Source organism: Caretta caretta, chromosome 13 (genome assembly GCF_965140235.1).
Source record: "Caretta caretta isolate rCarCar2 chromosome 13, rCarCar1.hap1, whole genome shotgun sequence".
NCBI classification, from domain to species: domain Eukaryota; kingdom Metazoa; phylum Chordata; order Testudines; family Cheloniidae; genus Caretta; species Caretta caretta.
The window spans coordinates 15,505,115-15,614,888 of record NC_134218.1 but is presented as its reverse complement, the minus strand read 5'-3'; the positions used below and the strand labels follow the sequence as shown (position 1 = coordinate 15,614,888).

The 109,774-nt window shown below is 41.1% G+C and overlaps 1 protein-coding gene across 2 annotated transcripts; it reads right to left on the bottom strand.

The window, feature by feature from the left end:
* Positions 1-2,826: 2,826 nt before the first annotated feature.
* On the bottom strand, positions 2,827-92,374 carry ATP9A (ATPase phospholipid transporting 9A (putative)). 2 transcript variants are annotated; one of them, XM_048820115.2, is made up of 28 exons: positions 92,146-92,374; positions 76,590-76,734; positions 74,284-74,397; positions 68,688-68,796; positions 60,410-60,468; positions 59,280-59,331; positions 58,240-58,334; positions 56,171-56,251; positions 54,492-54,567; positions 49,324-49,400; positions 47,623-47,783; positions 46,907-47,049; positions 44,849-44,961; positions 40,079-40,288; positions 31,474-31,635; positions 25,275-25,367; positions 24,269-24,352; positions 23,292-23,462; positions 20,476-20,574; positions 18,929-19,018; positions 18,664-18,808; positions 17,218-17,282; positions 16,058-16,213; positions 14,481-14,545; positions 13,356-13,464; positions 11,726-11,783; positions 9,571-9,774; positions 2,827-8,325 (listed from the first exon to the last, which is right to left on the bottom strand). In XM_048820115.2, the coding sequence occupies exons 1-28, from the start codon at positions 92,211-92,213 to the stop codon at positions 8,189-8,191; spliced, it is 3,141 nt and encodes a 1,046-aa protein (XP_048676072.1). In that variant the 5' UTR covers positions 92,214-92,374; the 3' UTR covers positions 2,827-8,188. The 2 variants fall into 2 exon arrangements, with proteins under 2 accessions (XP_048676072.1, XP_048676071.1); XM_048820114.2 differs by having other exon boundaries at positions 40,079-40,291; positions 92,146-92,373.
* Positions 92,375-109,774: the final 17,400 nt, after the last annotated feature.

Below are 109,774 nucleotides of genomic sequence, written 5' to 3'. Positions count from 1 at the left end.
GAATGGGTCTAAGTGGCAGGGTGGGAGAAAAAATAAAAGCACAGTCTTATAGAGGCTGGATCCTACGAACTGCTGAATGCCTCCAGCTCCAGTCACGATCAATGCTCAGGACTCTGGAGGATTCACCATGTCATCTAGAGACAGCAACTGAACTCAAGAGATGTAGCGTCAGAGCACACAAAAATCAAAGGGCCAATTATGTGCAAGGTTATATAGCCAATTGGCTCACGGACCATATGAGAAGCATCAAATGGTGTGCCCTTGATTGAATTTTACCATTCAGGTCAATGGGAGCAGGACTGGGATTTAGTGTTACCGAGCAGCATCAGTGCTCTCAGTAGTTTTTACTTTCATTCTGTTGCCATAGGTAAGTGTATTTGTGATAAAGCTAGTGGTGTTATCTGCTTCTCACTTTGTTCTGACACTCATGGCTTCAGCACTGAGTTGCAAAATATTTAGTGAAAAGTTATTTTTGAGCTTCAATGGTTCTCTAAATCTGAAATGGGAAAAGAGCCAAGATTTTTGGTTTCGGGCTTATGGAAACTCTGAGGGGACAACCAAGAAAATTTTGGAGGCCTGAGATCACACCTAGAATCTAAGGGCAGATGTGAGTATTCTATGAACTCAACGCCTTTCCCACTGTATTGACTTTGTTGATTCAGGTGCGGGGAAGGATGCTCCAGTGGTTAAAGCACTGGCCTGGGACTCAGAAGAACCTGGGGCTCCATTCCCTGCTCTGGCACAGACTTCCTGTGCGACCAGGAGCAAATCACAGTTTCTCTGGGACTCAGTTCTCTCTAGCTGTAAAATGGGAATAAAAGAGCTGCCCTACCTCCCAGGGCTGCAGTTAGGATAAATACTTTAAGAGCACACGTTGAGATAGATATTATAGTATGGGGGCCACACAAATACCTAATTTAGAAAAAAAGCAAAAGCCAGAATCCATAATCACAGTTAGCTCCTTCCCCAATTTTTTTTTAAGTAAAGAGAAACCAGTACATATTTTTAGACAACACAAAGTGGCAGGAGCCCAGAATTACCAGCCAACAGCAAGCCCATTTTTTATGTTTCTACAGAAGAGACTGTAGTATAGAATACAATCACAGCTTGGGGGGAAGGGGCTGGCATTCTTTGGTGAAGCTTAGTCTGAAAACTTATCCCAGGATGAGTGATCTTCCAAAAATCTGCCAACCCCTGCAGTGTTCAAACTTCTTGTATGACCACAGCCTCATGAAGAATGAAATTAAACCCCCATGGAAATCTTTGACCTTTCTAATATTATGCAATGTTTGGGTGAAAAAAAAAATTGCAGAAATTCTCATTCCCTTCCCAGAGTGAGTTTAGCAAAACTCTTTCTAGCTTTTTTTAATTACATACTTCTCCATTAATTTATGGCCAGCTTTAAAATGGGAAATTGGTAACAGTTGGGAGTGAAGTCTGTTACTGTAACTTCTAGAGGCTACAGCTTTCATTTTGTGTGTGCAAACATCACAAAATTTGTTTATTCAACATTTGCTTTAACTTTACGTATCACTGAAAATGTTTTAATTATGAAACAGGTTATGACTTTGGACCTGAGTCTTATTGAATCTAATAGAAAACAATGATTTTTTTCTGCATACTTTTTTTAAAGACATCCTGTAGAGAATTTTATCCCCATGACAGAATTATTTTAGAATGGCTCAAAAATTAGATTTCATTCTCTATTTACATTTTTATTGTGTTCTTCAGTGTATTTTTAATAAATCTATATAACATTTCCATAGAACCCTATTGATTTCATTTTTATTTCATTCTATCAGAGTCTTCCACAGGAAGACTCTAAATGTAGCTTCAATTTTGTTTTTGTTTTTTTTCGAAAAAGTTTCCATATAAAAAACAGGCAATTTTTTTTCCATTTGAAAGATACCGTGGTGCTTTTGGAGCTACCGTTTAGCAGCTAAATAATCAAACATTCAAGATAGGAGAACTTCTGAAGAAGAGTCATCCCTAAATAACATTACTCAATCATCTATTTTCCAAAAAAAGGGCCTGATTCTCTTCATTTACAGTGGTGAATATCAGGATGAACACCGACTTCCATGGAGTTACATTAGTTTAAAATGAGAGCAGAATTAGACCCAGCGTTTTTCTAAATGAGCTAGGGCTTATGAAATTGAATTTCCAAATTAGACTGAATGTAGAAAGACTTGGGACAGTTGGGTACTCTGGGACTAACTGGTTCTAGAAAACACAAAACTGAGGTAGGCTATTTCAATACTTAAGTTCCACCTAGTGGACAAAATTGCAAGGGTCTGCGCTTGTGACAATCTATAGCAGTTTGCTTGCAGTTACACCAATACGAAGAATGGGAGAAAAAATGGCCCAGAGAAGATACATTTACAATGAGTAACTATCCTGGTGAATAACTTTCTTAACACCAATCCATGCTCTTCATAAAGCTATTTAGCATTATTCTTCTGGAAGATTTAAATTAGGATATAAGATCACAAGTGGCTAAATTCTTTACATTGCTGTATCCAGCAAATTATTTTTAAAGGAGTGGAGGATGGCAAAACCACATGCTTCCAATGAGAGTATTTTCTAGTTTATGAGCCGAATAAATCAGCTAGAAAACTTATTGTCTATAATAAAGATATGATGAAACAATTGCACACAAATTAGTAAAAATGTATCTTACCTCAGCTTCATATTTCCCCTGCATCCAAATTAAAAAGGCTGTAACAGATCTAAACCTACATACTATACCCCCAGAATAAACATCACGGACTGATCAGGACAAGATTAACTCAAGCCCATCATGCAAAGTGTATATACATAAAAGTATGAAGTTGCATAAAATTTATTTTTTCACCTGTTTTTACATCATTCCCTTTAAATTCTTACATGTCTGCAACATATAATTCCACAGAACAATAAATAATTTGCATTCATTTTTCTCTTGAATCAAAGGTATTTACATCTTATTTAACTAAATGACAGGTACAAAACATTGGCATCTCAATAAATATCATTTTGACACCAGAATCCATTTCCCCATACAATTGAAAAAGTTTTTAAAGGCATAGAAGCACACAGCTTTTATTAGGCAACAATAATGCGCCATCTTGGCAAAGTTGAAGAACCCAGGATTTCATGCAGATTAAAGGCTTGGATTCTTAATAAGAATTAAGGATCTGGTCCATCAACACTGAAGTCAACAGAAACACTAGGTTGGGCCCTAGATGTGCAATTGCATGGGCAAGTAGAACTCCCTTTGAAATTCTGAGTGGGCAAATAGCTCATGATGGTGATTTGTGCAGTTAGCTTGTTTGTACACATGGCTGTGACAAGCGCAGGTGATAATTAGGGGTGTATTTTGCACCCAACTCTGCAGCAGCCATTAAAAAAACAAAAACTAAAAATCGCCCCCAAACCTTAAGGCTTGAATTTTAAAGAAGCCAAAGGGGTTCAGGCAACTTGCTCTTTTAGGTGCCTTTGAAAACCACAGCCTAACCTCCTAAAACAGCAATAATTTCCCACTAGAGTCACACACAGGTTTAAATGAATTTGCAATGAGAGTGTATGGTTATATTAATTCAGCAGACTATAGAAAAGTAGAGGGTTTGGTGCTGCTCATTCTCGCTCTGCAGCAGCTGCAGCACTTAAACATTGTGTTCCCACAGCTGTGATGACACTAATGATGTCACTGCTTACAGCTAACACAATTTTGGTGAGATAAGATGCTGTATAGGTTCAAGCTGTTACTGTTGAACAAACAGCCTATTAAATTACAGCTCCATTCTGAACAAAGGAAAAGAGATGGCTGTTAAGAGAAATAGGACAAGATTTGGGAAGGGGAAAGAGGTATGGGATGTGTGTGTATACACACACACACATATATATATATATAGAGAGAGAGAAGCGATAAGCAATGGAATGCAAGAAAATCTACCTCCTATTTAAAAAAAAAAGCATGACCGCACACCTTTAGTTAGCTACATCAGTGATTCAAAGAATGAACTTCTTATGAAATATAGGCTATTGTGGTAACCAACTGCAAAGTGAAATAGAGCACTGATCAGAGATCTTTCTAAAGTAAGCATGGGAAGCAAGAGCAAGCGATGAAGCACATACTGCTGTCTCCTAGAATACTATTCGTAGAAGAGCTCCATAAAATGGAAGTTACATAAACTGCTACGATTCACAAATATAAAGAAGTTGCTAAACAAGACATACATCCTTATTAAAAAAAAAAAAGTCTCATTCAAAATAAGCACAAAATTCAAGTATAACAGAGGAAAAGATGTACTGTAACTTAAACTTCCAGTATGGCACCTATTTACTTTGTGCAGTAAATACAAACATCTGAATGAAACTTTGCTTTTAAAAACTTTTTTTTTTTAAACATATGGGGAAATAGTTTACATACAAAGTGCTAAACTTAAAAAAAATAACAATCATACCTCTCCCATCCCTGGTGTTTGTAAGTGGCAGTTTTACCCTTTTTTTTTTAATTGCTTTAAAAAAAAATTATACCCAAAGAGAAATACTTCCTAGATTTACAACTCTGCGCAAGAAACTAGCTACACCCCTTTCACAGAATGCTAAAGATGATTAATCACATCATTGCTAATATGAGTTCCTCATTAAGGTTATGAAGCCATTAAATATTACTGAAATTGCAATTCACCCCCGTTCTTGGAATAAGTTATGATTTTGCCAATATGGTCCATTTAGTGTAAACTGCATTGACTCCAGGAGACAGTGAATTCTAAATTATACTTTCCAAATATTTACATACAGTAGCATGGCACTGTTATTCTTACAGGACATTTAACTACTAATACACAGCTATTAGGGGCAGGAGTCATTAAAATATATCTACTGTCATGTATTTTCAAAAAGGACAAGAGACTTAACTTGTCAGTCACAACAAGTTGCCAGAACCATTCTTGATTATTACATTTAAATCTGCTAAATCAAAATTTTGATCTGGGAAGCCAGCAACAAATGCATGACTGATCCTATCCTGTAACTGTAGCAAATCACTATGAGAACAAATGTCATTTACAAAAAACTGACAACCCAATTCTTCTACAACAAAGCTTTTCAGACACGGCTTTTCTTCTCTGAAACAAATCATAGAAAAATATAGAATTCAGCCGCCCCTGATACAAATCTGTATTAAAAGAGAAGAGTGGAAATGTTTTGCTGGAAAAAGTTTGTGAGGGGATGTGCGAAGGTGAATTTTTAAAAAATACTGTAAACATAAATACAGCAGCTAGCTAATTTTTCCTTCTTGCTGGGTTGTTTATAGAGGATGCCACTGAGTATTCTGCTTTTATGGGGACCAGAGAAAAGACAAATCAAAGCCATGTAGCACAAAAGAAAAGCCACTGTTTTATCTTAACAAGTGCTCGCTCTTCTTATTCCTCTAAAAGAGCTAATGGACTTTGAAACATAAGACTCTAAATCAAGTATGCAGAAAGGAGACCATTGTAGCCAGCAGTGCTGGAGGCTACATTTCCCATCTTGCACTGCAGTCTAAAACATTTATTCATCCACTATCAAAATGGTCATACATAGAACTATTGAATGGTGAGGACCTGGTATTTCCCGCGATGGCATGAGAAGGAACAAAGGACCAAGGAGGAGGGTACAAAAGGGCTCTAGAACACACAGTAGGGGTGAAAAGAGCCAATAGTGCAGGCTCCCTTTCCCCCAGGCTCGTGGCCGCCCCTTCAGGTCAATTCAGTGTGGTGACAGCACTGTCAATTCAGAGAATGCGAAGGTGGGGAGCATGGCATGCTCTCTTCTGAGCCTAGCAGGTTTCCCATCAGGAAATCTAGTATGAACTTCATGCTCTTTGAGCCCTATTGGAGGAACAGGGCCACTGGCAACATGGCTCCAAAGAGGAACAAGCTGTCAGGAAGAGGAGGGGATCCAGGAAGATTTCCACTTATGTAGATAACCCAGAATCTACAGGGCGGAAATCAATATACTTCAACTGATCCTTTGGTGCTGCAGAATGGAAAAGCAGCAGGTTTTGACTCACCCACTCTGGGAACATCCTACATACTGCTTCAATTCATGCTCCTGGTTTCTCCAGAGGGTTCTTCTTTGAGAAACAATGACAGGTCATAAGGGCTTTTGCAGCGCAAGTGCAGGCATCTCCTCCTGCCTCTCAGCCATTTATGTGATTAAATGATTGACAGATACCCAGTCCTTTCAAGGTTGCTAAAGTGTTTGGAACTTGCATTACTTGGTCTTTGTTGGACCCACATGTATCAAGGGTAGACAGGTCATGCAGCATGTTCTTCAGAGATTAGATTTCCAAGTGCAAGTGAGACAACTAAGTAGTGCTAGGGTTTTCTGGAGCTGATAATCCAAAACATAGAGGTGCAAGTCACTGCCCACTACAGATCTCATTTTAAACACTGATCCAATTCTGCATTCAAGTTTGTAAGCCAGAAAATTTTATTTATCATTTGAATGCTTGTGAAAGTGCCAGATCTGCAGCAATGGAAACAAAAGTTGGCAACCCATCGAAGAGGTACAGCATGGCAGAGAGGGCCTATCCTGCTGCTCCCCACGTGAGCACAATTTAAAAATACCGCAAGGGAAGTTCAGGGTATTTGGATTAGTCATTGCTGGTCTCCCTGCTGACCCTGCAAATAAGGGTGCTTAGTTCCGGTTATGACGGTGGTTTTTATGATGTGGATTCTGCTTCAGTAGAGCTGGACACCACACAACTCATTTATCACAGACTAAACAGTTATTAGATAAGTGTGACTGTCACTAAAACTATGCCACATGTGACCTAGTGGTGGAAGCCTCTATTAGCTCATTTCCATACTCCTAAGCATTCCAGTCATATATTTCTGTCTCCATCCGCAAGGAATGCTTTATAAATTATGTGAGTTAATGCTTTTTTTAATTAACAACACACACACACACACATACACACACACACACACACAGAGCCCCCCTCTGGGAATTTTGCTGTTTAAAATAAATGGAAATCTTATCTGTACTTCACATTAAATAAACGACCATTTTGTGCATGGGCTCAGTTTCTGCCTGCTCTCAAACTCATGTCCACTGAGGCAAGTTCCAGTTTTAAACAATGCAAATTCCATAGTTATCTCAAACTGCCTCTCTTTGTAGACTGTGTCATGAATGGCGCATGTAGATGACTGCCTAGGCTTATTTGCAGCTCATCTTCATTAATTCAGCCTAACAGGAAACAGATTTTATGTAACTGTGAAGAGTAACAGCCCTGTGACCTTTCCTTTCAGTCTCCAAGGATTCAACACACGTCTGCCACATTGTCTGCAGAATAGGATGAGTCTCTTATTATGCTGTCAACACGTTCAAAGGCTGATCAGCTGCAAGTTTCCTTCCAAAAGGCTTTGCTTGAATTTAGGTAATTTTCTCCTATAACATAACTATATAGTGTAGTTATTTGTATGTCATCAGCTCCTTTTAACAAGAAGCACAAAAGCTAAACAAAATGGAATTTTCCCTTTTTTGGATGATATTTCTCAATGTGTATTAATTGCTGGAAATCATCAAAACACACTAGATTTTCTACATTCAGATCTTTCATTTTGATTGAAGGTAAAACTCAAGCAGTTAGGTTTTCAATTATGTATAGATCTGTTTAACACTGGAACCCTACAATCAAAACAGCATGACACCACCCAGTAGTCACCCATTGGTAATACAGTACATCACCTATTTTAAGGGACTTCCAAAGATACACACAGACTCTCTCTACCTGAATTGAAAAGATAAATAATAATATAAAAATATAACACAATGCAAGGAACATCACAGACACTTAAACTAAAAAACAAAACAAAACATCTGTCATGTATAAACTTCAAGGTCATTTAGCAGCTTTCAGATACTCTGATCTCACATGAGAAACCAATTATCATTGCAGTTACATGCATTTGACCCCAATTAAGTAAATCCAAGTGACAAAGACTGAACAAACTCCTACACCTCCCCAAAAGACTCTAGTTACTGTTAGGTTTCAGTTTACTGCAGTTCTTAGTCTTTTTCATTAAAGCAGCACATAATATTGATTACTGCATAATCCTTATGCAACTATCGGACATAGTTCTTACGATGACGAATACATGATTTCTGTCTCTCCACGGTGTGCAAAATTAGTCTCTGCTCTGTGGGCCGAGCAGCTCTATGACGTGAGCTTTGAGTAGCTGGGGGGAGAGAATCTTCGCCTCAAGTACTTCAGGACGTAGAGGGGAAGGCAGCTCACCAGAGTGATGACTGTGACCTTCCACAAGAACGACAAGGTTGCAATGAAGTAAACATCTGCAAGGAAAGAGCACAGAAGCAATGGAGATGGGCCATAGACTGAAGTCAGAATTGCACTGCATGGGGAGGGTCAAAGGTCAAAGTGAAAGCTTCAGGGGGAAAAAATTCAGCCCAGTAAAGCTTTGGAACAGCCTCCTCCTCCTCACACACACACAAAACAGCATTTTTGCTCCCTATCTTTTTTTTTTTTTTTAAACCAATGCAATTTCTGTTCCCCAACCACCTCTTGCTCTCTTCCTTTCTTGTTCATGAAGGATACAGCTTTCTCCCTAACACACTGCTCATCTCATTTCAATAAGGTATTTTGTCTAAACAAACAATTATAGACAATAAACTCGGTATGAAATATTGCAATCCTTCACCCCCCTGGCAGAATGACCTATATTAGCTTCCTTTACAGGGTCCGTAGATGGATGTTAGCTCTGGGAGTTCTTTTTCTTTGACTCGCTAGTAGTGCTGAATATGAATTATCTCCGTTCATGCTGATACCATGTAGCATCTCCTTTTACCCATTTACATTACATAATCACGGAAGCACTGTGGATATATTTGAAGTGGATTCAAAGATGAGCCACAATACTTTCCTGTACAAGATAGCCTTATTGCACATGGAGGCTTTGAACAAGAAAATGAGAGGGCTGTTTTATTCTGTAGCAGGATATCATCCTGGGAGTTTACAAGGCTTTCTGGGGGAAGTAGTGACATCTTGTGGTCCCTGATAGCACACTGAAACACGCTGCAGGGATCTGATATTTAACAGACTGACTGCCCAGGGAAATGTGGAATTCATTATCTGTTTTCTTCTAGCATGTGAGGTGTGTCTTCCATTTAGACAAATGAAAATATAAAACAAAAGTCCCGATGAAATAAAGAAATTGAGACAAGTTTTAGTGAGTCCACTACTACATGCAGCTAATGGACATGGTCTTTCACTCCAGCAACAAAGGGTGATGCTTTTACATTCAGAGGTCTCAGGTTCAGTCCCCACAGATGACCCAATCAAGTGGTGTTTTGTGTAGCATATTGGCCAAGTGTGTCTTTGTCCCTCTCTAGTGGCTGGACTGTGTAATGAGATCTGAGAGTCTGCTACTGCCTTCAAGCTAACGGATCTGGTCCCTGGGGTAACTTACAGTAGGTTAGTTCATCAGCAGTTGTGAGCCCAATTCATTCCCTTAACCTCTTGTTAAGCATGTAAACATTTGTCTGAAAAGACCTAAAGAAATACAAGATATTTAACCTTACCAATAAATTCATGTAAGAAGACCAGAGAGGCTATGTAGCAGGAGAGGCTGAGCAACTCTGCCACTATCATGAGCCAGTGCCATGTCTGGATTGTTAATGCCACCATCAGCAACTCTGTAAGAATCAGGGATGTGAAGGAAATGGCCACAATGTGGACAAATTCAGACTCGAACAGCAGAAGAGCTCCATACATAATGATACTCCCTGTGAGGAAAAAGAAGGAGAGAGGCTGGATATCTCACCGCTAAACATCAATCTAAGTTCTAAACATCAGTCTCAGTCCTGAAAGAGCAGAAACATATCGTCACCTCTTAAGACAGTTTGCAATGGCTTTTGGTAATGCATGTTGGACAATAAATCAGTTATTTATGACATGGCATTAAGAAGATAAAAGAACTCCTGTACAATGAGTAAAAGACATCACACAGGTGGTCAATGTTTCATGGGGCATGTCAGATTTACTGATGTGGAAATATGAAGTATATTATTTTAGCTACTGTCGTAGATCACTTGAAGATTATGGTGATCTATTTGTCCTTACAGAAAAAAAAGCAGTCACCACTCAAAAGAGAAGACATATATCAAACTCTTGTAACTTCTACTGTGCTGCCCTGAAGTCCAGATGGAAGCACAAGGTGTAGGGATGCTGAGTGCATATAGTTAGGTTTTCTGTGCCCTCCGTGGGCCATGTTCTCCACCCTAAACAAGCACAAATTAAAGCAGCATTAAGGAAGCATTATTTTGGGCCTCTATTCCAGGTTGGAAAGCTCACACAACTCCCTGCCCAGCCACCTGCACAAATAATTCATGTCAGCAGCATGAGTAATTGGCACCAACATCCATCACACAATAGTTTCTGAGGGGAAACCCTACAAGGGACTAGAGACTGAGCCACAAAGTTCAGATCCAGCTCTGAACTTTTCAACGTTTGAGGCTGTTCAGTTTTGGGTCAGGCCCACCACTGCTAGCAACTAGTCTAATTGTTTAGCCTGCTGCTTTCTAGTCATTTAGCACAGAAGATATGAAGTCACTTTAACCAAATACTGTATTTAGGATAGTGGCCTCATCTGAGAAAGAACTTTTCCTCCAATGCATCATCCTCTGGCTTTGACTTTCCACCACTTGTGAACTTCCTATAAATGTCTTGGCTTTGCCTTAGTATTTATATAGCAACAGGAGACCATTATTCCTGCCATAGCATTCTACTGCACTAGACTTATCCCCTGAAATTTAATAGAGGTTTTATATTGCTGGCCCCACTCCCCATTTAAGGATGGTCATTTAAAACTGCTGATTTTGCCACATATCTTCCTGCTTCTGTTGATAAAGGACTTTTGGAAAAATATCCTTTTGTCACAGGATCGTATGGCCATTTTAACTATACAACCTCAACACTATATGTGCATGTGTTGCATGCTTCCTTAGCTAACAGCAACAGAAATCACTTGTGCTTGAGGTTCTCTCTTTCTTTTTTAAGCCAACAGGCTGACTTCCTAGGAGCTAAACCAATGGGTGCATCCACACTTGAAACAAACACAGGGTATTCAAAAAAGTTTTGTTAATAGCTTCTAGAAACTTGAAGATAAAAGCCCAGATAAAGTGGAAGTTATTTGATCTCAAGAACTAGAACTTTCTTCAGATTCTTCACTACCAGAAAGGGTCATTTCCTTGGCTGGGAATAAGACAATCATCTCAGCTAGGCAGTAACCAGAACTGGGACTATTATGACTCATAGATAATACTGTGTTTATATAGTGGTTTCCCTTAAAAACAAAGGCAAGTGTCATTAACTTCATTTTACAGGTGGGATAACTGAAGCAGGGTATGGTGAAGAGACTTGCCCAATGTCAAAAAGCAGATCAATTGCCACTGTGGGAACAGAACCCAAATCTCCTGACTCCCATGAGGTCTCCTATCATGACCCAGTACTTCAAAATGTTGGTAAGCCACTTGCTAAAAATGTTTAGTTTTAGGTGATTTTTTTTTGCATTAGTAAGATAGTTGCTGTCATTGTTCTGATGCAAGGAATGGCTATTTCCACCCTATCCTAAAGAGTCATTATTCCAGCAATACTCTACTTTTGATAATACAGCAGGACAGCTATATAATTCCCGACTGGTATGGGAACGCTGAGAAAACAGATGCAGTTTCTTACCTTGATAGATACTTATCAAAACCCATATTAAAAATGTTTTATATGACAACGGTCGCCCCTATAAAGAAAAAGAAAGACAGCAAGTATGACTTTTGAAAACTAATTTATAGGTTTTCAAGCAACTCTGACTCATAAATCTAAAATAGATGGTTTAGAGGTGACCTGCAAAGGGAAGAAAATTGATGTCTTTTTTGTGCTTCTTCATGGTGCATAATAGGCATTTGACTGTACTGTCACGATTATTTTGGTATAAACAGTGCTTCTATATATCAGTATAGTTATTCCTGTACGGGAATGGGAATAAACTATGTTTTGGTATAGGGTATCTTTTTACCATTATAACTGCATCCACACTAGGGGAAATCTGGGTATAAGTAAAAATGTAAAAAAATAAAAATCATTCTTCTAACTAACATAGCAGTACAAAACACTGTGTGTAGACCAGGCCTAGGGATGGTTGGAGAATTAGTGGTTTATGACCTCAGAGATCACATGAGAGTGAAACCAGATGGAGATGGGCGGCGACTTATTCAGACTGTTGGAAAACACTCACTTTGCTTCTGTTGGACTCCATTTAATGGAAATTCTTGGGGGAAAGGATGTCTTTGTTGAAGAATCAGCTCACCCTTCCCTTCAATTAAGGATGTTCCTAGTCCACATACCCAAATCATTCAAAGAGTTCTCCAGAAAAATAAAAGGGTGGCAAGGCTTGGCATTCCTCACATTTCTAAGGTAAAAATCAAATCAAGTGGACTTCTCCCCACCCCCCCCCCTTTCTTTTTTTTAAACAAAGAAAACTCTTTCAGGCTTCCCGTACACATCATAAAGCAGCAAAAACAGCACAAAACCAACCTTTTGTTCTCTTTTTAGGTCACCTGTAAGGCAAGTCTCCATGCAAGAAACCATCTGAACTACTGTTTTTGAATAGATCATAAGCAGTAGAACTAGTCCAGAATTTTCCGACAGAACAGATTTCAATTGGAAAATACTGATTTCACAAAATCAACCCATTTAATGGGAACACATCAATTTCAACAAAATTTTCAACAGAAAGGAGGGGTTGGTGGATTTTCCTCCCAGAGTTCCTGTCTTTCTGTCCCCATAGCACGATGCTGGATCCCTATCACTGTCTCCCCTTCCCACAGCTTCAGCATGGTGCTGGGTCAGTGCCTGCTCCATCCCATCTTCATGTCAGCAGGGCCCACCACCGGTGGAAGTGAGAAGCCATGATGAGAGAAACACAGAAACTGAGGAAAAGTGGTGGAGGTGTCATGTTCCAAAATCAGAATATTTCTTTTTTGTGGGAAATTCTGAGGTTCGATAGTTCATTCTGATTTGAAAGGAAACAAAATCTCATTCAGAATTTTCCACAGGATGGAAATTCTATTTTATGGTCTGTTCTAATAAGCAGCTAACTGTTAACAAACACAACGAGCTGTGAAAAAATAAAAATAAGTTAAAATTGTAAACAGAATTGTGTGTCTTGACAACTGTACTTTTAGAGTCATACAATAAATTATCATGTCTATGGATATCGTGTTTGGTTTTTCTCTCTGAAAGCCAGTTCCAAATCAAGCCAAAGATTATATATAAAGCAGATGGAAGAGAAACAGAATAAGATCTACTCGACCTTAAGAAGATCTTTGTAGAGCTCTGGATACAACATGGCAACCTCAGATTTGACATCCTTGTCTAAGACCAGAGAGAAGACTGGAAACATTGTATAGATTGTGGAATACCTAGCAGGACAGGACGGGAGACATCAATAGAGCACACATTGTTTAAGCCATAAAAATGAATACAGCAGTCTTCAAAAAGGAAATATATGCTGCTCCCTGCATCTCAACAATAGTCACATCATAAACTCAAAAATGGAACACAGTACTGTATGTACAGCAAAAAAAATTGCAACATTTACTACTTTAAATTTATGAATAGAACTATTCCTAAACGGAAGCTGCAGGTATTGTAACCGATGTTACACATTTTCCAATAGAGTTTCTACTCCTTTTAGAGCTGGAACTCTTTCAGTGCTGGATTTGACTATGTAATTCAGTTCAGAGGGTTGGGCTGGGTTTGTTTGTTTGTTTTTTCTGAACACACTTATCTGAGAGCACGAGCAAATGTATATTATGCAAGCACCATGACATGGGCATAGCAACTTAGGCAGTATGGGTGAGATTTGGGGCTGTGCCTCAGAGCCCAGAGGGAGGAGGAGGATTAAGGTGACTTTAAGCCACCTTTATACCTTCCTTATTCTGGGCTGCTCAGAGGGAGATACAAAGGTCCCCCGGCAGGCTATGCAGGTGACACAGCCTTTGCCTAGCTTCTTATGGGTAGTACTGCGGCCCAGAATCTCCACAGCATTGTGTGCTGCAGCCTCACCCTTGCCACAATCCTGTGTCATGGGCTCACAAAGACATCACTAGAAGATAGCCTGCTTCTGTCTTCCTCAGTTCCTGAACCAGGGGAATTCTTCTTTGGCCAGATCCAGGGCTTTTAGAGCCCCTTTACACTACCCCGCCTTTTACAACAGCATACAGGGGCTGGAACAGGGATGAAACTTTCTCTCCAGTTTCTGAAGTGGCATTTGCAGTAGGCATCAATGAAGAGCACTACTGAGCACTTACCAATACACATACTAAGGAGACTTGCATACCTCTGATAAACTTCCACACGTATCACTTTTCAGACAGGAATCTATTCATTTTGCACAGGGTTTTCACATTTTTTTCCTGAACAATTTTGCTCTTACCCAATAATGAGGAAACCCTGGTAGAGAGGAACTGATGCAAAGTAAAACACCGATGAGAAGACAGCCTAGCAAAGAAAAGAAAAGGACTGTCAGGCTTCAAAAGCTGCAGTGTAAGTTATATTTGATAAATCCTACTTTATCCAAACTGAAAAGTATTTGAAGTAGACTCAAAATTCTTTAGATGAAGACAGGAGACTGTAAAACCGTTCCCTTGACTCCTGCACAAAACTTGGATGAAGGAGAATATTTAACAGCAAACTGTGAAGAACTGAACCCTTTTGGTAAACTTCTCTTTATATAATCCCGCAAAAAGAGAGGTTGGAGTGTTTCATCTAAAGCCCGCTGTTTTCATCCAGATGTCCTAAAGGACAGGGGTTTAGATATGTGTAGCTCACAATGTTTTCACAATGTAAAATGTATTAGCACTTAATGATGGAGACAAAGGAAAGAGAAACTCCAGCATGGACTTTTGACCTCAGAATGGGGGTGGTACCTGCATTCTCAAAAACAGGAATGATCCCGTATTTTACTGAAAAATGTTTGTTTAAAAGAGATGTATTTGTCAGCAGTCTTATGGCTTGAAAGAAAAACTTCCAAACAGTAACCACTGTCACCAAATATGTCCAAGAATCTTGCCCTCATAGCTGAAGACAGAATTCTGCTCATGAACTCATATGTTTCTTTAAACTATCTCAGTCTAACGCAACCTATTGTTTTTAATCAACTGACAAATACACATCAATCTTGCTTGCTCAATACTGAAGTTGTGCAAACATGATGAAAAATACCCGAAATTCTATGAACACAAAACATATTTTGTCATTGAGGACCCCATTCTTTTTCCCACTGAAGTCAATCTCTTTTGGCTCAGTTTAGCAAGATGCGGAGCACTTAATGTGGGTAATACATGCCTCAACTCCTAATGAGGTCAGCACTTCCCTAAAGTGCTCAGCACCCTATAGGACTGAGCTTTTAGTAGGCCCTTATTCAGCAAGGTACCTAACTTTAGGCACACGAGACGTTCCGAGTTCAGTGGGGCTCCTCATGTGCTTAAAGTTATACATTCTTAAGTAACTTGCTGAAGAGAGGCTTTAGGAGCCATTTCATACTGAAGAAAGCTCATGAAAGCTTATGCTCAAATAAATTGGTTAGTCTCTAAGGTGCCACAAGTCCTCCTGTTCTTTTTGCGAATACAGACTAACATGGCTGCTACTCTGAAACCTGAAGAAATACAATATTTTATAAGATTTCCATGGAATGGCTGTTGTCACACTGACATATATGTGAAATCTCTAAGCTCACACGTTTTTGATGCAAACTGTTTTGTTCCCAAAATAAAGTAAAATAATATTTTGAAAAAAAATTGCTGACTGTTCAAAAATGGAAACACCTTTACAGGGAGGCGAGCCTCTTCTCATGCAAAAAAGTTACCCTTTTTTCAAGATCAAGCCCACTATAGTTCCAAGGAGAGCCAGGGACTGTGTCAAATGCGAAATGCAAAGCTTGTTTTTTGAACTTTTCACATTCCCTCCCCCATCACACACACACGCCCCGCCAAGATGGACCAGTCCATTCACCTGCATCGTACTGATACACAAGCTTCTGTGGATCACAAACTGGCTGAGAGCTGCAGATCTTTTGTAGCTGTTCCTTCCATGCACCATCAGTAACCGACCCAGATGTTTAAACTGAGTGATAGAGAAATCTGCTGCAAGGGATGCTTGTTTTCCTTCCTATGTAGGGTAATAAATCAAAGACCATGAGATCACAAGATTACATAAGATTAAGAAACACCATTCATGTTAATACATGCCTAAACAGTATTGACAGTAAAAATACCAACTCTGCCCACTTCCCCTCCCCCCAATATATATATATTTATTTTAACAGGACTGGATGAGGAAAAAACATTATCTTAGCATCTCTATTTCTTCTCTCAGCCCCCAGCTGCTTCCCCGATTTCCTCTATCTCCCACCCCCAACACTCACGCAATGAATGAAAAGACCATACAAGGACAATTCCTATTTGGTTTCATGGTTCAAACCCAGAAGGAACGTCTGTGAATTACGGTTCACAGCATGCATGTTAGTGTGGCACTAACATCACCTATGTTACCAGATGCTATATCGGGAACATACCCACTGTCAGTACCACAAGTACTCAAATGAAAATGTCTGGATGAGAAGTGTACTGCAGTGGCTATGAGAGATAATAGGATACCACCATTTACTGGGCCAACAAATGAGTTATAACACAACCTTTTAGGCTCACAAGGTTGCTTTCAAACAGCCTTGATTTTATTTTTTGGCCCATTTCATGCACAGCCTTTACACTCTTTGCAAATGCATTCCTCTAGTTCCAAGGTATGTAGGCGTTCTGTACAGTAAAGTGGTGGACTCCTGAGCCAATGTCACTGTTTTCCAAATTAATACAAAACAGTTCTAATGAATATGTTATAGAACCAGCTACAACTCAAATGTTTTGAGCATCTATTTATAGTGATGAAGCAAGAATGAAATAACCAGGTTTGACTATGAGTTTTGCTAAATCATTGCCTATTTTTCATCCTAACCTGAAAAGGGCCAGTGTTTTTGGCCCAATGTCTTTTATTCTCAAGGCAGGTGCTCTCTCTATGACATGAATCAACAAGGATTCAATAAAAGGGGCACTTGGAAACCAGCCTCTGCATTTATATGACAAATCGTATCAAATGTGATGTGTGTTTCATAGTCTCACCTTTCCTTCAACCCCAACACCACAGTCAGCTTCTTGAATCATGCTGACATCATTCCCTCCATCACCTGCATGTTAGAGCACAGAGAAAGGACAGGGAATATGGTAAGAGAGCCACTTATTATAGCAATTGAATGTAGCTGAATTAATAAATTCATAAACTTTACAGTCAGAAAGGATGTTAGCCCATGGGGAATTAGAATAAAATCATCAGGCTTGACATGTTCAAAGTGAGCTAGAAGGAGTGGATGCCCTCAATTTTAAATAGGAATTGGGTGTTCAAATGTCTTGCACAATTTTTCATAGATTCGTAGGATCTTAAGGCCAGAATGGAGCACTAGATCATTTAATCTGACCTCCTGTATAACACAGGCCATGAAATTTCATCCAGAATATTGAAGTAAAGTTAGCAGCTTGGCTTAGAATTAGAGCTTCAGAATGAGTGTTGTTGCAGCCGTGTTCATCCCAGGATATGAGAGTGAGAACGGTCAGTGAGGTAATATTTTTTATTGGGCCAAAAAAAGATATTACCTCACACACCTTTGTCTCTCTAGCTTCACAATGAATAATTTTTCCATATGAAATGTGAACTCTTCTTTTTGTGAAACCCAACCTCAATATTTGTGAAGTTTTTCTGCCCTCCCCCCTGCCAAAAAAAAATCATGAATATGCACAGTTTAGTTTATAGGTTATTCCACAAAACACTTTCATTTTATTTGTTATTTCTTGTTACCACTGATGTCACGAGGTGTCACAAAATATTTCCACTTCCGTCATGAAATGAAAGAAGACTGCTTAGTTCGAAAACAGAAGAGTTGCCATACCAGGCCACACTAGTCTTACATAATAATAAAGGAAATTTCTTCCTAACTTCAGCAGTTAGTGGCTGGTTTATGCCCTAGAGCATATGGGTTTATATTCTCTATATGACTGTAATTCAGCACAGCACTTTAAGTATATGCTTAGTTTTAAGCACATGAGTAGACCAACTGACTTTATAATACTTATGTACTTCAAGTACTTGATTTAATAGGGGGAGCTAATGTTTTTAAATTCATATCTAATATAAAACATTTTATAGGTTTGACCTCAATTTCTAGTATATGTAAAAAAAGCAGAATTAAATAATAACAATAAAAATAATCTTTCAGGCTTGTTTATGCAATAAAGAGCAAGAGGACAAAGGCCCTTGTTTTTTCTTTGCTGAGCACTTAAATCAGGAAAAGAAAATAGTGTACTGTATATTCAGAAAAAAAAATTAATACTAAAAATGATCTATTAATTTTTAACTAAAGGAAAGCAGACTTGTATGTTTTTCCCTCCGTTTGAGAAGAGTTGAATCCGTTTCTCTTCAATGTCTTAAAAATTAATTAAAAGAAAAGTGAATATAAAAATGAGACTGCAATGGATAGCGATACCATAAGTTAGAGTTTCTCTTGCGTTCCTCACCTACAGCGCAGGTCAGTTTGCCAGTTCTTTCCTTAAGCAAGCGCACAATCTGGGCCTTCTGTGTGGGGGCACATCGGCAGCATACCACAGCTGGACATTGGCAAGCCAACTCCATGAACTCGTACTCATAGTATTTCAGACACACCTGTTTTACAGGAGACGGAAGTTTCAAAGATGATTATACGGCATATATTTCCCTAAACCAAATCACACACATAATACCCTTGGGACTCCTATACAGCTGTCATAAGAGTTCGAAGCTTACCTCTAGCGAGTCACCAGAAATCACAAGCGCACAGTCATGTTTCCGACGGAACGCATTCAGCTCCAAATGAGCTTCTCCGCGGTTAGTCACCTGGAAATGAGCACAGAAGCTGAGAAAGTATGTGATTGGCGAGAACAAAATAAATTCATGCAATCCTGAACACATACTCCAGGATGCTGGCAAATCAATCAGGTTATCAAACATACTTCTGACTAAAAAGAGAACCAAAAAAAATGGGGGGAAATTAAGGTCCACATTTTCAAGTTTCGTGTGTGTGTGTGTGTGTAAATTGGGGTTTACATCCCCATCCCTATTGCCCTCTTTGTGTGTGCAAACCTCAATTCTCATTCCCTTGTCAGGGAGTGGGGTTTGAATATGCACAAGAATCTTGAAGATTTGGGCCTAAAACTGTATTTGAAAGAACAGAAATTAACCAATCTTCTTATGAAATATGCATCACATCATTTTTTGCTGAGACTTTGGAAAATCAACCCTAGGTTTCTTATTAGTGTTTGCAGAAATGAACAGCACAGTTACACAAGGGCCTTTGCTCATGAGGGCTGAAATAAACGGCCCAAGGTGTGTGCTGGTTTTAGGGTTACATGACTCCTGCAGTGGTCAGGTGGTGAGGCAACAGTCTGGGGACTGATGCCCTTTCTGGGAGTGCAAGACATGCCAGATTTTTTTAGAAGGTAAATCATTGAAAACACAAATTAAGCACAGGCATGTAAGTACAACTACTTTGTTTCATCAAACTTATGTATTTATTAAAATTATACATTTTTAATGATTACTGTAATATACAAACAGAAAAATATATCTAGGTTTAAAGAACTGACCTACTTCAATGATTTTTGATAAGGGGTGCGAGAACATATTTTGAGAACCAAAGGGGTGAATGCTGCAGTAAAGGTTAAGAACCACTGGACTAAGGGATGCCCTCTGAGTATTTCTGGAACCATGAGGAGAAATTACATAGTTATTACACTGTCCTCCTGGAACCTCAAAAAGTGTAAATCTCAAGTATCGTCAGTGACCTGCCCAATTTCACGATTATCTCTGCTCATGGGACTGAAGTGATCTATTGGCATAGTGCCCACTCAAGGCCCTCCATGATGCCAAACCACCATTGCAGTGTGGCAGAACAGCCCTGCGTGGAAGGGAGGAAGACACTTTACTCTTGTATGCTGCAGGGGCTCCATGCTAGCTCCAAACAGAGCAGCACAGAGGGTAAATCCAGCACTACTGAAGTCAATGGGAGCTTTGCCACTGACTTTGATAGGTGGAGGATCAGACTCGAGGGGAGATCTGAGGTAGGTGTGTATCCTGCTTACGCTTAAATCACTGGCCAGGAACCACCCTTGTAGGGAGTGCAGAGCAGTAGCCATTATTCCAGGCCACAGGCTGGAGGAAGCACCATGGAAGTAATGCACAATAGCCTGCCTATAGATTGGGGTATTCTATCCCTTCTGATCCTTCACTTAATTCTTAACCAAGTCCAGAGAGGGGTGAATTTCACCCACAGGGAATAAGTGTACACTACTCACCAATCTGAATATATGAATGTCCTGGGTTCTGGTCACCAAATGAGCATTTTTCGCTGTACAAGTAGCTGTTTCTAGCTTATCCCCTGTCAGCATCCACACCTGAAATTCAAAGTATTTTTATATCCCCAAATAAACACAAAACCTAACACATACTATGTTTACAGGGAACTTCTAGGCGCTCTGGGGTCTTATGCATGCAAATAGACCATATTTACAACAGAACGTGTGTGGTGTTCAACAAATTCCTCTATAACAGAATCCCATTTAAAAAGGGCAGGGAATTCCCCTACTCACAGAGGAATTGAGGGGTTTGAAAAATGCTTCAGTATACAGTGGGTTAAGAAATGTGCACATTTTTCCACCTGGCATTTCAAGACTTCACTGATAAAACACAAAACATAAATTGAAGAGGCAGACCCTTTGAATGTCTCCCCATCCTCAGCAAGTTTTAGACAGAAATCTTTAGCCCCCACTGCAAATAGATCCTGCATGGCCCTGCCTGAAATATAGATGATGCAACTGCAGTTAGCTCACCACCCTTGTGTGTGTGGAACAAACTAAACATAAGAATGGCCACACTGGGTCCTACCTATGGTCCATCTACCCCACTATCTTGTCTTCCAACAGTGGCCAGTGCCAGCTGCTTCAGAGGGACTGAACAGAAGAGTGATTCATCCTCTGCTGTCCAGTCCCAGCTTCTCGCAGGCAGAGGGTTTAGGGACACTCACAGCATGAGGCTGCGTCCCTGACCCTCTTGGCTAATAGCCATAGATAGACCTATCCTCCATGAACTTATCCAGTTCTTTTTTGAACCCCCACAACATCCACTGGCAATGAGTTTCATAGGTTGACCATGAGTTGTGTGAAGAAGTACTTCCTTACTTTTGTTTGAAACCTGCTGCCTATTAATTTCATTGTGTGACCCATGGTTCTTGCATTGTGTGAAGGAGTAAACACCACTTCCCCTCTCTCCACACCATGACTTTATAGGTCTCTATCATTCCCCCTTAGTGGTCTCTTTTCTAGGCTTAACAGTCCCAGTCTTTTTAATCTTTCCTTGTATGGAAGCTGTTCCGTTGCCCTAATTAAAGGACAATGAAGACAGTGTATATGAAAACAATTCAGTCATTAAACGAGGACACTAGAAAGCAGTCAGCAGTGCTGACCAATATTTGCTATAATCTGGAAGGGAATTTTCTCAACAATATTAATGTTTGGGGTTTTGGCTATTCTTTACCTGGTGCTTTTAATTCCCTCAAGGCCTTCCCCTGTTGGAGCAGATCAAATAAGGATCCACTTGTTTGTTTCATTCACTAAAAGGAGTTTAATAAGCTAAAAACCAGGTAGGACACTTATTGTAATTAACAAGATAGTATAATAAAGAAATAAAGAAAACAGATAGCTCCAGAATGAATTACAAAACTGCCTTCAGTCTTCATTCTCTACTGACATGCAGAATCCCAAAGAACATGAGCAGCAGAACATCTAAATTGCAGCAATATGTATGCAGTCACTAACAGGGCTATCCATTCAGCATGAAGGCAGTGACTTTAGCCAAGTTAACAAAACAAACATTTTTGGACCAAACAGTCAAGACTTAACTAATAAAAATCAAAATATTGCTATGGAAACTATGGGAACTGCATTCTGTTTGTTTGACCTACTCAGTGACATGTGCAAAGTTATGTTGATATTAGAGATGGCATCAAAGTTAAAACTGTATATTGAGGACTTCCCCCCCAAGAAAAAACAACAACTTTGTGAATTCAGGTAAACTGGGTACTGGATCTGAAACAGCCTAGTTTTGAGTCTGCAATACAAAGTGAGGCTTTGTCTATTTACTGTTTGAAATAGGGAACCAGAATGGTAACCTTTTATCCAACTCTTCACCCCCAACTGTGAGTGCTAGTTCCAGACCACCCCTGATTTTGTAAACCTAGAACTTGACTGACAAGATTTTGGGCAAAGGCAGAGTCAAACCATAATCATCCCTGGCTTTGCCCATCTATGTATGGCTAATTCTGTAGATGCACAAGTGGTGGAGATATATAAAGCTAGAAGGCATAAAAAAAATCCTTGTGAATTATTCTTTTTGGTTCAGACACCCTCTGGTGGCTATATATCAAGGCATAAAAATTCATAGTTGTGTGGTTTAACCTCAGTGCTCAAAAACTTGCACATTATAATTTGGGTGCCAGAAGAGAAAGGAAATAAAGCCGAGCTAACTTTAACTGCAGCCACTTACAAGACTAGCTTGGCTGACTCTTTATACTTACCTTTCATATATACTATTCTGTCTGCGTATTTGGTTTCTTCGTATATTAAAAAATTTTGGGCGATGGTGACACATTTTAAGGTGCTCAGCTAGTACTCAGCACTTACAATGCTTTATATAGTCAAAGCGCTGTACAAAAATATTAGCTAGCTATTAGATGATAACATGATATAATCATTGAATCAGAGCACATGGGGTCATCATTTTCATGTCCTGTTGCACTTCCATTAACCAACAGAGCAGACCAACGTTAGATAATAAGGTTGTTTCTGGACTGAATAATATATATAGAGTTTCTTTGTTGCTGGTGTCTTATTCTACAGCCAATAGAAAAAGAATTTTTCACTTATCACTGCTGCTCACCTATTGCAACAGTCACACTCAATGGAGATCACAATTTTATGGGGGTTTATCATCAGACAGACCCATTTACTCCAAATGTTACATTCGAGAGAGTCTCCCCGCAACTGTCTGGCCATTATCATCAATTGCACTGTCAGTTACACTGAGGTTCCGCATTCCATTTCTAGGTTAGCCAAACCTTAATGCCAGCGTTTCTCAGGGTCTCCAGAGTGGGTCTGACATCTGCCTGCAGCTGATCCTCCACTCCAGTCAGACACAGCAACTCCATCTCCATTTCCAGGCTTTCAATCACAGTGGCTACCTTCAGCGAGCGATCGTGCACACTTAGCTTTGCCTGAACATAGCGTGCCTGAGAATAGTACAAGACAAAAACCCAGTCACTGTAATTCAAACTAGGAGTGTTTGTATGTCTGTGGAATACAGGATTAAACAACACGACACAACTCAGGCCTCTGAAGGCCATAGGCTAAGTCCACCTCAAGGCTGTCCTCTGTAATGACTGGTTAACGTTAATCCTACAGTGCAAAGACAAATGAGGCTAAACAAATCTTTCCTGGTACGCTTATGCAAATCTGCCAGTTAGATGCAGAGTTATCTGATCTGTGCTCACAAATAATTCTTCAGTATACACAAAATTTGCAAGTGCTATTTCGAAGGTGGATCTTGAAATTTGGCTCATCTAGACCAGATTGTGGTAAATAGACAAATCAATCTGCCGGAGTCACATACACAAGCAACTGGAGCCCCCATTTCCAAAACACCTGAAAGTACACAGGATTCTTTGACTCTGTCTTGTTTTGCAAATGTCAGGATACAAAATTGAAGATTCAAAATGTCAACGCAGGTTTTTTCAGTAAATTTAAACATGGCTACGCAGCACTGAATGTTGGCAGAAGTAAAATGGCAACAACGGAAGTCTACGGGGCAGGATTCCTGGGCTGCAACTCCTGTGGAATCAATCCCTAGAATGGGAACTTGTGGAGATGGCAGAAGCAATGGCCTAGGGAGTAGTACACACCACTCAGTAGACACCTCCAGCTGATTACAAGAGCAACATGATGGTGATTAGGACATAACGAGTGGGGAGATGAAAGCAGATACTATAATCAGAACTCTGTGGGCATCACTTACATGATTATAAAAATACAAACTTACTTCAAAGTCTTGATATTGCTCCTCAGTCAGGGACTTCTTCGCTACAACAAGGACCCTCAGGCCTTCCCTAGCCATGTTACCACACTGGAAAGAAGTGTCATATTGTAAATGATCACCCACATCACAACTTAACTGATTCAGAGATTGTAACAGTAGATACGATGCTAACAAAATAATTGTTCCAGTCAAACAACCCAGTTGAATACATAGCATCAGATAAACAGCATGATAAAGTAACCAGGGAAGAGGAGATCTCAAATTCTATTTGTAGGCTGTACAACTGATCTGGAACGATGCTCCTCTCACAGCAGTGTCAAACTGGCATAAGCAACTCCATTGGCTTCAGTTACTCCACTGATCTCAGTTACTTTGAATATATACCAAAGTAAGAAGGGATCCAAGCCCATTGGTTTCAATAAGTACTGTATCTTTTGTTCACAAACTATTTAAAGAGACACTACAATATTCCTACGTAGTCAAATAGAAAAAGAACCATTTATATCTGCTATTGTGGAGACTATTCACCATTACCAGCAATACGATGGAATGGGTTTCAGCAGGGAGGTTCAGAAAGACTTAAAATCAAAATGCAATTCTTGGTTTTCCAAAAAGTAAACAGACTCAGCAGTTTAAAATAAAGCCAAGTGCAGAATCAGGCCCAGTTACCCAAGATAAATCTTGTGAGAAAGAGGAATTACCAGACAAAGAACGAGAAACCTGGATAACGTCCATTTTGTTTACCAGAGTTATCCTGGACTAAATGGGTTGAATTCACCACATGGCTTCCTTACATTGACTAATACTGTATCTGTATCTCTGGCTACAGGTTAATCCAACCAAAATGCTAAACCAAACAATCTTTTTCCTGCATACATTTTAACAGCTACCTCAGCCTGCTTCACCAACGTAATGTCAGAAGGGCTTAGTGATGTGTTGCCATGGAACAAGCAGCATCTGCCTGAAGAAGTAAATATTCTACGCCTAAGAAAGTGAGACTACTTTGTACCTCTTCCTCTAGCCAGTCATTGTACTGCACGATGCCAGCCATGACTACATCGGCTCCCTTCATGTAGAAAGTGATTTCTCCCGTTGACTCATCCTGAGAGAGGAAAGAAAATGGTGAAAGATTATGGGTTCAATTATCTACAGCAAGCAGCAAGATACTTCATGCAAGGATTATCAACTTCTTGGTCAATAACAGGTGATACTGGCTCAAACCAAGGGGTGGGATGTATTCACACTATTCTATATGGAAAATAGTCATCCCCCTTCCTAACTCTCATCATTAATGGTCTAGTGTAACCATGACACTGGTGCATTTTGTTTTCATTCTGGAAATCAACGTTGATGTTTACACTTAGGAGGGGAAAATTAAGTAACAAATAAATACAATTTAATTGAGTAAAATCAATCTTAACGGCTCCCTGTATTATAATTATGCTGTATATATAAGTACAATTAAAACTCTGGCCTGCCACCAGGGGTTAGGCAACTGCCTGCCTCACCTGATGTGACTAATTTATAGATTGCAAGCAAAGCATATTTACACTGTTACAAATTCATAATCCTTTCTGAGCAGGCAAATGTCTAAGGAGGTCACAGTTATTAGTATGGTGGGCTAATGGAAACACTGGCAAACTCTGCAAAGGAGATCAAACAATGTGCAAGGAGAACTTGCACCGTAAACCAAGATAGTATCTGCGGATGGAGAAAAAAAAATGTACAGAACAAAAAGATGAAGGTTTGGAAACATCAGTGAATGAAGAAAACCAAAATACTTTCCAAAGAAGAGAGGAATAGGGAAAAAAAATGCAATGTTTGCAAAGTACTCTCTCCAGTTTACATTAGATTATGCAAAATTACCTTGTATTCTAACCACTACAAAAGCTAGTTAAATGGCGATATGGCTGACACTATATAAAAATAAAAAACCTTGCCTCAAGGATGCACTAGGAGACCCAGAAGGAATGGGCAACTGGGGCGTGTGTGTGTGTTGTGTTTTGTTTTTTAATCTTTTCCCCCTCCCCATCTCCCATCTGACAATTCACTAGGGCAGAAAGGACATTTTACTGATGTGGGTTAGTGATGTGGGAAGAAGAGGGACTGGTCTGAGAAATGGGCGAAGGCCTGGCACACTGGTGTTGGAGAGGGTGCTTTCCACACACAGCTGGCAGCATGGAAGAAAAATAATTAAAATGTGCGTGGAAGAAGGAAATGGATTCCTTTGCTGAGGAAACTTCATGGGAGCTGTGGATACTCAATATCTCTGATTATCAAGACACCTTTTCATTCAGGTCCCTACACTGGGAATAAAGTGCCTAGCTTTAGCTGCTTGTGTTTGAATGTTGTTGCTTAAGTCTTTTTGAGACCTTTACCAGGAACATGTGGTGGTTCTTACAGGTGCATTACAAACCATTTCTGATTGATGGTGTTGACTCTGTGTCAATATGCACAGTTCATACATCTCAGAGTTCAAGTTTTACAGGTCACCAAGAAAACCCAGAACATGCTTAGTTTTAAAAAAATTAAGCTTTCTGGCACTGACAAAAGATTTATGTATTAAATTATTTGATTAAGAAAAAGTGTTTAACAACATCTCTGTAGGAAACTGAATAAAGACTCTACTTCCTGTGCTATAGAATTGGCTTAAGATAGTTTATAAATTTTGTCCAATATAAATATTGTATCAACTATCTCCTTGCATTAGTCATTTCCTCTTGCAGAGTTCAACAGGAGGTTAGCACGTTCTCATATTATGGTAAGATCACACTATAAATCTACAGAGAGATTTGCCAGTTGTATTGTTTTAGAGCTTCATCTTTTTCCATCGTGGTCTGATTCTGGCCATGGTTCAAAGGCCTCTTTCAGTTCCAGATATGACAACAGTGCTATCTTTGTTGCAAAGCAATCATCATCATTCCACATGTGTGGAAAAAAAAAAACAGAGTGGAAAATGTTGTGATCAACAAACAAATATCTTTTTAATGTAACCCTTTTCTTAGCATGAAAATAAGCAAGTAAACAATGCTGTAAAGAGGGTGGCTGCTTTCTTATAACAAGACTTCTTAGAACTGGAAGAATAAACCACCAGACAATGACAGTTGATCATATGTAACAAGCAAATATTGCCAAATTGTCTTAAATGAGGCAACATCTGCTACTTGCGAACATACACTGCCACCTTAGTCCTCATCTGCTGAAGAAGCTTAAACGTTATCATAGTAATAATACAAAGAGACCCTTTACAAGAGACAGAGCAGGCAGGACCGCAAGGGAAAGCAGGCATCTCTGAGAAGAAGTTCAACCACACATTTTTTTGGCTCTGTGTAGGAATCCTTGGATGAAATTCTATGGCCAGTATTACACAGGAGGTCAGACTAGGTGGCCATACTGGTCCCTTCTGGTGCTAAAATCTGTGTGTCTATAAGGACAAGTAGGACAGGAGGAAATTAGCTGTATATCTTATTCAGATAATTTTCTGAAGTCTTACAGAAGTTTACAGCTTCAAGGAAGAGATTTTAGAATTGTTTTTCCAACTGTGAATTTATTTTATACACTTATCTGCTCAATAAGCTATTTTTTCCCCACACACGACTCTTACCAACAGTTAAGACACTATTTTTAGAATTAATATTGATGAAATAACTGGTTCAGTTGCACCCAGTGTATTTGGTGGCTTGTAGGTAAAAAATAATATTTGGTACCTGCACTGGTATAAATATACAAAATTTTACTTGATAACTAGAAATTGTTAAGCAAAAAAACCTTTTTCATAAAAAGGAATGAAAACTTTGTTAGAAGACAAGAGTTCAGAGCATGCAGAAACACAGTATGTGGTGATACCCATCCAGTTAGCACCTGCTAATTAAAATCTGCTTCAGTTCAAAACAGAAGACAGAGCTCGTTTGGTTGTTCAGACACACAACATTGAAGGAACAGGTTTTCACAAGCCCATTGGAGAGGGGCCAAAACTTCCACCCTGACACCACAATAGTATAATATATGTAGACACTCAAGATTTTAGGCCTGATCATGTTCCCAAATGCAGTGAATGAAAGTTTTGCTATTGTCTTCAGAGGGATCATACCTAATATGCACTGTATATTAGAAATATTTTTAATTAGGTAGGGAGAGTTGTGGCTTATAGAAAAGGAGTACTCGTGGCACCTTAGAGACTAACCAATTTATTTGAGCATAAGCTTTTGTTAGCTACAGTTCACTTCATCAGATGCTTATGCTCAAATAAATTGGTTAGTCTCTAAGGTGCCACGAGTACTCCTTTTCTTTTTGCTAATACAGACTAACACGGCTGCTACTCTGAAACTTGTGGCTTATAGTTACCTTAAAAACTAGGATGGAATTGAGAATCCTGGCCTGTGAGGTCCAGTGCCACCCTAAGTGATAGTCAGATTGTCAGAGAGGAAGGAAAAAAGGAAGCTAACTAAAGCTCTCCCTTTCAGTGAAGATAAAGTTCAGAATGTTTCAGGGACACCCATCTCTCTGCAGGGATGGTAAGTTTAAACCTTGATGAAATTCAAGTTGGTGACTGTTAACCACTTGGTGCTACTGCAATGGAACAAAACTAGTAAAAATTTGGGGAGAGGGAGAGATTCTGTTGAAATTTTTCCACAAGTTTTGTCAAATCTCTAGGTCTCATAGAGACCATTCAGATGGTGCCAACCCACCTGTTTAGTCTACACCATTTTCCACTATAGAAATAATCCAGCTGATGAAAAGGAACACAGCACTCGCTATGTTTCTATGAGCATTTGGTGAACGCATTGTCCCAACTAGGTCTAATATCAGACACTTGTTGGAACAAAGTTATGAACTGTATTCTCGAGGATATCCAGTTGTTTTCTAGATTCCTGTATTTATCATGTACTTCTGATTACCTCACTTGCACTCTGACCACTAGTCCATTCCCCCTAGGACTTATTCTATTGTTCCAAAACATGGAGCAATTCCAAATACAGGGTTTTGTTTTTTTAAAGCTAGCCTGCCAATAAAATTCTCTTGTTTCCCTTCACTCCCACCCCCAAAAAGGTGCCAGGGTCCAGGCCACAGAATGGGAAGCACTGAGTCCTGAACCAATGGCAGATTCAAGGTCTGAAATGCCACAAATGAGATGGGACATGATATTAATATATTGATGGTGCTGTATAAATCTTTTATCAACATTGCCTAGCTCCTCACTCATAGCTTATCTTATTGACACCGTCATGTGTTCACATTATATCTTAATCTGTATGTCAACACAAATTAGGGAACCAGATGCATGCTAAGCTTCTCCAATCAATCACTTAGCTTTTTGTTGTATACCATCCCCTGCATCATTCAACTTTACATTATCTGTTTAGACTGTAATTCCTTCTTGCCCCTTCATGTCTGCAAAAGCACCTCACTCTTGTGGTGCTATAAAAAACTATAAAGCATGAGACAATGAAATAAACTTCATGTGACTGTATAGCAGAATCTCATATTGAAGATGCCTACAAATACAAGTAAGATTTGTCTTACCATTCTAACCTGTAATAATAGTAGAGTGGTACAAGGCCCTTTCTAGGCCATGTCTTTGCTGCTAAAAAGGTACACTTTTAATGACAAGATAACTAAGTTCACATGAACTATCTTAGGGTAAAAACAGAGCGAAGACAATGCATGTTAGTTTTACCATAATGTAAACTAGATGAGGTCAGCACTATACTACCGCCCGAGGTATGGGTTTGGTTTTTTTTTTTTTTTTAACCTCCAGATAGCTCACATGCATTAGTCACCCAGCGGTAAAAAACCAAAAAACAAATACACCTAACATGCATGAGCTATCTGGAAGTAAAACTGAAGTGCCTGGTCTTCACTGTGTTTTTAAACCTCAAGACAGTTCATGTGCTTTAGTAAAAAACACATCTGTTTAGCAGTACAGACACCTCAGCCACTATTCATTTAAAGAATGGGGAGGTCCACTAAGCAGAACATAGTCGTGAGAGCCAAAATTATTAGAATTCTAGCCCCAGGTTGTAAAACTACTCCCGCTGAAACCTTGGGGAAGTCCTTCAACTCTGTATCAGCTTTCTCATCTGTGAAATGGGGAGGGATAGTTTTCCTTTCAAGGCTATTGAGGATTAACAGTAGGGCCTATCTTGGTTGGTCCTCAGGCACTACCAAAACAAAAATAAATAAATAATAATGCTGCACTTTGATAAGAGAGCTAAGAATGTTTTGGAAAGGTTTAAATATGGGTTCACCAGTTTGTGAGTAGGTAACAATCAGCAAGAGAAATATTACAGTTAACAGCCCTAAGAGGGGAGAGAAACAGAAAAAAATTACAATCATATTTTCACTGTTTCTAGCACTAGCTCCTTTTTAGCTGAATCAGGTTTTTGAAAATCTGGTCTCCACTGTATTAGTGCATAGGACCAAAATAAAGAATTAAGTGTGCAAGTGTATAGGTAGGTGCATGTCTAATTAGCACTGTCATTAAAGACGTAAGATAACTGCATACACAAATACACCTGATTACCCTAATTCCTCTGGGAAACCCCATGCACCAAGTAGTTCAAGGAAACCTCTGTTCCAGAAAAAATGCTTATCATAATAGCTATCAGGGCACAGAAAAAAGAAAGGAAATCACATAGTAATTTGTTAATTATTGCCCCACTTCTTGCTTTATTTTACATTTTAATATACATTGTATAAATAATATAATCCCAGCATGCTCATTTGACAGTTTACTTCTTAATGAGAAGCAAACCAGAAAGTACCTTCTTAAAATATATGTTTGACTTTCAGTAGCCCCTCTACTATACTGTAGTTGATATGTTATGAGTCATTAGAACTCCTGATTTAGCTGTAGTTGAGGGGTAAATCTGCATCTATTTATGGTGATTCTTGAATTGGAGTTTGTGCTCTTTTGTTGTTACTTTCAACAGTGACTACAATTCTTTTCCTACTGTCTATGGGCTAAGGACTGCCACAGGCCTTTGGAGTTTGTGTTGAAAGAAAATACACTTTACTTATCAGTTCCAGGGGGATGGAAGGACAGTACTTCAACGTATAAAAATATTTTAGTTTCTGGTATCTGAGATAATGTAACATTCTCCCATAAAGAACAACATTGCTGATATCAAACAGATTGTACTTGCTTATTCAGTCAGTGTTTTGCAAGAGTTACATGAAGATGAAAAGAAACATGAAAAGCAACTTACCCTAACGATGATTCCCATACGTTTACTTTCATAAGTGAATGGAAAGATCTGGAGGATGGTGAAGTTTAGTATCTGACCACCAGGTGTCCTCAGCTGCATGGAGGATTGATCTCTACCAACCAGTGTTAAGCCTACACTTTCAGTCCACTGTACCAGGGCCACCTAAATACAAGAAAGGTCACAGGTCAGATAGACTGCTGAGCTTTGTGGTTCAGAGGTCATGTAAATGAACACCAGAGGGGAAGGGACAGTGGGTTAACTGAAGAAAAAGTTACTCAGTCATTAACGTCACTGTAAAACGGATCAGTTTTTCTACGTTGGCCATGTAATGTGAACAAATGGCCCTTTAGTGTTATTCCCTGCGGCCATTCCTGCCCATTGACAATATTAATTACTCTGTCCCTGGAAGGACCTACTAATGTCCAATAACACATGACATGCACTACACTGTGTTCTGAGCCAGCCAGATGATGTTAAAATAAAAAAAAATAAAGTTGGCGATGGAACACACAGTGCATAACTGCCCCCATTCAAATGGGTTTAAGACAAGCAGAGGATATTAAAGCAATGAAAGTCTAAGTTGCCAATATGCCACTAACCCGAAGTGATGACACAGGATGTGATCCTGCACCACTGAGGTTAGTGGGAGCAGAATTGAGCCCATAATGAAGGCCACTGAAAACTGGAAATGAAAAGGAAGTCAATGAAACAGATCCAGGCAGTGAGTTTATGTGGCATTACTGTGCGTTGGGCATTCGGCTACAATGTCAAGGGATGTAACTACTGTTGTAAACAAAGCTGAGCAGAGGAGAGTTCTAAAGATCCGAGGACAAATGAGAGTTTCAGCCTCTTGCAGTGTGACATTCTCTCGAGACAACCGCACCGACTCAGCACAGCTAGTAATAGGTTATTTAAATCTGATCAGGATGAGTTTCAGATGGAAACATTGCACATACTAGGAACTGCCCTTTCCTCCCTCTCCCCAGTGAAAACACCTCCCCCTCCCCCATACAAAATTTTGGGCTAAATCTATATCCAACTCTTAAAACTCAGTCCCACCTCTGACTATAGTTACCAACCCTGCAGGATAGGCATGGAGTCTTCCGGAATCAGCGTTGATCTCCCAGTGACTATTAAAAGCAATCCGGGAGATTTTAATAGGATATTTTAAGAAAATGACATTACGTCATGTGGGGGGGCGGAGGGGGGGGGGGAAGGTTTGGAATCTCCCGGAATACCTTCAGTCACAGTTGGCAACCCTACTACCTCTGACACAAATATCAGGCCAAGTTCTCTGCTTGTGTAACTCCATTTACTACAAGGCAGTTACACCAGCAGAGAATTGGACTAATTCATTTTAGTGCTTGCAATCTGGCACTTATATTCAGTGCACATCCCAGGTTCTTTCAGCAAGGAAAGATTTAGACTCAACAGTGCATATAAATCTCTTAGAAGAAAGCCTGCTGTATCCAGTCACTCTACGCTAGTTCCTAAGTAAATAAAAACAAAACATAAGTGTCAGTGGATTTCTCACCTATTTTTATAGACATCCATTAAGAGTGGCATGTCTAAAGAGATGCACATAAAAATCCTTTACCTGTCTTGTCTTATAGCCATTATCTTGTTGAGAAGCTCAGTGGAATTAAGACCAGTTTTGTAGAGACTTATTTACTAATAATCTTTTCTCTTCATTAAAGAAATCACTTCTATAACCATAATTATTGCTGACATTTCATCTCTTTCGTCACAAGTCTATTTAGTGAACGCAAGCAATAGGACAAAGTATTCAGTTTACTACGAAAGGAGTTATGTCTTCCAAGAAAGTTCATGAAAAAATACCTACAACACATGCAATACTTAAGCTATGGAGCTATCCTCTCAACTTGAAGTACCTGCTTTAACCCCCAGTGGAAGGTGTGGGCACACATTAAGAGACACTGCCCTCATTTAAACCGAGTGTTTCTAACATGCTACAGCACATAGGATCTCACCCAAAGTTTCAGCTGACTTCAATAGGCCATTCAGACCTCAATCTAATAAAGTATTTCGCGTCTAGAACTACTGGTGTGATTCCGTGGCAGGTTCTCCTTCAAGCTAAAGCTTATTGACTATTTTTAGGATTTGGACAGCCTGGCTCTAGGTCTCTCAGACACTCACCACGTTGCTAAAAGCCCCCTTAGAATCTGTGTAGTAGCTTACCCATCTTCATCACATGATTACAATGTACTGAAGAAAACACTTACTGCAGAGTGGGTGCCTAAATCTTCATTTACCCTAAAACCCGGCGGGAAATAACATGCTTAAAATTCTGCTTCTTGTGTTCGACGTTTCATGTACTACTGTTTGTGGGATTCAACTTAAAGGAACTGCTCCCCCTCAGGACTGCAATAAATGAAACTGTGGAGGGCTAATTCAGAACTTATCTATACAGAATATTTGCATTAAGACACCTTCCAGTTTCTGCTCTACCTCACTTCTTTACTCTGTCTTACCATCATTTTATATTTTTCCGACAAAAAGCATGGTCCAACTAAATGCACAGAGCCCAATACTAGTTCAGATTTAGATCACTGTCACTGCAGCTGAAATAAGCACTTATTAAAAGGGTCACCTGAATTCCTGCTGGGCAGAACCCTGCACAGATATTTCAGCAGGGACTGTTCACAGACTAAGGTTCTACACACAGCATGAGGATGTATGGCAGAATTAGACCGTACATCATTAGTTAGATTATTTTTTTTACAGCACAGAATTCTTTCGTGGATTTGGAACCACAATGTGGTATTTGGAGAGGCAAATTATTTAACTGTTAAAAAAAAAAGAGAGCGAGGGCATGGCAGGTTTAGGGGAGGGAGCGGGAAGGGGCGGAGTGGGGACAGGGCATGTGGCAGAGCAGTGATCTCCCTCTCCCTCTCCCCCCCCCCGGCACATTGGAAAGTTGGTGCCTGTAGCTCCAGCCCCGAAGTCGGTGCCTATTCGAGGAGCCGCATCTTAACTTCTGAAGAGTCGCATGTGGCTCTGGAGCCATGGGCTGGCCACCCCTGCTCTATCCCATCTCCACAGTGCGATGTTACATTAGTATCACTCTCTGAAATCTCACAGACCGAAAAGAACACTTCACGCTTATTTGGCTACATGTTTGAAATCTGCAGTTGTCTGAAGGCCTAAACTTCCTTGTTCCCTTCACAGCCAAGTAAGAGTCTCATGGAAAAATAATTATTAAAATACCTGGATTTTCTCATGCAGGAGACAGGGACTAGATGAGAAATGTTACCGTACTTGGACTATGAAAAAAGGAAAGAGGTGGTCTGTCTCCTCCACTCACTCTAGACTGTCAACGTCATGCAGTGAGGTAAAAAAAGGCTTTATAAAAAATTTTCATAGGGGACAAAAGCTTCATCAGGGCTGCTAAGGAAAGTGTGCAACAAGCAGATATGTTAAGAATAAGAGGACCAGAATTACATGGAATCAGCTAGTCAGAAATATTGAAACCCATTAATTTGCTTGTATCTTGTTGATCAGAAGAAGAGAATAATAGATTTTGTACCTTAGAGGCCTTGGTTTGTTTTTTAAACCCTTCACTTCCACCCATGCCCTAATATAGCATCACTGAAGTTTTCATATGTTACATAAAATGAAAAGTAATTACCATGAGTAATAAATAAAGAGAGTTACAAACCCCACAACATACAAAATCCATATGTGATTTACCAGGACATTTACAATAACTGATTCCATAAAAAGAATTGATATAATAAACAAGGTTATCTTGGACTCCACAATTAAAATGAAATAAATCAATGGCTGGACTGCCATTAAGACAAGATTCAAGGTGTAAGTCTCTTACAGAAGGAATGGAGAAATATCTATTTGGCTCTCAATCTAGGCTAAAATAAATATCCCTGGTGATAAATAAACTTAAGTATACTTCATTGCCAGAAGTTTCCTGATTGCTAGGATTCCCCATACTTTGCAAACTATTCCTCTAGGGATGGGGCAGAACATTTTCTCCAACAGTGATTTGCTTCCACTATTCTACCTGCTCAAAAGCCAAGTTGTACCCATTTACCAAATACATATTTCTAGCAGAAAAAAAGGCATAAAGCAATCCAATGGTTAGAAACTGAAGCTAGACCAATTCAGACTAGAAAAAATGCAATTAAAACAAACCACTTGAAACACAGCAAGTAGTTAACCACTAGGATATACCTAAGGACATGGTGAATTCTCCATCAAATGAAGTTTTTAAATCAAAACTGATATCTTTCTGAAAGATATGTTATAGCTCAAAACAGAAGTTATGGACTTAATGCAGAAATTACTGGGTGGGCTTCTATGGTCTGTGTTATATAGGAGGTCAGATTAGATGATCATGGTGGTCTTCTGACCTTAAAAATCCAATAATACCTGCAACTGCAAGGAAAACTTTCTTAGTCAATTTATGAATCATTTCCCTATGAGCTTTGCAGATGGTTTAATTCTGCGGCACCTCGGGCAGAGACGGAGGACTCCTTTTACTCCTACATTTAACACACTAATTCAGTTACACATATTTAATATCAGCATCTCCTGGAAACTAAAAAACTACAGAGAAGTAGGTGTCGATTTTCCATATGTTGTACCGCTATTGAGGTAGGCTCACTTCCCCCCTCCAAATAGATCCTTTCTTTCTTGATCTGCCATTTAAGTTAGATCTCAGGACAACAAGCATTTAAATTTCCAAAAAAGTTTACACTTAGGGTACTATGTAAAACTGAATATAACATAAATGAAAAATTAGCTGAGTGAAGACCTTACAAGCCTCACAAGGTGGTGCAGAGTGCAACACAATCCTAGGGCACTAGGACCCAGAAGAAGCCTGCACAAGAGAAGAAAGAAGCAGATCCTCCCTCCTGCTGCTGTCTCCGCCCACCTTCTGGTCCCAGACCAACCCCTCTGTCCCTTCTTAACTCTACCCTGGACCTTCAGTACTCAACTCAAGGGGAAGGGAATTGGCACTGGCTTTTTAAACCACCACTTTCCAACCTCCAAAAGCCGCAGAATTCCTGCCTCTGCCCAAAAAACATTTTTCACTGAAACTTTTGAAGTTTGCTGACTAGCTGTAATTGAAAATATTAAAATTAATAGGTTTACACAGCACCTAGTGCAATGGGGCCCTGGCACTACCATAAAGAAAATAAATAATAGTGTCAACATCAACAGGGCCTTCGTCGATGCAGATTTTGGGCACCCTGTTTTACTGGACATAGGAGTGCATTTTCAGAGTAATCAAAGATAGGAAACTGACATACACTGCGCTATTTAAACTTACAGTTATGTGTGTTACAAGTCACAGTTATGCTGTCTGAGAGAAGCATCTGAGTTGGAAAATAAGTGTGGGTGGGAAATTAACTGTGTGTGTGTGTGTGTGATTTATATATAAAGCAAGCAAGAGTAAAACTGATTTCAGAGAACCCCGAGACCACTGAGAGAAACATAGCAAGAGAGTCCTCCACGCTCAGTGTTGAACAGCAACCAAAATAGCTAATAAACCTTTATTACTACATTCTAGGAATCTCTGGATATTGTTCTGTTTGCCTATACTATGTTAGATATATTTCTCTGCAGTGTAAGTCAGAATTGCTAGTGCAACTCTATATTCCATGTCCCTAAACATCACTCTCTGGCCAGTCATTAAATTACTCAAGCCATCACTGAAATGGATATTGATTAACAAATTTCATTTTAAAGAGAGACAAATTGATCCTTGTTATTAGTTGCTCTTCAAATGTCCCCAACTGGATTGCCTAGGAACACAGACAATGGCAGTAATCAAGTGGAGCACACTCTTTCGTGTCCTGGAAGCTGTGGAGTGCTGTCAGAGTTAAAGATTGTTTGCCCAAGAATCCCAGGCACGCTTATCTCTGATCAGATTATATCTATTTCATTTCCCTTGTTAGTTACTGTATGGCTACAACGGACACAATCAAAGAGCCCCAAGGCTGTAACTGATATCTGAATAAAGATACTTCAAGACTTCTAAATGGGAATATGCACAGGAAACAAATTTAGGAAATCCTGTTCTCTGTTACAGGAAATTAATCCTATTCCAACTGGTAGAAATTACCCTTACTGTTCAAAAGTAAGAAGAATACAAGTTTTTGTACTCATTTCATAAACTGACCTCTCCTGACATGCTAATATTTTATTGATATAGAATTTCAAAGTAGGCTTTAGATGCTTGTTAAAGACTTTCCCTCTAGGAATCCATGAATGCTATTTAACAGTATCACACTTTCCTGAAGGGTTTAACTAGCGCTGGTTTCATATTTAGTACCCCCTATTGTGAGACACATAGTAGATGTCTGACTGATATTTGTACTCTTGAGACCTACAGACAAGATGTCTTCAGTAAAGCATATCTAATTTCTGAAACCACTTGTAATTCACAGTTCAAATCATTGCAAGGAAAACAATGTAGACAAAAGTATAATTTCAGAGAGATTAGTTATAAAGTTACAATATAAAAATACCATGTATTACAGCCACATTAGTTGCAAAAAAATTTAAAGCAGGAGTTACAATTACAATTGGAAATATGTCAAACTTCACTGAGACTATACGGGCATGTAGGTAAAGAAACAGAGGCTATGAATGTAAATAGCCAATAAATTCACTAGGAAACAGCCTCAAATACGGACCACAAAAATTAACATCTGGAAATTGTTCGGATCCAATTTCAACGCAAAGGCACTTACTTCTGTAAAACTGCTTTATTGGCGAGAGCAACACTTCAAGGAGAAACCCAGGTAAGCAAAATACAGAAAAAAAGTACAGCTCGGAAGCAGTATTTGCACAATGCCTGTTCACTCCAAGCACCATGAAGACACAAATACCCTTTTTGTCACCACGAGCACAAGAATTTTGTTTACAAAAGAATGTACTTAAAATGATCCTATACTGGGGGCTAGGAAACCTTTTGTCCTCTTGAAAGGAGATCATGGTCTATCTGAGTGCGTAATCATAGGAAATATTTTAAAAGTATGTGCAACGTAGGGCAAGTCGTCAGCACAATCTTTTGAGGTTGTACCTTACTAGAATAATCTTAGAACTCTGGATATTTGAAGGATTTAAAAATTTTCTTATATGAACAGCTCCTCACCTTTAACACCACCTTTAGGAAACCTAGCTAGTCTTATAATGTTAAGAGTGAAAAACTGTTTATGTAAAGCAATAAGAAAAAAAAAAACGTTCAAATACTGCCAACGATCTACACATCATCAATGGAATTTCTAAGAAAAATTTCAAATTTTCAGTCTTCTAGCAGATATGGGCAAGTGTAATTATTCAAACAAAAGCTGATTTGGGCTGGGGGGGGCAGGGGATTGGGCTCTGGGGCTAAAAATAGCAGTGTAAAGTTCAGGCTCAGATTGGAGACCCTCCTCCACTCTACTTTTATAGCCTCATAGCTCGAGCCCCATGAGCCTGAGTCAGCTGACCTAGGCCAGCTATGGGTCTTTTATTGCAGTTTAGACATACCCATAGAGGTGGGGGACTGCAGGTATCTGTGCCAGATCTGGCCCTTTGCACCAGCAGCGAGTTCCTCTATGACAGAAGAATTCTTTGCTGGGCATTTGCGGTCAGTCTATGCTTCCTTTGTCCCATAACTGCCTAGACAGTCTGACCCCTTGACTTGACTAGAATAGGCTTGCCTTTAATTAAAGATGAGCTGTGGTTCACCTTGCTAAATATACATAAAATTGGTTTAATATATAAGCAAAGAGGGAGGGTTTGTTCCACTTCTAAAATATTTATTGTTTGACACGTAGCACTTACATTATTTTCCTATTCATTCCTATAGTAAAGAGTTTTTGATTATGCTTTTTCTTAATAGAAGTGACAGACTTATTTTCAAATACACCTCTACGTTGATATAAAGCGGTCCTTGGGAGCCAAAAAATCTTATCGTGTTATAGGTGAAACCGCGTTATATCGAACTTGCTTTGGCCTCGAGCATTTCCATTCTTAATAGTCACTTCCCACCCCCTGACTGACCCCTCAGAACCCCTGATCCATCCAACCCCCCTGCCTGCTCCCTGTCCCCCGACCCCATCCACACCCCTGCCCCCTGAGAGGCCCCCCGGGACTCCCACACCCTATCCAACGCCCCCATCCCCTGACCGCCCCGCCCCCAGAACCTCCGAACGATCCAATCCGCCCTGCTCCCTGTCCCCTGACCACCCCCCAAGACCCTCTGCTCCTTTTCCAACCCCTCGGTCCCGGCCCGGCACCCTTAACACGCTGCTCAGAGCAGCATTTTGGAGCCAGACACGCTGACGCGCTGATCTGCCAGAGCATGCAGCCCCGCCTCCCAGAGCGCTGCTTTACCGCGTTATATCCGAATTTGTGTTATATCGGGTCGTGTTATATCGGGGTAGAGATGTATGTTAATGTGACAATGACATAATTCATCGTGAGGATGCTCTATTAGCAATTATTAGTTAGCACTGATGGTTTGACACCGAGCTCTTCCATTTCAGAGAGGCTTCCTTCAGATATTGCCTATTTCAAACCCTTAAAAACATGGAGGTGAGGGAGAAGAGGGTGGGAAAAAAGGAAATCTCACCTCGTCAGGACTGGAAGCCTGGTACACCCTGCAGGAGTCTTCATAATGTCTCTCAGCTTCAGCCTGATCTGTCACACCATTAGACTCATACACTGGTGTCACGTTGTGGCAGAGGGCAATCGCTTTCACAGCCTCGTGAACACGGCTACTCATGGTTTTACGTACTTTGGTGGCCAGGGTGGGGCCTTTTAAAGCAGGAGGGTCTTGTGACTGCTAACGAGAAAGGAGAAAAGAAAGCGTAGACAGTTTTGAAAAGCAGGAATAAATAGAGTATCATTAAGGATCTTGCTTCTGTTATAACCATACACATACTATTTGCATGGACTCACACCTCCACTAACTTGGGATATGTTTTTGACTGGGGCATCTTCTTTGTATGTGTTATCATGGGAATAACTGAGACCACTTCCCAGTTATATGCAGCTAAATGAAGTTAGATTTACTTAATTAGAGATGAAATGAAAAAATAACTCCCTAAGATATTTGTCCAAGAGTTTTCAGCACAGCTTGAATGAAAAGGGTCATTTGTTGCTGATCCACCAAATCACTACACAAGCTTAGTGGATAAAAATGTTCCCCCAAAATCACCAGGTTGTGTGTTCCGCTGAAATCACATTTTGGTCAGCAAAAGACCCAGTGGTTTTTATGCTTGAGAATGAATGGCTTTCATACGCATGAACACGATTGCTGAAAACAGAAAACAGATGGGCTCACATGGAACGAGAAACTTAAATTAAGTTCATTTAATTTTTAATACTATTTTTAGTATCAGAATCAGACTCCTCTGGTAATTACACAATTACTAAAGTATGCTGGTCACAAAGAGGAGACCTAGTGATCCAGTTTCCTGTTCTGTTAACCTTTAATGTCAAGAGGACAAAAGTTTCACTTCCAGGTCAAAGGGCATAGCATGGTAAAAATAAGAGCAATGAAGAACTACAATTTAAATGAATCATTACTAGCAAATGCTTCTAATTATAAAGTATCTTAATTCTACAAAATTTCTGTGCTAAACTTGTGTGCTGAACTTCCATAAATCTTATAATACATATATATATTCTTATATTTTAAAAATTAAATGCTATCTTCAAAATTTGAGTCTCTAATAAACCTAAAATCTATCTGTGGGTTTTAAACTGCTACCCATCACCCTGATATTAGGGTGCATTCCACATAAAATCAATAGGAATAGTGAAGTCCTTGGTTCAACCACACTTAGAGTCACATACAGTACTCAACCATTCATCCATTAAGTCTAGTACCCTGTCCTGATTAATACTGGATGCTTTAGGAAGTAATTTACCACTAGTCAAGTTTCTTCACCTCTCAGACTGAGATGGTGCCTGAACAGGTGTAGCCTGATCACAGAGAAATGTTTATAGACAGGAAGTATCTGGCAGTTCAGACTGACTAGCAGCTCTCAATGTCTGACAGAGATCAGATGCCAAAATGGCTGTGAAAGCCAAAGAACAAAAGGCAGGTAGGTGGCTAAGGCAGTCAGCAGTTGAAAGCCGCACCTACTAATATGCACATAAAGATTCTGAGGTGTTTGAGAATGCCAGGTGTGCAACTATACCTGAGAGGCAAAAGAAACAAACAAAACACATTATACCTGAGGCACACACACCAGTGGATATCTCACGAAGAGACAGCTCAAAATGCCAAATATCCATTGGCCTGGGAGGGAGAATAGGGGCTTTGCTTGACAGTTTGTACAAAGGCCAGCTGAATCACAGAAAGGAGATTTTCAGATTCAAGAAAGAGCAGAACAGCTCCTCTACAACCATACAGCACACTTCAATGGTATGTCTACACAGCAGCCGGGAGCATGCTTCCCAGCTCAGACAGACAGATATGCAATAGCTCTGCTCAAGCTACTGCACTAAAAATAGCAGTGTGTCCATAGCAGCACGGACAACGACTTGGGCTAGGCATCAGAGTACTACCCAGGGGTCAGGTGGGTTTGTACTCTGAGAGCTAGCCAGAGCCACCGCCCATGTCACCATGGCCACACTGTTATTTTTGTCATGCTAGCTCAAGAAGAGCTAGCGCATGACTGTCTACCCATGCTGGGAAGCACGCTCTCAGCTGCTATATAGACGTACCCCAAGGAGAAGAGTCCTATTTTACACTGCAGTTTTTGTCTTTTTTTTTGCATGCAGAATGCATGCTTCATATTTTAACTTTGGGAGGTTTGTGCATTCAGTTGGTTCTAAAATACCTTAGGTCAAAATGTAAGGAGATGTGATATGCAAAGAAGCAAATTACTGCACTCGGCATTTTGTTTTGGGGAGAATGTTAGTCCCTTGGCATATACACTGTCTTATGTGAAGTGACTCCATAACCAAAAAGAAATACAAGTGTTTGACAGTAAGACCCCATTGTACAATGACCCACCCATCTGCTGCCAAATTCTATTGACTGAACCTGCAGGGTCGCATTTTACAAATGAGGAACAGAGCAGTCACTAAAGACAGAGACTTCTGATCATGAATAAGCCACTGCAAAACTATTTCTAGCTGCAGGAGGGTCTAATGGTTGGAGAGAAAGCTGCTTGTTAAGAACAAATTTTAAAAAATTTAAAAAACCCATTTTACTGATGACTAAATTACTATTAATCTAAACAGTGTTAAAAGACAACCGAAAACATTAACTATTGATGACTTCCCAAGGGTTAAACATTTTTTCAAGGGTAATTAACCTGCTGGGCTAGTGCAGTAGAAATTCATCCTGTTTTCGGGGAAAAGGTATGACATGTTTGATATGAAAAATCATCAAGCCCCTCATTAGCATAAAGAGTGACGTTTAGTTATTTTAATTCTCAATGAACAGGTGTTTTCATTGAATTTAACCATTGTGCTGCAATGTGTGCAATGCAGTCCTAGGAGCCTACCACTATTACATGCACCAAAATGTTAAATTGATCAACCTTTTGCATTTCACTAAGTTTGGATTAAAAAAAATTTTTTTTTAAAAAAGTACTTTCACTTGTTTTAGGGGAGGAAGTTCTTTTTAAGTCTGATTTTTACTGGACCATTTCCCTTTAAAAGAGACAGAAAAAAATACTAAAATGTAAACAAATTTCAAATAATAATTGAAGGCTCAAAGCATTCTATTGCGAAGAGGATTTGTAAAGGATTGTAATGAATTATGAATCCCAAATCTAGGACAACAGGATATGTGTTCATACTTCATGGATTGGTGCTGATGGTTTTGGATGTGCCCTTCATGATATATGTAGGCACAGCTGTGGTCATTACTTTTTCTTCACAGGAAGTTGCAGGAGTGACTGCTAGGGTCCTTTGGTAGCTTTACCCAATTTACGAGAATGACAAAGGAAATTACAAGTCAGAGCACGAGTCAGGAAATATAGTTTTCTCACCCTTACAGTTCAAAAGATGTCTATTTGTTATACAAAACTGAACCAAAAGAGCGCAAGCATATAAACAAAGAAGATCAAGATTGTTCACTACCATAGAGAAGGAATGCTAAGGGAAAATCTCCCATTATCATAGAAACATAGGACTGGAAGGGACCTTGAGAGATCATCTAGTCCAGTCCCCTGCACTCATGACACGACAAAGTATTATCTAGACCATCCCTGACAGGTGTTCATCTAGGATGGCCTTGCTTTGTAAGTCAAATACTGTACTTACTCATGTGATTTACCTGGAGATTTTAGGTATTTAAAGTTGAGAAAAATTGGCCAAGTTTCAAAAGTACAAATTACTGTTATATCAGCCTGAACTATGATTTTACACAATTTTGAAAAGATACAGAACGCTGTGGAAGAACTTTCCAAGTTGTAGCCAGTTTTGAAAAGTGGATATTTGGTTTGGACCATAAACATTCCCAGGAAACTTCTGATACTGTACTGTATGCAGTATTACCAACGACAAGAGATCAAAAATCATGAGACTGGCCCAAAATTCATGAGCTTTTTTAAACAGATTGCATTGTGTTTTTAGGTCAGTCTCTTGATTTTTGAACGCATACTGGCCATCCCCAGGGTGTGTACATATGACAATTAGTGTTGCCCACTCCCACATATACTGGATAAGGTGATTTTGGCCCCTGCTGCAGGAGCTCTCACCCCCATATCTGCCACTCTCCTGCCCAGCAATTAGTCCTGTCCCACAGTCCCTCATCAGTTGTGTCCCAACCCAACCCCCTCAATTCAACTCCCCCTCAGTTCAGTCCCACAGCCCCCATCAACCCCCACTGCACTCAGTTCACCCTCCCAGCACTCACCCCATCTGCTCAGATCAATATAGCCCTCCCACCCCACCAGCCCCCTCCCGCCTCACTTCAGCCCCACTGCAGGCCCCAGACCATAGTTCAGCCCTCCCAGCCTCACCTATGCTCCTCTTAAGGTTCTTCACCTTCACCAGGCTGCAGCCCGGGGGGGGGGGGGGGGAGAAGGAGGGGGAAAGGGAAGGGACTGCAGTGGGGTCCCCTCTCCCACTTCCCAGATTGGCAGGGGAACCCTGGCTGCGGGGCTGACAGTGGGGAGCCCTGGCCACTGAGGGTTGACAGTGATTTCTAAGTAAAATTAAGCCTCACTCGTGATCTCTGGATAGAACTCGGAAATGTCAGGATTTTTTTTTTTCAGCCACGGCTGGTATGTATGGTAATTATACATATATACATATTAATCATGCAGCTGCCTATATGTTTTACTGAAAATTTGAGCTATGTAGTCAGGATCCCTTTATGAACAGCCCAATGACCTGTCAAACTAAGAGTTAAGTTAATCAGACTTTACTTTACCTGCGTATATATACTAAATATATGGCTCTGCACTTCATCCATGGAGTCCAGTCCATAGGCTACTGTCCCAAGGTGAAGCCGTTTAAAAACCATCTCATTCTGTGTGAGAGTTCCTGTAACAGAAGCAGCATTATAGGCCACGTCCAAGCCATGGCAGATACTTATTTTCCAGTCAAACCCTATTCCCTGCTCTTCCCAACAAAGAGAGAAAGGATGAGATGGGAGCACAGATGTTTACCTAGTCACTATAATAAGCTACTAGTGCAGCTTCAAGCTTAATAATTTGTGGGTAGATTCTTGCAGGGAGTGGCTAGGAGCTCCCTTAAAATGAGACTATTCACCAAGTAACTTACTGCTTAGTGAGATAAGAGTATCAGTGTGAAATCCTGACCCCACTGAAGTCAATTTCAGTTTACCCATTGACTTAAATGGGTCTGGGATGACATCCCAGAATCTGGCCCTTGATTATTAACTAAGGCCTTTTGTTGTCCTCGACCAGAGTCGTGAAGGTTCTGTGACAATAAAAGCTGGAATGATGGCAGGTGACTGGTTTCTGTTCCTAAAGAAGGGTTGTCTGCAGAGCTGGGCAAAATGTATTTGGCAAATTTACTGCTCGCTAAACAATGCATTTTCAAGGCACCAAAACTTCACCAAAATAAATAAAAGCCACAAAAACTGGAAATGTTGATTTAAAGTTTCATTTTGAAAAGGTAAATTTTATTTCACAAATCAAAACACTGTGTTTCAAGCCAAAAAAAAAAGTTTTTTCAGTTTTTCATTCTGGGGAGAAAAACTGGAAAAAGAAAAAGAAAACTAACAGAACTTTATTTTGTATATTTCTGTCCAACTTCCAAACTGAAAATAAGCGTATTTAAAAAAAAAAAAAAAAGGAAGAAGGAAGTTATTCCATTCCCTCTAGCTCACAGAACAGGGACTAAAGACTGACAGAAGTGAGTGATGGTGAGAAAAACACACAATAAACCATAAGGGGTGAAAAATCATTCGGGTCTCTTGCCCGTTTCTGTGCACACCCCCTCATTAAGGAAGGGCTCTATTATATGTGAGAACAACATGGAGATTCAAAACATTGTTTATACTGAACCACATTTTCTAAAAGGAAATCCCGGTTAGAAAAGAAGATACGTTATATCAGTGGTCACCAACTGGTCGATCGCGATCGACTGGTCGATCCTGGAGACTACCAGTCGATAGGGATCTCTAGCTGCGCAGCCGCTAAGGCAGGCTCCCTGCCTGCCCTGGCCCCACACTGCTCCCAGAAGTGGCCAGCACGCCCCCGCAGCCTGAGGCAGGATCTCCACGCGCTGCCCCTCTCTGCAGACACCACCCCTGCAGCTCTCATTGTCTGGGAATAGGAAGCTGTGGTCAATGGGAGTTGCGGGGGCGGTGCCTGCAGAGATGGGTAGTGCCTATGGAGCCACATGCCCCTCCCAGGGGCTTCAGGAGCGCGTTGGCCCCTTCCTTAGCCCTGCTGCACCGCCAACCAGGAGCTGCCCGAGATAAGTGCCCCCTGGCAGGAGCCTGCACCCCAGCCCTGAGTCCCCTCCCAGAGCCAACTGCCTATACCCTAAACCCCTGCCCCAGCACTGAGCCCCCTCCCACAGCCAGCACCCTGTACCCCCTCCTGCACCCCAACACTCTGCCCCAGCCCGGAGTACTCTCCCACACTCCGAACCCATCAGCCCCAGCCCAGAGCCTGCACCCCTTCCCGAACCTCAACCCCCTACCCCAGCCCAGTGAAAGTGAGTGAGGACGTTGGAGAGCGAGCGATTGGGGGGGGTGGTGGAGGAGGGGATGGAGTGGGCACGGCTTTGGTGAAGGGGCAGGGCCACAGGGAAAGGGTGGGGTAGATCCTGGGTTGCACTTAAATTCAAAAAATGATCTTGTAAAAAGGTTGGAGACCACTGTGTTACATTTTCCTACCCCATCAAAGAAGAACGTATATTAACTTATTTGACTATTCAAAGAAAATGTTACCCAAAGACCTCCTTCACGCTTTTGCCTACACCAAAACTCCTGATAACTCATTTACCTGCATACCTGTTTTGTCTGTAAGTAAATAGGATATCCGTCCGAGCTGCTCTGGAATAGTGCTGGATCGAACCACTGTCCCAGGAATTTTGGAATCCCTACGGATCATCCAGCTGTAGACTATTTTCCCCATATCCAGGTTCACACGTAAGCTATGTTGGGGAAAAAAAGAACAAAAGGGCTAAAAAAAAATATCATCTGAGATTGTCCCCAAAGTATGGGGATAATAAATTTGCTATAAACCTTTGGACAAACATCATGAGCTACCACAGGAACGTGCTGTAATAAAAGGATGAGACTTCCATATTAGAATTGATCAGCACAAGAAAGTGTTGAGGGAGAACCATGTATTAGCTCCTGTGACAGCAATGAGAAGTTCGAAGTTGCTAAGCAAAAAAGATACACTGTGAATGGAAGATGGACACACCATCTAAGAGGAACAAAATGATCAACAACCAAAAAACCAGAGGTTAAAAAAAAAAATTAAAAATCGCGGTGGTTTGCTTTCTTCCCCTCACCCCCTTCATTTTTGCTCACCTCTCTTCAGGGAAACAGGACGCCTATAGAGCAAGAGAGGCTGTCCCTGCAATAGGCATTTCTAATCCCTCATTTCTGGAGACCTCACAAGAAAGTCCACTATTGTAAAATTCTAGATGTGTATGTTAAAGTGTGGCAGAGTAGAAGGCTAATACATTTTGCTGGGAAGGGTTAATTGATTGGCTTACCTAATAGGAATGATGTTTGAAAACAGGAGGAGGAATCGTATGATCTGAAGATACCAGCGGCCTGCGAAATGCTGGAGGGCCACCATGACAAGCGAGACCACCACAAGGGCTCCAAACAAGATTTTGGTGAGGCAGTTCACTTCCAAGTCAAATAGGCCAATCTAAGCAAATAAAATAAAATATTTTCCACAGTGTAAAATCGAGAGATTAATCCATGTAGTGTTCTCATATTTGGCATGAGCTGCCATCATGCCTTCGAGTGTGCATGCACCCAAAGAGCTAATGGGACTGATGCGTACATTTCCAATGCAGAAGAAATGAATGCAAGAAACGAAACAGAGCTCTAGAGACTACAGGGGTGGGGACCCGCACAAAATTAAAAACAGCAAGAGCGAGATTAAGCATTAGTTTCAAATCAACTGGCCGTTCCAAGACGTTCATCCCCAGACACATTTTCATCTCTTCATTTAAATCCCTGTACTGTTTTGCATTTCAAAGCAACACTTTCCCCAACTCAACCTTCATGCTTCCAAGCCTTTGGAGTTACAGTGTCATAAGCACTGGAGTTCTACACACCTGCTGCTGCCACTTTCTAATGCAAGCGGCCTTTTAAAAAAAAAACCACGGTATTTAGAAGAGATCAACTCGGTTAGCACTTGGGTGAAGAGATCTGAGACACCTCATACCGTCAGCAACTGGCCACTAACATCCACAGAACTAAACTTAGCTAAGGGACATCATACAAGATTGTGTGTAGACAATTTCAATTATATCTTTATAGTTAAAGCTAGCGTGGATCCAGTTACACTGGTATAAATGTACTTATACTAGTAGAGCTTAATCCTGCACAATAAGCCAAGCCACTACAACTGAGCGAACACTAGGGGTTGTACCAATATAATTACTGATAAATAACGATTCGTACCCCTAACGTACATCACTATTCTGGTACCAAAAACCACTTGTAGACCAGGCCTGAGAAAGTAAGACAGGAAGAGACCACCTATGAGGAGTATCCTTAATTGCACACTGGAAGTAAATCACTATTCAGCTGATGCTGCCCAGTTTACACCTTGGTTAGATGTTTGCTGTGTAAGAGACAGAAACTCAACAGTATCTCCATGATGAACCTTTACATGGTTGCCCCCATTGATAATGTTTCATTTTTCTCTGAAACAGCAGGTGTACGCAAAGTTTGCAGGGGCAGGTCCAGTCAGGCCAATGGGGCTGAGTGTGGTGGGGATGGGCAATTGCCCACCTGCCCAAGGCTTGCAGTTTGAGGGGGAGCAATGACCCCTCTGCCGCCCCCCCCCCAACAAACTACACCCATGGGCGTATGTATCTGCAAGAGATAGAATACTGGGCTAGATCAGAGATTCTCAGCCTCTTTAATGTGGTGATTGTATGCTAACTCTCCCTCAACTAGTTATCGTCAGATGCACCCCATAAACAATCTCGGTTCACATGGTGCTTTAGAAGAAATAAGGAGTCCATGGGTGACGCAAAGGCAGTGCCATAGGAACTGGGGTAATGAATTTACACTATTTCTCGTATCTGAGGAGAACTGATTACTAAGAACCTAGAAAATCAGCTTAGTCAAACATCAGGAGTGGGAATGAGTTTACAACCCACAGGTTGAGATCCATGGTACTATGGTGGCCCAACTGTCTACTATTGTACACCAACGGCTAAACACTGTACCTTACTTCGTGGATTTGAAGTGTTCATGACACTGCGCAGTTCCCTCCCTGTGTAAAGAACAACTCCCACAACTGTGCCTAAATGAAATAAAAAACACGATATATATTATTCTGGGATGAACAGGTTAAATAATGGCGCTTTTTTTAAAAAAAATGGTTGGGATGATGCTTGTTCTTAAAGGTTTATTTTATCCACGGACTCAATGTGCAGGCACGTTTTTAGTAGATTAATTTTAGAAAGCATGGAGAGCACCCCCCCCCCCAAAAACAAAAAAAATCAAATCAACTGATTCAAATACATGGGATATAAATTGGAAGGGTGGAGAAACGGAGACTGATTTTTATATTCAGAATATCTCCCTCCTACAAATGCCAATGCTTGAAGCTGGACACAGCACTCTTAATTATCGTCTGTGCAATTAACCTTTAGATAAGGCAACATAAATTAATCTACTATAGTGCCTAAAAGGATAAGATACCCCCTTCTCCCATTTTCCTCCCTTAAACTCTTGGTGTGAATTCCCACCCTGTTGCAATCAAAGGAGTTGAAAAGCAGGGGTTTCGGTTCACCACCACCAATTGCCACCACAAAGTTGTACTGTTGCTTAGGTTGCCGGCCCTAGAGGCTACAAACTGTTTAAGCCTTACTATTGTCCTCGAAAAGCATAAAACAGCCACTTCATTCTAGTGGCCATCACTGCTAGCTAATGGAAATATAATACAGCATTTAAACAGCAACGTGGTTATCTAGTTGCAGAATGTCAGTATTGCATACATTTTGCAACATGTCAGTATTGCACATTTCTACCCCAGCACTAAGCTCCTGTGGGTGATGGAATACTTAGTAGGACAGACACCCCAAGGACTCATATCCAGTTAGTGCTTCCATAATTTTGGGAGAATGTTGATCAAATGCATGCAGTTACATTTTAATTCTGGCCCTAGAAGCACTCGAACATCTTTAACTGGTGCACTTCACAAGTCTGAAGTCACTGTAGCCCTGATGGCAATTTCAGTGAAACAGGACTGTGCAATCCAATGTGTTCGACACATGACCATGAGCCTTGATGGCTTCCTCTTCCTGTCTCATAAAGGTTGCGGAATTATGCCTCTCTCACAGGGCAAGTAATAAGGTAACAGATTTAATGATAAATTTATGCACCTATGGATATATATTCACCTTGATAATCTTCTCACACGTTCATATACCTGCACAAACAAGTTGTGCAGGGCATATAAACAGCTGTTAGGGCCTATATTTTTAAAGATATTTTGTACATGTTAGATGCACAGAGGACATTCATGCAAATCCATGACTCCAATGTGGTTCTCTCCCTCAGTGTGCTGCTTGTCCAAGACTTACTTTGTAGTGCTAAGGCAGAGGTCCCCAAACTGTGGGGCCCAGAGAAATATTCAGGGGGACGCAGCTGGGGCCCAGGCCAGCCTCGAATGTGGGGAGGTGGGGGGGGGAGCACACCACCCAACTCTGTTCCTGGCCTTGGCTCTGGCTGCCGGCCTGGGACCCCGGCTGTCAGCCCTTGCTGCCAGCCTCATGCCCGGGACCCGGTTGCCAGCCCTTACTGCCAGCCTTGCACCCGAAACCCTGGATGTCGACCTCGACCCCTGGCCCCGCCCCCTAGGTGTGGCTCCAACGTCTGCCCCCTTACCTCTGTCGGAGTCCCCACCTCTCAGAGCCCTGGCCCCGCTCCCAGCACTGGCTCCGGGGTAGGCGGAGGGCACGAGGTAAAAAGTTTGGGGACCACTGTGCTAAGGGCTGTGTGGAATGTAACAGACTACGGATGACAGAATGATTATCACAACACCATGTTCCATACAGGGCATGCAATAAGACATTCATCACACACAACTCTGCACCTTCAATAAGGGGAGCATCATAATAAAGAAGGCTAAGCTGATCTGCAATAGTTAGCGCAATATTCTTTTGATGGCCTTCCTACTACACTGTATGGATAAATTACGCAGGCCATGAATCCGTATATTTGTAGTGACAAATATTCCTGATTAAACTATACAGCTCAGTTTGATCTTTCTTTTGTGCAACTGTGCAAAAGATGCCAGGTACATTTCCTTTCTACTACCCCAGCTCATCTTTTAAGAATTAGCATTCCATTTGCACACAGACAGATCCACAATGCATGGGAATCCGAGGGTTTTTTTCTTCTTTGTAAAATAACTGACATCTGGAAGACAACTCAGGCTAGCAGCAGAGTCAGGAAGACCAATAACTTTCTTAAATTAAGAGCTCATTAAACTGAATTCATTGGGTTTGGTTTAAAAAAAAATCCATTTGAAAAGTCTTCACTAGATTTGGATAGGCAGAAGATCCAAGTTTTATCAAACGTTTGGAAAATTAAATTTTTAGTCAGTGCTGTGGTTTGTAAGTTCTTTCTCAGTTATAAAATTCTGATAAAAGAAAACTGCATGAAGTTGCTATAAGCAGAGCAGTGAAGTTGCATCCAAACAGGAGACACAGGACTTGATCCTGCTCCATTCAAGTCAATGGAAAAATTCCAGTAATATTGTAGCTTTGTAGAGGCCCCATTGTGCTAGGCATTGTGCAGACACATGTTAAGAAACAATCACTGGCCTGAACAGTTTACAATATTAACAGAGAGGCAAAGGGTCGGAGAAAGGCTGTTACAGTCATTGGGACCAGTGAGAGCTAGGCATAATCACATGAACTAAATAAATGTATTATGTAACTTTAAAACTATATCGTGAATGTTAAACTAGACATACGCCTGCCTATTCTCAGGAAGAGACAGAATCATACTAATTCCTACTATGCAGGAACAGATGGAGCTGCTGGGAGGTGGCAAATATATTTTAATGCTAAAATAAGTAATACACTGAGCCATTTCAAAAGGGCTAACAGTGAGCGTATGCCTCTTAGAAACCAGATTCTTTTAGTTGCTCTAAACCCATTGACAGGTTTCAGAGTAGCAGCCGGGTTTGTCTGTATCCGCAAAAAGAAAAGGAGTACTTGTGGCACCTTAGAGACTAACAAACATTGCGGTTTTAATACCTTGCCCAATTCCCACCATGCCCATTACTAACCAAGGTTTCAGAAGGCCGCAAACGTATTATTTTTAAATAAAACTTAAGATGTAAAACTAATTCAAACTAAAAATATCCTGGGAAGCATTCTTTAAAAATAAGTCTCCAGAGCCAGATGACAGAAGGTGGCAAGCACACTAATTCAGATCAGCAGATGGCAGGCTACTCCAAATCTGACAGCAAACAGCAAGCGGAGTCAGACTCGCTCCTACCGCAGCAGCAGATGGACATGCTGCAAAGCTCTGCTTTAACTCAGTGCTGCCCCCAATCGCATGTGTATTATTTATTCCACTAAAGAGATAGAGAAACTGTTCCGTGTAGAATCACAGAAGTTAAAATAGGGGGAAAGCCTATTAGGGGATGGAAAAGGCCTATTAATTTTTCTGAGCAGAACAAAATTTTCACTGGGTACTTGTTCCTAATTGTTTTATGGATATTTGAAATAGACTACATTGTATAAACTATTTAAAAAGCTATTAAAATATTTTAAAATGCCATTCTTCTCGACTGATCCCACAAACACATGTGTACACAAGTAACTTTGCTCACAGGCATAAGTGACAGATTGGGCTCAAATTGTGAGCTCTTTAGGGCAGAGGAAAAGTCTTTGTATCTTTTTGTACAGCAGATAGAACAATGGAGCGCCAATCCTGATAGGGGCTTCTGGGAGCTACTGTAAATAATAAGCTTATCGGGTAGATCTGAATGCATGCAGTTTCTCCCACCATAGTACAAGTGCCTATACATGACAGCCCATGTGCATATAAGCACATCTGATGGCACAGATTGGGAAGAGCATAATACTCTCTAGACGCACTGAGGGTAAAATCCTGGCCCCACTGAAGTCAAAAGGACTTTTGCCATTGATTTCCATGGGGACATAATTTCACTCTGAATCTGGTCATGTCATACAAATATAGAGCCATTAACAGATCAGGAAAGACTTCAGAAGACTATATGAATTGATTAAGAGTCCCAGTTTAAATTATCTAGCACACAAAATAAGTAAGATAGAATAGAAAAACATATCTGAAGAGGCAAGAGTTACTAGAACAATGGCTTTCCTGCCTCTTTGTCTTCTTATTTGGTTTAGGAGATGGACTGAATTGAAAATGTGCTCTGAACAGTCTATTTGATATTTGAAGCTGCCTGCACTAGTACTTGTGTGTTTGCATCAGGGGTGGTGGGGAAGGTTAGTTGCCAATCAGTTGACAATTACTGAACTATAAATAAGATTTACTCTACAGTACTATATTTGGACAGCTATATTTAATTACCTTTCGACATATCACTGTGACAACATATATTAAATTTTAGCATATTTTAAAGAGAAGGAGCAGGAGAATTGGATGGAAACATTGCAGAAATGAAATGCACCTACCTTTCTCTGCTAATGAAACGTTGGGGGGGAGGGGAAGAGGAGGTGTTTCGATTGTTCCATTACAAAGAGAAACTTTCTGAAGTTCATATTCCTTCCCATCAGTCACTTTGTGAAGTGTCTCAAACCATAAAGTGAAACCTCTAAAACTCAAAAACTTCAATCCTCAAACTGCACTGCAGAATTTCACTCTTCTTCTGACACTCTCATGTTACTTAAGGGCACCTTAGCTAGTGAAAGAATGAGCCTTTTCTCCAGACAAGCATTCAGAAGAGAATATTGACTCCTCTCATTCCTAGCAACTTTAGTGTGTGTATGTAACAACCCAAAATGTATCACAGAATGCTTTTATTTATAGAACCATAACCCAGTGGAAGCATTTACCTGAAGATCTTTTATGTTAGCTTCTATTACTAGACTCTATTTGACACCATTTCTGTTACAGATTAGAATGTCAATGTAGCAATTAAGTGCTATTCTGGTAGCAGACGCTTAAGAAGCGCCCAAAGGCCCCTGGAATTCCAGTTCCTTCTCAACTATAAATGTCCAAGAGGTAATTAGATGTCAGCTCAGCTCCCCTGAGATGTTAGGACAAGTAGTAAACTTCATTCCAACCACTAAATTCTCTGACAGATGATTATTCCAAATTACAAAAGGATTTTTAAAAATTGCTAACATACTCCTCAAAAAAATTATACGTGCTTCCATCTTACCTGATGCAATCACTGTGCTGGCCCAGAGGGTGTTTTCTATGCTTAAGCTTTCATTCACTGGAGGGTCACTGTCTTCCTAGAACGGATACACAAACAGCATTCAAACGGCTTACTAGATGCATTCATGACACACAGAGAGGCAAAGGAGGGAAAACATCCTAAGCTTATGAAAATCCTAAAATCTTAACCATCAGATCCTCCTGGTTGGGCTAGAAACACAGGCATTTCACAGTGGGATGAAAGGGTGGGGGCAGGGGAAGCCTACTATTGTGCCTTTTCCTGCACAGGCAGCCCCTCTCCAAGTTAGAAGAACGGTGGCTTGTTTCTTATAACTATTTGAAAGTGATTTGAAATCTTCAGCTGAACTCTGATTCAGGAACCACGACATTGGGTATGTTTTTCCAACACGATCCACTCACTCATGCAAATGACTGACATTTATCTGTCTTTTACTGAAAGGTATCAGTGAAATTTCTCCTTTTGCAGTTTAAGCCTCTCAGAAATGCCTGGAAAGCTAAATAAATAATCTGAACCATGCCAGTAAATGACACAGAGTGATCAGTATGCTAGATTCAGTATCCTTTTTTTAGGGATCAGGAGCATGCTTTACCTTTGCATTACAGTGTGCTGGGGAATTAAGGCCTTTTTACGGCTAACATAAAATTGCTTCTCTATCTGGATAGTCCAAGGGGATCTACAAATCTCCCAGGCTCAGTAGCTGCCCAAGCTGCTCCCTATTCCATGAAAGTACTACCTCCTGTAAAGCCAATCAAGGGATCTCCTCAGCAGCTATAGGATGGTGAGATCACAGTCTATCACTTTAAAATAAACAAATGTTGGCAAGCAATTCAGAAAATGGCCTAAAAAGTCTCAGGGCTTTTACCAAGCTGCCCATGCTCCTTCAAGCAGGAGGGAAAGGGGGTCTTAAAAGTAAGGAATCCATATATAACATGCATTCATCACAATCCCCTTTCTCCAGGGAGCAGTGGAAGAAGTTTTGGGCCCAAACACCCATTGCATCTCTTCTCTCCATTTCCCCCACCCCCCAGAGTAACAGACAGCTTAATTTTTTTAAAATGTTACATTCTCACGGACCTAGGGCCAGAACAGACTATTGGAGGTGCACATGTATTAGGCCACATTAACTCTTACAGACTGCCACATTAACTCCCACCAACTGTCCCTGAGAGGGGAGAACCAACCAACCCAGAATAGGAGTTGATGGCCATTGGCTTATTTACCTAAAGTCTTCTGCCCCCACACAGCTCTGAATGGCAGAGATTTTTTCAGTCTTTGACCACTTGTGTGGTGGGCCAGCCTCCCTTCTGAACAGGTGAGCTTATTTTGCAGCACCATGTTGTTGGACCCAAATGGCCACAACTAATTCCATCTGGATAAGACCCTTAATGCTGAGTGGCCTGCTGTCTTTTGTTTCTAAGGCAAACTCTTAATGAATTATAAAGCTTTAGATTTTATTTAACACACGGATGCATATTATTTAGAAGAGAGAAGGAACCCTATTAACTTATTTGACTTTAGTATATTTGTACAGGGCAAAGCAACATTTCAGCATTTCTCGTGAAGCAATTTAAAGTCACTTCCAAGAACCAAAATGCTATTCAAAAGGTCTGTGTGGCAAACGCTTATATATAATGCTTAAAACATATCAGTAGACTTACTCTGGTGAAGGTCCCCACAAAATTATGTATATCAATATTGGGCTCTTCTGCATACACATAGGATCGGATTTGAAGAAGATCCTAAAGAATAGACATGTTATGGCAGCAGTTAAAACACGATTATCCCACAATATATAAAGCCTTTAAGCCTCCAATTATTTTACGAATAACATTTCTTTAAGCAAATCAAAAAAAGACACTCAATGTACTCATACGGAAAATCTGTCAGCTGATGAAGACAGAGTAGAATCATTACAATAGCTTCACTAGAATGGTGTTGCCACAGTAAGAGTTGGCAAAACAGAAGCACACTCAGCTGGCTTGTTTTGTTTCTTATAACACACAAACAGAGTTCTGCAGGATTTGGGAAGACACATAGCATTCAATGGTTATATACTTAGTTCAGATGGCAAAGAGGAATAACCATGCTCTAATTCTCCTTTTATGAAGGCAATCAATTGCTTAAGTGGCAGGAAAAGTTCCATTGTCAGGTCACATGATTTGTTCTCTTGTAGTACAGTAGAGCAGTGGCTCTCAAACTAGGAGTGCTGCTTGTTCAGGGAAAGCCCTTGGCAGGCTGGGCTGGTTCATTTACCTGCTGTGTCCAGGTTCGACCAATCGCGGCTCCCACTGGCCATGGTTTGCCACTCCTGATGCGGGGGGGCCTGCACCTCCCTCGGGGGGCTGCGGGAAGGGCGGCCTGCACCTCCCTCGGGGGGCTGCGGGAAGGGCGGCCTGCACCTCCCTCGGGGGGCTGCGGGAAGGGCGGCCTGCACCTCCCTCGGGGGGCTGCGGGAAGGGCGGCCTGCACCTCCCTCGGGGGGCTGCGGGAAGGGCGGCCTGCACCTCCCTCGGGGGGCTGCGGGAAGGGCGGCCTGCACATCCCTCGGGGGGCTGCGGGAAGGGCGGCCTGCACATCCCTCGGGGGGCTGCGGGAAGGGCGGCCTGCACATCCCTCGGCGCTTCCCGCAGCCCTCATTGGCCTGGAGCAGCGAACCGCGGCCAGTGGGAACCGCGATTGGCTGAACCTGTGGACGCAGCAGGTAAACAAACCAGCCTGGCCCACCAGGGGCTTTCCCTGAACAAGCGGCGCCCCTAGTTTGAGAACCACTGCAGTAGAGCTCAATAACAGAAAGGGGAGTATTTGAGAAAGCAGGAAGTGCACTGTCATCAAGGAAATGAACCTTTCTATAATAAATTACTGGTAGATGACTTTCATGTATACCATGCCCCATTTGATTGGCTCCTATTTCAAGGCAGTTCTTTGGATGCTAGCTCAGTAATTCTATTTAAGTTTTCCATAGGGATCCATCACTATAGTATCGAAACAATATTAACCTGTCTGTTGAAGTACCCAGTTGAATTCATGAAGTCTTCTGCTATTCTCTCTTCCCTGGCAAAAAGAAGTTCTAATTGTCATTCCTCTTCAGCTGCCAAATTTGCCTCAAAACTGCATAAGGCATGTTGAGATCAATACTTCATGCTGCAGAAATGGTTACTGTACACCTTATGGGGTGTATTTTAACCATAGATCAATGGGTTACTAAGAGTACATTTCAAATAAGAAGTTAGGTGAATGTCATTCATACCCAAATCTCTCTCTTCCAATACCACTTTATTGTCTCTTGAACAAAACACAGTCTATATACCACTACTTGTACTTTAATTTGTCGGTTTCCTCCATTTTTCAAAATCCCAGAGCCCTAACCAGCTGTGAAGTGAGAACTGGAATAATAAAAATGACATTCAATCCTTCCCCCTCCACTCCTCTCCCCGCAAATACAGAAAAAAAAACAACCAAACAAAATATCAAGAAACCATGATCTTGTGGAAGAATGGATTTTTTCCCTTCAGTACAAATATTGGCAGGAGGATCAAGTGTGCAAATAATTTTCAAAGTCTTCAATTCTGATTCCAAAATGGCAATTATTTTGCCTTCTGTGAAAGCCAGACAGAACACACATTTTTCGCTTTTGGCAGATTACGTACGATTACGTACACTTTCAATTGTTCATGACACACTGATAAACAGTTAATTCAAAAAAGTCTTTTACTAGGAAACTACTTACAGAAGCGGTGGGTAATCTCTGAGTGCAGGCAACTGGCAGCCGCAGCTTCCAGTCTGTCTCACCATCTAGCTGATCAGTCCGGAGGAAGCAAGATCCTGTGGATGTTCAACATTTGTTAATGGTCTTTTTAAATCTATTGTAAGTACATATATGGTTCATGGAATTAGTTCCTGAGATAGGACACATTTCTTCCTATGGAAACAACAGCTGATTAAGAGTAACCTTTATGAGAAATTTAAATGAAAAGTTTCTTGAGACTCCAGCTATTTAAATAAGCCAAGACTAAGGAAACAAACAAACAAATCAAACCAAACTTTCAAGTAAGTTATATGAAGGGAACAAATCAAAGTAAAAAAAAATATAAATATAATTTTAAGAGGCTAAAACACATATAATAGCTAGTTAGAGACACTTGGATACAGTGCTGGATGACAGGTAAGGCATATATGTATGTAAAGGCTGTTTTGAGTTACAAATGCTATGAGACTGGCAACAATTTCAATGGACACAAAGAGAAACGAGTATGAATGTTTTAAAAGAACAGTGCTCCTGGCAACTGTTCATTTAATAAACCACATTACAGACACACAATGGGGGTCCCTAAGGCACGGAAGCCATGTTATTTTTGAGGAGTCAAGCACTCCTTTCCTTTTATATGACTGAATACAGCAAATCAGTGTACTCGATCTGTAAGACATAGTCAACCTATTTTCTAAGCCCCCTGATTAAACATTTACCCAAACTATTCTGTGTTTCAGCAGGACAAAGCTGAATGGCAATTCTAACCATATAGCTAATTCTCCATGTAATGAAAGCAATTGTGTGATTTCACTAACTATGACTCAACCTAAAGGTCAACTGTCTTTAATTTTCAAAAACCATCAGAATATAACAAAAAAAAACAACACAAAAGAGCCAATCCATCAAGTGTTTGTAACTCTAAAACGGTATCATTTGTGTTACATTTTCAAATGATTATTTTTTCCAAATAACCAGTGAAAGGTTAATGGTTATTTTCATAATTAGTTCCAGATGTTTACCATTCTTCTCTGACGTCCTCAGGAAGATCATGTCAGCAGGGACCCGCTGGTTCTGTTACAAAAGGAAAGGCTGTTACCGCGCATAGCTGTATGCACATTCGTGTACCCCTGCATCCCGTGGCATAAAACTAAGGTTTTTTCAAAAATAATATTTAATTCTTTGTCCAGTTGGGGTTCAGGATTTATTTTATTTTGAATTCCAAAACAGGATCTCTTCCCTCTACCTGTGCTAGCTCACTGTAGAAATCCAAAGACAAAGGCATTAGGAGCCAGCTCCCAACAATTTCAATGGGAGCTGGCTCAGGCTCTAGGTTTTCAAAGAACTCATCCATTAGCTCTGGAGAGTCTCAAACAATCCAGCAGTAGGAGCTTAAAGCCTGTACTGGTTTCCTTCCAAGAAGGCCTATGCTAGTAAAAAGACACATGCATGTGCTTTTTTCTATACAGGTTCTGTTTACCCCTCATCTGTACAAGTTGTTTGTTATATTACTGCTGATAGACATCTGCAGAAACAGAAAGTGGAAGTCTGTGCAAACCATCCTCTGAACAAAGGGGCAAGTTGATACAGGGTCATCTGAGGTCATATAAAGCACATAGTTTTCTAGGTTCTCAATTTCCAGTCAGCTACAGATACTTATAATATTGTGCAAGAGACTCTCCATCAAGCTTCATACAGGGATAATGTATTTGAACATGCAATGTAGGTACCTGTTCGGGTCAAGTGGGTCTTCGTGTATCCAAACACTCAGTTACAAGCATTTGCACGTGCATATTTTGTTGATGCACTTGGATCAAGAATTTGGCCTACTACAGATTGTAGGACCATGTGGGGTTTTTATCTCGTCATGCAGAAGTAAATGGAAACTTCAGATCATAGGCTTCCACAGAGAAATTTGTTCCAATTTCTAGAAACTTACTGAGAATTATTTAATACAGTATAAAATTATGGAAAAGGGAATATTACTAGGAGAGATTATTAAATATCATCACTAAAATTTTAGCCATTGTAAAAAAACACTGACATGGCAGATTTTAGTGAAATATTCTTATTGATTGTGCGAGAAAAGTATTTTACAAACTAATCCCCCCACCCCCACATACACACAATACAAATACAAATCCACACAAACCTTTTCAACAATGATAAGGTCCCCTACTTGGATACTAGAACTCTTCACCTTCACGGTTCCTGCAGAAGTGAAACAAACTTCAGTAAGTTACAACCTTTTCAGCAAAAGATACAGTATAAATACATACAGCTGAGCAGGATCTTTAGCTAAAGGTCCATCAAAGCTATACTGGAAACTGTTTGGGAATACTTTAAAATTTGTTATTTTGGAGGTGGCCAATAACAAATCTATAACATACAGAGCTGGTCCATACTACTTCTACCTGATGCTTCAGTTAAAGTGATAGAGGCCTATGCTTTGGTGTTGGAGATCCGAGGTTCAATCCCCAGTGATGACCCAGCAGGGTGAAGTTATTCTATTATTTTTATAGTGCTTAGCATCCATGAGTTTAAAAATGCTTTCAAAACTTGTTAGGCAGACTGTGGTATAACAATGAGAATGTAACAAGGAGCTATGAATTTCCGGTGTTTCTTTTCAGCAATGTTGGTGGAAAATGGAGGCTTACATCTTCAATATAATACCTGACCACAATAATTTAAACAGATACGTCAACCTTAACTCACGGTTAATTTCCTTTTTGTATTACAACCTTATAGATGGCCCACTTCTACAGTCATTCCTTTATGTCAACGAGAGCTTTGTCTGAATAAACATGGTAAGATATGCCCCCTCACAAGAAGGTATAAACATTTATTCCCTTGCAGTTTTCAAGCATTTTTACCGGTCGTTTTAAACCAGAGAACTAATTTAACAATTGGCTAGTAATTTTAAATCATTAGCCAGTTCTAGATTTGGCTTCTCATGGTGACTAGAGATTTATTATCAGTTAATTTGAACTCTGCTTTATGTGGCTGCCTGCTATACTCAACAAAAGCCTCTTTAATCTGTTGTGGTTTGAGTAGAAGGGGGGAGACTCGTGGGAGTTCATGCCAGGCAGAACCCCAGCATGGACAACAGTCCTACTGTAATTTGCAATTCATTGGCTAACGGGCCAGCTACCAGCTCAGAAAGGGGGTGAAAAAAAAAAGGAGGGGAAATTAGCACAAAGCACAAAGGTCACTAGGATTTTACTACTGGCAGTCCCTTCATTAGCATCCCTCTCAGGATATGCTTCAGTGTTTCTGCTTCAAATTAACAATGAAAGCCATTCTAAGCTCCTGGGCAGCCTGCTGCTTTGGTGATACACTGTGTCCTGAACAACATGCCTCATCACTGCTGCTAATAAACACAGACTTCCTTACCTGCTTTAATTATTACTACAAATTATAAGCAGTCAAGGTCCATTTACAAATATCTTGTAGGTCTTCACAGATCTTGAGCTTTGGCTCATCAGAATTTAGTGAACTGAGATAAACAAAATGACTATTGGGCTACTGAATCCATAGCTAGCAGGGCAGGCAGCATACCAAGGGATTAGAGTCCATTACCTTCCATGAAGAGGCTTAAAGGGAATGCAGCACTTCAAAACCATCACTTCTAGCCCCCTTCTGTATGTCCTATACAACACAATACATTATGACACTAAAATGGTCTGGCAGGTTACATCTCTTTCCTCCTCATATTGTCATTCATGGAATAATAGAGAACACTGGTGAATATTCTACTGTACAGGGAAAGAAGCCCTAAGCACTCCTTCCTCGTAGCCACAGAGGTTCCCAAACCATGGTGCACAGAGCACTGAGTGGGGTATGTGGAAAACTGGGTGGTCAGAGTGTGCTGGCCCCTCATTTCCAGCTTCTAAATTTAACTCCAAGTCATTTAAAATACTTGACATACTCTCCTAGCATCACTTTTCCATGTGAGCCACAGGGATGTTAGGCAATCATGAGTATGAGGGGAAATGGTCTGTGGCATTGCAAATGGAGAGGAAGTGTTAATGAGACAGGCTGAATTAAAATACGGTTCACACTAGGAAAAAGTTTGAAACCCCCTGGACATCACCACCTTGTAACTTCCATTACATGCATAAAAAGCTTTACAGACCCTCATACATCAGCATCTGGGAAATTACAATAAATCTGCTACAAGTAAATACACCTTGGTATTCATGGTCTCATCCGATAAGCATCTCAATGTTGGCACTTTTAAGGAAAAAAGGGACAGATGACAGAAATATCTTTCTAACCGATCTGCACTCTCTAAAGAAGCCTGTTGCGTGAGATACACCCCCTCCCTTTTAACTAGCAAAGCTAATTTTCTTTACCAACCAAATTCATGGCCCCTCATGGATGACATCTTATGGGAAACACCGTATGTCACACTAAGAAGACAGGACCAGATGTTTCCTTTCAGTCAGGACTCCCATAAAGCAATTTACTAAAATTAGTTTTATTTTAATCTTGGGAATTCTATAGTTTTTTTTGTTTTTTTTTTGTTTTGTTTTTTTAAATCAGCTACTGAATACTGGAATTTGCTTATGCACATTTGAGATACCGAATAACACAAATGCTTCAATATCATTCTCAGTATTTTTCTACTAATGTAAAAGATAAGAAGATAAAATACGGACACTTTTATAAATGCATGAAACAGTACTGTTCTTTGACAAGCAGCAATGTACATTTTTAAAACAATTCAGATTTAACAAGGATTAACTAAAAATACTTCAAATGTTATGTTTTAAGGCCTCCATTTTTTGAAGTTCCTTAAAATGCTTAAACACAAAATTCAGATCACAAAATTCTGCTCCATTATGTTACATGAGGGTGGTTTTTTCTTTACATGGTATTGGTTTCATTCTTAAAGTGTGAGACAGGACTTGTTCCATTTTCCTGAAACAAAGGAATGTGTATGCCCCTTCTTGTATACAAAAACAAATATCATTCCCTCAAGTTCCTTGATATTAGCTTTTGATGTGCCCTGAAACATGCTATTTGTGTCTGACAAAAGACAGAAAACGTGCATTCTAGTGTGGAAATATTTCACTCCATCACGCAGCTATGGGTTTTTGAATTTCCACCAGATCCTCAGTGTGATAAACTCACCATTATGCAGATTATTTAAAACGTCAAACATACCAGCAAGAGGAAATGTCTCTTTCTACCATATAAGGGCCTCTATGGAGATTTTATGTGGGATTTCCACAGCCTTTATCACAGCAGAGATCAAAACACTCTTCATTCGGAATTAAAAGTTGAAGCCAAATGTTTATGAAAACAAGTCAAATGCACCCTAGAATCAGAAATAGTTTGTTTTGAGCCATTCCATTATGCTTTTGTCTTATACAGCCTAACACTATATAAACTGTGGAGCACGGCAGAGAGGGGTTGGGAAAATATTGTTTTTATATGGCTGGTAATTGCCAGTGATCTGTATCTTAAGGAGCACCTACTCGGTAGGAGTTCTTTTCACATTTCTTACTATTTGTGTAGTTTCTCTATTATGCTCTGTTGCCCAGGGAAGGGAAAAAAAGTGAGAGAAAACAAGAACAATCCTGGAATTGTAAGCAAAGACCTAGCTCTCTATCAAGCAGAAACTCAGCCTGCAGATTTTAAAACAAAAGTGGTCCTGTAGGTTTTGAAATGTGATTGTTGACCATTACAATCCAAACAACTGTCCTGTAAAACATTACTTAAACTTTCTAGAAGTTTGCTGATTTTTAACTAAAATATTTATGGGCTTAAAGAAGTAACAGCAGCAACCCATTAAAAAAAGGCAAAATAGGCTCAGTAATAATTTCTCTTTTACGCAGAATAAAGGATACAGCCCTCTATAGTAAGGAAATTATTAATTTTTATTATTAATTATTATTATACCAGTACTGGAGTTTGGCTACTATATTCCAAATAAGAAGTGATCCAAAGAGGATTCTCCCTTTTTCGCTATCAAGAAAGCAGCTTATTGAATCTTAAAGATGTTATCCAAAAGGATGCATTAGAAAATTGGTGAATAGGAGGAAAACTGCAAGTCACAAATAATTGCAAAATACCGAAGCTGTTGCAGTACGGCATGCTGGTGAGTTCATGTTTGACTGGTGAGATTAGTTGTGCTTGGAAGTGCATTAACAAGATACTGTTCAAGTGAACAGAAAATCCAGATCTCTGTAGAGAAGGAACTGGCAGGAATTCAAAGCAGGAGAAAGATGCACAGAGGAAGACAAGATGATGCTAATTCAGGGAAGCACCTAGGCCTCTTTTTAAATCCATCCCTATTCAGGAAAGCACATAAGCACATGCTTACATCTCACCGACGAAGGTCATGTCTACACTACCACTTATGTCCGCAAAGCTTATGTTGCTCAGTGGGTGAAAAAAACCCACACCCCTGAGCAACACAAGTTTCGCCTGCATAAGTGGTAGTGTGCACAGCGCTATGTCAGTGGGAGAGCTTCTCCCACCGACATAGCTACCATTGCTCGTTGGTTCAGTTACGTCGACAGGAGAGCTCTCTCCCATCAGCAAAGAGCAGCTACACGAGAGATCTTACAGTGGTGCAGCTGCGTCGGTAATGTCTCATGTGTTGACATAGCCTTAAGTTCATGCTTAACTCTGACTAAGCTGCCTAGATTTGTGCCCACGGGGAAGTGGGGAGAAGAGAGAAAAACTACACGAGTTCTAGATTTTGTAGCAATTTAGAGACATTCAACAGCACAGATTACAATTTCCTGATGAATATTCTTATGACAAATTAGTTCTGCCACAGTTATTCCTCAAGTATAGCCGTGTTCAGTTTCACTCCTTATTCTCCCTCTCCCATGCTGATGGCCATCTATAGGGCTGAAATTGCCCTCAATTAAAAACACACGGCAACATTTTAAAAGCCTTTAAGTCACTTGTACTGTCTCTTCGACTGCCCTTCTCAATGTGATACGCTCTTGTTATTTGTATGGTGATAGTACTTCGGAGCCCCAGTCATTGACCACGCCCCCTATCATGCTAGGTGCTGTAGAAACATATCCAAAAAACAATCCTTGCACCAAACAGCTTACAATTTAAGTATCTGGAGTTTTGGTAAATTCACCCAAAAATAATTAATTAAAATTAATGGTAATAAGACTCTATTACTAATGCTACTGGTGACTTTCGCATACCCGGGGCCTAACTGTCTGAGGTCTCTGGTGGCTGACAATTAAGCCCCTGAAAGTTGCTAGCTTCCATTCCTACTGTGCAAAATGGTTTAATTCTTTCCCAAAAATTGTTATGAAAATACATATTTTAAAGTTTAGATAATCACTACTAATGTGCCCACTGCACATTTGAGCCTTACAATAAATAGTTTCATGATTCCTTCTATATACATTCTGTTCTGACTGGACCACTGTAGTGTCTCATTTATTGTTACCTCACCAAATATATTTTAAAAAATTAATGAAATGGCTTGTATTATATGCTAGTGTCCAGCTGCCCATCCCACTCAGTTTCTTTCAAGAATTAGTGAAGTTAAGAAGGAAGGGAGGGAAAATCATTCATGGGAAACGTAATTGCAATATGAAAAGAACTAAGAAAAGGTCAGGCCCCTTATAGATCAATGAATAGAACACAGAAGGAAACTCTTTTATACCTTTAAATAGATGTAGTAAACCCTTCTTTGATGGGACTTTTGCTGGTTGCCAAGCATTTTAAATGTTGTAGTGAGAACATGTTATTAAAAGGGGATTTAATATTCAGCAACTGCTATGGTTTATTCCACAGCAGCCTCACAGTTCCCAGCCTGTGAAATATGCATAATCTTAAGCAACTACATGCAAAAGAAGGCTTGTTCTCAGAAAATTGCAAAATGTTCATAGCATGAATCCCACATGCAGCTTTTTTTACACACATGCTCAGATCACTCCTCCTTCAAATTGAGAGGCTACATTTTTTTGTGATATCAAAGAGGACTGAACCCCAAAAAAGAAGCTACTTAATTTCAGCTCACTCTCATTAAAAAAAAAAGCTCCTGGCATCACTGGGCAGCACTGCTAGCTGTGCCATGGTTAAAACTATTATTCTTCAGTTAAAGTGGGATTTACACTTCTTTGTTAGGCATAATATAGATAATGATCTGAATCAAAAATCACACCACTGATACTTAGGGTACAGAATGAAATTTTGAGGAAGTCTGAAGTGAATCTATCCTATAGTTTAACTGTCTGGAAATACCCTATTAAAAATTTTGATCTAGTGTCTATTTTATTTTTGGCTTATAAATGACTTAACAGTCTGAACTATTCAGAGAGTTCAAGGGAGGGGTAGCTAAACAAAATATATTCAAAATACACAAATTAGCAATATCCCTGGTTAATGTTTCTGTCGTTGTCATGAAAACCACATTCAAAAATATTAGCTGAATGTCAACATGTAATATTTTTCACAACAAAGCACTAGTGACACACTAAGATGTGAGCTTTTTGGCAAAGAGGGTCAGGTGGTGGTGGCAGGGTTATGGAAGTGCATGCCCAGTAGAGCCAGGTAGAAACTGGAATTTGGCACGTACCCAGATGACATATCTTAAGATATGCAAGAGCAAAGTTCTTCTACTCCTCCTATACACTTCAGAGAGGAGAGCATGACACCATGCTTTTCTCTACACAATCTCCAAGGAGCTTGGTGCAAAGTATTTTCTACCCCAGACTGTGTTATGCTTTCAGGGATCCATTTCTTTCATACGATCACAAGCACGTACAGAAAAATAAGAGTTCAGGCTGCTTAACTCTTCCGCAAAATACGTAATGTCATCGTTACCATTAAAAAAACGTTAAGCATAAAAAAACCCCTGGAAATAATGAAATAGCTTATGCACATTTCATTACCCCTTCTCACATATCTGGTTTAATGATAATATTAACATCTGAAAAGTCATCTTATATGTTTCAGCCACCTTAACGCTGACATACACATTTATGAGCGCCTTCAGCACTTAGGTCACTAATTATACACTTTACATGGTTAGAAGAAGAATATAATTAGTGGTGCATACGTTGAAAGAGTTCTTAAGTTTGTATAGTAGGGTCACAGCTAAGGTAACATGCAAGGTGAATTTTCATGCCATAGTCAAGTGCATGTATAAAGTGTTGGGGTAATAATGGATGTGTATGTAAATTATCTTAACTAGTTATGCTGTGTCCTTCTAACTGCCCCTGGACCCTACTGGACCGAACCCCTCCCACCCTTATCTGTTGCATGTCCCTTTGGCTAACTGGTGTCTGGAAAGTTTTTTAAGCTAGAACAAGGTTATTAGAACGTTTAAGTAAATAACTGCCACCGATAATCTGCAGTTTTCTTTCTTTCTTTAGTTATTAACAGCTATGCGTTAGTTTTGTATTTTGTATCTGGGTTTATATTTACTTCAGCAACCTTATTAGATCTTGGTTTGTGAAAATCTTTCATTGCACACAGCAGAGCACATTATTTCCTTCCATACAAGTGACAAGCCAGGAAGTGTACCTGGAAAGCAAAAGTATTATTGAAAGACTCATGCACAACTACTCATGTGAATAAAATACAATTTTGAACCCCCCACACGATCGCTACTTCAGGCCTAGTTTTGCCTTCATTCCATCTACCATCTACTTGCTGCTCTTGGATCTCTCTCCCTCTCCTTGGCCACTGAGGGACCTCCCTTCCTTTAAAAAACACTGCTCCCATGAGGCCATTCACTGATAATCAGGCAACTAAAGGATCTATAGTAGAGGAGGGACAAGGATACTTTGCTTTCATTTTGCAGAAGCAAACTCCAAGGTGATTCAGTTCCAGGTTCCATTTTCTCCAACGTGCCATGGTACCACAAAGGAAAGGTCAGGGCACAGGTTTTACAATGGCCTGCGATTTAGGCCTATCAGTTTTCAAGAGCCTGATCTGCCTGAAAGTTCAACCTACATCCAACGTTTGCCTGGACTGGTGTGTGTGTGTGTAATTTAAATTTTAAATTTATGGAAAGGAACTACATCTTTCCATTCAGCCTGCACAGTACCAAATACAGCCTCACACACCCTATAAATAGAACACTGAGATTCTTACCACTTTGCATACAATGTGTCCAGGAGTTACTTGAAATAACTTGCCCATTCACATTTGCTCTCGATTTATTTCCTAGGGGAACGTTCAATAACTGGCAGCTTCAACTGTACTTACGCAAGAAGCTATCTGCAAGTCTACCGAGACCTATAGTGCTCCAGTGCTAAAAGCAACAAAGTGGACATTAAGCCACGTGCCTGCATGCCTGTAACCCTCCCGCCCTCCTTGAACTCTGCTTCTCTGACTGTCAGCAACATTTGATTGAGTTGCAACTCCTGCTATTCCAGCAGTCTGCTACAGGATACAGCGGGGCAGAGGCAGAGAACTGGAGCCAAAGAGCTGACCTCTTGCTGTGAGCTTGCTGTAGATCTGGGAGTTTACTTCCTTGTCGCGTGTGTAACATCGGATCTCCTCCACTGCCTCGCGAATGATGGTAACTGCAAGCACAAAACCCTAAAGGGGGAGAAAAAAACTAAATGGGTAAGAGGCCAGAAAACATCCTCTGTCTCAGATCCATGTAATGCACAATATTGACCAATGCCCATGTCTATATTCAATGTTTTCGTCTTGTTTTCCTGACTTATTATTGCTTACTTATTATGATGAGTGTTATACAGAACACTGATACCAAGATAACAATACACTCACATTTTTTAAATATAGTTTTATTTATAGGCTTTCTGTACTGCTTGCCAGGCACATCACAAACAATTTACCCTCACAACACCCTTGTAAGGTAGGGAAGTTTTATTTCCATTTTACAGATGGGAACTGAGGCAGAGAGAGATTAAGGCCTGGCTCCTAGCAGGTATTCAGGTGAATAACCTGGTCTACATCTAAAACTTAGGTCAACCTAGCTACAACACTCAGGGCTCTGAAAAATTTCTCACCCTGCACGACATAGTTAGTTTGACCTAACCCCCACTGCAGACCCAGCCAGATTGATGGAAGAATCCTTCCATTGATCTAGTTACTGCCTTTTGGAGAGATGGATTACCTACACTGATGGAGAAACTCTTTCTGTTGATGCAGGAAACATCTATACTACGGCTCTACAGAGGAACAGCTGCAGAGCCATAGTCGTGCCGCTGTAGCGTAAATATGGGCTAACCCCCAGTGAAATCAAAGGGAGTTTAATGCCTAAACATGTTGAAGGGCCTGGGCCGCTGTGGCTTGCCCCAGATCACACAGGAAACCCACTGCACGGCCAGATCTCCCGAGACCTTGTCTTGTGCCTTAAGCACAAGACTATCCAGGACAGTTCATCTAATTTGATCCTACGAACATACATGTGCCTAACTTTATTACCATGACTAGTGCCTCAAAATTAATGTGACTACTCACAGTACTAAAGCATAGACGAGAGGAACTATTTCAGTTTCTTATCAGCATGGAGAACATGCACATCATACTTTTAGTATTACCAGACTCTAAAAATAAGCAGAGCTCAGACAAAGCACCTCCCTCTTTGGGCTAGTATCGCAAACTCATTTTATATTAGACATTATTCAGCTCTGATTCACTACATTGCTAAATCTGGCATGTCAATGAACAGAGCTGCAAGTGCTTTACACTCCATGTGAAAATTCATATTACAGAATCTTGTCATCAGGCAGCAGGGATCTTGTCAACCAATGTATTTGTTAGGTATCCAATCAAATTCAATTTTTTTTAATTGTTTGAAAACATGACAGTTGAAACATGAAAACCACAGACAGATTTATAAATAATGCAGAAAAGGGTTTGATAAGTAAATAACAAATGGGATAAGAATTTTTGCGTGCCCAACTTAAGCTGCCTTTCAAGGGACTTGATTTTCAGAAAGTGCTGAGCACCTACCCTTTGAAAATCAGGCCTCTTTAAAGACACCTCAAGTCAGGCACCCCAAAATTACAGATCATATTGGAAAACCTTGGGCATAGAGTGTTCACAATATTACTACCTGACACTGACAATAATTAACCTTTTCGCATGTCCTTTTTTGTTTTGTTTTTTTCAAACAAGAAACTGTCTCTGGTTTACTGAAACTGAAGGACAGCATTTTCTGCAACTAAATTCAGACATTCTTATAGCTTTGGTTTTTGTGCACACAGTCTCACCTAAAACATACAACACTGCAATAAAATTGTGCAGTGTCTTAGCTACAGTTCATACGTATCAGTGTACAACCACAGGATACATTAGAAAAAATCTGACATTAGCTTTGAAATGCAGAAGGTATTGCATGTATTTGCATTATTTAAAGGGGGCATTTTCAAAAGGACCTAACTCAAGCGCCTTTGAAAGTTTCAGCCTAAAAACTTTCCTGTTTATTAGACTGCGGGAGGTTTAATTAAGATACACATGATTTAAAATATCAAGCCTCCCCGCCCCCTTTTCAAGGTCACTTGAGTATTTAGCAAAGAATACACTTTGGTACCTATTCTAATAATAGATAATAATAATTCTAATCATTCCACAAATTGTACACAGTGCCAATTAATGTTAATGGCAACTTTCTGCCTGTACAATAGAGAAGAACTGTTCAAAAAATGCTAATTTTTATAAGATTTTTTTTTTAAGTTTTCAAAATTTCCTCCATAAACTTCTCCATTTTTTTGACAAAACCCCAATATACTGAAAAATTAGAGTCTCCATTGTGTGACCACCATTAAAATGTTCCCAATATATTTTTGGCCAAAATGAAAATAAAAGCCATTTTTCATGAAAAAAAAACAAAAAACATGTTTTGACAAGACAAAAAAACAAAACAAAAAAATCCTACCAGCTTTGTTGTGGAGAGAAGAGAGTTGGTTAAATATACAAACTACTGAGATAGTCTCTCATTACCTTCCATACCTAGTGCCCATTAACATTAACAGGAATTATATTCTTACATCAAGAGAGAATATGTCCTTAAGGCTTGGAATTGCTTTAATAATGTAAACATGACATTGAATAGATTCAAATTACAGAAGCCAGGAAGGCAATAATATACAAAATGATCTTTTGATAGAAGCATTTCATTCCAGAAGGGCTAGGGTCAGTACATTTCACTCTGAGCCACTCAAAGATATATCAGTTGGGTAACTGACAAGCAAAAAAAGACTGAAGGCTTCTCTGTCACTTAACGATTTCAAAAACTCCTAGGTGCTTTCAGATAAAAGGGAAAGAAACAATCCGTGTTGATTATTTTTAGCTTGCTTTGTGGATCAGAAATCTAAAGAGTTTGGGTATCTGAATTTCAAATAATCATCCAAAAATATTCCCACATGTGCTGCCTCACTATGCCATCATGTATGTCATTCTATACCGAACACTTGTATCAGCAGTCAGTAATGAACAAAGACCTTTCTTATACTACTCTCTAGCAGCTCATATGCTGAGTCCTAATTGCTCATCTGGCCTAGACAAATCACAATTGCTTATAGGATTCTATAAAAAACCTGTTGGGGGATAGGGGAGAGGGAGTGGGGGGGGCTTGTTCAAACTAGTTTTGTGACACACTCACTTTTCCTAAACAGGGCAAATACAATAACTTTGTCATACGTATATGCCAAAACATGAATTCAACCAGGCACAGGGCTGACTACCAGCAGAGTTTTAGTAGCAACTTCATGATATTTTTTACTTCTGTGGTATCAGTTTGCTTTTGCAAACAGGATTATCAGATTGAGGTAAATTTAATGGAAATCATTTTTCCCAATTCAGTTGAAAATGGGGAGAATGTTTTACCATCAACACTGCAGGGATTTTACCACCCGTGATTTCCAAAGAGCAGCCTAAAAGTGTCATCTTTAAAATCATTGTGGATCTGTGATTATTTTAAATATGTTTTTGCTTCCTATACTGAAAGCAACAAGTTACACCCAAGGATTTCTAAACCCTGTTGGAAGATCCAGATAACTACAGTTCATTTGCAGCCCTGCTGAGTGAAGACAGATGGCAGCACAGGTTTGATGCAAGTGTTTTCTGCCATTTGTTTGTCAAAGCTGAACTGTTAATGTACTTAAAATACTATGCAGAAAACATAGGGTATTTCTTGGTGATTAACTATCAGCTGACCTCATGTGCAAGAGAGGGATGTAAACCCCCAGGAGGCTGCTTACTGGAAGTGGAAGGGAAAAAAGTTTAGAGGTGCATAGATTTTTAACGGGTTTCAGAGTAGCATCCGTGTTAGTCTGTATTCGCAAAAAGAAAAGGAAGATTTGTGGCACCTTGGAGACTAACACATTTATCTGAGCATAAGCTTTCGTGAGCTACAGCTCACTTCATCGGATGCATCCGATGAAGTGAGCTGTAGCTCACGAAAGCTTATGCTCAAATAAATGTGTTAGTCTCCAAGGTGCCACAAGTTCTCCTTTTCTTTTTATAGATTTTTAAGTGGCCGTTGTAGCTTCAATTGGCTTGTGCAGTGCGTTCCTATGTGCATTGCTCAGGTAGTTTAAATTATCTTATCATTCCATTCAATCACTCCTTATTGTGCCTTTTTAACTCTTCCCCCCCCCCCCATACCTTCCCAAAAAAATCAGTGTTGTGTCCTTTTTTAAAAAAAATTCTAAATCACCATCCCTCTTTATCTGGTCTGCTCCTAAACACTTATTTCTATTGTCCCAGAATACTATGTACTCTACAGTCAATGGAGTCAAGGTAGTCAGCCATAAAACCCAATGTCCAGAGTTTTAGAATTGCATGCACAGATGACTAGACATCTTACTGAAGAGCTGATATGAATATCTGTCATGACTGCCCAGGCATGCATATGTACATGTACATGCAAATGCACATAATTCTGAAAACAGGAACCTAAATATTAAAAAAAAGTCATCTCCTGACACCTTACCACCCTGACTTCCACTGGAGACAGCAACATGGCAAGGTTCCTCTGAGCAGTTGGCAGCAGAAAGGGAGCTTGGTTTATGCACACAGCAAGAGGTAAGGGGCAGACAGAAAACATTTGAGAACTCTGTAATAAGGAAGTTATTCAACTCTTCCTGCAGATTTGAGATTGAAATAAAGCCACATGGAACCCTTGTGGATGCACCAATTTACTCTAGAGATCTGCCTAACAACTTTAACGAGAGATGGGAAACCCCATCTCAAATAGTTAGCTAGCATCCTTTCCCAAAGACTGTAGCGAACTTGGCTTTCTGACTTCTTCCAACCTCAGGGGAAATATATGTTTGGAAAATGACAAATCAGTAAGTGTGTGTGTCAGGGGTTTCGGGGGGAAGCATCTATGCTCTAAGCAAATTTGAATAAATGAAATGTAAAAATATGTATTTTAAGAAACTAAAACATCTTATTTTAAAATCAGCCTGTTGACCCATCCAAAGACTCTAAGTCAAACTGTTTGGCGGGACTGCATGATTTGCTGTCGTTGCACATACGGTCATTCATTAAGGTCGCTTTTGAAAACTGCCCTTTGGTCCTTTGCTTCACCTGACAAGCTTTTCTGAAATCCTGCTGATTTGCAGCCCTCTTCTGGAATGCTGTGCCAAAGCAAAATGCTCTGATGCAGACCCTCCATCTTCACCCTTAACTTTATAATAACTTAGCAGCTGTGATCAATACTCACAGGAGCCAGGAAGCTGTTTACTTTGCTCGCCATCTAGTCTCTCATTTTTTTGGAGTGTAGAAGTGGGCCAGTTGCCCCAGTGGTGGGTATGCCTAGTGGCAGTTGTGTAAGAGACAAAGAATTATGCCCCTATTAACTCAGATGAAGAGGGTATCGGTAACGGAGTCCTACCATACCTAAATGTCCAACCTTTATGAAATTAATTTAAAAGCGAGAACAAGCATCTGCACTCAGAACATTTAGAGAGCAGACTTCCTACAAATAAGCTGCCAAAAAAGCATGTGAGACACAGAATTACTTAGATCAGAGAGATAAGACAACAAAGGACATTTTGTATTTAAACACGGACACTTTCTTGAATAAACAAACCGTAGATTACCTACCAAGGGAACCCAATAGGTATAAAGTGCACCAAGCCTCATTTCAGGGACAAATTGAGAGCAGGCCAGAAGCAAGAAGTAAAGATTAAAAAAGTATTTGAACTGGTTAAACAGCACCTACAAAAAAAGGGAGGAGGGGAGAGGTTAATGGAGATCTCAGAGTTATGCATATTGAACTAGTGATAAGAGACATTCATTTCTGCTAGCTCCTGTAATGTCTAAATCCTAAATAATGATAGCAAAGTAGTGCTGGAAATAATTTCCAAAAGATCATCTTGGTGAATATAACAACATGCACACAAATGTAGCTGTGCTATACAACAGATTCTGCAGTAGTTAGTCTTTAATACATACATATAATTTTACCTTTAAACTTTTGATAAATACCACTCAGAAAAGTGACAGCAACTGTAAATAGTGGATGTCTAACCAACATTATGTTTTGCCTACAAAAATCTGCTAAATATATATTTAAAACAAATGCAGTTTGAACTTGAACTGGTTTTGAAAGTAGTTCCACTGTCCCTTGCATACTGAACCATCACCAGTCAGACCTCTGTTTCAACAAGGAGTGGTTTTGCTTTTAAACTGATGACAGAGACTATGGGCTTGGCTTCACTTACATTTTATAGCGCTCTAACTTGCTGGCTCAGGGGTGTGAAAAATCACCCCCGAGTGCAGCAAGTCAGAGCGCTTTAAAGCACTAATGTAAACAGGCTCCAAGAGCTGGGAGCCAAGCGCTTGGCGCTAATCCCCTTGTGGAGGTGGATTACCAGGAGTGCTGGGTGAGCACCCGACCACACTCACACTTCAAAGCGCTACCGCGGGAGTGCTTCCGCAACAGAGCTTTGATGTTTCCAATGTAGCCATGCCCATGACAATGTGAGCTGAAAGCACAGGGCATACATGATCTGGCCATGCATCATGATGGTTCTGTGGCCAGAGGGTAGGTAGCCTGTGGATGCAACACAGAAGAGATGATGATAGGGAGGAAGGCCATCTGCCCTGTTGCCATTGTCAGGGAGAAATTGGAGCCAGCAAGAAGAAGGGCCAGCCAGCAAGAAAGAGCGTACCACAGAAAACTACAGCCAACAGGTGGGCAACAAGGGGATGTCCAAAAACTGCCCCAATCTGCTTCTGACTCGCCATGTGTCTCTCCCTAAATAAAGTGCTCCCTCCGCAGAATAGCCTCAAGAAATTCAGTACCTCAGTGATTTCTTCAGGTAATCCTCTTATTTATAGAGGTGAGATCATCCAATCAGAGAACAGAACACATATCAGGTGACTTAGCTGCCTAATCACCCAAACCAGTATCAAATATTCAAAGGAATACTTGCTGTGAGCAGTTTTCAAAAATCCATATGCCCAAGCACATTCATAAGAACTCTTCATTGAAGGACTATGAATAAACAGATTTGAGAAAAGCATAATATGGGGGTGAGAGTGGAAGTTGTCAAATCTGATGAACAGGTTGTCTGTCCAGCTCATCAGGTGCTACACTGAGATAACTTATCCATAGGCCAAAAGAAATAAACCTGCCAGGTAACCCATTGAGCAACATATGCAATCTGATCAGTTGTATCCCAGCACTGGGAGAAGTTTCTCAATGAGCTTGCTTAAGAGACACATGTTGGACACTAGGTAATAGTCTACAGTCACCAGAGCATGTCTGCTCTGCCAGTGAATTTTGGAAAGAAACCCTGAATATGCTGCCAAAGAACTGACTGCCTGTGTGGGCCTGCGTGATTCAGTGGAACAAGAACCCCATGTAACAGTATAGAGGTGTTCTGGCTGCCATTCCAGCCCATGAGCTTCGAAAGCAGTAGCATAAGGGCTGCAATGAAATCCATCCACATGACTCGGGTAGATTCCATTCATCCCCTCCCTTAAATCCTATAAGCTTTGGGCAGAGTGAATTTGACCCATAGAGACAACAATGCGAGATTTGTATGGCATCTATTCTACAACCATATAAACTACTAGTTAATTTTACGTTCAACAAAAAGTGACGTTTAGGCAGTGCTGTGACTAGGCATTTTAGTGCCGGGGTGAGCAAGCATATTTGCACCCCCTAACCCCTGCCCCATTTTTCTGTCCTGATGGCTTTGCGCGCTGGGCTGTTGCCCTGCTCTGGTTATGGCCCTGAGTTTAGGCAAAGTGTGTGAAGCATATTCCTAACTACTTTAAGGGATCAGAATATTAGCTCTTTCCTCTGACTTAAGGTTCAGCATTCACTATGTAGTAAAAACCACTGAAAATGAGGAAGGTGTTAGGGGTACGGAGTCATGAAGTTTAATGGGCATACATACCCCAGGAAGAAATGTAAAAAAGTTGTATTTCTGATTGTTGATCACATTGCGAGGGTATCTCTGGTCTCTTTTTTCTGGATGGCCAAGCCAAACCGTACGAGGCCTTGGGTCTCTTCTTCCGCAGCATCTCATACACTCACAACACCTATTGGAAGGACATATTTAATTTAAGAAGTCTCCATTTTATCCCCCTCCGTGATCCAGCCTACGTCCCCTGCCCTCACTTAACAAAACAGCCCATATTTCTTCCACAAAACTTATTAAACACAGACTCTCCCCCATATCGTCCCCCAGCAAACTGCTAAATAAACCCATATAAAAACTACAGAAGCGTACTGAGCATTGCTGCTTGTTCAAATCACTTGCCATCTTCTATCTGTTCACTGTCCATTTAGATTGTAAGCTCCTTCGGGCTGAGACCTGGACTCTTTTTTGGTCTGCAAAGCACCTAGCACACTTGAGGCACTATAGGCCTGAGCCAAAGCCCATTAATGAAAAGATTTCCATGGGCTATGGATAAGGCCCTATATAAATTGTTTTACTGTTAATGATATGCAGCATTTTTATGGTGCTTTCTATGTTCAAAGCACTGCACAGACATTAACTAGTTAATCCTCATTAACATCCCTGAAGGGTAGGTGGGTAATGCGTTATTATTCCCTTTTTAGATGTGAGGAAACCAACATTGAGAGATAACGTGACTCGCCCAAGTCCACACATTGAGTTAGCTCATCTCTTCCAAGATTAGATTGGAAACATCTGAGAAATTCTAATTTGAGATTCATGTTCTCTTATCATTCCCTGATTGAAGTCTCACATATTAGCATGAAAAGATCACAGGCTGATGCAGCCTTAGATATAAGGAACTCACATAGCAAAAAAAGGATTCTGGTTTTGTTTTGTCCTTTACTGTCAAAACAAGTTTCTGGAACTAAGGAAACAGAGTAGCAGGGACGCTCTCTGCATTGACCCAATTGCAGGATCTAGGCCTGAGTGACACAAAACTGCTCTGACTATATTTTGCTGGAAGAGTTGTTGCTTTTCATTGTTTTACTTCATGGGTGCTGTATGAAGATCCACATGAACAAAAGGGTCAGTGAACTGACTATGGATGGGAAGCAGCAGAAATGTAAATACCCAAGATGCTGTTAAATGCCCAAATCAAACTAACTGAAAAAAGATGCAGACTTTCTCCCTTCCCTGCAACCCCCTTAAGTGATAGGAACCTTAGCTGATACTTTTAACAATAGAAGGTACAAAATATTCAGATAAATATAAATTTTATTTGGCCCTTCAGTGTGTGTCATAACACAGTATTTGGCAAAAAACAAATGCATGGAGTATTAATGTTTTTATTTCCTCCAAAACAGTCACACAGAAAAACATCAAAATTGTAAGCCTGTTTTGATTTTCTACCCAGATAGCATTCTTTGTGCCATGGAAGCCACTCTCGTCCCCAGCAGTGCCGACTTTCTATGCTCAACCACCCGGCTCTTCCCCAGGTCCAGCCCCCACTCCATCCCTTCCCCCCAGTCCCCACCCTGCCGCTTTCCGCCCCCTCCCCCGAGCCCTTGCTCCTCTCCCCTCCCAGCCAGTGTCTCCTGCACACCACAGAACAGCTGATCGTGGTGGGCAAGAGGCGCTGGGAGGGAGGGGAGAGGAGGAGAGGGGAGGGGAGATGGCTGCCGGTGGGTGCTCAGCATCCACCATTTTTTCCCTGTCAATGCTCCAGCCCTGGAACACCCACAGACTCAGCACTATACTCCTCCCATCACCAACTTTAAATTAGCTAAAACAAACAAGAAATAAACATTTCCAGCTGTAATCCATTAATCTACTCTTCCCCCTTTTCTGGGGCTAACATTAAGGCTATGTGACATCTCCCCTGTCCTTTAGTAAAAGCCACAGAGGGAAATCCTGAAAGCCACAAATTTCAGCATAACTTGGGTAAAACTGATATTGTGCCTACAGGATACCTCCTACTGTACTGTAGATGTATTTGAAGTATGAATGATAAAATACTAGCCAAGCTACAGTATAAAGGAATGTTTCTATATCACCTACTTGCAAAACATGAGTATCTGCCATTTTGGCCCTATCATGAGTAATAAAAAGACCAAGGCCTGATCTTGCTGTAGCTGAAATCAACAAATTCTAAAGAGATACATTTGCCAGAATCAGAAAACCGAATACATGTCATATTTCAGATAAATACTATATATAAGTTAAATTTCCTCCAACGTATGTTAGGACATGAACTCCCAGAAATCTATATTCATGGCTTTTGAAAGTAATCAGTGTCACCAATTCTCCTGATATTTGATGTTTTTCTTAAAGTCACAAGATTCCCAAGAGGTCAGATTACATGAGGATCTCGTCTTTCTTTTTTTTTCAGCCCTGCTCGTGGCAGACTAAAGACAGAAAATGTGACCTGAGTGTTCCCTAAAAACTCAGAAACCTGAAGGGAAATAAAAATAACCCCCAAATCATTCTTTCTAAAACCCTCAAGATTTTAAGGCACTCATGATTTTGGGAGCTTGACATGATTTTTAAATCTTTAGAGTTGGCAGTATTGAGTGAGTTTTCTTCCACGTGGACAGCTGAAACTGCTCAGGACCTCCCTCTTTCATGGCTATTTGTAGACTGGGCATGTTATTCGGAAGCACTGGTAGCTGCCACACCCTACAGTTTACACATGGGGTGGAATTCAGCCCCTCTGTCCTGTTTACAATCCTCACAAAAAGCTCCTGTACAGCACAGGGCAGGCAGCGCAGGTCAATGTCTGCTATCGCAGCTGTAATTTCAGAAAACAAATTTCACTATCTATTGCCCGAAAATGGTTTCAGGCAGTTGAAATCCACATTCGTATGAAACTCCACTTCACTCCCAAAGAATGTGAACAATATCAGTTTGTACTTTGTCACTGTGTCACAATCAATAGTTGTGACATCACTGAGCAGCATGCACCAATCTTTCTTTCTATTGCTACACCTTAGGACACATATTTGCTGAATTACTAAAGTGAATCCTATCCGTAATGGGAGGGTTACCCACATTCTGCTAAGAAAAAGCAATGGCTTAAACACCCGAGCCTGCAGTGTTTATGCTCAATTAAATCTATGCACCTTTTGCATATGGTTCCTGACCAGGCTGTAAACTTGTACAGTTCCCTCGGTCTCCAGCTCCATAAAGAACACAGTACAATTCTGTCACTCTCCTGCTGATTTGGTAGTGATTTGGAATTCCATACTCATCCTGAAGAATATGGTCTCCCAATCTTCTCCCCAGCAAATAATTATTACATCTTTTCAAACCTATAATCGGAATGATCCATTCCATGTCCCATCAGTCCAAGGCAGGCTGCACCCTATCCCAAGGCCAGCTCTGTTTGGATCAGCAGTGTCGTTAAAACATCCAATGCAATACAGCAATCCTCTTTTTATTATCCACAAGTCAGTTACAAACATTTGGCACTTCTTCTGACACAACTTGACATGCATTATACTGCTTTGATCCCAGTTATAATAGCTAGCAAAAAATCTGGTCCCAAATGGATCAGAAAGAACTCTGACACAACTTGACATGCATTATACTGCTTTGATCCCAGTTATAATAGCTAGCAAAAAATCTGGTCCCAAATGGATCAGAAAGAAATACAAAGGCCCCTAATACCCAGGAGAAATGGAGGAATAGGAGAACAAACAGATGAACATAAGAACGGCCTTACTGCGTCAGACCAATGGTCCATCTAGCCCAGTATCCTGTCTTTTAACAGCGGCCAGCACCAGATGCTTCAGAGGGAATTAACAAAAGAGGGCAATTATTGAGTGGTCCATCCACCGTCATTCAGTCCCAGCTTCTGGCAGTTGGAAGTTTAGGGACACCCAAAGCATGGGGTTGTGTCTCTGACCATCTTGGCTAATAGTCATTGAAGGACCTATCCACTGTGAACTTATCTAATTCTTTTTTGAGGCCCAGTTACACTTTTGGCCTTCATGACATCCCACAGCAATGAGTTCCACAGGTTGACTGTGCGCTGTGTGAAGAAATACTTCCTTATGTTTGTTTTAAAGCTGCTGCCTATTCATTTCATTGGGTGATCCCTGGTTCATGTGTTATGTGAAGGGGTAAACAACACTTCCTTATTCACCTTCACCACACCATTCACGATTTTACAGACTTCTATCATACCCACCTTAGTCGTCTCTTTTCTAAACTGAACAGTCCCAGTCTTTTTAAATCGCTCCTCACATGTGTATTTCTGTATCTGCTAGAAGATACAGAAATTTCCCACTCTCCTTTGTCCTTACAAAAGGACACACTCGGGAACAGTCTCTCTCTTTTTCAAAATGGCAATGCTGTAGCCTTCCAGGTCAGCAAAGATTGTTTTTCCTTCAAGTTTCCTCCTGTCACTGCTTGAAATAAAAGCTAATGTTTTCCCCCCTTTTTATAGCAAAAGGATTTGTATTAGATTTCACTGACATTTGAAATACAGCCCAGTATCAGATGCAAGCTTACAACAGAATGCCTTGGAGATCAGATAGAAATGCATATCTGACTCACTACATTAGATAACAATGTCAAGATGTCTGCCTTAAATTATAACAGTCATCTGCTCAAACAATTTGGGTAACTGCGTATCTAACTGATCAGAAATAAAGCAAGTAAATTTCCATTTAAGGAAGTATTCAATGCTTTCCGCAGGTAAACTCTCTATATACGTATTGCAGAACAGGAAACAGCATGATGAATAGAGCACACCATTCACTGCTACAAAGGTGGTTTTATACAAAAGTATCAGCTTTCATGCATTCCACCCCCATCTGCAAATAAACACAGGGAAAAAAAAAATCTTATCTGCTAAGTAAACTCCTTCAGAATCCAAAAATCTTGAAAATCCAATTGGTTTACAGAAGCTAGCACGGAAAAGGTAGTCTAACTCAAAGTATTTCATGGACATCTAACTGGATTAAACTTTTATAAGAGGCATTTTCTCACTCTTTTTAGACCAGTGCAAAATGATTTCCCACATAATCAGATCACTATTTTGATGTGATTACATTTCACTAAGAAGCAGTAAGTGAAACATCATCCGATGAAGTGAGCTGTAGCTCACGAAAGCTTATGCTCAAATAAATTGGTTAGTCTCTAAGGTGCCACAAGTCCTCCTGTTCTTTTTGCGAATACCGACTAACACGGCTGCTACTCTGAAACTTATCAGAAAGATAACGTGTGTGTGTTGTGGTATAGCCTAAGGGCACCAGTTAGATCAGAGCCCCATTGTGCTAGGTCCTGTACAAACATACCGTGACAGTCCCTACCCCCAAAGAGCTTATAACCTCAAAAGAAAAAATTATAATAAAAGTGATCACTATAACTATTAACTTTCGCAAAAACCTTCCTCACAGAAAGCGTGGAATCAAATAAAAATCTTGTCCCATATTACACAGTACTGCAGAGTACACCACTACTGCTCCTAAAGGTGAAAGACCTATGGCTTCTCTCGACAGAATTACAGGCGGTTATGATTACAGAATAGTAGTTTTGGTCGAGAAGAAGGGTGAAATGCCATCAGCTAAAACACTGGATCCCAGCACTGGTTCCCTACAGCTTTGTCACGTTTCTGTAAAAACACACTGTGTCTAAATTATGGGTTCATCACCTTTTTCGGTCTATAACAATATACAGGTCAGCTTTATCACAGCCTCACCAGTTAGCATCTGCTGCTCACCCACAAACTATTTGTTCATTTGCTAGAGGAAAATGTATGAGAATTCTGGAAAATTTAATAGAAATAAATACAGCTTTCAATGTTAGTAACTTGACTGATTGAAGCAATGAACAGATATCTCAACTTATTGGAGTAAAATAATCTAGAACATCTTTTACCCTTCAAGTATCTATAATGACAGTTTCTGATTTTTAATGTGCGCTTTCACCCAGGTTATTTACATTTGATTACTTTTAGAAAATGACACTGTGTGTTACTCTGTGTTTGTACAATACCGAGCACATTTTTGACTGGTCTTTAGGTACTAACATAATAAACGTGATTCATAATAATTCAAAATCTATCCAATTTCAAAAGAGAGTTAAAAGTAGTTTCCGGTACCAGTCTTGCATCTGAATCTCCCTGCCAATTTTTGCAGTTTTGCAATCACACTTTCCTGTTTTTTAAAAGTTTACCCCATCTTTCAGTCAGTGAGGAGAGAAAAAGGAGGAATGGAAGACAGACACAGAAAAAACTATGGGAAATTGACTTATACAAGGCAAAACAATTAAATTGACCTCACAAAAAGTGTAGTCAAGTTTACAAATTAAACTTTAAAAATATGTTTTTTTAAATCTAATTCTAATCATAAGTATTTAATTACGTCTATTAAAGGTGTTGCTTGTAGACTTAGGGAAAAAAAATTCAGACAGAGCTGTGATTTAAGTCAATAATTTTCCTTTAAACTATACTAGTGCTATTTAAGAAATAAATTAATGAAAATGTTGGTGCTCAGAGGGGTGTCAAAAGGGAAATATATTTGTTCATTTTTAGGAATGGGAGGATTGTTTTCTCAAATCTCAATGAGAGAGGAAAGCGACACAAAGTTAGCCAGATTTACTCATGTTAACTGCTGTATTTAGAATGACCTTCAGTGTGAAGTTCTAAAACAGAGGCTTTACCAAAAGGAACGTGCATTTACAGTGCTCAGTTTATTTCCACAACCTGCTTCACAATTCCAGACAGACTCCTGCTAATCACATATTAGAAACCAAAGCTACTTTTGCTTATCTTTCAGGTTGAGCCTCTTTTAGGGATTTTACTGAGAGAAATAAAGAGCTACATATCTTTATAGTTACATGAGGAGATAGGGCGAAAAGGGGGACCAAATATTTTAACACAGAACTTCTAATATGTTCTTGGGTTATTATAATTCACCAATATGTTCCAAAGATTATTTTAAATTATCCAAAACTAACTTCTAAAACTTTAAAGGGTATAAAGAGCTCACTGATATGTTTCTTCAGAAATGCAATAGAAAATTACATGAATGATGCTAACATAAAACAGTGGCTTGAATGTTCTTATAAAAGGGAGTGCTCTGTGTTGGGATAAATATACACATTTTAAACAGCACTTAGTTTCTTTAAATTACTATGAACTTATAAATCACTGAGTATATATAACACCTAACATGATTTTAGTAACAAGGCAGATTTGACCATAGTTAAAGCTCAAGATCCTGTCCAGCAAATCATTTAAGCATGTGAATTGTCTCATATATTTCAATAGGGAAACTCAAGTGCTTAAAGTTAAGCACAGGCTTGAATGCTTTGCTGGATCAGGGTAAGACTAAACTAAAGAAGTAGACCCTACCAAAGGAAAAAGAGGAGTAATGGACCATGATTTAACTCTAGGTGCTAAAGTGAAAGTGAGAGCACATTTTGTAAACAAGGCTATCATCTCACACAATATCCCCACTACAAACAGGAATGTTGCTATTGGAACAGTACTTCACTACAAACACAAGTATTGAACAACAGTTAATTATGTTAATTTTTAATAATTCATTTCCAATTTCTGCAACTCCTAGCCAACCAAAGATTTCACAACTTCGTTAGATACGGGGGAAAGAAAGTTCAACATGTACTTAAACTCGAGAAAAAAGACTTCCTGCCTATCTGGGTTCTGAAAGTGATACATATAATATTGTCCAAGTAAAGAAGAATTATCGCTACTTACAACACATTTGATTTCCAACACATGTGCAGGGAATTTACAAGAGATTCCCGTATTATATTTTCTCTTCTATTTGAAGGCATTTTTAAGTGATCACACATAGTCCTGGATATCTATTTATATGCTGTTTGTACTTTCATACTATCTACAGAACCTTATAATAAAAAAGGCAGAACTTGACCTATGCAGTTCTGTAACACAGACTTTTTATCCAATTTAAAGACTGCAGTAAAAAAAACCCAAAAAAACAGACGTGTTACTCCAGTCGGCAATAATACAAATCCATGGGTTGCAGTTGATGGTTTAATGGACTAACCGGAAAAGTCAGTCAGCAAGTTTCAGAATCACATTACATCCAACCTTCTCCAGAAAATGTAAAACTAAACAAAGAAAGCATGTGCCAGTGTATTTCCACAGATAGGTTTAAAAATATAGCTAACGATGCCAGGAATACAAACTTTGACCTTTATCACTTGTATGTTCGAGAAGATCCCTAAAGAGCTTTTTGTTATGAAAGCTTATAGTCAAACCACCACAGCTGGAATTTAACACCTATTCACTTCCCTGACCTTGTTTTTTCCTGTTGTCCCACAAAACAGCAAAGCAATCTGGACAATCTTGTTGACTGGGTAGAGAGCAGAAACTTACAAACCAAACTAAACATATCCACGAATGCTGAATGGCAACAGTTCATCTCTACACATCACTTATGCAGGTGCAGTATGTCTACTCATTTGATAAATTTGTAATGGAACTTTCAGCAGGAAAGCAGATATTTCTGTGGTGTAGACTTGCGTGCCCATTCCTAGAAGCAAATATTTAACTTCTTGGGAAGATACTCAACTACATTTAACATTCTTTAAAGTCCTCATTGAAATCTTATATTTTGTTCTCTGAAGATAGAATTCTAAAACTCATTATTTCTGCTTTAACATCCTGCACTCACATACACGGGCTCGTCTTTCACTAAACACAATAATTATTAATGAATTGTTGTAACAGCAGTTGGTGTTTTAGCAGATCAAGGCTAGGACTGCGTATTCAAGAGTTAACAATAAAATTCAGACAAATCACAGGATAACTGCTTAAGTGAAAGAAGGTGTGGAATGATTGTTAGCGAGGAGATCAACATAGAAAAACTTCAGGACGCCTCTTTAGTGTTTTCTTTCTTCCCCTTTGGAAACTGAATTATCTTAACCTCTCAAAAATGCATTTGATAATGCTGATCAATTGGAACCAGGAACAATCTGTCATATTATTGAAAGTTCGCTCTTGACTTTTCCTTGCAGGTTATTGAGAAGTCAATCAATAAGTCAGCCCTTAAAGGTGGGGTTTTCAACCTTTTCCAACATAAGTCACTTGTTTTCCTTAAAGAACTGTACACAGACCCTAAATGCCAAACCTCAAATAGCTTGATCAATCAACCAATGCATGTTCTTTTTTTTTTTTTTAAACAGGATTTGTGTTAGAAAAATAAAGCTTTAAGAAATGGATTGTGTAGGAGGGAGATGCAAGTTTACCTGGAAAACCAATAGATTTTTTTCCCTTGGGGCAGGTTTTTGTTTGCTTTAGATGGTTTTTTGTTGTTGTTGTTTTCTGGGGGGGAGGGGGGAGGTGGCAATTGTGGACAAGGATGTTGCAAAATATTTTACTATTCCTATGAAATCATTAATAAATTCAAATTGCTTTTTTTAAAACCAAGAAAACACTGGACACTTTTTGAATGGGTACCAACCTATTACACTACCCCAATCACATGGAGATGTAGTTAGGATTAGTTAACACATTTCAAAGTTCAATAATCTAAAGTATTATTCTACATAAGAGTAACAAAATCAAACAAAATTTAAAAGTCTTTCTACATAAAATGAATCATCAACTGCTAAAGTTAGAAACACTCAAGATATTTCCACTTTTTTCAGATGGAACTAAAAATATTGCCATTAGCTACTAATGTTATTTAAATTATATTATATTTTCTATTTTATACTCTATTCTACTAATATTGATAAACACCTGCAGTATCACAGTAGCAGTCATGATGTATATAGTTGTTGAGCTAAAGCACATTACTCTAAAATAAATTTTTTACTGAATTTTTTAATTACTTCCTTTTTAAATAAGGTACAAAAACATTCAAATGAAAATGTTCATAGAGTATGAAAACAAGTTGTTCTATATTCAAATCAAACACTTACTGTTTGGGTCAAAAAATTACTAACAGCATTAACCCAAGTTATAGGTTTCTACAACAATCCATAATCTATCACAACAGTTATGATTTCAAAGGGTCAGAAAAATTACGTAAAAATCTCATTCAACGTGTTTATATCATTTGCAACTTTCAGTTGTATCTGCTGCCTTTGTTGACTGAGGCCCTTTTATCCTGCAAAAGGATCCATGTGGATCCAGTTTCAGATAGGGTCTGTCAGTACAGGCATCCATTCATTCATACCCAATAGCAGAACTGGACCCTGGACTAAGTGTTTTTTAGGATCGCATAGTCAGTACAGCTATAGAACAGTGAGCTGGGTTCTACTCTGCCACATGCATAATCAGTAGAACTGTTATCTATGGTTCGGATCCTGCAGTTAGAAATATGCAGTTCAGACCCTTATGCCTGCACAAAGCACCGGTGAAGTACGAGAGGGTCCACACAAGTGGACCTCTATGCTTGGGAGGGTCTGTCAGGGGCCTAAATTCTTCTTACCAAATCTTTATTACTGGTGATGAGGCAAGAGGCAGAAAGACAACATCTTGATTTGCAGATATCAGGCTAAATTTGCAGTAATAGCCATAAAAAAAAAATCCACTGTCAACTGATTAAATTTTATACAAGAGGTCATTAAGAAATACCCATGGAAACATTTTGGGGAGCACTTTTCAGAGGATACCACCACTTTGCCATTATATTCCCTTGACTTTTTAAACTGATTTATATTATTTAGGATGTTTTTGCATTGTAAGTGGCTGTGCAGCAGGGCCAAGTGCGCACTTAATAAATAAAGGCCCCGATACTGCACTTGACTTTGCATGAGAGAAACACTGTTCCTGTCTGTAGCCCCTTTGAAATCAATGCAGCTCTACACAAATGCAGAGGTTTACCCACACAGTCAGAGGCAGGATAGGGGCCAAAAATCATTTATTCATCTATTCACTCCAATCTCTCCCCGTTGATTACAAGTGAGCTAATTTACCATTTTAATGGAACCATTAAGCTCAATACCATAACAGAGTAACCATGTGACCTATTACTGGAATCCTTGTCCTTCTTCATCCCATTTCCAATTATTCTTTGGTTTTCCTCACTTGTTGCATCACATTTACTATTATTTATTACTTGCATTACCACACCGCCTAGGAGCCAGAGTCATGGATCAGGATCCCACTGTGCTAGGTGCTGTACAAATGCAGAACAAAAAAACAGTGCCTGCCTCTACATAGTCTCTACATAGGCACAGCAGTCTTCCTGCATGATCTACATAGTAGGAATGGGTCCTTAGATTAGAAGGTGCTCAGGGTAGAGATCAAGTCTTTGCATATGTTCTTTGATATGCTTGGTACATTTGGGTACTGTCCATAGCAAGAAAGCAAGCCACAGCTTTTTGTCTCAGGATACATAACCCCCAGAAGCCCCTACAGAGGTACGGGCTGTGACACTATCATCAGCATTTTGAGATTACTCAATACCATGTCTCTTTTTGAACTGACATTATAGACTCCAGAGAGTGGTTATCAGGATGTCATAGCTAAATTGGCATTTTTATTTGGGTGAGATAACTATATAACTCAGTCAAGACCAGACCAAGGTGACAAGAAAATTGTGAAAAACGTGTCCATTACTCAAGCAATACAGCTGCAGAATTCAGAAGTCACCCTTGCCTGCACACTGGACGGGGCGGAGGGAGGGGGTCAATGTTGTGGCTATGGCCAAGAATGGCTACTGCCATCACCAACTTATTAAAACACCTGTTTCTCCTTGACATGGTCCACAGCCAACCTTTCCTTTGTCACATCTCAGTAACGGTACTGTAATGAGTTCCTCACTGTGTTTCCCTTGAAATGCATCTGGAAGCTGAAACATGGCTGCTGCCTTGTAAGGAGGAGGAAGATCAGTAACGTGGACTTCCCTCCATGGCCTACGCTGGCTGCAAGTATTTCAAACAGTTCTAGCTCTTTGTTCATATACTCAGAGACCTAAATGAATGACTTCATATACTAATACAATCTCCTCTTGCCTTATGTGCCTTCCCAGCAGTTACATTCAGTTTGAGAGGTCTACTGTTAAGTTAGGGTCAGAGACTTTAAGGTCAGAAGGGATCACTGGTCAATTATTATTAATTTATATATATTACAGTAGCACATAGAGACTCCAATCAGAGATGTGGACCTCATTGTGCTAGGCACTGTATACACATATAACGAATGCCACAAAGAGTCTCTTACAATCCAAGCAGCAATCAAAACCATATTATAAGGTAGGGTCTTCCAGAAGTTAGTATAAACCCCCAAAAAAGTGGTATCCAGGCTATTATTATTTGCATTGCAGTACTACATAGAACGCCCAGTCATGGGCCAGGACCCCATTCTGCATCTGCTACCATTTTCTCCCTGTTCCTCTCTAATTAGTTGGAAATGGATCATTTTGTGCCAGGGGGCTTGAGATGGATGACAGAGCAAGGACTTATACTGTCTGGCTGGTTGCTCTCTCTTAAGACTTATAATATTTGGGGGGAAAGGGAGCCTCTTTGCTTTGCTTAGATACTTTGCCAATGCACCCGATATATTGATCAAATAAACTAACTTATGTCAGAGGCTGTTTGACAAAAGACAAGACTCTGAAAATCACTGTAAATAAGTCACTTTTCTGGAGTGTGCCGGTCTTTAAAAAAAGAGAGAGAGATCAGGACTTGTATAAAGAAAAACAAAAAAGTCACAGAATCTCAAACCACTAAATCAATGCAGCATCATAAGAGCAAGCTGTCAACAGTTCTTGCTAGCACAGGAAATACTGCCTCCAAGTGAGAGCTCCCTAGCCAGTGACATAGGGCTAGTGCTTACGTTACATCAGGGTAATTGCTGTCAGCATCTGCTAACAAGGCACACCACAACAGAATGCCCAAGAGAGACCTATGGAGATTGTGAAGACCTCTAAGAAAGCAAATCAGCTAAGGAGCATTGAGGAATACCCTAAGCCCCTCATATAGCTGATCCTTTATCTCATAACTGAACTTTAAGCAGTGGCCAACCCAGGAACTGTCGTTAACAGATTACTACCATGACTGCTATATAGCACACATGTTCCACAGTCTAGTCCTCAGTGTCCAGGCCAACTTCACATTATTAAATCAACATACTATCAGCTACATGACAGAAACGTTATCCATCAACAGAACACTGTAGGTTGCTCAACAACCTCAGTTAAAAAGAATCCAAATCACAATTATTAACCAAAAAATGTAACAAAATGGTAATTAATATGTACTCTTCCTTATTTGTTCCAACACAATCATTATTTCTTCTGAGATTTTGGTGTATTTGCTACAACTGTATATGATATTTAAAACAAAAAAGATTAATTTGTCATTGGATCACAATTTGTCATCATAATACAACATTACTTTCCAGTCAGCAAGTTTAGATTCCAAATCTATACACACATTTTGTACTGGTACAATGTTGTCAGTTAGGGTTGTGATTTTTTTTTTTTTTTACTGAAATAGTTATACCAGTACAACCCCTAGTGTGGGCACAGTTACATTGGTATAAAATACTGGTACAGCTTATTCCCTTACCTGCATGGGAATAGCTACACAGGAATAAGATGGGTTTCAGAGTAACAGCCGTGTTAGTCTGTATTCGCAAAAAGAAAAGGAGTACTTGTGGCACCTTAGAGACTAACCTGGATTTGTGAGAAAACCTGGATTTGTGCTGGAAATGGCCCACCTTGATTATCATACACATTTTAAAGAGAGTGGTCACTTTGGATGGGCTATTACCAGCAGGAGAGTGAGTTTGTGTGTGTGTGGGGGGGGGGGGGGGGGGCGGAGGGTGAGAAAACCTGGATTTGTGCTGGAAATGGCCCAACTTGATGATCACTTTAGATAAGCTATTACCAGCAGGAGAGTGGGGTGGGAGGAGGTATTGTTTCATGGTCTCTGTGTATATAATGTCTTCTGCCGTTTCCACGGTATGCATCCGATGAAGTGAGCTGTAGCTCACGAAAGCTCATGCTCAAATAAATTGGTTAGTCTCTAAGGTGCCACAAGTACTCTTTTTCTTTTTACACAGGAATAAACCACCTTTATATCAATATAATCAATACATCATCAGGGGTTGCACTGCTTTAGCTGTACCAATATAATTAAAATGGTAAGATCTGTAAGTAGCTAGAACCCTTTGTTATAAAGTTATAAATATATTTGTTCCTGAAAACAAGTGTATTGTCATTAATAAAACCCACTCAGTGAAGCAACAACCTGCATTCTGCCTATGCTGAGCTAAGCAACAGAATGATCCTGATCAGATGTTAAATGATAAATACATTAAATGAAAATCTATATTCAAATAGCTTGCCATACACATCCTCCCCTTCCCCCAAGATAATCTACCAACAAGCCATCCAGCCAAGGGTTTCATAGCCCTCCCAATCACCAGGGTGCCTGAGTGCCACTGAAGTATATGGGCTGATTTTCAGAGGAGCTGAGCTCCCATTGAGAAAGTCAATACGTCTGAAAATCTGGCCATTGCCAGTTTGTTCCTGACACTACGGCTTAAAGCTGTCAGGCTATTTCTTTGTTTACATTTGTGCAAGGAAGAAAAACTGGGTGTGAGCTCTTCATAACAGCAGTAATAAATGGAGTGCCAAGTGACTTCATCTAAGGCTCATTCCTCAAGCTTGGCAATATACGAGCCTCCAAGAGGGCTCTGTTCTTTCATTTCACCCAGCCTGAGATGCACAGGTCCTGCAGTCACAGGGCGAGACGGCAGGGAAGGGGCTCTCCGCCTGCACAAGGGAGCAGGGCCTATCGTTTTAGCGTAACCAGGTTGCCATGGCAGGATCCTGCCCTTTTCTTGCAGTTCGCTGGGCTGGGATCGCGGCGCTGGGTGTGCCACAGACAATGGCGTCAGGAACAACCTGTCAGCTCCTGCCGGAACGCCGCTGCGGCCGCCGCCCTGCAGGACCTTGGCCAGGCAGCCCCGGGCGAGAGAGGAGACCTAGATCGGTCCCCTAGTAATGCCATCTTCCAACACCAGCTCTCAGCCTCCCCGGGGGGGGGCCTGCAAGGCCAGCGACCCTCCGAGGCCCCCTCCCAAAAGAAGGGAGCTTTTCCCAGTCCAGCCTCCCCTTCCCAAAGGAGAGGGGACCCCCTAATGCCAGAGCCCGCTGTGTCCTTTCCTGGACGGGTTGTGCGGCTGCTGCCCAGGGGCCGGGCCCTGCTGGAACAAACAAAGGCGAGCCGGGCCCCCTGCGCCCCAGCCAGCCACATGGCGAGAGAGCCGGGGTCCCCGGCGCTGCCGGGACGCCTCTCCCCAGCCCAGGGAGGAGGAGGAGGGGGCAATCCCCACCCATCGCTCGCTCCCTTCCTTCCTTCCCCCGAGAGCGGACCGGGGAGCCGGTTCCAGGGCGGGGCTGGCTGCCCAGCACCAGCCGGAGCCCAGCCGGACACATCAGCCACCGGGCAGGGCCCTAGAGGGGCGCAGCCCCCTGCAGCCGCGGGGCAGCAGCCCAGCCAGCCGGGCATCGGAAAAAGCGAAGCCGGGGTTTGGATAGCGACGGCAGCCGCGGGACCCGAGGGGAGCGCCCGCTGCGGACCCCGCGCTCACCCGCTCCGGTGCTTGCTGTCCATCCGCTTCTTCTGCCTGACGGGCTGCAGGGGGATGTTATCGGTCATGGCCGCGGCGGCTGGGCGCAGCCGGGGAGGAGCGGAGTGGGATCGGCTTCCCAGCAGCGCCTCGGCCCGGCCTCTCCGCGGTCTGACAGCGCCGGGGAGGGGGGCTGGGCTGGGCCGGGCTTCCAGCACGCAGGTAACGTGCCCGCTCGCCGCCTGCCACTCGCACCGGCCGGGCTCAGGCCCCCTCCGCCGGGCGCTGCACCCCTTGCGCACCTCCTCCAGCTGAGCTATGGCACTGCACCCGTATACCCCACCCCAGCCCCCTCCTCACCCACGGGTCACTGCACCCCTAGACCCTACCCGCTGGACACTGCACCCCAACCCACATCCTCACCGAGGGACACTGCACCCCACACCCCATCTACTGGTCACTACACCCCTAAAACCCACCCGCCTGACACTGCACCCCCAACCCCCATCCTCACCCACTGGACACTACACCTCACATCCTATCTACTGGCAGTGTCCCCCTACACCCCACCCCTAACCCCTATCTTCACCCACTGGACACTGCACCCCACACACCATCTACTGAACACTGCACCCCTAAAACCCACCCGCCCGACACTGCACCCCAACCCAAATCCTCACCTACTGGACACTGCACTTCTAAACCCCACATGCTCGACGCTGCACCCCCACACCCCATCTACTGGTCACTGCACGTCTAAACCCCAACCGCCCGACACTGCACATCACACCCCATCTACTGGCCACTGCACCTCTAAACCACACCCACTGGCCACTGCACCTCTAAACCCCACCTGCTCAACACTATACCTCCAACCCATCTACCGTCCACTGCACCCAAAAACCCCATCTGCTCGACACTGCACCCCTAAACCACACCTGCTCGACAATGCACCCCCACACCCCATCTACAGCTCACTGAACTCCTAAACCACATCCACTGGACACTGCATTCCATGTGCTGCACCTGCCCATACACCTCTGGTCACTGTACCCCTTCCCACTGCACCTGCCCACAACCCCTCTGGGAAACTGCCCTCAAGCCCTGTACCTCCCCCCCTGCACTTTCATGCCCCAGGCACTGGGTACTGAACCCCCTCCCACTGCACCCCCTCATCCTATCTACTTGTCACTGTTCCCTCTCTCAGATACCCTCCCAACTACTACCCAACACCCACCCCCGCAGGTACTGGCTCCTTTACCTCACTGACTTCCTGCACTCCGGCCCCTGGGCACTGATCCCTGACACTGTCCTTACAACCCCACCACCACCATCACCAATTTAGGTCAGTACAGTTCCCTCCTATGGCTACTCAAACCAGCTGGACTAAACACTATCCCAGTGGTTCTCAAACTTTTGTACTGGTGACCCCTTTCACATAGCAAGCCCCTGAGTGCAACCCCCCCCCTTATAAATTAAAACCACTTTTTTATATAGTTAAGACCATTATAAATGCTGGAGGCAAAGCGGAGTTTGGGGTGGGGGTTGACAGCTTGCGACCCCCCACGTAATAACCTCACAACCCCCTGAGGGGTCCCGACCCCCAGTTTGAGAACCCCTACACTATCCCGTTTACGTTCCCATGCTCTGTGCCCCTACAGCTTCTCCAGGCATCCCATCCCACAACACAGCTGCCTCCTCCTCCTACTCAAACAACAAGTTTCAGACACACTGTTCCCCCTACTACACCCCAGCTCCCTTTTCTGTCCCTACAACTCTCACAGTGTGTTAAGTACTTCCTCCTATTGCCTTCTCATCACCCTTGTGCTTCTTCATAGTTCTCCCTCTCCCCCAGCTGCTGTAACTTTCTGCCTGCTCCTGGCAACACCCCAAGCACTGGATCCGTTACTGGGAAGACACTGGTGTGGGAAAAGAGGTCTGGAGTTTGACATGGGGACTTAAAGGGGAGCAGACATGGTTGGGAGGGAGGCTGCCAGGAACTAAGGGTTTCAGGTGGAGATGAGGGTGGAGATCAGGTGTGCAGGAGGAGATGCTGAGGGAAGGACTAGCACTTGTCTTGCCTGGCTAACTAAGGCAATGTGGGGAGGCGGAGGCGATCCACACCATGATACAAGGCTACCATGAGGTCCTCCACTTGGAGTGTCAGTAAAGAGTGTCACCTCTCCTCAGGAGATGCAGGATCAGCAGATGGGTGGCTGTTCCCATGTCCCCCACTAAGAATGGCAGGAGAGTGTCCTCTCTTTCCTGGAGCAGTCAGGGATGACCAGATACCAGCACCCAGGATGTATCTGCTTGGGTAGTCTAAGCTCTTCTTTTTTGACTATAGCCAGCATCCCCTGCTGGGGTGGTGCTGGCAGAGCTGCTGGAGTGTAGAGTCTAAGCACTAAAACATCAGGGCTTGTGCACATTAGGGTAAATGATGGGTGGGTGAGTTTTGTTAGATGTTTTAAAGCCTTAGGCTATGTCTACACTGTGCACTTTACAATCATGTGGCCATGCCGCTGCAGCTGCATCATTGTAAGGTGCACCGTGTAGCCGCTCTTTGTCACCGGGAGAGGGGTCTCCCGGTGACAAAATAAAACTACCCCGAACAAGGGGCGGTCCACACCGGTGCTTTTTGTCATTAAAACTTGTTGCTGCAGGATATGAAAAAAACAGACCCCTGAATGACAAAAGTTTTAACAACGAAAATGCAGTGTAGACATAGCCTTAGCATGGACAGGGTGAGCTGTATTTTAACACATTATTAGGCTAATACAATACCAAACCCCACCTTTTATCCATAGTGATGCATAGGGCAGTTCACCCCTCTCAGAGCTATTGTGTTGTTCTGTCTGCCGACTCAGGCAGACATTGCTATATCATTTACACTCAGTTCATGTTTTCAAGCTTTCCTTTGCAACCATGAAAACTAGAACTCACTTAAAAAAAGAGAGAGAGACAAAGTGGGTGAGATATCTTTGATTGGACCAACTTTTACTGGTGAGCGTGAAGCTCTCGAGATTACACAGAGCTCTTCTTCAGATTTGAAGAAGCGCTCCCTAAAAGCTTGACTTTCTCCCCAACAGAAGTTGGTCCAATCAAAAATATTATCTCACACACTTTGTCTGCGACCAATGTGGCTACAACAACACTGCAAAAGAAAGAAAGAAAGCTCAGATTCTGACATAAATACCTGACTACAGAATGCCTTAATGTGGGCTTGCTTCCTTCTCCACCTGAAAATCTTCCTGTGGTGGAGCAGGGCCTGGACCCAAGGTCTATCACCTCCCAGGTACGTGCCCTAACCACTGTACTACAGTCATTCCTACTCATGCTCTCTCTATGTGGCCCACTGACTGCTCCACTGTGGATAAATGCTAAAATAGTCATTGGACCAGCGAAAGAGTGTAAGCAGGAATGACTGTAATCCAGTGGTCAGGGCACCCAGCTGTGAGGTGGGATCAGAGGCGCAGACTTTCTAATTTTCCTGGGGTACTTGACCCCTGCCCCCACTCCACCCCTTCCCCAAGGCCGCAACCTGACTCTTCCTGCTCCTCCCCTTCCCCCCCGCCACTGAACAACTGATCAGCAGAGGATTGGAGGGAGTACCTTATTGGCAGGGCCTGCCGTGGGTGCTGAGCACCCACTAATTTTTTTCCATACGTGCTCCAGCCCCAGAGCACCCACGGAGTCTGTGCCTATGGGTGGGACCAGCCCCCCTTTCCACCCATTCTTTCATGACGTATCTACAGTGGAAGAGCTTCATCAGGAGAGAATGAGGGATACCCACATCAGATTGTCCCATTGCTCAATGATTAGAAAGTACACCTACGAGATGGGAGACCTCTCTTCAAGTTGTTTCTCCCCCTTGTGCAGGGAGGGGGGAATTGAAGCTGGGTCTCCCATATCCCAGGTGAGTACTCTAACGAACTTCTCCCTGGTTGGATTTTGAATGGGACTCAATCTGATCAGTGTGCTCAGAGGCCACATACTGGCTTGAGCCCTACACATGACTTTGGCAAATGTGGAGACTACCATCAGCAAAACTTTTGCTAAGAAAACTTATCCTATAAGGAAGTTGTTTTAGGAAAGAAGCACTGTGCATATTATCACATAGTTTCTCCTTGATTAGCATATGTTTTAATGAGTGTTGCTAAAAGAACCTTACTTCTCTGTATGGGTTTTTATATCATCCATTTTTACATAAATATAAATTTGAAATCATTGTTCTCTTAATATACTGAAAAGTGGGAAGTATTCTATTTTAGCTGTAAGTTAGTTAAAACCTACTCTCTTTGCCTGTCTTTCATTCATCTTGAAAGCTGTCCAGGTTTGGTACAAGGAAAATGCATGATAGAAAGTTATTAACTTTATCATTATTTTATTTATTATTTGTTAAGCAACAGTGCAAGTGTGCCCATGCTAGGATTAAAGGTGCTACATTTCAGCTCAGATGTTTTAAAACCCTGGTGCCAGCAGGGTAAGCATGTGCTGTGTTGTACAGGATACAGTTCCTGTCCCAAAGAATTTACAACCGAAGGCTCTGATCCCACAGAGACTTATGCATGTGTTTAACTTTACACACCCTGAGTAGTCCATTGATTTTAAAGTTAAGTGCTGGAACAATTTTTATAGTGGGGGTTCTGATGATGGAAACCATATATTTGGTGTTTGTGGTTACTACTTCAAGCTGGGGGGGAGGGGTGTGGTAGCACCCCCGGCACCTCGAGTTCCAGCATGACTGCTGAGTCTCATTGCCCATCCTCACACTCAAGAGGGCAATTGAAGTGGGATTCCCTTAATTCCCCATAACCAGTCCACCTCATAAAATGTCACATATGGTTATACAGGAAGCATCTTTTTACGACATTTTTCCTCAGTATTAAAATGCCATCTCCTTCAGTTGCAGGAATAAATTGAGTGGGATGTTTTATTGTGAGATAGAAACAGGCTGGTAACATTCTCTCAAAGTGATAATTTAATAAGAGTAGCAATCAAGGCACCTAAACAGGGTATTATAGCCAAAAAATGCTTTGAGAGGTAATGTAATCGGTAGTAGCCACAAAACCACTCCTAACTGTAGTCTTAGACTGAAAACCTAAGTCTGTTTGTAACTGATATAACCACCACCACCCCCCAAAAAAAGTGTTATTCACTTTGATTCTGATTGGCACAAATAAGAGCTTTAAAAGATTATGTTGTGCATCACAATTTGGCCACAGTTCCCCGTGCTTCGGGATGGAAATAAGTTGCACTGGTCCTTTCCCTAGTGCAGCTGATGTCCTCTTCTATGCCAGTTCCTCACACCTGCCTGACTATTCCCTTTCCACATGCAAGGGACAGAAATAACTCAGCCCCATGCTGTGACACACGATGCTGGTAATTCTAGCAGAGAAGTAAGGTGGTTCATAGCATGGTTCACAAGTTGGCCCTTCGCTGTTACAGGAATCTTTGCATAATCATCCGAGTGACAATGAACATTAATAGAGATACAGCAACAACAATAGAAGCACTCTCACAGACCTTGAGAGATAGCCAGTCCTTGCTTACAGACAGTCCCCCAACCTGAAGCAAATACTCATCAGCAACCACACGCCACCCAACAAAAACACTAACCCAGGAACCTATCCTTGCAACGAAGCCCATTGCCAACTGTGTCCACATATCTATTCAGGGGACACCATCATAGGACCTAATCATATCAGCCACACTGATTATGGAAATGGGCCATCCTGATTATCACTACAAAAGGTTTTTTTTCTCCTGCTGATAATAGCTTAACTGATTACTTCGTTATAATTGGTATGGCAACACCCATTTTTTCATGTTCTCTGTGTGTATATATATATCTTCCTGCTGTATTTTCCACTGCATGCATCCGATGAAGTGGGCTGTAGCCCACGAAAGCTTATGCTCAAATAAATTTGTTAGTCTCTAAGGTGCCACAAGTTCTCCTGTTCTTTTTGTTATTCCACAGTCCACTGACTCACTAACAGAGCGTCTTGCGGTACAAAGAAGCAATCTTTGAGAGTCAAACTCCTGTGGACTTTCATTTCCCACCCTCATTTTGTGTTCTGCTGTTTTTCATTTTGTATTGAGAAAATCACAGTAAAAAACAGTAGCCTTCAGAAATGATCTAGGCTGAACTGTAGCCAAATGGGCAAAGCACTTTTTGGGTAGGATTAGCCTTGTTAAAGACACTGCATACACTCTCTTGGGAATAGCATCCACACAGTTCCCTTGTTCACCAACCCTTGATTTAGATGGGGAAAAAACATGATGCATATTTCCTTTGTATTTTCTGGATGAATATGAGACAGTCCCCATAAAAAAAGTCTATGACTAGGGGCTGAGGAGTTCAATCTGTTAAATCAAGTGCCATAAAACCCACTCTGGTTTCTCTGATGCCACTAGCTTCTCTCTCTGACATTTAGTTTTTGCATGCACAGAGCCTGAGGCAAACAAGGAAGCCCTGGAAAGACCTGTGTGCCACCCAATTCCTACCTCATAACTGCTCATTAGAAAGGGGCTAATTATTGTTCACAGCTTTAATTCATTACCTTTGTTTTCTTCTCTCAGGCCCAACCTATGCCCCCCAGGTTGTTCTAAATCACTGAGTCTCAAACTTTTGTACTGGTGCCCCCTTTCACATAGCAGGCCTCTGGGTGTGATTCCCCCCACCCCTTATAAATTAAAAACACTTTTTAATATATTTAACACCATTATAAATGCTGGAGGCAAAGTGGGGTTTGGGGTGGAGGCTCACAGCTTGTGACTCCCCATATAATAACCTCATGATCCCTTGAGGGGTCCTGACCCCCAGTTTGAGAACCCCTGATCTAAATGTCGATTAAGTTGATGCAATAGTGTCCCATTAAACTTAAAGGTTGGCAGAGCTTCTCCTACTTTTTTTTTCCTGAGTGATTTAGGACAGCACCAATTCTGATCCAACTGGCAACCTACTATCGTAGCTATATTGCAGGAAGAGTTTATTGCTATTTATTGAGCACCAATGTGCTTTTCATTGTTAAAGTGTGGAAGAATTTGTTAAAGAACAGCATTTTTTAAAGGTCAAAGGGCAAGCCCACATTTTTATCCCATCAGCTGTACAAAGCCAAACCAGGTGATTTAAATACCTTTTTCTATTACAGCAAAGAGAAGCTTCTGTTTTGTTATATGCTAAATACATTTGTGAGTCTTTTGAGAGCCACAAAACAAAGGCACATAGACAGACACTGCTCTGATATTTTACTGATGGAGTTGCAGCAAATGGCTTCACATTCTTTATCTGTTCTTCCACTACAGATGTTCCAACAGCAGAGCTGGCTAGATTTCTCAGGTTACCAATGGTATCTGTGAACAGGCATGGAGAAGCAAGGGGATTTTAAAGGGACGCACTACTGCTCTGTATGCATCTTTTCTTGCCTACATCACTGATCTCATTTCTTCCTCCCCGCTTCCACTCAACAGCTCTTTTTGTTTCCTTCTCCCACTTTTTCATCATGTCTCTTTCCATGCTGCTCCTAACGCCTGGATCTCCCTGACATTCCTGTTGCATTAGCCAGCTACTCTATCTTCATTCAGATCTTTCATTCGCTGACTCCTGCTCATTACATATGATGTTACTGAAAATTACCAGTGGTACATCGCTCTTACACAACATGAGGAGGACAGTGAGAAATACCACTTTTACGTTACAATCCCTTCAGTAGCACCTCTCTCTGTATTTTGTCAAATTTAGGGCGATATCCTGCAAATTTAGGGCCATTCCTGCCCAAGCCTTAGTAACATAGGGGCCTTTCTCTATACTAGGGAAATTCATCAATCTACGACCCTGCTCAGAACAAAGTTTAGATGACACAGTGGTAAAGAGAGAGGCAAGTGAGTGAGGTAATATATTTTATTAGACCAACTTTTGCTGGTGGAAGAGACAAGTTTTCAAGCTTCACAGAGCTCTTCTTCAGGTCTGGAAAAGGTAACCAGGTCAAGATATTACCTCACTCACCTTGTCTCTCTCATATCCTGGAACCAACACAGGTACATCAACATTGGTGCTGCCCTCATGCAGAAATATACCCAAATAGCCCAACAGTAGTCTTAGATTAAGACTACTCAAGTGAGTAAGATTTGCAGAGTTGAGTTCTTTGAGCTGATTCAAAGTCTACCAAAGCACTGAAAAGACTTCTATTCCTAAAGATGCAAATAGGTGCCTAGTGGGATATCAGAAGTGTCTAGGACCCAGATCCTCAAAGGTATTTAAGTGCCTGACTCTCACTGAAATCAAATGGCGCTAGGTGCCTAGATGCTTTTGAAAATCCCACTAGTTACCCATCTGCATCTTTAGGTGCCTTTTAAAATCTGGCCCAAAAGTTACTTGTGGCAGAGACCTTGTCTGTAGAGCTGGTCAACATTATTGTAAAAGTATTTGTGCTATTTTAAAAACCAGCTTATGGGTATGGTTGAAATTTTGTCATCAAACTGTTTTGAAATTGTCCCCACTTTTTTTTTTTACCAGCTCTTCTTATGTGTAAAGTGTCCTGCACATTCCTGATGCTGTAATAATAAACAGTTTCACCAACCCCAAGCACTCAAAAATTATGAGCCAGGACCCCCCCAAAAAAAACACGTGAGTCCCATTTTCAAGCTTTTCTCCACCACCACCCAGGACTAGAAACTTCCTTTAAAAAAATATAAGTGAAAGCACAACAGTCTCTTGACTTTAGGAACTGAGGCTTTAATAAAAACGCCAAATATTGTGAGACTCATGATTAAAGTGCAAGAATCAGCAACACTGAATAAATGTTGTTCTGCACCTTAAAAGTTTGTGATATTTTAGCTTTGAATTATCTTCAGGCTTTTGTGGCTACACTTCTACTACTCCAATAGCATGTGGCTCACTTGGCATATTAACTGTTCTTTAGGGTTTCCATTTAATACAAATTCAAACTTAGTCAGCAGCGCATAACTCTTGTTCAGATGTAACTAACGTAAAACATGCAAATAAATGTCTATGACCTGTTCTTTGCTGTGGGAAAATTGTTCTCTGCATTCCTTTCCCACTGCCCTCCTCCTACCTCACTTTCCTACCCTTTATCCAACATTGTCTGTTGCTATAAGACCTAAGTGGGGGGCATATTACCCCACATCTGCCTACTGTGGGGTTCTTACACCTTCATCTAAGCTAAAGCATCTGGTACTGGTTACTGCAAGAGACAGGACGCTAGACTATATGAACCTTGGGTCTGATCCACTATGGAAATTCCTATATGCCATTTCTGCTGTGTTTTTGACTTGATGATTGCATTTGCTAGACACAGTCAGGGACTGTGTCTTTTATTTGCTTCTCAAGCTCTACAGAAATACTGAATACTCATATATTATGTTGGCTTTTTTATTTGGGAAGGTTAATATGAATGTCTTACCGGATATGTTGGACTTAATCTGTGTTTGCTTAATTCTGTTTGCCTCTGTGCATATGGCATGTCATTTTCAAAATTTAATAATCAAACTATTCAAAATACTGAGATAATGGTAATGGCCCTGCTTTTCTATCCATGTACTACTGCATGGACAAGGCACACATGAAGTTACCATGATTTCACATGAGAAACAGATAACTGCACACTGAAATTGGTAATTCTGATTATTTGTGCATGCTATTACTTGACTTCTGTACTCACAAATTAAGTGTACAATTTGTGCATGCTTTTGCGCATCTTATTTGTATGAGAATTTAGCTCCAAGGTGTATCATACTTTCCACATGGCAGCGGGACTGTGCTTGCAATTCCATCATTTGTAAGGTAGAGACATCTGAAACTGGGAGAGTAGAGATTTGGTTGCTAAGGGATTGAAAAGTTGCAGTCATGCATTAACTCTGCAGCAGACCATTTCATGTGCTGCATTACTTCCACCGGCTACTGATTCATTTCAGGGAGGGCAAGGGAGAAGGCAGACTCATCCTGTTTCTTCAGGCAATACTGAAACACACTCAGCCTATTAAATTCACTCTTCTGAAAAAAGAACAAGTACCAGAATGAACACATGCAAGAGCAGCCTGTTCCCAGTGGCTTAATGCACACACACAGTCACTACCTCTGTGCATAATGCCTAGATCGGAGGAAGCATTTTTACAACAGAAATGCAAATGTGAGATCTGTGATGCCAAGGCAGGAATGATTAGCAATATGGTAGCAATGTACATGTGCCCTAAGTCTACACATGATGCATTCATCTCTTAAATTTATCTTTTAAATGTCTGAACTCAGACAAGGTTACTGCAATTAATTGGCAAGTTAATCACTACCAGACTATAATGTGCTGTTAGCACCTGTATCTCTGATCTGGACGGATGGCTTTGATATTATTTTTTCTTTTGACAAGTGGGTGATAGCGGATATCCTTTAAGCTTATATGTAATGAAGCCCTTCATAAATCCATCAACACTTGCGAAGGGAAACTACAATAAAGCTCACACTGCCACAGGCTCTGTTATTGAAAGACCATTTGGCATTCTTATAATGAAGTTTCAGCATGCATGTGTTTTGGTTTGGGGAAACATAGGATTTCTACAAGGTTTTGTTTTGTTCCTCATACAAAGATATATTGAACACACACAAAAAATCCCTTGTATGCCTAATTTACAGAATAACAGGACTGACACCCTCTCACTCATCCAGAATGAGATCAAATTCAAAAGTGTGACTAATAAAATAAAATAAACAAATACAAAGAGTGCAGTATTTTGGGAAAAATGAGCCCATTTTGTGATTTTTCATAAAAGCTATTTTTATGAGATTTAGCATGTGCATTTTTTGGATGTGGAAAAATCTAGGGGCACAAGTAGGAAGGCAGAACGTGGAGCTTAACAATTAGAATAAATTAATATTTATTACGTTGTTTGCAAATTTGCAAGGCTAACAATTTTTTCTACATAAAACGGTGAAAGTGTCAAGTAAAAAGAGGGGATAAAAAGAACTGAAAACAGGTATACGGAGATGTGGAAAGGGGAAAATTAGACTCCTTCTATATCTGGACATCAGCAAGGGGTGGATAGCCTGCTTCCCATGCAGAGAGATTTAGGCTGGTCCTAATTCAGCAAAGCATTTAACTTTAAGGCCATGAGCAGTCACATTGGCCTCAGTGAGCCTACTCACATGTTTAAAGTTAAGTACATGCACATGTGTTTTCCAGGATCTGTGGACCATAGAGGTTAATTTTTTCTGAATTTGAGCTGCTCGGGGCTGCAGGCCTACTTTGGGCTTGCAATGAATGTGACTATTCAAGCAAAACTGCCTTTTTTGAATGCAAATGGCTAGTTAAAATATTATCCAGGTGTTTTATGTATACAAATGCCCAATCTGTACATTCAGTCATGTTAACTACACATGCAAATTAGGTGCACAAGCAGTAGCAGGGAAAGTGCACAACTTTTGTTTTAGCTTCAGGAGACTGAAATGCAGCTACCAAAAATTAATAATCATCTTCACTCTTAAATATTCATCTCTGAATGAGTCACACCTCCGTAAGGGTAAATTGAACAGAAGATAATGGAAGACAGCAGGATTTGTGGCACCCTTCTAGCCAATCAGCAGTACCACTCTGGGAAGGAAAAGGGAGTGAAGCATAGAGAGTAAGTATAGACATCATAAAAGCTGCTACAACATGACCAGCTAACACAATTGTAAAGGTGTTAAACTGTGTCTATACCAGTGGTTGGCAACCTTTCAGAAGTGGTGGGCCGAGTCTTCATTTATTCACTGTAATTTAAGGTTTCGCGTGCCAGTAATACATTTTAACGTTTTTTAGAAGGTATCTCTCTATAAGTCTCTGTATTGTATAACTAAACTATTGTCATATGTAAACAAGGTTTTCAAAATGTTTAAGAAGCTTCATTTAAAATTAAATTAAAATGCTGATCTTACACCGCCGGCCCACTCAGCCCGTTGCCGGCCTGGGGTTCCGTTCACCTAGGCTGGCAGTGGGCTGAGCAGGGCCTGTGGCCGGGACGCCGGCTGGCAAGGGGCTAGCAACCAGAAATCTAGACTGGCAGTGGGCTGAGCGGCTCAGCCCGCTGCCGGTCTGGGGGTCCATCCGCCGGCTCCTGCCAGCCAGGGTCCCAGCTGCCGGCCCCGCTCAATCCTGGTGCCAGTCTGGGGTCCCAGCCCTGTCCACATACAGTAGGTACCTACCTTCTCCCTGGTTCTAGCCATTCTCTTCCTCTCTCTGCACTGAGATGAGGGTGGGAGTGCGCTGAGAACAGGGCTAGGGGTGAAGGAGCAGGATGGGGGTTGGGGTGCAGGGTCTGGCCAGGAGCTAGAATGAGGGAGGGGGCTCGGGGTTGGGGCAGGAGGTTTGGGTGTGGAGCGCTTATCTGGGCAGCTCCCATTTGGTGTGAGAGGTACAGGTGGGAATGTGTGTGTGTGTGTGTGTGTGTGTGTGTGTGCAGGAGCTCCCGTTTGCTGCTCAGGGTGGGGGTGGGGATGTGGGGGGTGCAAGAGTCAGGGCATGGGGTTTGGGGGGGCTGGGTATGTGTGGAGGGTGCAGGAATCAGGACAGGGGGCTGGGGGTGTGTGAGGAGGGTGCAGGAGTCAGGGCAGGGGGCTGGGGATGTGGGCTGGGGTCGTGGGGGGTGCTCCCAGCCCCCTGCCCTGAGTGGCTCACGGCAGGGGGCTGGAGGGGATATGCTGATTCCACCCCCTTCCCCAAGGTCCCGGGAGCAGAGAGCGTGAGTGCACTGTGCTCTGCCTTTCCCTCTCCCCCTCCGCAGTGAGGGGATTGGCAGCAGGAAGGGAGAGGAGGAGGGGCAGAAACCCAGCACGCCGGGGGAAGAGGTGGGGGAGGGAGAAGCTTGCCTGCCCTGCAAGGAGAGAGCGGTGGGCAAGGGGTGGAGAAGAGCAAGCCAGGCCGGGCAGGATTTTTAATGGCATGCTGCTGTCTGCCATCCCCAGCAGACAGCAGCGTGCCATTAAAAATTGGCTCGCGTGCCGTCTTTGGCATGCGTGCCATAGGTTGCCAACCCCTGGTCTAAACAGTGTTATGGGGGAGTTAAGCTAACTCAATGAATTAACTTGATTGAAAAGAGCACCTTTTTGCATCATGTAGACACTACTTAAGGTCTGTGGAGATGATGCACTAGGAGATGGCTATGTGACTGTTTCAGTCTTATTGTAATATTACTCTGTTCAGTTTCCCTGTGACAGATTTTTGTTACCAATCTGCCTGGGGCGTCAGTTGATCAGGCTGATGCCACAGGATTGTTGGGGGGGTGGAAATGATGAAACACACCAAACGTCTAAATTTTAAAGCTTTATTGATAAAATAATAAAACAACAGTAGAGAGTGATGGGAACGCTTCCACGTCATTCAGGGGAAGAAAGAAAGGGTTAGCTCCCCAAGCCCGAACCCACTTTCATACTCACACACGCACGACCCGAGACTGGCTAGGCCTGGGTGTAACGTCAGAAGAAGAGGCGGGGAAGGGTGGACGGGAGTGGTGTCCTGGGCCCAGGTCATCCAAGGATCCGCTGTTGATCGCCGACTTGCTCCAGCTCTCAGGAGGGTTTTAAGTCCTGGCCTCCTTGGGTGGGGGGAAAGCGGGTATTCCACTCAGGGACCTCTGCTTCTGATGCTCTCTGTGCCAGTCCAAACCAGCTTGCGGTTTCCCAAAACATCCCGGCTCCGGAGACTTTGTTTTCTCTTCTAGTGGCCTTCGCTGTTGCCATCTCATTTGCTCTCACTGTTCTTGCTGCTATCTCTGCAGCTCTGCTCAACTTAGTTCTCCTCTTCTCGCGGCTGGGCAGCTGCTGATTTCTTGTCGAGCCCATGACCTTGGGCCGGGGCCAGCGTCTTATCTTCACACGGAGCTAGCTGAAGTGTTGAGTTAACCCATTCTCTGCTCTTCTTCTTTCTCCCCTCCGGCCTCTCGTATTCTGCAAAGGAAACTTCCACTCTCCACTCACACACCCTTGACCATCCTCAAAATGCTTTGCGATGCTTGCAACAGTATTAGCCATATATAATGCTGATCTGCCTTCCCTGGAGACTCCCTGAGGGAGGGCCATGACATCCCCATGAGCCTTTCTGTGCGCCTACATGCCTTCTGCAGTGACCTTCCATTCACAGTGCACCTCATGCGTTTTTTATGCACGTGACCTTCAGTGTCTCAAGGTTTCAGAAATTAAGTCTTTAAGGCTTTTAGTAGGTTCTGTATAACTTTTCCAAAGCTTGACCATGCCAAACAAAGAAGGGCTGAATGGCTGAACCATGTCTCTCATTAGATAGGATTTTAATTATTCATCTGATCACACCTGCCTTTTAACCCATGTGAGGAAACCATGGGAAACTACTCTACAAGACAGCTCTCAAAATAGTTTTAAAAATGGCTTTGGCAGCTCTGCATTCACCACATATACAATTTAACCAGTGTTAAGAATATTAGAATATACATTAGAATATAAATACTGGGCCCATCTAGCCCAGTATCCTGTCTTCGATAGTGGCCAATGCCAGATGCTTCAAAGGGAATGAACAGGACAGGGCAATCCCCAAATGATCCATCCCCTGTCGTCCAGTCCCAACATCTGGTAGTCAGAGGCCTAGGGATACCCAGAGCATGGGATTGCATCCCTGGCCATCTTGATTAATAGCCATGTATGGACCTATCCTTCACGAACCTAATTCTTTTTTGAATCCAGTTATAGTTATCGCCTTTACAACTCCTGGCAAGGAGTTCCACAGGTTGACTGTGCACTGTGTGAAGAAGTACTTCCTTTTGTTTGTTTTAAACCTGCTGCCTATTAATTTCACTGGGTGACCCCTCATTTTTGTGTTTATGTGAAGGAGTAAATAACACTTCCTTATTTACTTTCTTCACACCATTCATGATTTTATAGACCTCTATCTTATTCCCCCTTAGTCATCTCCTTTCCAAGCTGAATGTCCAAGACTTTTTAATCTCTTTTCATATAGAAGCTGTTCCATACCCTTAATCATTTTTGTTGCCCTTCCTTTTTCATTTCTAATATATCTTTTTTGAGATGGAGTGACTAGAACTGCATACAGTATTCCTGGTGTGGGTGTACCATGGATTTATATAGTGGCGTTATGATATTTTCTGTCTTACCTATCCCTTTCCTAATGGTTCCTAACATTCTGTTAGCTTCTTTGACTAGTGCTGCACATTGAGTGGATGTTTTGAGAGAACTATCTTCAATGACTGCAAGATCTCTTTCTTGAGTGGTAACAGCTATTTTACACCCCATCATTTTGTATGTACAGCTGGGATTATGATTCCAATGTACATCACTTTACATTTATCAAAACTGAATTTCATCTGCCATTTTGTTGCCCAGTCACCCAGTTTTGTGAGATCCCTTTGTAACTCTTAGCAGTCTGCTCTGGACTTAACTATCTTTGTGTCATCTGCAAACTTTGCCACCTCACTGTTTATCCCTTTTCCTACATCATTTATGTATAAGTTGAACAGCACTAGTCCCACTACTGATCCTTGGGGGACACCACTATTTACCTGACTCTTCTGAAAACTGACCATTATTCCTACCTTTTGCTTTCTGCTTCTATCCAGTAACTGATCCATGAGAAGACCTTCCTTCTTATCCCATGACTGCATACTTTGGTTAACAGCCTTTGGTAAGGGATCTCATCAAAGGCTTTCTGAAAGCCCAAATACCCTCTATCCCCTGGATCATTATTTTCCATGTTTGTTGACCCCCTCAAAGAATTCTAATAGATTGGTGAGGCAGGATTTCCCTTTACAAAAGCTGTGTTGATTCTTCCCAGCAAATCAGGTTCATCTGTATGTCTAATAATTCCGTTCTTTACAGACTATTAGCAGAAAACATTCTGAAGCAAGTGTTGAAGTTGAAACAAAAAGTTCCCTTCTTCAGTTTGTGAAGCCAGGTTTTAGAGAACTGGGAGTGTCTCCTCAAAGGCAAGAGGACATTGGTCTCTGAGAGTTTCCCGTCCACGCCACAAGCTCTGAGTTGTGATCAGACAGCACATTTTCAGCAAAGATGTTTTTCATGCTGCCAGCTGTATGGCATTTGGAGAGGAAATGCTGGGAGAGATCCTAACAAAGTGTCAGAGTGGATTTATCTATGGCAATCCTGCATAGATGCCAACTTCCTCTGTTTAGAAGGGACAGTGTTTTCCAGCACAGTATTTACCATTTTTCATGCTGTCCTTCTGTAGTGCTCCACTAGTTCAATGTATTTCACTGGCGTTAAAGGAGAATCTCTATTTTTCTCCTTAAATTAAAATTCAATGTGTTGGCACGTAGGTTTATTATTTATTAAATGCTGACAGTGTGCCTTGCCCTGTACAGACATACTAGATGTACTATCTGCCTTAAGTGGGCCCTTATCTTGTAACCCTCAGTGATTCCATGGGACAACTTGCATGAGTAAGGGTCACAGTGCCATGCCAGTAAGGGTTACAGGATTGGACCCAAAATAGGTAAAACATACAATCAGACCTAAAATGTACCAGGTGACCATAAGATGGTTTTAACACAGATCATTATTTAAAATAATAGAAGTATAGTTATTGCCATAGCAATACTCACAGCAGAGTGGGTTAAAAATGCATTGGTTTAATGGAAGAGGAGGATGCGTAGTGCACAGTGGAAGGGAGATCCAGGTGTAGCAGGCAGAACGGACAAAGGCTGCAATTAAAGACAGGAAGGCAGTGTAATGCTAGCATTTCAGATTTAGCCTAATTAATGGGTTGTTCCAAACCACTGAGGGTATTAGGAGTCATATCCTTGTTCAGCCTCACAAGTCACTCTAGAGGAATGCTGGTGCCATTAGAAACTGGTGATGGCTTCTTCTTAGCAGAAGTAATGCAAACATATCTAAAGAAAATCATATTTTCAAGTATGTGCTTTGGCTTTTTGTATTGTCTAGCCAGATAATTCTGTTTGCTGGTTTATTGGAGTGGCTTGAGAGAAATTGAATATGTCCGCACGCCGCCCTGTCGTCTCTCTCTCACACTGAAGTTAACTGCTTCTCACATGGCTAAAGTGCAATGTGTCTAAAATATGCATTCCTTGAAAACTACACACCAGTTGAGAATTCCCTGACATTGGAAGAAATCAGAACTGCCCATCAAGGGGAATTTTAAAGTCTCTTTGTGCTTCTCTGGTGGTGCACCGGTACCTTACTGCAGGCCATGATCTGTCCTGAGGAATTCTTAGCTTTTAGAGCTGTGTTCATTCACAGACCATGTGGTATCTTGGGTCACCTGGGCTACCTCCCAGTCTTGGCTATGACAATGCTTATTAATAACCTTCTGAAATATATATAAAGTTCAATGGACTTCATAGTCCAATAGTTAAATTTCACACCTGAAAGCACTGTCATTTAGAGTATGATGTGTTTGCGCAAAAATTGCACATTTGAAGATTTAATTTAAAAATTCCTTGGAAGCTGAGATCAAATTAAAGCACTTCACAACACATCCAGCATTGCAAGCCACTTTAGAATGTTATAACACCAAAACATCTATCAGCAAATCTTATGGGGGTAAAAGTCCCACAAAAATTTGGCATTTATAACTTTAAACCTGCCAAACCAATTTTGTCCAAACTTAGCTCATTTCTTAGACCACAACAAGACTGGCAAAGCGAA

Bases quoted from the DNA above. Each gene is read 5' to 3' on its own strand.
- ATP9A (XM_048820114.2), bottom strand. From the start codon at position 92,213: ATGACCGATAACATCCCCCTGCAGCCCGTCAGGCAGAAGAAGCGGATG. The intron at 76,735-92,145 runs GTGAGCGCGGGG...TCCTTCCAATAG, and splicing joins GACAGCAAGCACCGGAGCGG to GTGTTGTGAGTGTATGAGAT. The intron at 8,326-9,570 runs GTAAGGTTAAAT...CTTTCCTTGCAG, and splicing joins CTTCTTACATGAATTTATTG to ATGTTTACTTCATTGCAACC.